The following is a 113718-nucleotide window of genomic DNA, read 5'->3' as shown; positions in this document are numbered from 1 at the left end:
ACATTGAAAGCTGAAAAATGCACCAAGATGAATCCCAAGGCTGGTAGCCTACACTTTATCAGAATTCTAAGAATTTGAAAATGGAATTTAGCCTGCAGATTTTCATGTGCTGTCTGACGTCCCCAAGCTCATCTCATTAGGAGTATAAACTAAGCCTTTACCCAGGAGATACGCTATCATTGTGCGCAGCCTTTCACATAGTTTACTGATGGAAGTCACCAGAAGTTTGGCCTCTGCAGATAACAGCCCAGTTCTGCCCAGTCTGAATTCCAGCCTCTGAGTCACCCAGTGACACCACATCCTGCCCTGCTCCCATCTCTGTCCCTTCTGTGTCTGGCAGCGCCACTCCTAGGATTCTGCGAGGTTTGAAGAAATGGGGGTGGGAGGCAAGGATCTGCCCCAAAAACTGACAGATGGGGTCAAGTGGACATCTGCTCAATCCTCCAGTGAGCCAGTCACAGGATAGATGAAGTGAAGAGCCACTGTCCCTCCCTGTAAGGGTAGCAGAGACTTAAGGAGAGCAGTATGAGGTGTGTCAACAGTGGCCTGGACTGTGAGCGCCCAGGGATAGTTATGAATGTAGCCCAGCACAGACCGTAAGCTTTGAGGCCAGGGAGATGACCTGAGTTTGATCCCTGAAACCCATGTAAAGGTGAAAGCACACACACACACACACAAACACACACACACACACACACACACACACACACACAGAGAGAGAGAGAGAGAGAGAGAGAGAGAGAGAGAGAGAGAGAGAGAGAGAGAGAGAGAGAGATGGAGGGGTGTAACAAATTCCTGTTTTAAAGAAAGATGGGGCGGCAGAGAGCTTGGCAGTCAGGAACACGTACCGCTCTTACAGAAGACCCGTCTATACCTCCCATCTCACTGTAGGAGTGCTGGATTAAATCTGCACACTCCCAAACCTGGATTATTACAGGAGTTCTGGGGATCAAACCCAGGCTTGTGCGCTCCTGCTCTTACCCACTGAGGCAGCTCCCCAGCTTTGGGAATGTTGTTTTGAGTTAAGCCTTAAAGGGTAAGAGGGTGGGCAGGAAGGGACTGAAACACTGTCAGAGGCCAGACTAAGCAGGGCCTCGTGTACAAAGATAAGATATTTAAAGTTTAGCCTCGGACCCTAGACACTTACCAGATGGCTCAGGCGATGGGTGAGGATGAATAAAAGGTTATAGGATGACGTGAAATCGATTTTGCAGGGATGTTTTATCCTCAAGGAGGTATAAGTGATAGCATGATGAGTCAGAAGGGGATCTGTATGTGCATCAGATTCTGGCCACACCAGGGCAAGTTATCATCTGGTCACAGATGCTGTTCCACACAATGGGATTGTATAAGGGTACCACTCTGTATGGGTGCCATCCATTACTAACTTTCATGCTGGTCTTATCACAAACCTCCCACATGCTGATGGCTTTTCTGGAAACACTGGGCACCCAGGTAATGACAAAAACAAATGAGCAGTAAAGAATCTGTCAAGCAGGTATCATAGCAAATTTGTCTTTCTCTGGAAGCAACTGGAATATGAATAGGTTTTCAAACAGGCATTGAACAGAGTCGTGTGAAGCCAAAACACAGACACATTCATCCCGAGTCGTTTGTCTCATAAACAAAAGAGTTATTATTTGGTGCAGAGAGGGACCGGAAGATGGGCGGTGGGTGCTTGTGAGGATGGCAGAATATGAAGCCACGAGGAACGAGCTCCGTCCTGCAACTCCTGCAGTGGTCTCAGGATGAGCACGGCCGGTGTGCTGCTCCTGGGGCTCGCACTGAGCGCTGGGGCCGCTGGGGCCAAGTTAGAAGGAAGCCATCTCTGCTTAAAAAGCCAGGTGTTCTTCAGAGATGCTTGCTATGAATTCGTGCTGCTGGGGCACACCTTCCACGGGGCCCAGGGCTGGTGTGAAGGGCACGGAGGCCATCTGGTCTTCATTCACGATGAAGACACCCAGCAGTTTCTGCAGCGACACATCACTCAGGACAGGAACTGGTGGATTGGACTCACGGGAACTTCGGCACCCAATGAGACTGTGGCTGGTAGGTGCTGTGTAGCGGTGTCTGATGGGAAGCTTGTGCCAATAACTCTTACCGCTGCTTCTCACCCAGAACCCCACAGGGCAAAGGAACACGTCTGAATTTTCATGCTCAGGAGACCTTCCTCTTTGGATGTCTGGTAGATCCTGTAAAATAATTCAGGGACAGTAACTAGCACAGAGAAGGTCTGAAAATGTGCTTGTACTCCTCTCGTTCTGGGCTCTAGGCTCTCTAGAGCACTGCAGAAGCCCTGGGGAACCTAAGGCAGATACAGATGTGTTTCTTTTTTTTTTTTTGGTTTTTCGAGACAGGGTTTCTCTGTGGCTTTGGAGCCTGTCCTGGAACTAGCTCTGTAGACCAGGCTGGTCTCGAACTCACAGAGATCTGCCTACCTCTGCCTCCCGAGTGCTGGGATTAAAGGCGTGCGCCACCATCGCCCGGCCTACAGATGTGTTTCTCTGAGGGGAAACCTTTCCTGGAAGGTTGTGAGTCTTACACTTAAACAGTTCCAGCCATCTTCTCAAGGCTCTAGAAACTTCTGTATGAACTCAACCCATGCCCAGACACATCTGCAGACACCCTGCCCAGGAGTCATCTACCCGTGAACATCACGACACACGCTGGGCTATGCATTTTGCCACACCTAGGTATCATCACCTTTTATGTTTTTTTGTGATGGGTGTCTAGTTATGTCTGAGTGTTCAAAACCTGATGAAGAGAACACACCCATTCTCTGGTGTGTGAAAGAGAGGCATTCATTGGGCACCTATGGTATACTAGGAGCCAAGTTAGGGCAAGCCCTCCAAAGAGACTGAGCACCTATGGCATACTAGGGGTTGATTTAGGGAGGCTAAGCGGGGACTCCTGCAGGCCAAGCCCTCCTGCACTTGTTCCCAATGCAGGCCCTGGTACCTGGCTGGATTCTACTAATGTGAACTACAGCAACTGGCAGGGAGTACAGGCCACACTTACCTCAGGGACCTGCGGCTACATCAGGAGTGGCCCTTCATCTCAGTGGGCTGCCTTGAAGGACTGCACCCAGGCCTTTGCCTTCATCTGCGAGTTTGGTGAGCTGGTCCTGTGGGGGCCCCTTCCTGTCTCCCTCTCCTCTCTTCCTGCCTGACTGCCTTCTTCTGCCTTTAGTCCCCGCTGCTTTAACCTTCTCTCTTTATTGACCCCCCATCTCTCTGAGTTTCTTGTGGTCTTTCGATCTCCTAACTCATCCTCTCCCTTGGGTCTCTTTTCTTTCCTCTCTCTTCACTGTCTGCCTCTCTGAGTCTCTCCTCTCCCTGTTCAGACAACTTGCTGGCTAGGCTTCGTCTGTCACCACCTCGACTGTTTGGGACTTCCTCCCTTTCCACCTCTGGGTCTCCCCCACCCCCATCTCTGCCTGTACCACTCTCTGTATCTTCTCAGGTCTCTTCTCCTCTCCAGCTGGCCCCACTACCACTGTGTCTTTGCATCTCAGCATCCCAGGCCAGCATGTGCTCCGAACTTGTCACCGTCCCTTTGTTGCAGGGGTCGGCCGCAGCCTGGCTTGTGAGGGCCACAACGCTACCATGCACTGTGGCTCGGGCGAGGTCATCCAGGTCCAGGATGCTTTCTACGGGCGCCAGACCCCCTATTTCTGCACACAGGGCGTATGGCCTCCATCAGACCTGGAGGGGGAATGTGGCTGGGTCAGCGTCAAGGATGAGGTGGCAGGTAGGATCCCAGTGCCCCATAGCTCTGCCTGAAGCAGAGAACAGTTGCTGGTCTTCTACACACGTCAAAAGGTCCTGGAAGGGTCTGATGTTCTTCAGATATGGCCTGGGCCTCCTTCACGTGGGGAAACCAGTTAGTCTCTGCCCATGGCACCAAGTTTTTGAACAGGACATTGAGGCAGGCCTACTATGGTCATCAAACCAGCTCCTGGCGCAGGAAGGCTTCTGATCCCCTACCTGTGTGGGTGCAGAGAACATCAACCTAGTTAACCCAATTTTTAAAGTTACAAAACCTTTCAACCCTACGGACAAGAGCAACGAGAGAGAACTGGATTGTGAGGCTTATGTCTGCAAACCTTGCAGCTGGGATATGGTGACAAGAGGATTGGGAATCCTTCAGCTACCTAGCAAGTTTGGGGCCAACCTGGGCTACATGAGACTCTGTCTCAAGCAAGCAAATCAGCAAAGAATAAAGACTATTGGGATAAGCTCCAAGGGAGCCACTTCCCACCTTTGTCAGATCTTAAGACCATGTAACATTGTAGCATTAGCTTAAGGTTTACTCATGAAGAATTCAGCATAGCATCGCAGGGCTCCAGCATGGCCTCCAGGGGCCAACTCCTGCTGGGTTTTTGGTGTTTACCAATCATACACCTGGTCCTCAGTCCTGCCTTCCTTCTGAGCATCCCTAAGCCTGTGTGATCTTGGTTGTGTAAACAGCACTGTCTTCTATGTCATTCCACAGCACATTTTTTAACTGTTAGCTTTTTGCAGTGTTATGCCTAGTATTGTTTTGTTTTTGAGATGTGTGGCCCTCTCAGTTCTTGTTCTAGTTTATTTAGTTTGTTTCTTATATAACGCTCCTCCTCCTGGCCCAATTCCCACCCTTGCCCCTAGTGTAAAGGTCAGTGGATGATCTTAGGTGTCGTTTCTCTGGGCTCATCTCCCTGTGTCTCTTGAGACACAGTATCTCACTGGTCTGGACTCATGGACACCACATGATACTAGCCAGTGAGTCCCAGCAACCTGCCTGTCTCTACTTCCCCAGTGGTAGGATTATAAATTTGTACCACTACACCCTGCTTTTTTAATGTGGGTTCTGGGGGTTGAACTAGGGTTCTTGTGTTGATACAGTGGGCACATCTGTGCCTGGGTCATCTCCCCAGTCCTTAGAGCAGACATTTCTGATGCCATCTCCTGCATATGTGGCAGTGTCTCCAGGGCTCCCTCGCTGAATCAGATTAAATCTCCTAAGATTCCTACTTGCTCCATCAAAGGATTCAGCTGCAGGGCTTCCTGGAGCTTCCCGAGGTTTCCTTGTGAGGTCTCCAGATCCTCCCAGGACATCGGGGAATCTGCCGAGGTGACCACTGTCCAGACACCAGGCCTTCACTCCTCGGCTAATGAGGACATAGCTGCACGTTTTCCAGCCTGGAAGCCCTGTTAGCATGTCTCCTCTGAGGCTCTGTCTCTAACCAAAGACCTGTGATGATTGTGGGGTGCAGAGTACTCTCTGGGCCTCCTCCCTCTGGGGAGATCAAGTCTCTTCTCTCTTGTAATTCCCCCTGCTCCACTCCTCTTTCTCCCAACAGGTCTTCTACCTTATTGTCCTTGCCCCACCCTCAGAGCTATACATGGTAGAAAATACTGAATCAGCTTCTAGCTCTCAATCGCCCACTTCCGAGTTCTGGCACTCCTGAGCGGTGTCCTCCAAGATGGAAGGACCTCAGTTGGACAGGTTGAAGGAGGCTTCCTCCCAACAGCACGCTGCAGCTGGGCAGGCTGCTATCCCAAAGGTTCAGCTGTAAGTTTTGAAAACATTGTCCCCACACCCCAGAGAGGTGACAGAGACCTGGACCCCACTGGGAAGCGTGAAAGAACCTGGCAGGGCCCCAATATTTGATTGCATTTGAGTGCTCAATCACTCAATCAGCCAGTGGCCAATAAACATTTATTGAGGACCCATAGTGCCATGCACTACCCTGGGCTCTGTAGAGATAGGATGGATCAAAGAGCTCAGAGTCCAGTGGGGAGACAGATAAATGCTGCCATGGAGGGGAGCGAAATGCACTGTGCATTGACTCATGTAAAACATGCCTGATAGCCACTACATGCCAGCTGTGTGTGGAAGACCCAAGAGTGCACGGAACATTTAAAATACTCCCTAGGCCTTTGGAGACTACCATCTAGGGTTACGGGTGTACACAGGAATATGTAACCAGATGGAGGGACATCACCAGCTAGGCATCCCTGGGAGTTATGCTGAGAGCTGGGGGCATGCTCAGTGCAGACTCTCTGCCTAGCATGTGAGAGACCTTAGATTTAATGATCAGAAACAGCTGCCACAGCTCCCCCCACCCCGGCAAGTCGCAATTCAAAGAAGCAATACTTATGTTTTTAGTTGGGTGCAGTGGCCTATGCCAACAGTCCCAGTAACTCAGGAAGTGGTGACGAGAGGATTGTTTGAGGTCAAAGATTAAGGTCAACCTAAACGTCAAAGTGAAACTCCACTCACCCCCTCTTCAAAAATACAAATCAGTCAGATGTGGTGGTGCACTCCGTTAACCCCAGCACTTAGAGAGTAGAGGCAGGCCGGTCTTTGAGTTCAAGGTCAGCCTGATCCTTCACAGAGAGTTCTGGCCCAGCGGCGAGGGCTACCTGGTCAGACCCTGTCTTTAAAACAGAAAAGCATAGAAAGGAAGGAAGAGAGGGAATGGAGGGGAAAGGGGCAAAGGGGAAGGAAAAGAATGAAAAAAAAGGAAAGGGAAGGGAGGAAATCAATCAATCAATCAATCAATGAACTATGTTAGGTCATTCAATAAGCAGGTTTTAATCCAGTTTTCCAAAGTCCTGGAAGTTCTGAGAAACCAGACTGCTTCTTGCATGTCCCTAATCCCCAGAACTGTGGGTGTGACGTGCTGGGGCTCAGAAAGTGACACAGGAGACACAGGGACTCAGCAGATGTGCTTAAGGTCACACACACGAGCCCCTCTATCTCTGGACGGAAACAGAAAATAGCTGGGAAGGAGAAGCCAGCCAGGTTCCAGATGTGAGCAGGGCAGCTTCAAAGCAGCTTGAAGAGGCCTCACTCAGGGATGAAAGAGACACTGCCGGCATCTGAGGACTGGATTCTGCCTCGGAAATGGTATTGGCTACAGTGTTTCCCAGATCCCCAAGAACGGCAAGCAGCCCAGCCCAGGCCAACCCACCCACCCAGATTTCTGACCTTTAGAGCCAAGAGCCAAGAGCCAAGAGCCTGTGTTGTTCTGAGCCACTGTTTGAGTAGCCGGAGATGAACATGTGTCCTCCACATGTGCTTGGACTAGGGAGTCTGGGAAATGAGATTGCTGTAATGTGTGACAGAGTCAGGTGAGGAGACGTGTGGGTGAGGACAAGGACCCATTGACTACCCAGAGGAGCTGAGAGGTGAGAGGCTACCAGGAAAAGACAGGTGCGTGCCTGGGGACATGGGAAGGGAGTGTGCAAAACTACAGGAAGAAAGAATTCGGTGGTACAAGGAAATCCAGAATGCTGGGTGTGTTTCTGGCACACAGGGAGGCAGGCGATCCAGCCAAGGAGTCCAGAATCCCACCCCCAGAAATGTATGGAGGATACTGGACTGCAGGGGGGGACCTGGAACTTGGTTGTAAAGCCACCCCAAGCTGCTGTGAGGGCTTGTGTGCTAGAAGACAAACAGGAAGGCTGCTGTCTGAGACCTTGGAGGGGCATGCAGGCAGCACAGTGGGAGGTTTGAGAACTGGAGAGATGCTAGACACAGAAGCTGGCCTGGTGGGATTGCTCACTGGTTCAGGATGCTGTGGTGTTGCTGCCTTGGACCACTCTGGGCCCCGAGGTACATAAGGAAGGGCCCCATGTGAAGAAAGAGGGCGATCAGTGTCACAGGCATGTCAACACTGAGCCCTCAGACTTGGGGATCAAATAACTGGCATTTATTCTCTAACAAGTATGTAGGACAGAAACCAAGATCAAGGTATCAGCAGGGTCCCTGAAAGCCGTGAGAGAAGCCTTCCCAGCATCCTCTAGCTGTATTCTGGTGCTCCTTGGTGTCCTTGGCTTACGGGAGCATCATTCTCTGTCTCTACAAACTGTAGAACAGAGAACCGTGGCCCCTAGGTTGTTTGGAACCCCATGATTCATATAGTGAAGACAGGAGGAATCCCCACCCAGCATGGTGTCTGGAGACTGAGGCTGGGTAATGTGTCTTGCTGGCTAAACAATCTCACACACATTTAAATATGTCACACCTTAGAGAAAATACAGGTGACATTCCGGTCCTCTTAGTTCTTAGCCCAGAGCTTGCAACGGCCATGTGGTGGCCATGTGGTAAGTAACTGAGCGGGTGAAGTAACTCACCTGTGATGCTCTGCTGAGTTTATGTCCTCTTGTCTCCTATCTCCGTGCAATCCTCTTGTCTCCCACACCGTTCCTGTCTCCGTGCACTGTGGATGCCTCCCAGGCCAGTGTCAGGGGCTGCAGGTATGCCAGGTAGCAGCAGATGGGACCTACTTTGGAGACCTGTGCCCCACCCAGGGCAGCTACTTGTGGGTGCAGTACCAGTGTCTGGAAGGTGAGTCTCCAACTGGGTGGGGCATGGGAATTTTCTTCTTATAACTGCTATATGCCAGTCGAAACTCCCTTCCCCACGTGTCAGATCTGCTGTTTGCAGACAACTTTCCCCACAACAGCTTCCCTGCAACCAGACATTCCTGCCTCCTGGCCTGCTCCTTGGGGTCATTTGCACACACACACGCACACACACAACACACACACACACACACACACACACACACTTCCTTTTAAAACCATTTCTTGAAGAATGATTTGTGTGTGTATGAATGCTTTACCTGCATGTATGTATGTGTGCCACATGCATGTAGTGCCTGCACAGAAGAGGGTAAGGATCACCTTGAATTGCAGTTACAGATGCTGCTAGCCACCATGTAGGTGCTGGGAAATGAACCCAGATCCTCTGCAAGAGCAACAAGCGCTCCTACCCACTGAGCCATCTCTCCAGCCTTAAAATTAAAATATTAAAAGTAATGAACTTACCCACATTATCATAATTTGCAAAAAAATTACAATAAAGAAGGGAAACATCCTACCCTTCTACTTGAAAGCCCTATTTCTCCTAAGGAAACACTATTAATTATTGTGAGAATGTTTTTCTCTACGTTTTAAAAATGCTTGTAGACATGACCATGAGTGATTATATATGCATTTTTAACTAAAATGTAATCATATAAGACATTACTTTACAACTTTACTTTTTTCATTTTATTTTATTTCCTGGAACTCACTCTGTAGGCCAGGCTGACCTCAAACTCAGAGATTGGCCTGCTTCTGCCTTCCCAGTGCTGGGATCAAAGGTGTGCGTGGCCACCACCGCCTGGCTTTTTTTTTTCATCTTATAATATATCCCAGACTTGTTTCTAAGTCACTTCCTTATGCTTTGAATGGCTGTGTTGGATCCCAGCATTTGCCTGTGTTGGCGTTCCCTTACGTGTGGACATGTAGCCTGCTCCCAGTTTTTCTCGGTTTCTTTTCACACTGCAAAGTCCACCCTTGTGCACACCTCTTTTAGGAAACACTTTTAATCCCAGCACTTGGAAGGCAGAGGCAGGTGGATCTCTGTAAGTTCGAGGCCAACCTGATCTACAGGATAGGACAGGCTCAACAGCTACAGCAAAACCCTGTCTTGAAAAATTAAAACAAACAAACAAAGTCAACCCCCCCCCACTTTGTTAGCTTCCTTCTGACCACGCTCACCCCCATTCTCTTCCCCTCCTTTTTCCCACCCTCTTTTGCCTCCCAAAAAATCCCCTTCCACATTCAAGCCTTTACATTTTGGGGGAAGGAGCAGCTTGGTTTTGTGACCCAATGAGTTTAACCAGGGCCTTTGGTGTGAGGAGGGCTGTGTTGCTGTCCACTGAAGCACGGGCAACTCAACAGTGGCTATACCACCTAGGCGACAGTGTCTCCCCTCCCCCAGCTGCCTTCCTCTGTCCGTGGCTCCCTAGTAAAGGGTGGGGCCCTTGAGCCTTCCCCCACCCTATGATTGGATGCTGCTCAGACCTAGTGTCGTGCGGGCCACTGCTGCCTTGCTTGACTATCTTGACGTGAACTTAAGATTATCTTCAGAGAAGAAAATAATCTTGCTGGTAGTTGGAACGCTAAGTGCATTTTAAGAGGGCTGGAAGACAGCACTAAATCACCCTCCTGAAGAGCTGCCTTAATTCACTTTCCTACACAGAAGGATGAGTACACCAGTTTCCCTTAAGGGTGAGACACTGCATTGTGCCATCCTGTGACAAATGACTCAGAAAAGCAACTTCTGTCCAGTGTGTGAGCCACAGGGACCTGCGGGGGGGTGGGGGGGGGAGATGAGTCAGAGCTGGCAGGGTTCCAGCGGCATCCAGCACAGCAGAGTTGAGGCTGGAGGGGGACAGGTACAGGAGGAGAGGGAGGCAGCCAGTAGGCAGGCTCTACCCATGGCTTTGGTTGGCTGGTCTGGGTGAAACAAGGAGGCGAGTTTCCCCCTCTCAGTGGTAGAAAAGAGAGAGCAAATGCTTTGGCATCTCCTTCTGTTTGGTGGCTTTGATAGTGGACAAAGAGTGTCTTTTGTCAGTCACAGTGTGTCACTGAAGTGTGTGGCTTAGGGCAGATGTGGAGGGTGTGGTGTTTCATCCTGTCCCTGTGAACCAGTGTGTGCTGTCCAGAACTTTCCTCTGATTCACGAAGACAGAGTCAATGCCCCGCTCCCATACACAGGGATTCCAGCTCTACACTGAGCACCCCTCACAGGCCCCACTGCACCCTGAGCTCCTCCTCATGGGCCCCACTGCACCCCAAGCACCCCCTCACAGGCCCCACTGCACCCCCTCACAGGCCCCATGGCACCCCTTAACAGGTTTCACTTCACCCCCTCATGGGCCCCACTGCACCCTGAGCACCCCCTCACGGGCCCCACTGCATCCTCAGCACCCCCTCACGGGCCCCACTGCACCCTGAGCACCCCTCCCAGCTGAGAGCAAGAGCCTGATGGCTTCCACCTCCCTCCCTAGTCTTTGCACTCACAGTGTAGTGTCCAGGCACGGGAAGGTGGCAGTGCACAGGTTAGCAGAGGGCTGTGTGGAGCCCCAGCTAATTCTGCTTCTCTCACCACACCCACCCCACCCCTCCCCAGCTTTTGAAGTTCAAGTCTTGTAAAGTTGAATATGAAGGCTGCCTTAACCAAATGGATTTTCTTGCAGGAGCGTTTGCTTTAGGGGCTTTAGCGATCGTAAAGTAGATCTGGATCCCGGGTGTCCTGGTTAAAAAAAATTAGGGTGCATTGTGCAGCTGCTGAAAAGGGAAGCACAGCTCTAGGACTGTCACACAGACTCATCTCTGACACATTAGCTTAAAAAGTGCCCCGTGCTGGAGAGGAAACAGCTTGTACCATCTGTGCAAATAAAGGAGCGTGTGTGTGTGCGCGTGTGTGTGCCTGAAGCTCTCTCTACAAAGCGGCCCAGGTGGTGGCAATGGCTGTCACTAGGCAGCAAAACACAGGTCTTGAGGGCTGTGTGTGCTTCCAAGGACTGTCACCCTGTAGGTGAAGTGCTTGATTCTTATGTGAGAGGCCCCGCGTTTGATCCCCAACGCCACAGATATAAACCAAGGCATAGTGGTGCATGCTTGTAACCTCAGCATCCAGGAGGATCCAAAGTTCAAGGGCATCCACAATTATGTTTGAGGGCTCGAATATATAGACCCTGTCTCAAAAATAAAATTTAAAAAAAATTAAATGTAAAAAGCCCAAGAGATGCAAACTGTAGAGGCTCTTGCAGCCTGATGACCTGAGATTGATCCCTGAAGGCCACATGGTAAAGAGAGAGAACTGATTCTTGCAAGCTATACATACATGAACATGCATGTTTGTGTATGGGCACATGCACACACGCATATGCACACATACACACACTAAACAAACATATAAATCTTTCAAAAGTAAAAGTAATCAGAAGGCAGAGGCAAGTGTATCTCTGTGAGTTTGAGGCCAGCCTGGTCTACATAGTGAGTTCCAGATCAGCATCAGCCAGCATTATGTGAAGAGACCCTATCTCTAAATTACATTAAATTAAATTAAAGGCCTTATATAAAAATAAAGGCCACATGGGTAGAGGAAGTGAGTCTTGAGCAGAAACCCACGTCTGTGAGTCACAGATTCACAAAGCATTTTGCTTGGGTCTGCAGGCCTGCGGCTGGTGGCGCCCAGTGAGAGCTTCGTCCTCGACAATGTCACCATCTCCCTATTGTGGCTCCTTTCTCCCTACACTGGAAACCTGTCCTGTGTACTCAGCATGGGAGATGGCCACACGTTTGACCCCTACTACCCTCCCAGGTAAGAGTGACCTCTAATCCTTAGTGAAGGTTGTATTGATCAGCTTTGGCTGCATGACCAGCCGCCTCCAAACCTAGTGACTGAATCCATTCCTTTCACTTCTCCTGGTTCTGGGATGGGGGGAGCAGACTGCCCGGCTGGGCTGACCCTGCAGGTGGTCACTCACCAAGAAAGGCCTCACTCTCTCACCTGTCCCAGGGTCAACTGGATGTCAGCCGAGGGCCTGTGCTGTTCATCATCACAAGGCTGGCCTGGGCTTGATCCCAGTGCTTCGGGGGCTTTCCAGAATTGAGAATTGAGTGTTGTGAGTGATGTCGAGCTTTTTTTCTGTCAGAGCAGAGTGACAGATAGCTCAGCAGTAGGATGCTGCCGGGCATAGTGTGTTCAGGCTCCATCACCACGTTGGGAGCCGTCTCCACCTGCCTCTGACCACCTGAGCTTTGTCACAGCATCCTGGTTTGCATCTAGTTCAGCCACCGTCACCCCCCACCTCCACCCCTAGTCTGTATCCCTTGGGCTATGTTGTTTCTCTCCAAGCCTGAGTTGCTTTGTCCATGAACACAAGCCAATAGGGCTGGTGATAGCTCAGGGGTAAAGAACCTGAGTTTGGTTCTCCAGAACCCATGTAAAAAAACAAAAGACAAAAACCCAGCCAGTGGTCTACCCTGTCATTCCAGGGTCATGGAAGCAGATACAGGAAGATCAGACTACCCTACTTGATGAGTTCTGGGTTAATGAGAGACGCCTGTCTTTAAAAAAAAAAAATAGGCGAACAAGACCTGAAAAATGACATCTGAGGCTTTCCTCTTACCTCTACATGCGCCCATATACACACCTACATGTGTGCACCCCAGGCTGTCCCTTGAACTTCTGATCCTCTTGCTCATACCAAGGGCTTGAAATTATAGGTATGAGCCACTATAAGCGTTCCCATTTATTTATTTTTCGCAATGGTGGGTCGTGAACCCAGGGTCTCACACATGCTAAGTTAGTGCTCTACCACTGAATTGAAGCCTCCTAGACGGGCTTAGCTGCCTATTCGTCTAAGAGGTAGAAACTTTAAAACTGAATCCCATTCCTACCGTGGGCTGAGGATAGAATCCTGCCTCATGGAGAGCCAGCCTAATAAACCAGAGGCTTCACCTTTGGAAGCACCCATTTGACATGCTCATTCATACGCATGGCAGGCTGTTTTCTTTCTCTGTCCTGGAAAAACTCCTCATATCTGAGACTCTATTATGGGTCTTACGGGACAATTTATATAAGGCCAACTTTGTCCAAGCCTGGAATTGGGTAACCGTGTGTCCCCTACTGGTGCAACTGGGCATTGGCTGTTTTTCTGTCCCCACTGGGAGTTGCCTCTATATCTGGGGTGTCTTGGGGTAACAATTGTGCTGAGAAGATGGTAATACACAAGGTATCAAGAGCCTTGGGGAGGAGTAGATGCACACAGAGCACTGTGAGGCATTGGGGAAAGTGATGCTGGGGTGTGCTCCAAAGCTGCAGTCTTTTGGGTTCGGGTGCAGAAGCAGAGGACCTAAAGCAATGTTCCCCAACCTCCCTAGTACTGTGACCCTTTAATACAGTTCCTCATGCTGTGCTGACCCCAACCATACAATTATTTTCATTGCTATTTCACAACTGTAATTTTGTTGCTGTTGCAAACTATAGTGTAAGTATCTGTGTTTTCCAATGGTCTTAGGAGACCCCCATGACAGGTTTGTTTGACCCCAAAGGGGTCTCGATCCACAGTGTGAGAAACTCTGCTCTAGGTGAAAGGGACTGGGCTGGGCCTGAGGGAGCAGATCATACCCTGCAAAGCGCTCGTTCTCCCTGCTGCTCAGGGGTATGAGGGAAGATGAGACATCCTGGAAAGCCCCCACAGTGTGCTGGTCAGGAACAGCTGGTAAAACTTTCCCATCCAGGAGACTGTTCCTAGGAGGTGGTGGGTAAAAAGGACTTTTAGGGACCGGAGAGACAGCAAAGGCAGTAAAGATCTTGCAATGCAAGCATGAAGACCTGAGTTTGATCCCTAGCACCCACAAAAAATGCCAGGCATGATGCATGCTCTTGAAATCCCAGGATCGGGAGGCCGAGACAAGAGGATCCCTGAAGCTCACTGGACTCATGAAGAACACCACCCAAGGTTGACCTCTGACCTCCACACACTTGCACACATGACACACAGGTGCACACACATGCAAATAAACAATAAAATAAGTAATGGTTTTCAAAGGACTGGCAGCTGACATTTTCCAAGTCTTACCAATGCTGTTTCTATTTCTGAGGTGTTGCTGAGGTGTCACGGTGTGACCACAGAGCAGGGTGCGGTATGTGACATCTTTTTCTTTCAACTGAGACTGGCCTCAAAATCACTGTGTGTCAGAGGATGGTCTTGAACTTCTAACCTTCTGCCTCCCCATGCTGGGTGCTGGACCACAAGTGTGCATCATCACACCCTGCTGATAATGGAGTGCTGGAGATCAAACCCAGAGCTTCACACACGCTAGACGAGCCCTCTCCCCACCTAGCGACGCTCCCGGCTCCCCCAACTTGTCTTTGCAAAGCATGGGAGTTGTGAATGCATGCGTGACTGCTGAAGCTTGTGCTCTCCTTGCCCCTCACAGTGTGGTCAGTCATGTGACTCACCAGTTCACTGCCCCTGGGGAGGTCACTGTGTTCGCTGAGTGTACAACCAGTGACTGGCACGTGACCGCTCAGAAACAAGTAGTGTTGCGAGACAGGATGGAGATACCTCATGTCACCGGGTGCACCGGCCTCTCCGGATCTGGAGCCAGCCTTCTCTGTCAGGCCGTCTTCGGGGACCCTCTGTGGATTCAGGTGGATCTGGATGCAGGTGAGTCTGCAGGATGGAAAAAGTTGAGGCAAATGGGAGGATCAGTCTCCTCTGAATCTGTCTAGCAAACTTGAGGCTTCAGGGCCTTAGCTACCATCTGTTCATTTATTTAATACCCATGGTGTCTTCATTGCTCTAAGTGATTGACTTATAATGTCCCATGCTATTGACCAATAATAGACTCGTGTTAATTTGCCCTAAGTCAGAAGTTAATGAACCATTGAGAACCCCCACCTTCTCAAGGCTCTTTCTGCATGCCCACAATCCCATCTGAGAAACAGGACCTCCGTACCACTTCCCACTGGGGGAGTTTCAATAGGAAGAGATGAGACTGGGAGAGCTGCCAGCTGGGCCCAAGCCCATCTTAGACAATCAATGGCAGCAATGAGTGTGTCACCATCCTGTGGTCGTGAGCCTGGCAATAGTCAGCTGTACACATTGATAGAAGCCGGTCGACAGCTCTGGCTAGGGTCTGCTCAGATGGGACACAGTGTCTTCTAATTACTCCAGAGGCCGTTTTAATTGGTTACAACATCTACTTCGGTCAGCCGAGGTTTCCACCTTGATTGGTCACAGCATCCATTCTAATTAATACAGAAATCCCTCTCGTTTGCCACAGTTTCCACTGTTTCTCAGCACACCCGTCCTAGCTGGCTGGTGCTTGGAGGGTTTCCATTGCTATTTTAAGTAGCCAGCTCTTCTGTCTTATTCACAACAGCATTTCCCCACAAGCACAGTACAGTTAGAGATCTGAACTCAGCCCTGTTGACATAAATTACGCAACAATGATCTAGGATGATGGTGATGATGATGAGGGAAATGTTGAGGGTGGTGATGATGATGGTGGTGATGATGATGGTGATGGTGATGATGATGGTGGTGATGATGAAGATGGTGGTGGTGATGATGATGGTGGTGGTGATGATGAAGATGATGGTGGTGATGATGATGATGGTGGTGATGATGATGATGGTGGTGATGATGAAGATGGTGATAGTGATGATGATGGTGGTGATGATGAAGATGGTGGTGGTGATGAAGATGGTGATAGTGATGATGATGGTGGTGATGATGAAGATAGTGGTGGTGATGATGAGGATGGTGATAGTGATGATGATGGTGGTGGTGATGATGATGGTGGTGATGATGAAGATAGTGGTGCTGATGATGAAGATGGTGATAGTGATGATGATAGTAGTGATGATAATGATGGTGATGATATGGTGATGGTGATGGTGGTGATGGTGATGATGATGGTGGTGATGATGAAGATGGTGGTGGTGATGAAGATGGTGGTGGTGATGAAGATGGTGGTGATGATGATGAAGATGGTGATAGTGATGATGATGGTGATGATGATGGTGATGGTGATGATGATGGTGGTGATGATGAAGATGGTGGTGGTGATGAAGATGGTGATAGTGATGATGATGAAGATGGTGGTGATGATGATGAAGATGGTGGTGGTGATGATGAAGATGGTTATAGTGATGATGATAGTGGTGATGATAATGATGGTGATGATATGGTGATGGTGATGATGGTAGTAAGGGTGATGATGATAATGGTGATGACCATCAAATGAGGAAGGATCTGACTCGGTATGACCTCCTTCACTTGGACAGAGACGTAATGGGACTATGACGAGCTCTGACACAGCACTCACGAGATCATTTCTGCCCTTGTGTGCCTATTGCCTTATGAAGGCTGGTATGTGCATCTGGGGTAAATTAAAATAGTCTTTCATTGATTTATTTAGTCATCCTACAAATATAATTGTGTCAGCTCTTTGCCCGGTGTGGGGGAAGCAGGAATACAAATGAAAAGGAGCCTGCTCCTACAGGGCTTTATAGTATCACCACCATCACCAAATGATCATCACCACCACTCTCATCACCACGGCTTTAGTTAGGGTTTCTATAGCATTTAGTTGGGGACTGACTTACAGTTTTAGAGGTTCAGTCCATTGTCATCATGGCAGGGAGCACGACAGCATGCAGGCAGACACAGTACTGGAGTAGTAGCTGAGAGTCCTACATCTTGCAGGCAACAGAAAACTGACTGAGACACTGGGCATTATCCTGAACATAGGAAACCCCAAAGCCCACTCATGTATGGATGTGCTTCCTCCAACAAGGCCATACTCACTCCAGCAAAGTCACACTTCCTAATAGTGCCACTTCCTATGAACTTATGGGGGCCAATTACATTCAAACCACCACAACCACTGTCACCAAATGATCACCACCACCATTACCACCACCAATACCTCCTCTTCCTTCTCCTCCTCCTCTTCCTTCCCCACTATTTTTCATCCTCATCCAAATAAGGAAGGCGTTTGGCTTGACTTCTGCTGAAAAGGATACCATGTGTTTGCATGTATCATTGCATTTTCAGCCAACTGCAGCGTTTGGCCTCTAACTAGGACAGTCACCTGCAGACTGCCTGGGAGGACCCACTTGGTGGAGAACAGGTTGAGATGCATAGTGACCGGTCCCAGGAGGTCATCGGTAGATGTTGAAGGAAACGCGTCCACCTGCTTTGGCTGACAATGAGACTTGAGGTTCATTCTCATGAACAAAATCCCCATGTCTGCCCAGAGATATTTCTTTGTCAGCTTCCCACCCCAAGAGTGTCCCTATCATCTAACTTCTATGTTCAAGGGTATAAATAAATAAATAATAATGGATCTGGGGCTGCCGCTCAGTTGGTAGAGTACTTGCCATCCAAGAAATCCTGGGTTTGATGCCCAGCGCCATATAAACTGGGCATGGTGGTGCTTGCCCGTGATCCTAACATTTGAGAGGTTCAGACAGGAAAGTTAATAGTTCAAGGCCAGCCTCTGCTACATGGTGAGGTCAAGGCCAGCCTGGACTAAATTAGAGCCTGTCTCAAAATCAAACAAACAAACAAAGTTAAAATGAGCAGAGCTGGGTGATGGTGGTGCACACCTTGAATCCCGGCATTTGGGAGGCTGAGGTAGGTGGAACTCTGAGTTCCAGGCCAGACTGGTCTACAGAGGGAGTTCTAGGACAGCCAGGCCTAGTCAGAGAAAGCATGTCTTGAAAAAAACAAAAAGAAAACAAAACAAACAAACAAAAATAGGTAAGACCCAAAAAGTAAAAAAATAAAAATTAAAAAAATTAAAAATCACTTATTAAGTCAGTATTGAGAAATAATTACAGTCAGCATTTAGGGAGTGTGGTCCATCCTTAGATATTTCTTTGAACTCATATCTTTATGTCTGCCTCAGAATCTGACATCAGAGATCAGTCTGAACTCTCTTAGAATGCTAGCTGCATAGCTGGTAATAGGCTTCCTGAATTTCCCTTACCCCGCCTAGGAGCCGGGGTGCCTTACGCTGTGCTTTCGGGTAATATAACTCTGGCTGAGTTCACCACCCAGAAGGGCTTGAGACTTTACAATCTGACTCTGGACAGAGACAGCCAGGAGCTGCTGGGCCCTGGGAGGCACCATCTGAACATCCAAGCCGTGACCAACAGCACCGCCTCCGCCCCTTCTGGAAGCATCACTGTTCACTTGGTGGAGCTCCTGTCGGGGCTGCAGGCCTCCTGGGCTTCCGACCACGTGGAGCTTGGGTGCGACCTGCTGGTCAATGTCTCAGTGGCTCGTGGTACCCTGGAGGAGGTGACCATTGAGGTGGCAGGACTCAACGCAAAGTTCTCGCAGAACGAAGAGAGTGGTGGGCAGTCATCCGGGACCTATCACGTGGCGATTTCTGTTGAAGGTACTGGGGTTGGTAGCTCCCCCTTCCAGGCCCCCTTTTATATACATATATATTTCTGATTTGGTTCCATCAATTTTTCAGTCCTGGGTACAATGACGGCTTACCTGAGACCCTCCTCAGTCAGGGAATACATACTTACCTGGTGACCCTACCTGAGACCCTCCTCAGTCAGGGAATACATACTTACCTGGTGACCCTACCTGAGACCCTCCTCAGTCAGGGAATACATACTGTCTGCCACCCTTAGAGTTCCTAGCTGCCTGCAGGGCTCTCAGCCTGGACACTTCTCATAGTTTTTTTTAATTCATAGAGAATTTCATATATGGATATAATATATTTTTATCATACTTGCCCATCATTTCCCTTTTAGTCCCCGCCCAGTGCCAGTCCTTGTCACAGGGTGAATTCTCTACCTATGTGTATATTAAGTGTCATGCTCCTTCACCTGTGTGTCCCCAGAGCCTTGCTCCAGGCCTGTTGTATTGTAGGATTCTTCAGTTCGTAAGAGGCCATGAGATTCCAAGGTTGCCCTTGGTCAACCATACAGGAACACCGAGAGAGAGCTGTCTCCCTTGTGTCACAGAATTGTGACAACGTCAGTGACTTTGTATTGCAGGCACCTTTCTGGTCACCGTGCGTGTGCGGAACGCTGTCTCAGACTTGAGCACGGACATGGGGAACGTCACGGTCACAGGCAAGGCGTTTGTACTCTCAGGGGTCCAGGGCCCTGAACCTGCCAGAGCCAGACAGGGCTCTGGATGCAGGGTCCATTCCACAGTCTCAGAACCCTCTGGTTGCTCTGGAGACACAGTCACAGAAAGTACCAGAAAAGCTCTGTGCTGAATGGGACTCTCCTTAGACAGCACGGTGCGGTGCTCAGACGTAACATTCACATGATCTCAGGCATTCTAACAGAGGGACATCCGAACATGAGGTCTTGTCACCTCTCCTGTGATGGCCTGAGGGCGTGCCTCAGCGATAGAGTTCTTGCTTAGCACACAGAAGCCCTGAATGCCGCCCCCAGTGCTGCAAAGCAATAACAAAAACATATAAGAAGAGGGCTGTAAAGGGGGCTCAGTGGGCAAGCTGGATGTGCAGGTGTGAGCACCTAAGGTCAGAACCCCAGCACTCAGGCCAAAGTCGGGTGAGGCAGCTGCAAACCTGCCACCACCCACTGACAGCCTTGTCACCTGTGGGTCTATCACCTGCATGGTTCCTATAACCATTTACAAAGACATCTTAGGGCACATTCAGCATGCTCTTCCTTTGTTTTTCAGAGTTTGTTTTGTTTTGTTCTGTTTTTGAGAGGAATCTTTCTGTGTTGTCTAGACTTGACCCCTCCTCGACCCCAAGCTGGGACCTTATATGCCACAACCCTTGCATGACTCTGACTTGATAGCTTCTAACAATATTTTCTACTAAAGCTTAATGCTTGTTCTCATTATGTTCACAGCTCCTTCCAGTCTCCAAGAACCACCTGGAATGAATGCTGAAGCAAAGAATGTGAGTATCTTTAAAACATTTAAGTTCACAAGAAAAGACATCCAAGCACTTTGCTTTAAGTTTGGGGTTTGGAAAGTTTCTCTCCTACCTGGTCCCACAACTATTCAGTTCCAAAGAAATACACAGAGGCTTATAATAATTATAAACTGTATGGCCAATTAGCTCAAGCTTATTATTAACTAGCTCTTACATCTTAAATTGGCCTATAATTCTTGTCTATGTTTAACCACATGGCTTGGTACCTTTACTCAGTAAGGCATCCTAGTCTTGGTTCCTCTGTGTCTGGCTAGTTACTACGTCTCTGCCTTTCCTCTTCCTAGAATTCTAGTCTGTCTGCCCTGCCTTTACTTCCTGCGTGGCTATTGGCCAACCAGCATTTTTTATTAAACCAATATGAGTGACAAATCTTTACAATGTACCAAGGCATTAACCCACAGTAAGGATACTAACAGGACCCCCAGGAGTTTCCAAGCTGTCCTGCAGTTGGAAAGAGGCCTAGAAACAGGTTCTCTAACTACAACAGGGTGAGGCTGTTAAAAATAAGACATTGGGTCATGTAGGTAGACCTTAGGAAAAAAGTAGCACATTTCTGAAAAACAAAAAACAAAACAAAACAAAAAAAGAGGTAAAATTGGAAATCATGGGGGAAATTAGAAAGTATTTCTAACTAAAATCCTAATGGCAATACAGTTGATCCACATTTGTGGCTGCAGCCGAGGTGGCATTCAGAGGGAAATTCTTAGCCGTTAGCACTTATTTTGGGAAACAGGCTTGCGTTCTTTCATGCTTATGCCAGAGTCTTCAGTTTCTTCCCCTTGTCACTGTTTGTGCACGTATTAACTGAGTAAGAAAGACCTACCGTGCAGCTGCAGTGTTCACAAATTGACCTTGGGGCTAAGGGCGTGATGTGGGAAAGGCAGGTGCTCTCTGCCTTCAGGAAGCTCAGAGGCGGACACAGGAGAAGAAGGAAGGGGCCGAGAATTTGTAAGTGGCTACCCAGAGCCCATCAGGTGTGCTGATGGCGATGGCCAGAGTGTGGTCTCCCGGATGTGCCCGGAGGTGACTTGAGGACTGAGAAAATGGATCAGTGGATAAAGCTCTTGCTACAAGGTGTAAGCGGAACATCCACTTACAAGACGGAAAGTATGGGATAAATCCGGACTAGCTGAACATAGAGGACAATGAGGAATACTGAGAACTCAAGAACAATCGCAGTGGGTTTTTGATCCTACTGCACGTACTGGCTTTGGGGGAGCCTAGGCAGTTTGGATGCTCACCTTAGGAGACCTGGATAGAGGTGGGCGGTCCTTGGGCTTCCCACAGGTCAGGGAACCCTTATTGCTCTTAGAGCAGATGAGGGAGGGTGACGTGATCGGGGGAGGGGGAGGGAAATGGGAGGCGGTTGCGGGGAGGAGGCAGAAATCCTTAATAAATAAATAAATTAAAAAAAAAAAACAAGACGGAAAGTGGAGGCCTGGGAACTCGCGGGAGCTTGACAAAGGCCAGTTAGACAGGCCTATGCAGTGGAGATGAAGAGCCTGGCTCTCAAACAAAGTGAAAGGTCAGGACTGACCCCTGAGGTGTCCTCTGACCTCCACACACTCATGGCGTGCACAGCCCATCAGAGGGTGCGTTCCTTGTGTTATTCCCGATCAAGGTGTAAACAAGAGGACCCATAGCTGAGTTGTTTAACAGAGCCCAGCAGCAACTACTCCCAGAGTTCACTGCGGGCCCATTGATTCCTCTCCCGGAACTGATACAGTCTCTGCTGTTGCCTAGCCAGAACCCTCTCCTCTTCCTTTGGATGCTTCTGGGAGACCATCCCGAAGGAAGCTTCTCTGGCTCTATACAGGGAAGATGTGGCAACCCTGGTAGTCAGATGCTAACAAGTCCTCAGAGGGACAGAGATTAAGACCATGGCTGAAGGACACAGGCTTGTGATTCCTCTGAGACTTGGCTGGCCCTGAGGCCTGTATTCTTTGCAGTTTCTCCTTTCTTTGTGTGTGCATGGATGTGAGCATGCAGTGACCAGAGGCCACCAGGCATTGTTCCTTGGGAGCCGTCCCCTTTGGGCTTGATTTGGTTTTTGAGGCAGGGTCTCTTGTTATCCTGGAGCTCATCACGTGGTCTAGTCTGGCTTGCCAGTTAGCCTGAGACTCATCTGTCTCATTTCCCCAAGGCTGGCACTACGAGCACCTGCCACTGCCCTCAGTGGGCTTGGGGGTTGAATTCAGGTCATCACCCTCACAGAGACCTTACAAACTGAGTCACCTCTTCCAAATCTCTCAAAGAATTCCTAACCGATGCCTCCATCTTCCAGTCTCCCACTTCCTCTAACTGAATCCCCTCTAACCAAGCATAGGCTGCGCTCTGAGTTTTAAGTGTCCTTTCATGTCCCTGTCTTTCCTGTCCACCTTAAGGGCAACAGTTGAGTCTCTGTTACTGCATCTCCGGTCATTAGCACAGGACCTGGCTCAGAATGACCTCTGTCCAAGCCTACACTGGAAACAAAGCTAGGTACCCAGGGAATCTTAGGAAGACACTCCAGGCCTCCTGAGGGAAACCCCAGGACAGAAGGCCATCCAGAACTTTCTCTGCTCTGAGCCTCACCCTGTGGCCTCTGTCAACACACACTGCTTGGGGTTGGAGGGTATGTTGGCGGCAGCATTCTACAGTGAAACTGAACTAGAGAGTGTTGTCTCACCGGTGGTTACTTGCTCTCCAGGGAGACAAAGGGGACATGAAGGTGTTCACTGAGCCTGAACTGTTCGTGGATCACTTCACAGAAGCCACACTGAGCTGGCCAGATGATGACCCAGATTTGGGCTTCCGCTGGTCCTGTGGTAGGTGGTGTACACTCTCCAGCCAGCCCCCCCCCATCCCCCATCACTGATGTGTGAGCATCGTCAGACTTGCTGATGCTCATCTTCATCTGTCAATCATGTCTTCATCTGACACGACCCATGCCCGACACTGTCAACCTGTGTGTGCCAGAGTGTGAGCCACAGAAATGGGTGGGGAGGAGTAACAGCAAGCCAAGGAGGGGTGGTGGCCCCGAAAACAGGTGACAGGGCCATGAGGAGATTTAAAAACAGTAACACAATATAAAAGCCAGACTTCTTTGTTAATTGACAGCATGCGCTGGCAAATCCTGATAAATCCCGTGACGAGAAAGTCCTGTTCTAAGAGAGTCATTCTCTCCTAACACACAACACCATAAACACACACACACAAACATTCTACACACAGTCTTTATCTTCCGTGGCTACTTTTATAACTTAGATTTCTAAAAATGGAGTAACTGAGGCTTATGAGACGGCTCAGCAGGTTAAAGTGCTTGCTGCCGAGCCTGACGACCCGAGTTCAGTCCCTGGCACCCACACCGTGGAAGGGAAAAACGGGCTCCTTCAAGTGGTCCCTGTCCTCCACATGCATCCATGACGTGTATGCTCACGAACATGTGTGGGCATGTACGCAAACACACACAAACGTGCGCATGTATGTATACACGCATGTATGCATGCACGCACATGCACACGCCCCCAAAACCAAAATAAAATGGGATAACTGGCAGTTGGGCATGGTGACTCAGCCCTGCAACCCTAGCACTCAGGAGTCAGAGGCAGGAAGATCATCTGGTTGAGGCTAGATCAGGCTGTGCAGCCAGACTGGGTCTCAACAAAACCGAACCACCACCCCCAAAGCCTAACTAAAGCACAAAGCCCATGGTGTGTAAGGCTCAGGGGTGCTGTGCCCAAGTGTCTGCTGTCTCTCTCAGGACATTGCTGGGCTCAGTGGAATGACTGTGTGGAGAGGCAACTGCTGCACACAGACCAAAGGCGGCTGGTGCTCCCCACCTCCTGTCTGCCACCCCTCAACTCTGCTGTCACCCTGCACTTGGCTATCCTAAGGGGCCGGGAACTGGAGAGAGAGACAGAACAGTGCCTCTATGTGTTTTCTCCTCTGGACCTCCGGCCTCAAATCAGGTGAGGCATGTGGCCGTGCCCTGACTCTCTTCACCTGCCCGCAGACCAAGGCGCTGTCCTGGTTAGGTTAGGACGTTGGCGGCTCTTACTTCATCTTTCATGTCCCAGGCTCTCCACAGACTCGAGAACTGGACCAAGACTAAGCAAATGGTCATGAATGGAGCTTTCTTTCTTTATTCTCTGTCCCTTCCAGCTGTGAGAAGAACTGCCAGCCAGTGAAAGCCGACCAAAACATTCTGCTCACGGTCACTGTGGGCCATGAAAGCCCAGCGGTCACGTTCAGCTGGTACTTAGATGACACCTCATCAGAGACGGTGAGCTGTCACCACCACTCAGTAAAACTGAGTCCTCCGAGAGGATCAGACTCACGTTGCATGCCAGGTCCTGAGCCAGGGTGCGCCAACCCCACTTGGAGCCAGCGCAGGGAGGTCAGGAAGATTACGGGACATGCTTCTGAGGGGTCTGAGGGAATTCTGACAGGTGAACGGATACAAAGGAGCCAAGTCTGTGGGGAGGCAGACTCTGTTGCCCTCAGCCAAAGCCACCTGCAGGAGTCTGATGGCCTACAGCTGATGAACAGGAAAACCTAGCAACCTGGCACCCATGCCCCAAAGACCTGCAGCACACCTCACATGGCGGAGGTCCCTCAGGGCCATCCTGGGAAGGATGCTTCTTAAAACTGCTTGCTCTCACTCTTTTCTCTGCCCGTTTACTTGTCGATTCCCTGGGGAGTTCACCCTCCATATGTGACCTGCTTTCACATCCCTCCTCAGGCTCCTCCCTCCACTAGTGACCTATACACAGTCCTCCTCATGCTCCTTTTCTGGGAATCTGACCTCAGACAAGAGACAAAGCTGGAGACTGACTATGTACTGACCCCCAGAGTAGCAGCAGAGCCTGCCATTCATTCCTCAGAGAGAAGTCTGTCAGGCCTGGAGATGGAAGCCATGGGACTAAGGATGTCCGGGTTCCTACCCCACAGACTCTAAGGCCCTCAGTGCTGTTCTCTTGCAGGCTGAGCCCCTCCCTGATGCCTGCAGACTCAGAGGATTTTGGCCGCGCTCGCTGACCCTCCTTCACGGCAACTCCTCCACGCTGCTACTGAACAGCAGCCTCCTGCAGACCTGGGGACCTGTTGTTCGGATCCGGGTCACAGGTGAGAAGCAGCCACCCTACCTCCTGTCGCAGAAAGAAGACGGACTTGAAAAGGCTAAAATAAGGAGCATCAGGCTAGCAGGGACGAGGGTGTGGGCTTTCTACTTAGGAGACTTCTGGCAAAGGATTTGACTTCTGATTACCTCAGTTTCCTCACATGTAAAGCTGGGGTGATAGAAATACCTGCCCTGGGGTTGTTAGCACACAAGATGGCTGACAGAATACCAGTGAGGCAAGCTGGCCAGCCTATGTCAACCTGTGTTTCCTACCAGAAGAAGCCAAAGTTACACATTGACAATGAGCCCAGTGTTCCAATAGAGAGTCACAGAACAAAGATGGCTACACTTTTTCTTTTTTAAATTCTTTAATGGCTATGCTTCTAAGAACATGTCTTTTCCCTCAGTTTCCTGCTAGGACTGCAGGCAAGTACCGCCTGTGCTGCCTGTGGATTCTGTGTTTTCTAACGCTATGCTTCTAAGAACATGTCTTTTCCCTCAGTTTCCTGCTAGGACTGCAGGCAAGTACCGCCTGTGCTGCCTGTGGATTCTGTGTTTTCTAACGCTATGCTTCTAAGAACATGTCTTTTCCCTCAGTTTCCTGCTAGGACTGCAGGCAAGTACCGCCTGTGCTGCCTGTGGATTCTGTGTTTTCTAACGCTATGCTTCTAAGAACATGTCTTTTCCCTCAGTTTCCTGCTAGGACTGCAGGCAAGTACCGCCTGTGCTGCCTGCGGATTCTGTGTTTTCTAACCCAGCCCACAGAGCACCCACAGCCAGACAAACAGAGGCACTGGTTCAGTGGACGCTCCTGCTCCACCTCCGGCCATCTCAACGGAGTTAGGCCAGGGCGTTAGTGGTAACCAATTAAGATTCTCCTTTGCAGCTGCTGGTGATGGTGGCGCATGCCTTTAATCCCAGCACTCGGGAGGCAGAGGCAGGTTGATCTTTGTGAGTTAGAGGCCAGCCTGGTCTACAAGAGTTAGTTCCAGGACAGGCTCCAAAGTTACAGAGAAACCCTGTCTCCAAAAACAAAACAAAACAAGATTCCCCTTTCCTCGGCTCTAGTGGCCTTGTGTTCTTTTTGAACCAAGTAAAATGGCACATTGCTGCAGAACAGATGGGGGCTCACAGCTGAGGGTGTCGGAATGGAAAGAGATGGCTTCTGGGTAAGCTGCTCATGAAGTCACTATGAGGAAGTCATTATTGGTTCCACCTTACAGATGACAGAGGTCAAGTCCAAGGCCACTTGGACAGTAAATAGCAGAACCAGAATTCGAGCTCCATATCTGCCTGAGTCTCTCTCTCTCTCTCTCTCTCTCTCTCTCTCTCTCTCTCTCTCTCTCTCTCTCTGTCCATTTTCTTAAAGTGAGCCTCATGGACCTGCATTGGGGACAATTGTTAGGTAGGAGTATTGGGGGGCTTACCCCAGAATCTCCAGAGAGATCAGAGGGTTCAGGGCTGCAGAGGTCCAACAATCTTTGCTTAACAAGCTCCCCAGGTCATCCTGAAGAGGGGCTAAGTTTCTGGACATACAGTCCCCTAAGCATATGAATCTTCCCTTCCCAGCACTGACCAGCCATACCTATGGGGAGGATTCCTACGTGATTAGCATGCTACCTGTACCGGAGGTGCCTGCCTGTGCCATCGTCCCGGAGGAGGGTACTGTCCTGACGAGCTTTGCTGTCTTCTGCACTGCCGCCACAGCCCCAGGCCCCCTGGAGTACTGCTTCTGTCTGCAGTCAGGTACCAGCTAGAGATGCTGCTCTCCCTCAGCCCTCAGGATCATCTTCTCCGAGAGCAGGGATTATCCCTGTCTGGGGGCTGTAATAGAATCTATTGTAGAATGGAGGGAGACTGGCAGGATGAGGGACTCTGAAGCCTTGGTCATCCCCAAAGCCCTGGCCCAGTCATCACACCAGAAGGACAGCATCCAACAAGCCCAGAGGACACACTGACTTTGTCCCAGTATAAGGTATAAAAGAGGGTTAGATGAATGAAGAGACCCAACAGGTATGTATGGACACACCCGGTCATAGTCTTACATACACACACACACACACACACACACGAGAGAGAGCAAATGAGTGAGCAAGAGAGGGAGGCACCGCAGAAGGGGGCACTGCATCCCTTTAAAAGTCAGGAGCTAGAGCGAGCTGGAAAGAGAGAAAAAGATCTGGTTCTTAGAACCTTCAACACTTTGTAAGTGGTAGGAGAGAATGACGGTGTCCCAGGACAAGCAACTCTCAAAGAACTTTTTTTACATAGATTCTCAGAGGGTGACCATCAAAGACCCTACCTACACTGCATGACACCCCACACAGTCAGCCATGTCAGTCTTGACAACCACACCCAGACAAGCAATGAACATGAAGAGAAGGGTGGCTCGGGGCAGCTCCCTCCATTTACTGTTCCGTTTTGGTGGCTGCTGGTTCTCCCTGTGGCCCTGGGCATCTGGGGATCATCACAGGAGTTCTGTGTGGGCCTTCGTCCAAGAGAAACTTTCTTCCAAACTGAGGCATCAGGAGTGGTGCTGGCACACTCCACAGTATCGTGCCCCAGACACCATATGACATAAACAGTGTACCTTAACTAGGGAGAGGTGGGTGGAAGCCCTTCTAGGGAGCATCGTCTTCATTGGATGCCCATCAAAGAATGCGCAAACACTGGGCTGTTAAGAAGGTAATGGCTGGGTCTGAGCGTGGAAAGAAAAAGGAAACCCAAGCGAGGCAAGTAGTCCCCTTTGTACCCAAACGGAGAGGCCAGAAATCCCCCTTTGTCTCATCCCCCATCTCATACAGGAGAGCAAGATGGCTAGGAAATGTGATTGGACGGCGCTGTTTAATTGCAAGTCAATAGCTTCACGATTGTCTGCACACGGCATGCACAATGACTGGAGACTTCCGTGATGTGCGGGTCTCCTTTAAGAAACAAAAGATAGTCATTCATTCACTTACTTTTACAGCATACGAACGCCAAATGCCACACTGTGTTCTGGGTGCTAGGCTTGTAGCATTGGACACAACAGAGGAAATCCTTAACTTCATGATCGTTAACATCTAGTGGTAGAGACAGCAGGCAAGCCACGCCATGTACCAAGGGGCGTGGTTTGAGGCATAGCAACTGGGAAGCTCTCTGTAGGTGCAGTGGGGCAGTTCAGCGGCAGAGTGATTGGTCTGGAGGGCTTACACGCGGGAAGCACCAGAATCCACCCCCACACTATAAAACCAAACCCTGAACCAACACTGACACCATGGGAGGTGACTCCCGTCTACAATCCCACCCAGCACTTCAGAGGCTGGTGCAGAGGGATTGCCGTGAGTTCAAGACCAGCCTGGGCTCCCTGGTGAGTTCCAGGCCAGCCTGGACTGCAGAGTGAGACAATGTCTCAGAAAAGCAAGGAACAACAAACCCCTCAAATAATAATAATAATAAACAAACAAGCAAGGGGCTGGCTCGACTGCTCATTGGGTACAGGTGCTTGCTGCTCTGGACTGGGACTTGAGTTTAATCCTCACACTCACATAAAGGTGGTAAGAGAGGACCAATGCCATGAAGTTATTCTCTGCCCCCCACATGTGTGCTGTGGCATGTGGGTATAAACACACACGCACATCTCTCTCACATCACGCACATACACGCATATCACACATATCACATACACATGTATGAAGATTAAAGCAAACAAAACACACGCACCTAACTCACGTGGCTGACTCCGAAGGCTGTGGAGTTTTAGGGGCTGAATTTCTCTTCTCCCTGCTGCTCTTCCTTTCTCTCCCCCTACTCCCTACCTTCTTTTTGTTCGTGTTGTAATATGGTTTTACCGCATTGTAATAACAAAAACACCAAAACCAAAACAAACCCGCCTGGGACTGGAGAGTTGGCTCAGTTGTTAAGAGAACTCATTGCTCTTCCAGAAGACCCGGGTTCTATTCCCAGCACCTACATGGTGGCTCACGACCATCTATAGCTCCAATTCGAAAGGATTCATCACCCCCTGCTGGCCCCTTTAGGGATCGGGCATGTGTGTAGTACACAGATATACACGTGCACAGAAAAACTATACACATAAAATAAAAACACATTTTGGGCTGGAGAGATGACTCAGGGGTTAAGAAAACTGGCCGCTCTTCCAGAGGCCCTGAGTTCAATTCCCAGAAACCACGTGGTGGCTCACAACCATCTATAGTGGGAGTCAATGCCTGCCTCTGGTGAACATGTAGACAGAACACTCATTTAAATAAATAAATCTTTAAAAAATAATCTTTAAAAATGGTTTAACTTAACCACCACAAAAAAACAAAAACCTACTTGTAAACAGGGAGAAGGTCCTTCAATTTTTCATACACTTTAGGGAAATGATTCTACAGGTACAGAAACCTGTGGATTTCTAGAATGGCTGCCACGCCACCAATAACTAAGATTTCTCTGGCCCTGTGAGCAGGAGCAGGCTCTGCCCTCCTAATTGCTTCGCTTCCACCCTGCCAGGTTCCTGCCTCCACTGTGGCCCTGAACCAGCACTCCCTGCTGTGTTCCTACCACTTGGGAAAGAAAAGGATGGCTTTGTCCTGACGGTGGTCATCTCTGTCACCAATCAGGCAGGGGACAGACAGCAGACCCAAGTGGCAGCTAAGGTGGGTGGTAGCGATGCCCGGTGTTTCCTTCCTGGGAAATGCCTCCACCCAGCTGAACCTCAGGAACTAGGAGGCATGTGGAGGCGGCCGAGGGCACGGGTGATGAATCGCCTATACACTCATTCCTTCCGCAAATATTTACAGAGTACCCATCCGCTGTGCGCCAAGTCCTGAGGATACAGCCGCAGACACATGCCTTTGTATATCTTATGACTTAGTTAGCCAGAGTATGGGAAAGTCCTGGGAGCAGGGGCGAGTTGAAGCAGAAGGGCGGAGATCGGAGGACTGAACTCTGTCTGGGCTGAGTCTGGAGAGGTCTTAAGAGAAGTTCATGGCTGGGAGGCAGGTGGGGGATGTGTAGGATGAAGAGGGCAGCTGGAGGTGGAGTGTGGGTTTGCCCCAAAGATGTGGTGTGCAAACGGGTCGGGTCGAGGTGCCCTCCAGTCTCAGGAAGTGCCCGAGAGCCTTTTACCAGGCTTCCTCTGCTCCCAGACCCAGGACTTTAGGATCCAGTTTCTTGAACAGGGACCATTCAGTCTGTTTCTGGTTTCCTTGTCAGGTGGGCCATGGGAACACAGGTAGTGACTATGTGACATTCCAGGCTACTGTGGCGGAGAGAATCTCCTCAGCTCTGCAAGATGAGCATGGTGGTGACCAGTTTCTACACTTTGTCAAGGCTGTGTCTTCTGAACTTAACCAGGAGGACCAGAGCCCAGGCTCTGGGCAGCTTAGAACAGATACCAAAATGAAGGTGCGTGAAACGGGTCCTTTAAAATCTACACGTGACTTCTTGGGGTGGGGATGGGGCTCATGAATCAGAGAAACCTTGAGTGTCTCCCAGTGGTCACTGTCACTTCCTGCTTTAATTCTTCCAACGAGTGGCATAAAGTGAAGAAAGTATCTTCTTTATTGGTAACCCACTTTCTCTGCCCAACACTGTGGAGTCACAGCCTTCTGGAAGCTGAAGGGGATTTGAGAGCCTCACTCCAGCTCCCTCATACTAAAGATGACTGGAGGAGGAAAGTGAAGGCTGAGAACTTTCTGGAAGCTGTAGGGGAGAACCTGCTTCTTAGTGTTTCCAGCTTCTAGAGGTCATCGCCAGTCCTAGGCTCCTAACCTAACCCCCTTTTCCATGTGTGTGTGCGTGTGTACGTGTGTGTGTGTGTACGTGTGTGTGTGTGTGTGTGTGTGTGTGTGTGTGTGTGTGTTTACACAGGCTCTAGGCAATGGAGCTTAGTCTTCATTCTTTTATTTTGTTTGTTTTTGAGACAGGGTTTCTCTGTAGCTTTGGAACTTGTCCTGGAACTCACTCCGTAGACCAGGCTGACCTCAAACTCACAAAGATCCGCCTGCCTCTGCCTCCAGAGTGCTCCTCCAGAGTGCTCGGATTAAAGGCGTGCGCCACCACCACCCAGCTAGGTCTACATTCTTGCATACTAAATATGTAAGTTGTCAAGCCTACCAACATCCCCTTACTACCTTTTTGAAACCCTCCCCTCTCCACGCATCCTCTCTCCACCCATGCACACATCACCGATCTCCTTCCTCAGTGTTCCCACCTCTGTCTTATGGAGACCCTTGCGATTATACCACTCCCACCTGTAGCTGCCAAAGGATCTCCCCATGTGAAGGTGCTGGGCTGAACCATATCTTCAGAATGATTTTGTCAAAGCACCTTTTCTTTTTTTTTTTCCTGCGAGGCAATATGGTCACAGGTTTCAAAGATCTGGGTGTGGGTATCTTTTGGCCATTATCCTGTCTGTTCTACCTCCAAGTCTACAGAGCCCAGATGAGCCTAGTCATTCCTGGGACCCCAAATTCTCCTGCAAGGCCTTCTCGGAGCCTTTGAAATTATCTTTCCCTTCCTGCCATTTCTCCCTCTGTGCTAAGGTCAGAGAGCTTGTGCTGAGATCGCTGTCCGTGCTCAGCACTGACCCGGAGAACATGCAGAGGGTGCAGGGTTTGGCTGAGGCGCTGAGAGAGGTGACCCGCCATAGCGAGGAGCTCACCTCGGTGGCTCAGGTGAGAATTTCCAGTGGCCAGGCTAGGCCAAGGCACACGTTCCTTCATGCTCTGGGCCCCTCCAGTACACTCCGTGCTCTTTGAATGGCCAGTCCCAGGCAGGGGCTCACACTCTTTTTCCTTCTTTGGGTGAGGCCAGCGGGAGGCCAGTCAGGTCCTGCAGCACGCAGCTGAAGCTCTGTTGACAGCCAGTACCAAGGTTCATCCTGAGGATCAGAGACGCCAAGAAGCCATCAGGGCCATGTTTCAAGCGGTGGGGACCGTACTGGAAGCTTCCCTCAGCCAGGGATCTGAAGAGCCTGTGGAGGTCAATAGCAGCCAGGTAGGTGCCCTGGACCAGAGGCAGCCCTCACCCACACTGCGTGCCTAGCTTGTGCTTGGGTTGCGAGTGGATCTTTCCCGACAGTCCACAGATGCTGGGCGGGTGCGTAAGGTTACAGTGCTTCTTGGGAGCTGGGAGGAAGGTTCTGGAAAGCAGAGTGTGGGGCAAGTATACAGAACAGGGCTGCTGCACTCAGCGAACCCCGCCTGTCACTTGGGAGCCAAGTCATCCAAGCTCCCTAAGCTTCTTCCCTCGTCTGTAGCTGGAACCACTCTCTGTCTCGCCCCCATCCGCTGTCCATTGCGCGGCTTATCTGAACCATTTTTGCAAGTTTGGGCAGTGTTCTGGCTCTTGCATCCAAGCAGACAGAATGTCTTTGGGAGTCAGCCTCCTAGGGCAAGAAAGGAGGGATAGGTGTGGCTTCCATAGTCACTGGTGGGCCTTGGGAGTACTGGCTCTCAGGACTGCATCACGGCGGAGCCACAAAGCCTAATTTGATAACAGCTGCTCCACAGCCCTTCATCCCATGGGCCACCTTCTCTATTCCTAAAGAACCGAAGGACAGCCACGTACAAAGACGCAAGGTCATCCTCTCCCATGTGGCCACGTGTTTAGATACTAAACACACTCCCGTGCTCATCCTTACACACTCATACGTACACACCCTTCACAATTACATATGCACAGCCACACTCGCAATGGCCACACACTCGTGCACATACCTGGAAGCCCCCGAAACACACATACTTCGTCCCATCAAGCACATACATACAGGCATGGATGTACATTCTCATATGGCAATGCAGTGGCACATAGACTCTCATGGGCAGTGTCAACCAGACAGTAACTTGTCCATGCACACTCATCCATACTTATACACACGCCCTCAGATCAACTCCCAAATTCAGTCATATACACTCTTGTTTTCACACATTAGTGCTCACACCGACTTGCATGTACACACTCAAACACATACATACATACATACATGCAGTCACATCTCAAATACAGTCATGGATACCATGGATACACACAAACACAAATACACAGGCAGGCAGACAGACTCACACACACACACACACTATTAGGTCCTTTGCTAGGTCCTTGCCCTAGCTTTGTTTGTCATCACGAGAATGTGTCTAAAAATGTTTAAACATTTGTTTATTTGAGGGGCACACATGCCCCAGCATGCATGTGGAAGTCAGGGGACAACCAATGAGAACAGATTCTCTCCGTCCACCACGTGGGGTCCTAGGATGGAACTCAGGCAGTCAGGTTTAGTTTGCGAGAACCTTACCCATTGAACCAACTAACTGGTACCGAATGTGTCTTCTCTGGGGGTTTGGATGGGGCAGGGAGCTGAGCTTGCCTGTGGCTCTTACCTCTCCTGGAGCAATATGTGGGCCATGTGTACACACCTGCAGGACAGGGCCACACAGCACAGTGGATCTTCATATGGACCCTGGAGCCAAATTTCCCGAGAGCCTTCTTCCACCTCACCAATATTTGACTTCCCACATCACCTCTTCTCCGTGTTCTCTTCTCTGCCCTTCTGCCCAGGGGATGGGAAGCACCTGCCTCACGGGGCTGCTGTGAGGGCGGAGGAGCCCCTGGGAGTCAGACAAATGCTTTGGACTTCTTTTGGATGCCTGCTTTGTCCATGACCTGCAGGGCCTTTTTGGTCTACTATTTCCCTGTCTTCTCCCAGCCCCTGCTAAGAGTCCCACAGTAACCCGGCGACAGCAGTCAAAGGGGCCTGTGGTGACGTCCACAGCAATATTCTGCTTCCTTTCCAGGCTCACATCGTGGCCCAGCTACTTCAGGTTGTAGACCATTTGCAGACTGCCCTCCTGCTGGGGACATTGCCAGGGGGCCCTCCAGCCATCCTAGAAACCCCCTACATCTCTGTGTACACAGACAGGTACTGAGCTGCCCTGTGCATGCCCAAGAAAGTTGATGCCCTAGCCCTCATACTGAACTACACGAGGCAGGACCCAGAGGCGAGTCTTAGGGCTGGAGAAGTACTGGGACCAGGCTTGGTGTGTGGGTGTCATGGAGTCTTTCCACCATGGAGATGTTTGTTTGGGACAGAATGGGAACTGTGGAGAGCTAAGCCCAGTGTTGAGAAAGTCCCGGGAGAACTGTGCAGGTAAGGGGGGCGTGGGGCGAATGAGTGGGACCACACACATCATTCTCACTGTATCCCAGCAATTATTACTTGCTTATATATTCTTAGGAAAGGAAAGGGCCTTATGTGTCCCCTGGGCCTCACAAGCCTTGTGACCTTTTTTGTCCTTCCACAGCGGAATGCTAATGGGTCCAGTCTTGGAGCCGTTAACTGATCACAGCTACTCTGACACAAGATAATGAAGATCATGTGCAACCCAGAGGAAACAGACACGCACACACATACACGGACACACGCGCGTGCGTGCGCGCACACACACATACACGCACACATACACACACACAGGAGGGGGGCTCCCTTGCTACGCTCCAGTCCCCAGCTCCTCAGACCAGGGTTGCTCTCTTGGGTCCCAGTGACAGATTACATTAGCAGTATCAAGCTCTGAAAACAGGTCCCGGGTCTTATCAAAGGGGGGGTCACAGTCAATGGTCAGAAAAGATGGGGCCGGGAGCTCATAGCTTCAAAGGTCAAGGTAGGCAGTGGGGACAAACTTGGAGAAATGATTAACCAGCCATCTCGAGTACTGATGCTATTCTAGGGATGCAGTTCTAAGCAATTCTGCTTGTGCATGGACCTCCAGTCCACATGGGGGTACCAGCAGCGTTTGATGAGGCTTCTGTTTGAAACACAGCCATCTCCTACAGTAAAGTGGAGCTCCACCTCCTCCTCCCACTGCACAATGTGGTTCTTCCTCCAACACCAACTTTCTTTTCTCCCGATTCTTACCCTGTGGTCAGAATACAGCCACGGAGTTGGCAAGGCTCTTCAGTGCACACTACCACCGTTGACTCTGTGACCTTCACCCTGCCGGCCGCTACCTCCCTCTGCCCCATGGACGACAGCCAGGAGCCTGTGGACATAAGGGTAACCCAGCAATGCCTCCTCCGAGACAACCTTCACAGTGTGTAAAATGCCGGTCCTTCTACTTGCTCACTGATGATGCTAGCAGCCCCTTCTATTAGAGAGGAGGTTCAGTATCTCGTCTAAGCCATAGCCAGGAGCACAAGTGAACTCAGACGCCATAGCTCTGGACACCCAAATCCATTTATTCCAGTGGGTTGCATGGCTTCATGAGTTGTTGTGGAGCGGGCTTTCCAGCCTCCCATCTGTAACTCAGACAAAGACCAGGGGTCCCTTTCATCCCAGATTAAGGCACATTTGATCCCCCTGAATGCTAGTGAAAATAGACCAACATCTCTCTCTTAGATACTTCTTGCCACCCCTGGTAGTCATGGGGCTATTTTTAGGATGCCTGTGAACATGAGTTTCTAATCTGTAGCTGCTCAGTCCTTTAAATAAAATGGTGTGGTAGTTATACAAAACTATGCACAGCTTCACATGTACATATATACACATGCATATACATAACATATGCAATATAATTATACACACACCACATATAGAGGGGGAGGGGGGAAGGAAGGGAGGAAAGGAGAGACTCCCTATATAGTCTTGACTGACCTGAAATTTGCTTTGTAGACCAAGCTGGCCTTGAACTCACAGAGATCTGCCTACTTCTGCCTCCAGAGTGCTGGTATTAAAAACACTGCTACCGTGCTCTACCTAGACCTCTGTATATACATTGAATAAAGTCAAGGTTGCTTGTAACAGTTGAAACAATGTAAACGCTATGCAAACAGCTAATGAAAACGTGCTACTTTGGAGAATGGCAAGAAAAATAAGTAGCCACACAGATGCAATTTTTTCAAATATTTTCAGTCCACATTTAGCTGAATCCACAGACATAAAACTAAAGAAATGAAGATCTGACTATATTGACTTTGGGGGAAGAAAGACTTACTGATTCCCAGGGCCAGCCCTCTGAGACCACATCTCTGAAAAGCACAGGCAGGCTTCTGTATCCACCCCCTAGAGCAAGGGCTACTCACCCACTCCCAGGATCTCACTGTTGACACAGGGGCCTGGTCCTCTCCCACCCCTCTTCAGTGCTCTTGCTCTTGGCTTTCAGATGATGAGTTTCTCACGGAACCCTTTCCCTTCCCGAAGCCGATTTGATATCAGCGGAACTGTTGGCGGACTCCGTCTGACCAGCTCCAGTGGCCACTCCATTTCAGTGAAGAACACGACACAGAGTATCGAGGTAGGCTCTGGGGTGTTACCCGAAGTCGGGTGGCACTTGGCCTCCTCTTCAGCTTGGTTTGGGACCAAAGGGACCAGCTAGAGAAATCACCCAAAGTACCCCTTACCCAACTAAACATAGCACTCTACTTAAGACCATGCCTTTGTGGCCATTCACACATCTTCGGTGTATGACAGCTTTTCCTGGGAATTTAAATCTGTTAGGTGGAATTCTAGTCATTGCACAAATAAAATGTTCATTTTAAAGGCACACAGTGCTGTTGCGGGAGCTCTCCCACACCACAATGCCGCCTTCAAAATGCTGTTAGGTTTTCTTTCAAGTTAAGCAAGAATGCCAACATCCCAGGCTGCAATGGACACTTAGATTCCTTGAAGAGTTTATGGACATTCCTAGTTATCCACCGTTTTCTCTCAATGACTGATCAAAAGTCATGCAGGGAAGCTCCATCCTCATTTGTGGCTGCGGCGAATGTGCTATCAGGCAGATAAGATGCAGTTAAGGACCTGGAGATGGGCATTTGAGTCTGGATTGCTCAGGGGCCCAGTGGAGCCACAAGGGGCCTCGGAAGAGGGAAGCAGCAGGGGGCAGTGACTGCTGTTGATGACACAGAGAGAGGTTGGGGTGATGATGGGAGGAACAGACCGGAAACCTAGGGCCGCAGGGGAGAGCGGGAAGACCACCCCACCCCCATCGAACCTGCTGCAGAGATCTTCCTGTCTACATCAGCCCTTATGACAGACACCACAGGGCTTTAGATGCTCATTGCTTGCCCTGCTCCTCTGTCTGGCTGTAATTCTTTGTTTCTGAAAACAGATCCTGTTGCCGCGGATTTCAGAACACAGCGAGCCGACGATGCTGAGCCTGGCCACCCCAGAAACTCTGTGGGTGAATATGACCGCCAGGGAGGCAGCTCTGGGGATCCAGCTGCACTGGGGACCCGACGTCCCACTCACACTCAGTCTGGGCTATGGCTACCACCCCAATGAGACCAGCTACGATGCCCAAACACACCTGCCTCCTGTTGCTGCCACAGGTAGTCAGCTTCCTTGGTTGTTTCTTGAGGGGCTTCCCGGGTGGGGCCAGTTTCAAACTAAGGTGTCATAGAAAAAAAATCAAAGAGCAAGGCCAGGGAGATGGCTCAGTCATTAAAAAATATAAGGATCAGAGTTCAATCCTGAGAAACCACATTAAAAAGCTTGATGTGGTAATCTATGCCTGTGATCCTAGTCCTGGGAGGGGGAGGATCAGAGACCGAAGGGCCCCTGGGATTCACTGACTGCCAGCCTCACTGAATCTGAATCTCAAGTGTGGAGAGATGGCTCAGCAGTGAAGAGCGCACATTGTGCTTGCGCAGGTCCTCATTCTGCATGCTGAGTGGCTCACAATCCCCCTGTAATTCCAGCTCCAGGAAGATCCATGCCTCTGGCCTCTGTGGGCATCCACACTCAAATACACACACTCCGTACCCCAATGCACATAATTGAAAATAATAAAAATAAATCTTTTTAAAAAAATAAAATTGTTTAGAAGCTTTGAGGAAGACTTACAGTGTCAGCCCCTGGTCTCACATATGCACACATGTCTACACACACACACACACACACACACACACACAATTATTTAATTAAAAGGAAAGAACAAATTGCCTGCCTTCTTCAGCAGCTTTCATGGGCTGATGTTATGGGTGTTATTTACCCCCTTTAGGTAAACATCTAGTACATGACACAGAGAGGCAGGTGAGCCCACAAAGAACTTTCTGGAGCCAGCTGTAGAAATCTCCACATTCCAGATATGAGCAGAGAGGGTCAAGCCAGGTGCAGAACAATCCCAACACTTGGGAAACTGAGGCAGCAGGACCAGTAGGACCAGTAGGGCCAGGCTTTGCTACATAGCAAATTTGAGGCTAGCCTGGGCTACAAAAGACCCTGCCTCAAAACTACAAAACAAATAAAAAAGAACATAGAAGTTCAATAACCAGTCTGATATCACACAGCCAATAAGAAACAGTTACGATCCTTTCATGTCCTGCCATGCCTCTGCACGCTGAGCAAGGGTACTCCTGGGATAATGGAGAGATCTTGAGGTCTAAGTCCCTGCCACGTCACCTTGGTATCCTCTCCTCTCAAGGAGACCAGAGCCTTGTTTCTTGCAGGTGAGCTACCCACATGGATCCTGGGCCCAGAGGACCTGCCCTTTGGGGAAGGTATCTACTATTTGAGAGTGGTCCCCAAGGATGAGCTGGAGTCTACCTCTGGCAGGAACCTCACAGTTGGCATTAGCACCTTCCTGTCACATTGTGTGTTCTGGGATGAAAGCCAGGAGACCTGGGACACCTCTGGGTGCCAGGTAAGGAAGACAAGTAAGCTGGGGAGACATGGTAGGGTGTGTCTACTCTTGTAGGGTCCCCATTGGAGCCTCTGGTACAATATCTCACGCTTCTCCAAGGTGATCTGCGTATGTCATTCCTGTGCTCGGAATGTCCTCCTTGCCTTCAACTAAGCCCATTGTCTTGAGGAAACTTCATGGCCCTGACTAGGTCAGATTTCCTGCTGTGAACTCCGATACACTCTCCCCATGTCACCCTGCTTGGCAGTGTGGTCCCCAACCTCTTTCCTGAGGCCATCCCAGGAGCCAGGAGTGCTGGAACAACTGATCACGGAATAAGTATAGGACTGATTCAGATGGCTGCCCCCTGTGCATGGGGCACGGCAAACCAGGGTGTCACTTCCCAGAAAATGACCTCAGCTGTATCCCGTGTTCACCTTTCCCTGCATTATCTCATCAGCATCTTAGATACCCCAAGAGAGCTGCAATGTTCCCATTTCACAGGCAATGAGACGGAGGGTCAGGAAACTTGATGGACTGCTCCCAAACCTCACACACATTATGTGGAGGGCCTGTGCCTCAGAGCACATCATCACTGGCCTACATAACTAGTTCCAGGACAGCCAAGGCTGTGCAGTGTCACCCTGTCTCAAAAATCCAAAGCAGAACACACAACGAAAAACAAAAACCAATCCCCAGCACAATGAACGGTAAATAATCTTCTCTGAAAATTAAAATAAATTTTCGTTTTCATTTGTGTGTATGTCTCATGTAGCCCAGGCTAGCCTTGAACATGTAGTAAGGGACCTTGAACTCCTGATCCTCCTATGTGCACCTTCTAATTATGGGATTACAGGTGTGTGGCACCTGTAATATCCAGTTTATGTGATGCTGATTAAACCCAGAACTTCATGCATGCTAGGCAAGCTCTCTGCCAACTGAGTCACATCCCAGTCCTAAAGACATATAATGTCAGCCAGAGGATGGCTGAATCTGTGGATACGAAAGCCTGACTGAGTGGTGTCCGCACTGAGGTGTTCATCATTTCTCTCCATTTCCAAACATGGTCTCTTTGGGGTTTACAGGTAGGCCCACGAACCACCACCTCCCAGACACACTGCCTTTGCAACCACCTCACCTTCTTTGGAAGCACATTCCTGGTGATGCCCAATGCCATTGATGTCCACCAGACTGCGGAGCTCTTTGCCACTTTCGAGGACAACCCAGTGGTGGTTAGCACAGTGGCCTGCCTCTGCATGGTCTATGTGCTGGTGGTGATCTGGGCCAGGAGAAAGGACATACAGGATCAGAGCAAGGTGAGGTGCTGGGTTCCTGGGAATGGGAGTAACCGGGACTGTAGAGGACAGAACCCAGGGGTTACTGCAGCCCTTAACCCCTGGGGTCATCTCAGGCAAGCTGGCCCCGTAGCGTAGCGCTTACAAAACATCCCTTTTCATCAAATTATCAGGAAGACTGTGCTATTGATCATCAGCTGTACTCACTAAATGCCAGAGACAACCCTATTTATGTTCACAGCAGCCCGCAGAGGAAGGTACTTCTCATTGAGATGGGGGGGTCTCAAGGCTACCCTTGTGTCCGTAATTTGTCAAAAAGACTCAGAACTCAGAAAAGCAGTTGAAGTAATACTGATGGTTTGTTATCTTGGTTTGTAGGTGTATGTATGTGTGAGCCTGTGTGTATAGATATCTATGTGAGGCACATGCATATGTATGTATGTGTAAGTCTGTGTGCAGGTGTCTATGTGATGCTCATGCGTATTGTGTGCATGTGTGAGCCTGTGTGTAGCTGTCTGTGTGATGTACATGCATATGTATGTATATGCACCTGAAGGCCAGAGATGATATCATACATTATTTATCAGAAACTGCCCTCCTTAGTTTTTGAGACAGGGTCCCTCACAGGGACCTGGGGTTCACCAAGGAGGCCAGAGTGACTGATCAGTGAGCCCTGTGGATCCCCTCTCCAGTGCAGGGATTAGACCTGTGTATCACCATGCCTGGCTTTTCATGTCAGTCAAACTCAGGTCCTCATGTTGTGTGGCATTTTATAACCTGGCCCACCTCCCCATGGCTGCTACGCCAAGAGGACTCAGTTGCAAGAAACAGGGCAGAGACCTGACTTGATCTGTTATGCTGATGTCTGCAGATGGTGCTTGATTGTCCTTGAGATGACACCTAGCAAACATTGCCAACCAGAAGCTCACTGAGCTTTGGTGTCATGGGTTTGATTGGGAGTTGGGCGCGGAGGTAGGAGTAGCCAGTCCGCTTGACCAATCCTGGTTCTGCAGTCTACAGCCTCAAATACACAGTATGTCCTGAAGTCCCACCAGAAATCACATTGTCCTCATAGACTGCGTGGCTTGGCCAGGGCTTCTGGTATCCAAAAACTGCCTTAGTGGGATACACAGGAGTCACCTCTAAGGATATGGATGATGGGCACAGACTTCATATGAGGACAACCTCCCATTTGTTTATTTGTGGGGCGTGTATGTTTACTTTTTAAACTGTGTCTCATGTAGCCCAGGCTAGCCTCAAACTTGTTATGTGTCTGAGGGTATCCTCAAACTCATGACAATCCCCTGCCTCAGCCTCCTGGGTGCTGGGATTGCAGGATAAATCTCCTCGCTCGGTCCCGGTCCTTCCTTTGGTTTGGACACCTCAAGTTCACTGAGCACACCCTGGATTTCATTCCACCCACCATCTTAAAGAGAAGGCGACCAGGGATCAAGCGGTCAGTTGGCCCGAAGCTGTTAGAGAGGAGCTAGATTTCATCCTAGACAGGGCTCGTGGCTTATACATGAACCAAACAAAAAACTATACAACAATATTATTAATTATTAATACAACAATAATTAATAAAGTCATATGGAACACGGGGCTGGCCTTCAGGATGTGCTTGTGGGCGTCTGAGGGAATGCAAGGGCACAGTGTGGCAGAGTCTGGAGCTGTCCATCTCTTGCTCTCTCCGCCCTGGCGGCACCACTAGGGATACCAATACAGAATGCAATGACACTCGGCGTTCATACTGCTGTCTTTGATTCCTCCACGAGACCAAACATTGATACTTAAATATAGGGTTGGGGCTGGTGAGACAGCTCAGTCGTTAAGAGCACACACTGCTGGGCCTGGTATAGTGGAATCAGCCTTTACTCTCAGCACTTGGAGACAGAGGCAGGAGAATCTCTGAGTTCAGGGCCAGTCTGGTCTAAACAGTAAGTTTAGGCCAGCCAGGGATACATAGGGAGACCTTGTCATAAAAAAATTAGCAGCAAAAACAAAGCCACAAAAATGGGGCTTGAATGATGGCTCAGTGGTGAAGAGCGCTTGTGGCTATCCTGGAGGGCATGAGTTCAGTTCTGAGTACCCACATGGTGATTGGCAGCCGTCTCTAACTCAAATAACTCCTGTTCCGGGAAATTCAATGACCTTGGAGGGCACCAGGCACACATGCATGCACATATAAACATGCAAACAGACAAACCACACATACGCATAAAACAACTTAAAAAAAGCACATATTGCTTTTGTAGAGGAACCAGTTCAAGATCCATCCCCCAAACCCACATCAAGCAGCTCCCAACCACTTGTAACCCCAATTCCAGAGGATCTGATGCATTATTCTGGCCTCCTTGGACACAGTGGCCATATGCACAACCCTTCCCACCACTAACATAGACTCATAATTAATTTTAAAATACAAAAGCTGGATTTAAAGACACACACACATATTATTTCAGCACTCAGGAGACTGAGGCATGTGGCTCTCTATGAATTTAAGGCCAGCCTGGTCTACATAAAGAACTCCAAGTCAGCCAAGGTTACCTAGTGAGACCCTGTATCAAGAAAAAAAATTATGTATATATAATATATATATTATATATAATCTTAAATGCCTCAGATTGGCTCCCAGTAAGCATGCTATAAAATGGAGTTAAGTCCAGGATGCGGGAGTGTTTTCTACGAGGAACCTTTAGGGTGAGCCGGAGGAGCTGGCAGGATGGTTATGCAGCAGTTAGAGCCTTGCCAGGCCTTGGAGATCTGCACTGAGCTGGGCTGGGCTGCTCACGTCTCACACACAGCTAGATACCTCACAGATGGGTCATTGCCTGTCAGCGGCCACAAGAGTGTGCCCTGGACAGAGAGGACCACATCCTCGGCAGCAGAGCCTCAACGGCCAGTGTGAGCCTTTCACGGGAAAGAGAGCTGAGCAGTGCATCCCAGAGGTCACCCCAACCCCTGGACACCCCTAGCTCCAGCCACTTGATGCTTTCGCTAAAACATCTCAACATTTCATTCCTTCTGAGTCGCCTGGGAAACAATTGTGTAAACAGTGGGCTCATCACACCGAACACTGAACATTCTCTTTAATGCCAGGCTCACTTCCAACTCAACTCCACAGGGTCGCACTTAATAATGAAAGCACTTAGTCCTACCTGGCTTTTGCTACTATTTTTCTTGAAGCCCTTCTTCTCACAAAGGACAGTTCTCACTGAGTCAGATAATAATGAATGCCAGTTTGGTTTGGCATGTTAATTGGCATCGTTGCCCAACTCATTCTTAGCTGCTGGGTGGTGGGTGAGGCCACTGAGTAGGGTCCCCCTAACACTGTCCTTCTGTCCAGGCAAAAGTCATAGTGCTGGAGGACAATGAGCCCTTTGCCCAGTATCACTACCTGGTGACAGTCTACACGGGACACCGACGAGGGGCAGCCACATCTTCGAAGGTTAGTTGGTGGGTGTGTCTTCCTGGGGCGGTGCTAGCTGTCCTGTGGAGTGTCTGGCTCCAGAGATTTGAATTACTGTGTACTCTACTTGTTTCATTTATAGATGAGAGGAGAGAATATCCTTTAGTTTTAAAAATCACATTGTGCATTATGTGTGTGTGTATGAGTGTGAGTTGCATGAGTGTGTCTGCATGCCTAGTTTTGTGCAGTGCTGGGCTCAAGCACAGAACTGCCGAATCCTGAGCAGACACTGCACTGACTGAGCTACAGCCCCAGCTTCTGGTCTCTGGGTTCTAGGTGACTCTCACGCTGTATGGCTCGGATAGAGAGAGTGAGCCCCATCACCTGTCAAACCCTGATGCTGCAGTTTTTGAGCGAGGAGGGGTGGACGTCTTCCTGCTTTCCACTCTGTTCCCCCTGGGAGAGCTGCAGAGCCTCCGGCTGTGGCATGACAACTCTGGGGACCAGCCATCATGGTGAGTTGGGAGAGGGCAAATGACCAGGCTGGGGCGAGGTACCCATTTCATGGCTCTCCATGGCAAAAGTGGGGCAAGCAGGCTCAGAGAGGCTCGTGGTCCATATAAACCAGACCAGAAGAGAGGAGTGTGCGGTCCAGTCCTCGTGTCCAGGACATCTCCTCCTCTGAGGCTGGCTTCGAAGCAGGTTGCTAGAGCACACTCTCCCGCCTGGCTTCTCTTGCTGATGGCTAGGTGTCCTGAGTAAGGGGTTCAGAGGTTTCAAATGTGTCCCTCCCCCCGCCCCTTCTCTGCAAACAAGCAACTGCCTTCAAAGCTGAGGCGGCTTTCTGCCGGCTGACCTCCCCTACAAGAGGCCAGATGTCACTCTGACACCAAGGGAAGAACATGCGTGTGCCTTTTCCAGGTACTCCTGTTCCTGGGGCTCATTTTCTGAAGGCCTTATCCCTGTGGTGTCCCAGGGAGTCCCAGCCCCATGCCAGGTCCTCAGAGCTGCATCTCCTTCCTCCAGGTATGTGAGCCGGGTGCTGGTCTATGACCCTGAAGCGGACCGCAAATGGCACTTCCTCTGCAATTCGTGGCTGTCCATCGATGTTGGCGACTGTGTTCTCGACAAGGTGTTTCCTGTGGCCACAGAGCAGGACAGGAAGCAGTTTAGGTACTTCCCTTCTGTCTTTTTTTATCGTAGGACAATAGCCTCACAGCCCAGGGTGCTAATGAAATAGATGGCGGATTGACCACTGTTGAATGTTTCTCTAGAGTAGAAATCAAAAAATTGCAAACAGCTGCCTGCCAGTACAAAAGGAACTGGCTGAAATATACTTAGCTTGTTTAAAACTTTGCTTATCGATTATAAAAGAATCATTGCTCTGGGGTGAAGATGATATATGATGAGAAAATACAGAGAAAAAATGTTGAACTACTTGTGGGCTCTAAGGAAAACATGTAACTTGGGATCTGACTGTGATTTCTTCTTATGTAAAGATTTTACTTTGTCACTTTGGAAAATATGTAACTTGTGGTTGTGAGGTAATCTTTTCTTTTCTTTTCTTTTTTTTTTTTTTTTTTGGTTTTTCGAGACAGGGTTTCTCTGCGGCTTTGGAGCCTGTCCTGGAACTAGCTCTGTAGACCAGGCTGGTCTCGAACTCACAGAGATCCACCTGCCTCTGCCTCCCGAGTGCTGGGATTAAAGGCGTGCACCACCACCGCCCGGCTGAGGTAATCTTTTCTTGTGTAGAAATCTTTGTATCAAGAAGTACAAAAGGGATAAGAAAACAATAAGAGCGGGGAGATGGAGCGATGTAGAAGGGAAAACATCAGAAAATAGAACCCCAGGGAAGAAATAAAAAGGATAAGACCAGGAAAGATATGGAAAGTGAACACCTAGGGAGGAGGAGAAGAAAAAGAAAGAAAGAAAGAAAGAAAGAAAGAAAGAAAGAAAGAAAGAAAGAAAGAAAGCAAGCATCAGGATAAAAGAACAGAGCAGAAAAAGAACAGAGTAAGAAGCAGCAGAGAGAAAACTAAAATGAAGAAACTTTGGCCCTCAGATGAAGTCCCCATGTGTGTCTGTGCATCTGTCCGTCTGTCCAGTAGTCCACCTACTCTACATCTCCTCTCCAGTTTCTCTGACCTGCTAGGGGCTGAGCCCCTCATCAGCAACAAACCATCTAATCCAGCTTTTTAAAGATGTGGTTGGTAGTTGCGTTGTCGTAAGGGGTTTTGCCCACTGAACCAACTTGCTGGCCCCAAACATGCTGAATCTCCCAGGCAAATCACAGGTTGCTCTTGGAGACCAGTCCCTCTGCCTACCTGTCTCCCTAAGTGCCCGTCTCTCTCTCTTCTGCCTGCCCACAGCCACCTGTTTTTCACAAAAACCTCCACGGGCTTCCAGGACGGACACATCTGGTACTCGGTCTTTTGTAACTCTCCTCGGAGCAGCTTCACACGCGTGCAGAGGGTGTCCTGCTGCTTCTCGCTGCTCCTCTGCACCATGCTGACCAGCATCATGTTCTGGGGTGTCCCGAAGGACCCCGCCGAGCAGAAGATGGACTTGGGTAAATCTCAGTCTTCCTTCTGATGGCTGGGGCTGGTGGGTACCAGTCTCACTGCCCCAGCAAGACCGCTGCAATCTAGAGGAGGTTTCCAGTTTTTGTTTGATCGGTTCGATATTCTGAGACAAGGTCTTACTTACACTGTGGGCCAAACTGGCCTCAGACTCACTCACTGCCATTACAGGTATGCACCACCACGCCTGCCTTGTCTTTGTGTCTTGTGTGTCTATGTGCATGCACACATGTGCACATTCAGGTGGAGCTTAGCTCTGGGGATTGTTCTTCAGGAGTTAGTCACTTGGTTTTTGCAAACAGGGGCCTTAAGCTTGCCAGTTGGGCTCCATTGGCTGGCTACAATGTCTCTGGGGTCTGGTTGCCCCACTTCTCAGCACTGGGGTTACAAGCAGGTGCTACCACACCTGACTTTTTGCAGTAGTGCTTGGAATTGTGGCTTTCTGGTCCCCAGGCTGGCATGCTAAGCACTTTACAGACTGAGCTGTCTTCTCAGCCCCTTCGATTTAGTCTTCACCGGGACCAAATCGATGTGGTTGGCCATGGTACAGCTGACCTTAGCCTCTGGCCCCTGCAAAGAGTAAGCTGAGTCACGTGGCCCAGGCTCTTGGTAAACTGCCTTGTCAGGGTGTTCTGTCTGGCTTGACTCACAACCCTGGTAAGCTAAGGGCCTCTTGGGGGCTGGGTAAGCATCCAAAGGCTTACAGGTGACCTCCTACGAGTTGTGCTTGGCAGGTCCTTCACTGTGTAGCTCCCTTCTGCTGAGAGGGGGGAGGGGACTGGACTTTGGGCCTCTTGCCTCCTTTTGGCCTCTCCCCTCCTTTTTCCCCAGGCAAAGTTGAGTTCACTTGGCAGGAGGTGATGATTGGGCTGGAGAGCTCCATCCTTGTGTTTCCCATCAACCTCCTGATCGTCCAGATCTTTCGGAACACCCAACCTCGGCTCCCACTGGAAAAGGATGAGAAGCGGGAGCAGGGACCCTCCAACCTGACTCCTTCACCGCAGCCCACGGAGGAGGGACTTCTGACACCTGAAACAGTGACCAAGGCACGTCCTCAGCCTCAGTTTGTCTATGAACTGGCAGTAGAGGGGTGCAGGCTGGTGCATGGGCCCTGGCAACCTGGATTGCCTGACAGTCTCAGAGGCCGGGATCCACCAGCTGAGAGCGTGCAGACTCTCATGCATATCCCGTACGTCATATGTGTAGCGCACAACGCCTGTCTGCGCTCTATGCGCTACCATACAGTTTGCGAGCTTCGGGCAAGGTGCTGGAGATTGAAACACACAAAGACACTCAGAGAGACAGAGGCACAGCCCTTTAGTCACTGGCAAGAAGCCCCCTAGTCAATAGCACCATGGAGGTTTATATACCCAACACGGTCAGGTGGGCCAACAGGTGAAAACCTCATCCCCTGATCCTCAAGGCCAAGGCAACACGCGCTCGTGAAGCAGAGCTGGTAAACAACTTTGACACAGCTTTCAGTAACTCAGATCAGAAGGCCAAGTACACATCACAGCAGGGAAGAGAAGCTGGAGGCCAGGACTCCAAATGGTCTCAACACATATGTGTTCATGCAATGCACACTTGTTGAGCATCTGTTATGTGGAAACTCTGTTGTTTCCTGGGGGAGACATCGGCGATATCCCCCCTCCTCCTGGGCTCCAGTGACAAAGTGTGAGGCCAGCAAAATTCCCCTGGGGAAGCCAGTAAGTTCATTAGGCTTCTTACAGTGTGATCGGTGGTGAGGGGTGACAGACAGGGACATGGGTGGCCTTAAAGCAGCCGCTTCGGAAGGGCAGCACACAGCAGTTAACAATGGCTTCTTCATGGCTGCGTAGATGGAGCCCCCTCCCCTCCTACCTTGCCAATCTCTTCTAGCCCCTCCCCCCAGGACCATATGCAGTTATGCCAGAACTGCATGAGGTTGGCTGGGAATGGAGAGCCCCGTGTCCCTCCTCGCCCCTCCTTCAACCAGGAAAGGTAAATGGTCACCAGGCCCGCTGCTATGCTCTTTTGTGAGCAGGACCAGAAGAACTGAAGATGGCAGTGTAGTTCTGAGGATAGCGCTGTATTGCAGAACACCCCCACACCCCAAGGCTAGAAGTTCATAAAAGAGACACATTAGCCGGGCAGTGGTGGTGCACACTTTTGATTCAAGCACATGAGAGGCAGAGGAGATAAGTGTATCTCAGTGAGTTTGAGGCCAGCCTGGTCTATGTAGTGAGTTCCAGGACAGCTAGGGCTGTTACACAGAGAAACCCTGTCTTGAAAAACAAAAAACAAACAAACACACACACACACACACACACACTTCCCCTACACTTGTGTACTTGATGATCTTTTATAGACTATCTGCTGTGTGCAGTCATTTGAGTAATACAGCCTGGAATGGGTCCATTCAAGCCCTAGAGGAGAAATTTTCATGGTTGCTGATCCTTCCTCAGAGCTATAGCTCAAACATGGGTCACGCAGTTCAGTGCACATGCCCTAGGCTCCTATGCCCCAAACCCTGGTCTGCAGCTCATGGTCCCTCGCCTCACTGGCCTTTCTTGCAGGGTGTGCAGACTCTCCTCCGCTCACTGTTTAAAGCTCTGGAGGTGCTGCCCCCGGCCTCAGGCTGGGACTCTAAGAACCTGATGGATATTAACTACCTCCTGGCCTTAATGGAAGACCTTGTCTGTTCAGAGAGCACAACAGGACAGGGGTTCTGGGAGGAAACGCTAGAGAGGGAGGACCCTCGCACCTCCACCCATGGGCCTGTCCATCTGAAAGGTAAGTCCTTCCCAGGAAGCAGTCCTCTGGAACCAGGTGGTCTGGGCGGGAAATCAGGACCTGGCCTCCATCTCCCAAATACTGGGCAGCACGTACCAGCGCACCCAGCTTCACGCTCCTTCAGAAAATTATTTCATTTCTTATCATACATGTAAGGTCATGTTTTGATATCAGAGGACAATTTGTGTGATTGGTTTCTCTCTACGATGTGGGACACAGGGAGCAAACTCAGGTCGTCAAGCGCAGCAGCAAGCATCTGTGTCCCCTGAGCCACCTCCCTGACCCTTGTTTGGTTTCTCATTGTAAATATGTCTCTTCTGTGATTTAAAACAAACAACAAAAAGAGATCAATATTTTCTTTTAGGCTGGTGTGGCGTGAAATCCCAGAATTTGGCTCTCAGGGGTGGAGACAGGAGGATCAGAAAGGAGGTCAAGGTCTTTCTTGGCAACACCAACAGCTAGCTTGAGGCCAGCCTACGATCCATGAAGCACCTCTCAAAGGCAAAATAACAGCAATAAAAATCAGTTTTAGAGGAGCTGGACATGGAGGCAGGGCTTGATGGGAGAGCATGCTTGATCCCTGGGCTCTGTCCCCAGCACTGAGAGAAATAGTTGAGAATCCAAAATTTCGACAAACCAACTTTAGAAAAACAGTAACGCAGCCTGTGGGTAAAGACGCTTGCCCCCACTCCTGACGACCTAAGGTCAGTCTCACCGACACAGTGAAGGAGAGAATCAGCTCCCACAAGCTTTCCTCTGGTTTCCACATCTACCTGTGGATGCACGAGCACACACACCAGGTAGATAGAGAGCGTCGTAGTTAGGGTTTCTATTGCTGTGATGAAACACCATGACCAAAAAGCAAGCTGGGGAGGAAAGGATTCATTTGGCTTACAACTCAGAATTGCTATCTACAGAGTGAGTTCCAGGACAGCCAGGATTGTTACACAGAGAAACCCTGTCTTGAGAAATCAAAACTAAATCAATAAATAAATGAATGAATAAGTAATTTTCTAAGACATGAGAACAGAAAACTTTGGCGCTGGGCAAAACTGGACTTAAATTCAAGTCTAAACACATAGAAGGAAAAGACTCCAGATGGGGAGTAAGGTGGCTCAGCGGGTAAAGAGACTTGCTACCAGACCCGACAGCCCAAGTTCAATCCCCAGGACCCACAAGGTGGAGGAGTGTCTCATTAGCTAGGATCTCTATGCTGTGAAGAGACACTGTGACCACTGCAACTCTTATAAGGAAAACTTTCAATTGAGGGGGCTCCCTTCCAGTTCCAGAAGTTTAGTCCATCATGGCGGGGGATGGGACCCCCAACAAGACCGCACTCACTCCAACAAAGCCACACCTCCTAACAGTGCCACTCCCTGTGAGATTATGGAGGCCAATTACATTCAAACTACCACAAGGGGAGAACCCACTCCTGAAAGTTGTCCAGAGCGAGACAGAGACAGAGAGAGGAGAGAAGAGGGAGATAATAGATAAATAAATGTAATAGTCACTTATAGTCATTGCTGAAGCAGGGCACATGGGAAAGTGTGCTGTTCTCTTTGTAAGTAAGGACTCCTTCAAACTATCCCTCATAAAAAGCTAAAATGCCCTAGCTGGCTGTTTGAGCCCAGCCTCTATGTCTCCATTATCCTATACTTGGCTTGCGACAGGTGAGCTCAAAACTGCCTTTATTGTTTTTATTGTAGCTGGCCCATGGTCACTCAACACTCTCTGGTCACTTTCCCCTTTGTCTCCCAGAGAACACATGGCACCCCAAGCCCAAGCTGGCCGTGAGTGGGCTTTGGAGGGACGGCATCTACAGACGGTGTCTCTACCTTCAACTGGAGCATGTGGAGAGGGAGCTGCGGCTGGTGGGGCCCCAAGGCTTCCTGCATCAACAGAGTCATGCCCAGGCCCTCAAGCAGCTGCATGCCCTGAAGGGCCACCTCTGGGGACAGCCTGGCACCCCAGTGATAGCATGTACCAGGTAATCTACTTCCCCGGGTGCCAAACAGACATCCGCCCTCTCCTGTCTGGGGCTACGGGCTGGGACACCTTGTCCAGCCTTGGGAAGATGTCCACCCAGGCCAGGCAGGCAGAAGGGATGGACCCAGGACTCCCTAGAGTGCTCTCAAAGCCAGCAGGGGTTCAGGGGTCTATGTGCTGAGAGATCCTCAGTCTTTGCACAGAACTTGGCAGTTCATGACCATATTCGTGTCAGGTTGATATAAAACTAGCCAGTGGGTTTTTTGTTTTGTTGTTGTTTGTTTTGCTTGCACTTAGTGTCTGTGACCCCAGTTTAAGTGCTTGCAGAGGGGAGAAGAGGGCATTGGGTGCTATATATTGTTGTTATATAGTGTAGTTATATTGGATGTTATAGAGCCATCATTTAGGGATATAGAACACAAGTCCTCTGGAAGAACAGCCAGTGTTCTTAACCACTGAGCCATCTCTCTCTAGCTCCCAAATTCCTGTTTTCTTGTTGTTCCTGTTGTTTTGAGACAGGGTCTCTCTCTCTCTCTCTCTCTCACTCACTCTCTTTCTGGCCCTGGGTGTTCTAGAATTCACTATGAAGACCAGGCTGGCCTCAAACTTACAGAGCTACTCCACCTGCCTCTGCCTCCGGAGTACTGAGTCTCCCATGCCTGGCTCTGCGTTCCTTTTTAATTCTTTTCTATATTCTTTCAGGTTTATTTATTTTAGTTATATATTTGTTTGTGTTTTTAGGAGGACCCAGAGGCTAGAGGAGAGTGCTGGACCCTGTAGAGCTGGAGTTACAGGTGTTTGTGAGGCACCCGGTGTAGGGGCTGAGATCTGAAAAGTCCAGTCTGCTGCTGGAGAAGTGCTTTAACCACTGAGCCACCCCTCCAGCCCGATCCTGGGCAGTTTAGTGTGTGTGTGTGTGTGCGCGCGCGCGTGTGTGCACATGTGTGCGTTGTGTGTATGTGTGTGTGTGTTTGGGATATAGCTCAGCAGTAATAAACTCACCTAGGACACTGGATGCCCGAGGGCTCTCTTTCCATAGCTCACACAGCACATAGTTTTTGGTGGTCATCAACAAAAATCGTGAGGTAGAACAGTAGTATGATAATTTGGTTGGAAAATACCCTTCTTGAGATGCATTCTGAGGTAATCTGTGGTGGTTTTGGATTATGTTTGGGATGTATTTTTAATATCCTCCCCCTCCAAAGGGAAAAAGGAGGGTATGGAACAGATGGGATATACCAGACAAGATAGAGGCAGTTTTTGAAACCAACTGATGAGTGCCTGGGGGTTGCTGGCTCGTTGACTTTAGTATGATGAAACTTTTTTCATAACAAAAGATTTTCCAGTGATGTAGAACCAGCCTTCTAGGCTTGCTGTAAGGGACTGCCCCCTAGCCAGCACTGGACAAATGACAGCCTAGGGAACAGCTCTTTCAGGAACTGACCCCAGACAGCACTGGACAAATGAAAGCCTAGGGAACAGCTCTTTCAGGACCTGACCCCAGACAACTCTTTCAGGCAGGTACAAAGTACAGAGGAAAAGCAGCCGGTCAGAAGTTAAGCAGCTTGCCCAAGGTCATGTGGAAAACGAGGACAGAATGGGATTTGAATGTGGGTCTTTGGGTACCACCCCGACTGTGTCTGTCTGTCCTCCTTTGCAGCGCTCCTCGAGTCAGGAAGTCCCCTCGCGGTCTGCCCTGGTGGTGTGTCCTAGTGGGCTGGCTCCTGGTGGCAGCCACCAGTGGGGTGGCGGCCTTCTTCACTATGCTGTACGGACTGCACTATGGAAGGGCCAGCTCCCTCCGGTGGCTCATCTCCACGGCTGTGTCCTTTGTGGAGAGTGTGTTCATCACCCAGCCCCTGAAGGTCAGAACACCCCCCTTCAAAGTGGCGGCCATGTCCTTTCTACCTCTATCCTCTTGGGATGGGTTCCTTCTCAAGCATAGCTATTATTTCTTTTATTTAACAAACACATGAGATGCAGGGATAGTGGTGATAGTCGAATAGCCCAAAGAACTTGTCCCTTAGTTGTACTGAGGAGCTAAGTACTTCCTAATCACCATCACCCCGAGGACTGTAGGAAAATCCATGGGTGAGAAATCATAAAGCTGGGGTGTAGCTCAGAAGTAGAGAGCTTGCCAAGCATGCGCACAGGTCCTGGGGTCCCCCTCCCCCCCCCCCCGCCGTACTTCCACCAAAAAGATCACAAGCGTCTGTAGCCCATATGTGTGTCTACATCTCAATCCTCAGAATCTTCAGATTCCGAGAGAGGACAGCAGCATAAAGGACTGCTCCCTTCAGAAACTTGCTCCTATTCCTGAGATACAAAGTTACGTGGGAGCGTATTCGACTTGGATACTAAAGCCTGACCTGGAACTAGTGGGGAGCAGGGACAGATCTGCCTCTGGAAAGAGTCCAGCGGTTGGCAGTCATCAGGGAACCAGGGGACTGTAAGAGGAAAGTGACCATTAAGGGACTCTGTAATGTTTGGCTACTTGGTTTTGAGACAGGGTCTTCCCATGTAGCCCTGGCTCGCCTTCCATTCGGTATGTAGTCTAGACTCACTTTGACTTGATGGCAATCCTCCTGCCTCAGCTATTCAAGGGCTGAAACTACAGATATGCACTGCTATCATAATCATCTCCTGGAATCTTTACTGGAACCAAATCCCACCTCTCTCTCATTCTACCCTGAATTATATGTGTGAATTTATTTTGCATAGCCCAAGGTGGTCACAAACTGTTTAACTGAGGTTGGCCTCGAACTTCTGATTTCCCTTCCTCCACCTCCCTGATGCTGGGATTCCAAGTGTGTGCCCTCCTGCTCTGTTGATGTCGGATGCCAGAGGTCATATCAGGGCTCTGTGTGTGCTAGGCAAGCCCTCTGCCAACTGAGCTATACCCCAGTCCTGAATGGTTTTTCAGATAAGGCTCAAAGGCTTCTATGACAATTCCACCAGCCAAGGCTAGAAGACTACGCAGAACAGGGTGTGTCCTGGGCATTCCTATCCAAACCACAGGATCTCTTTTGCTGGGGCATAGCAGACACAGAAGCTGCAGGCTGTCTCAGCTGACGCAGGGATACAGGGATGGGATGAGGTGGAGGCAGTGATTCTTCAGAGTTAGACACAAGAGATGCTCTGGGTAACAGGGTGACAAGTGGGAAGTTCCGGTAAGTATAGAGATGGGCTAGCCTTACCCATGGGTAGGAGCCCTCCCTCCTCATAATAACCTCCCTCTGTGGGAATGACTGGTTCCCACCTGACTGCATATCATCACACAGTCCCTATCTCTCAAGCCTTGGCAACTCCCTGCAGGCTTGGACTCACACGGGGTAATTTCCAGGTCCTGGGTTTTGCTGCTTTCTTTGCGCTGGTCTTGAAGAGAGAGGATGATGAAGAGATTTTGCCCTCATTGCCAGAACATCTATCTGGCCCAGGTAATAGGTCCCTGGTGTGTGGAGACAGGGGCCTGACCACCCACCCACTGGTCCGGCAAGGCTGAGTAAGCCTGCAGAAAATGTCTATGGGATGTCCTGGGACTTGGGAACTCCCCAGAACTTATCCCCCTACCAGCATCCATGCAGGATTTATCAGTCATCCCAAACTAGCCAGGCAAGAGACTCCCTTCCCAGTCCCCTGAGCAATCTTATTCCTTCCCTTCCATCCTTTCTTTCTGAGAACTTAGCATAACCCTTTGGCCAGGGGTGTGCCCCTGGGGATCGGGCAGGCTGTATTAATCTTTTTAGAGATAGAAACTCACATAGCCTGACTGGCCTTGAACTTGATATGTTACTGAGAATGACTTTGCACCTCAGATCACCCTACCCCACTGCCACCTCCAAGCATATGCCACCAAGCTAGTTTATGTGGTGCTGGGACAGAAGCCAAGGAAAGCACACGCTAGGCAGGCTCTCTAATAAAGGAGCTACATTCTCAGCTGCAAACCAGATTTTTTTCTTTTTTCTTTTGTAGACTAGGCTGGTCTTGAACTCACAGAGAACCCCCTGCCTCTACCTACCAAGTGCTGGGATTAAAGGTGTGCACCACCACCGCCGCCGCCCGGTTTGAAACAAGATTCTTCTTTACTGAGATGTGGCTCCCTGAGGGTTTTTTTTTGTTTTGTTTTGTTTTTTTTTTTTTGTTTTTCGAGACAGGGTTTCTCTGTGGCTTTGGAGCCTGTCCTGGAACTAGCTCTTGTAGCCCAGACTGGCCTCAAACTCACAGAGATCTGCCTGCCTCTGCCTCCCGAGTGCTGGGATTAAAGGCGTATGCCTCCACCGCTTGGCTCCCTGAAATTTCAAATGAAAATAAAGCATACAATTCGCTTACAGGTAGGCTGCAGAAAGTGGCTGTCAATTAGACTTCTGGGACAAAAAATCTGCAGTCTATAACCAAGAGGCCAGACTATTCCTGTTGTTTTTTTTTTTTTTTTGGTAAATAAAGATTTATGGAAATAGCTATGCTGACCCTGGTCTAAAAGACCCCTGGTTATTCCCCTCTTCCCAGGGAAGCTCTCAAAGGCCCTTGAGAAGAGCTCTTCTCAGACAGATGAGCAAACAGAACAGAATCAATAACTGACCTCAGCCTCAGGGATGATAAATCAGGAGCCAGTGTGCTCGTCAATGTGCAGAGGTTCACCCGTCCCAGGCTTGGAATCTTCCATTCTAGGAGAAACTCTGACTTTGCACTTCTTCAGAAAGCCCATTTCTCAACAAAAAAGGTCACCTCTCTCAACAAAAGAGCAAATTCTCTCTGAAGAGATACCAGCTTCCAGACCCACCAGATAGACAATCATTCATCCAGTGATTCTTCAAGGAGACTGGGCCGTGTTGCAGGCAGTGATGGCTTCAGAACATAATTAACATAAAATAACTCAGTGAGTCTAGTCAATTTAGAGGGTCGTGGAACCATCATCACTATAATTGAGATTTTAAATATTATTTCATCCCCTAGGAGGGCCCCTCTGTTCATTTTAAGTCTGTCCCCAACTCCAAGCACATCCCTGGGCAAGGTGGTACTGGCCGAATGGAATGGGTCACAACCCCTGCAGACACAGACCCCGTGGGGAGGTGACGGGGAAGCACATGAATGCATAAGCAGATGTCTAAGGAAGCCTGATGAGGCCAGGGCTGGAGAGAAGTAAGACCCTGCAGGCTTCCTTAGCTGTCCCCTGAGGGTACAGGAAGGAAAGCCTTGAGCCATAGAGGCTTGTAAAGGCCCTGAGGTGGGACAGACTGCCCGTTCTGCAGCCATCACTAATGGCGTGGCAGGAGCTCAGGGAGTTGTACTGAAGGAAATGGCTTGTGGGGAGGGTGGGAAGGGCTGGGGGGGGGAGTGGGGAGGGCATGCAGGAGGACATGAACCCAAAAGGTAGACGGGTCATAGTACACCTGTCAGAACGACAATGCCTGGTCTCGCTGTCTCTTGGGGGACTCTTCTGTGTCCTGTGTCCACAGGCCCCTATGCCTTGTTCCGAACACCACGCCGCAGCAGCAAGGATGCTTACGAGCCTCCCCGCACCACTGCCGTCCAGAAGATGAAAGCCACTCGCCTCAAGAAGCAGAAAGCATTTGCGCTCATCAGAGAAATCCTGGGTGGGCAGTTTCCCACACCTGGGTTCTCCGCACACCCTGGAGCAGATACACCGCGTGTCCTTTGATGAGCCCCTTGCTGTCCCTAGGCCTCAGTTCCTCTTCTCCCTTTTGCCTGAAATCCCTCAAGCTCTTGGGATGAAGTCTGAGCTCCCTACTGTTGGCTACCCCTTGAGTTCCCTGGCTCCCAGTGCCCTGCATTCAGTACTGGCTTCTGTGGCTCCTGGGATCCTGTGTGCCTCCACTGTGTCCTGGGCCTTTTGATCTGTCCCGTCATCTCAGCTGTTCCGGAATGTCCCCATCCTTCTTCCTACCTTTCCTTCTGGCTAATTCTCCCCCACCCCTCAAGACAGTGTTTGTCTGTGTAACAATTCTGGCTGTCTTGGAACTCACTTTGTAGACCAGGCTGGTCTCAAACTCAGAGATCTGCCTACCTCTGCCTCCCAAGTGCTGGGATTAAAGGCGAACACCACCACTGCCCAGCTGCTTCCTGCTCTTTAACTCTCAGCCCAGCAGTGTGTCTTTTTCTTTATTTTATTTTACTTTTTATTGATTTTATTGAGCTATACATTTTTCTCTGCTCCCATGGTCCCCATGCCCCCAATTTACTCAGGAGATCTTGTCTTTTTCTACTTTCCATGTAGATTAGATCCATGTATCCAGTAGTGACTTTAGAGAGAACGTCATTCCCCATTGCTCAGGTCAGGGACTTTCAAACCTTGGTGTTTGCCTGAGTGGTGTCTCCCCCCCCCCCCCCCCCCGCCCAAAGCAGATCTGTGTAAAAACCCAAACAGTCCTTTTCTATGCCTGTAACTCTCATGCCACTACAAGACGGTATGTGAGTCGGGACCTAAGCTGGAGATTTAAAGACACATAGACAGAAAGACAGAGACACGGATAGGGGTCATCTTTGATACAAAATGCCGAGAATGCCCAGTTTAGCCACGCCCAACTCTCGGAATATTTCAGCTGCCGACTAGACTCATCAGGCTCAGAGCAGCTGCAGGCAAGGTCTTGTGCTCAGAGCAGCTGTAAGCATAGGAAAAAACAAGCTGCCCACAGGGAATCCAAAGTCCAGGAGCTCCCAATAGATCTGGGTGGATATATTTTACTAGCAAGGTGATCCTGGGAAGACAGGTGGGGAGGAAAGTGCCCTGGAGAGGGAAAGAAGGCAAGAAATAGTGGTTTGGTTCTGCAAGAAACCTAGGGGAGAATGGGACCCACACACACACACACAATTATCCTATGCATTCTCATCATTGGTTTTCATCCAGGCCCACCATGGGACTGTGCCTGCATGGGTGGTGGTGCCTCAGGGTGCAGACCCCAGGCCCATGCCTGTTGGTTCTGCTTCAGTAGGAACAGTCTCCACCCGGGTTGAGTTGTCGTCTGTGACTTTCTGACCCAAATCTTTACACAAAAGGGCCCTTCCAGCCTTCCAACGCTTCCCACCTGTCTCCAGTAAGCAGGCAAATGCCATGAGCACAGAGACCCTATCTGTCGGCGCCAACACTGTATTGTCAGCAATGCAACAGGACAGGGGAGTATGATAGAACAGGACACTCAACAACACCCTCCGGTGCACCCATACATATGTGCAAACATGGTACTCACACGGAGAAAATGAAAAAGAAGCTTAGCAGTTCAGGGGTTTAGCCCAGGGGGCAAGTACTCGCCTAGCAAGCACAGGCTTTGCAGACAATCCCAGGCCTGAGAGCGGACCCAGCAATTTGCTGCTCAAGCCTGACTATCCACGTTCACTCCCTAAAATCCAAGGAGGAAGGAGGGAATGAACTCCCTCACGCTATTCTCTGACCTACACTCAGGCTGCGGCACATGCCTGGCCACACTCACCCACACACAAGAATAATAAACTGAAGTCTTTTTTTTTTCAAATTGTAATTTTTATTTATTTATTTTTTGAGACAGGATTTCTCTGTATTTTTTTAAGATTTATTTATTTATTATGTATATAACATTCTGCCTCCACACGCCAGAAGAGAGCACCAGATCTCATTATAGATGGTTGTGAGCCAACATGTGGTTGCTGGGAATTGAACTCAGGACCTCTGGAAGAACAGCCCGTGCTTTTAACCACTGAGCCATCTCTTTTTTTTTTTTTTTTTTTTGGTTTTCCGAGACAGGGTTTCTCTGTAGCTTTGGTGTCTGTCCCGGAACTAGCTCTTGTAGACCAGGCTGGCCTCGAACTCCCAGAGATCCACCTGCCTCTGCCTCCCGAGTGCTGGGATTAAAGGCGTATGCCACCACCGCCCAGCTTAAACTGAAGTCTTTTAAAAAAGAAAGTCAAGTGGGGTGGCTCAAACCTATAATCGCAACACTGGGGAGGATCAGGAATTCCTATCCAGTCTCATCTATGTAGCAAGTTCAGAGCCAGCCTGGGCACTGCAAAGAAATATGGAGCATGACTCCCTGGCTGGGTCTTGATCAAATGCTTTATAAACATTAGCTGATCCTCCCACTACACTCCCAGGCCTTAAAAGCATTATCTGAACGATGAAGAGTCATCCACAGAGAGGTTGAACCGTTCATGAAGGACATGTGGAGAGGAAGTGGCTGGACCTACCTCCTAGTCTGTGTGCCTCCCTCCTCTCTGATGTCCCTGTTACCAGAGTGGCAGTGGCTGGGCTGCAAGGCCTCCTCTATACTGAACCATGTATGTTCCTTTTCCTCCTTCAACTTGGTGGGGGTCAAGGACCTGCCTGACCGAGCTGTTGTGTGTCCTTTCCAGGTTACCTGGGCTTCTTGTGGATGCTGCTGCTCGTGGCCTATGGGCAGAGGGACCCCAGTGCTTACCACTTCAACAGCCACCTGGAGCACACCTTCACCCAAGGCTTCTCAGCCGTGCTGAGCTTCCGAGAGTTCTTCGAATGGGCCAACACCACACTTGTGAAGAACCTCTACAGTCATCACCCAGGTAGCCCCTGTGTCACCAGACAGTGTGTCAGGCCCCCTTGGGCATGGCAGTGGGTGGGAATAGCTGTAAGTCACCGAGAGTGCGAAAACACAACAGCCACAGGGCCGTAAGCTTTGACAAGCTATCAGAAAGAAGGAGGTCGGTGTGAACTGCCAATCATCTGGCTTGAGAGGTAGGAAGCCTAAACTGCCCAGGCAAATACAGTGTACAGGCAGGAGAAAGGACGCGAAGCTACCCAAGTCAGCACACCGTGGCATGGCGAAGTCCATGCCATGGTAAAACTTGGAGGGTGACTGCTATGGGGGTATCTGGTTGAAGGACTGACGTGAAGCTGTATGGAAGAAAGAGACAGGGAGCCGAGGTTATGACGAAGATCACATTGATCCTCGTGGAGAGGAGGCGCCATGAAGGAGTCGACACAAGGAAGCGTCACTCTGGAAAGATGTGGAAGCTGGAGAATCCAGAGCAGTGCCCCTGAAGAGTCTTCTCAGAAGTCTGCAGGGCAATCCCCAGAACATAGGACGTATGGGACTTTTATAAGCTTTAAGGGGATGGGACGTTTTGTGTAGCGTGATTTCGTTCAGAATAGCATGGCGGACAAAGAACATGGAGGAGCCAAGTACAGTTAGGACCATAAGCCACGGCACAGAACAACTCAATTCTGTACCAGAGAGAGTTGCATGGAGGTGGGGCCTAATCCCTTCAGGCTCTAGAGTAACCAGGGTCTTAAAGGGGCAGGCCCATGTGCTAAGAGAAAGCAGCCTGTGGTTGGGCATGAGCGACTTCTGTCTATGTCTCTAATGGATCCACCTGTGATTGCATTCGCATCTGGGTGGGGGAGCATGGGACGCGTTAGGAAGCTTTCCGATACCACACTTGACCTCCCGGTTTTCATCTCTAGGCTTTGTCACCGATGGGAACTCCAAGTTGGTTGGCAGTGCCTGCATTCGCCAAGTGAGGGTCCGGGCAGGCTCTTGCCCTGTTGCCCAGCAGCTACAGGCTTCTTTTGATGGATGCCATGCCCCATACTCCCTGGATGTTGAAGACCTGGCAGACTATGGAGAAGGCTGGAATGCCTCTGCCCGTAATAACAGCAATGACTTCCCTCAGGTGTGGCAATACCAGAGCCAGAGCCAACACCAGGGTTATCCCATGTGGGGCAAACTTACTGTGTATGGGGGAGGAGGCTATGTGGTCTCCTTGGGAACTGATCGCCAAAATGCCTCAAGGTGAGATGGACTTGATTCTTTTCTAACTCAGTGAAGCTGTTCGCTAGAGGGCACAGTAGGATGGAGGAGGCAGAGCTCATTCATGCCAGTTGTGGGAGGGGACAGGCAAATAAGGGGGCTGGAGAGATGGCTCAGAGGTTAAGAGCATTGCCTGCTCTTCCAAAGGTCCTGAGTTCAATTCCCAGCAACCACATGGTGGCTCACAACCATTTGTAATGGGGTCTGGTGCCCTCTTATGGCCTGCAGGCATACACACAGACAGACTATTGTATACATAATAAATAAATAAAAATTAAAAAAAGAAAGAATCATTCAGTTAGTATTTTCAGGCCCCTAGAAGCTGTGCATCCCCCAGGTCTGAAAGGTAAGGCCATCTGCAGCTGTTATTACTTGAGCATACATGCACATGCACAGAAAATCTCATCTTTATCTGGAGGCATGGATGCTTGCCACCATCGTGAATGAGGAGACCAAGGCCTGAAGAAGTTATCTTGCCCAAGAGGCAGTCGGGATTTGGACACAATCCCTTCTGCCATCCCAGGACACATTGCTCTTTTGATTACACCAGACTGAGTTCTCTGGGACCTGGTCCCATGTAAGGTGCCATCCCAGAGGAACCCCACAGCTGCAGCTGCTACCTGAACCCTAGTGTTTCATGAGGTTCCTCTAATACAATGGCTCTTTGTCTTAAGAAATCATTACAGGGGATGGAGAGATGGCTCAGAGGTTAAGAGCACTGACTGTTCTTCCACAGGTCCTGAGTTCAATTCCCAGTAAACACACGATGGCTCACAACCATCTGTACTGAGATCTGGTGCCCTCTTATGGCCTGTAGGCATACATGCAGGCAGGAGAGGCTCCAAAGCCACAGAGAAACCCTGTCTCGAAAAACCAAAAAAAAGAAAATGTATATATAATAAACAAATAAAGTCTTAAAAAAAGAAAAGAAAAGAAATCATTCCACCCCCCTGGAAGGGGCCTGTCCAAGCACTCACTCCTGAGCTTTTCTGATGCAAATGACCCAGAGTCTGGCGGTTTGTATTCACAATATGCTACAATGTTGACTGGGGACCCCCTTTGACAAACTCTGTTCTAGTGATCAGGAGACCATAAACCAAAAGCACCATGTGGCTAGCAAGTGGTGACTGTCCCTAGGAGCTGGGGGAGGGGGGGCGGCCCTGGAGGCAGAGCAGAGCAGAAGATTTAGACAGTAAGCCCCAGCCTCGTGCAGGGGTTCCCGGGCAGGGAGCCTCCCGAGAAAGAAGACAACCCAGGCATTCTTCTTCCACAGGATTCTCCAGTATCTCTTTGACAACAGCTGGCTGGACACGCTGACCAGAGCCGTGTTTGTGGAGTTCACCGTCTACAACGCCAACGTCAACCTGTTCTGCATCGTCACGCTCACCCTGGAGAATAGTGCCCTGGGTGAGCCATCTCTCCTGGACATCCTCAACCCGGCTTGTGTCCTGCTGCCTCGGGGACTGGGGTCCAGGGAAGTTGGGGTGGGGGTCTGGGGTCACCCTGCAATGAGTTATGAATCGGTGCTACCATAGCCTACTTTCCGTCTTTCCCCTGGGCTGGTCTCTTTTATCATCTTAAGGGACTTTAGTCGGAGTGTGAGACAGTTTGTCCATCTCTTCATCCCACAGTGGGGAGCGCATTGAGCATTCGCCAGCCAACTACACTCATACAGCTGAGACCAGAGATTCACACATAATATTCACTCATAATATTCATCACCTCTGTGATGGGATTCATACTTTCCGTTCATGCTTTCTCCCCATCTGCCACCTTTTAAAATGTCAGTTACAAGCTACCAGGACCAAGATCAACCTAAAGCCTTCTCAACTAACACTCAATTTGCCTAGAATTCAACTTCCTCTCTGTTACACGCTCAACATTTAAAAATTTTCCACTGCTATTTTATTTGTTTGCTTGTTTTGAGACAGAGTCTCGCATAGCCCAGGCGGGCTCTCAGCTGATCCTACCGTCTCTGCTTCCTGATTACTGAGACTATAGTAGTGAGCACACTCGGCCTAAAATTTAAAAACATATTATTATTGTATTCTTTTAGAGTTTCATACATGAATGCAGTATGATGCACACAGTGTGTATTTTTATGAACTCCACACCCATTAAAAATTTATATATATACATATATATATATATACACACATATACATATAGGATCTTGCTACAAGGCCCCCTGTTGGCCTGGAACTTAATTTTCAGCCTTTCAATCAGCCTGAGGGCTAGCTTTATGTTCATGGGCAGTAATAAATAGCTTTACTTGTAATAAATAGTAATAAATAGCTTTATCTCATAAGCCATAGGCAGGTAAAGGCCTACAACCCCAGTACTCTGGAGTCAGAGACAGAGAATCAGAATCTCAAGGTCATCCTTGCTGACATAGCAAGCTCAAGACAGCCTGGTTTAAATTAGTCTGTCTTAAAAAGCAAAAAAAACAACAACAACAATTTTTTCACTCAAATCATTTAAATGGACAATAATAAAAACAAAACTAAAAAGAAGGTAAGGAAAAGACGGTAGGGTATATTGGGACCCACCTTAATCCCAGCACTAGTCCAAGGCCAGCCTGGTCTCTACAGGGAGTTCCAGGTCAGCCAGGGCTATAGAGAGATCATATCTTGAAAAAAGAAAGATTTCTAAGTGATTGATAACTCATAGGAAAGTTGTCTTGCTTGGCACACTGACCGTTTGATGATCTTCGGGGAAGCTCTGTGGGGAACGTGGCATCAATGAGCAATGCGGAGGCTGGTAGAAGATTCTGGGTGGATGGACTCTGTGGAAGTGCTGTGCACATACAGCCACCCCAGAGATGGACCTTCTGGAGCAGCTCCTTCTGTCCCTTCCAGATTGTCCACTGTCATTGGCATCCTGTCCACATCCACTTTGTCCCTTGTATCTCCTTGTTCTAAGGACACGAGTTTTCTCCTTGCCAGCCCGGAGAGCGCTTGAGCTATGTGATGTGAGTCAGAAGCTGGAGCTCTGACAGGCAGGTGAGCAGAGGCACTGTTCTCCCCAGGTACCTTCTTCTCACACGTGGCCCTGCAGAGCCTGCGTCTGTACCCCTTCACGGATGGCTGGCACCCCTTCGTGGTGGCGGCTGAGCTCATTTACTTCATCTTCCTCCTCTACTACATGGTGGTGCAGGTAAGGGGGGAGGGCTCAGTGGGTAGAGACGGACGGGTGGACGGACGGATTGGACCGTTTAGCCTTCCTACCTCCTAAAGTGGGACCTGAGGCAGGAGGAAAAGGGTTTGTTTGTTTGTTTGTTTGTTTTTGTCCCGGGCTTCTTGACTGGCAGATTTGTGTTGGTTCTGAGAGCCAATCCAGTCTATTGCAGGAAGGACCAGGTCTGGTATTGTCAGTTCCTACTGCTGTATCAGTGTTGGTCCTTCATGGGTAGGTGATCTGCACTGGTCTTAAGCTTTCTGATTTGAAACCTTCCAAAAGACTTAGGTTAAGGGATATGTCTTAGTTATGGCTTCTCTTGTTGTGAAGAGACACCATGACCATAGTATCTCTTACAAAGGAAAACATTTAGTTAGGGCTAGCTTAGTTTCAGAGGTTTAGTCCATTATCATCAAGGTAGGACACAGCAGCGTGCAGGTAGACGTGGTGCTGGAGAGGTAGCTGAGAGTTAATACATCTTGACCTGCAGGCAACAGGAGGTGGTCTGAGACACTGGGCATGCCTTGATCATGTAAGAGACTTCAAAGCCCACCCCACAGTGAGACACTTCCTCCAACAAGGCTATACTGAGTCCAAGAAAGCCACACCTCCTAATAGTGCCACTCCATATGAGCTTATGGGGACCGATTACATTCAAACTACCACAGATGTTTTGAGTTTTCTTACCAAGAGAAAGGTCCCCTTGGCTCCAGCAATCAGACAAGACACAAAAGCCCAGAGACCTTATCTACCAAGGTCAACTGGATTCAAGGTCGCCTGACTGCTAGACAAGTGTTTGATCAGTGAGCTACACTCTCAGCCCCCAAATCTAAACTTTGAACCCAGAGTCTGTTGCCTGACCTTCGCTCTAACTTCCCATGAGGCAACGTGAACCTCTTCCAGCAGGATATGGCACATACCTGTAATCCAGAATTTGGGAAGCAGAGGCATAAAGGTTGTCAGAACAGGGCACCCAGGGCTACAGAGCTAATTCAGTGAGTGACTGGGCAACTTAGCAAGACCCTGTCTTAAGAAAAAAGTAAAACATGGCTGTTGTGGATTATTACATTAACTATGTACAGATGTGTTATATTTGTTTATGTTGCGGAATATTACTTTAACTATGTAAAGGTGTGTTGCTTTTGTTTATGCTGCACTTGTTAGCTTGATTGTTTTTTTCTTGAAACAGGGTTTCTCTGTCTGTCCTAGCTCTTGTACACCAGGCCTCGAACTCACAGAGATCCGCCTCTCTCTGCCTCCCAAGTGCTTAAAGGATTAAAGGCCTGCGCCACCACTGTCCGGCTGCACTTGTTTAACTATGTAAAGATGTGTTGCTGTTTCACCTTGCCTGCCTAAGGCACCTGACTGGTCTAATAAAAAGCTGAACGGCCAATAGCTAGGCAGAGGAGGGATAGGCAGGGCTGGCGGGGAGAGAATAAATAGAGAAGGGAGAAGCGAATGAGGGAGAAAAAGAGGGAGACTCCTGGGCTAGTCGGCCAGGCAGCTGCCAGACAGACAGTCACGGAATAGGACATACAGAATGAAGGAAAGGTAAAAAGCCCCAAGGCAAATATAGATGAAGAGAAACAGGTTAAGTTATAAGAGCTAGTGGGGCAACCATAAGTTAAAGCTGAGCATTCATAACTAATATTAAGTCTCTGTGTCATGATTTGGTGGCCCAAAAGAAAGCCTGCTATAGATGGCTCAGTGTCAGACTGCTTGCCTAGAATTCTTCAGGCCCCTGCCTCAATCACCAGTAACACACATACACACATGCACATGCACATTCTTAGCTATTGTATTGACGGCCACAAGTCTGGTAACTGAGTTAGTGGTAGGATCTCCAGGTACTCTATGTATGTGGGGCCAGATTAAATGTCCTGCCAGAGGTCCTTGGCATGGAGGGGTAGACACTGCCATAGCCTTAGGCAGAATCTCTGGACCCCTTTTCCAGGGCAAGCTCATGAGGAAGCAGAAGTGGGGTTACTTTTGCAGCAAGTGGAATCTTCTCGAACTGGCCATCATCCTAGCCAGCTGGAGCGCCTTGGTGGTGTTTGTGAAGAGGGCTATCCTGGCAGATCGTGACCTCCAGCGCTACCGGAAGCACAAGGGCGAGTATGTAGCCATTTCTCCGCTTCTCTTGGTCCTCCCCTCCCTTTCCTTCCTATAGCTCCTTCAGAGGAAGGGTTTGGAAACCCTGCTGGCCCTGAGTGATGGATGGCAGTCCTCGCAGATATGATTGCAGCTGCTCTGAGATTCACTCTTGGGGCCTGGAACTTATGAAATCCGAAAGGATTCTTTCATTTCTTATTTTTAAATAAGCATGCACTAGTTACTAGAGTTATAAATTTGTTATAAATACAAGATAATGGGTTTCATTGTGGCAGTTTCATACATGCATCTAATATACTTTGATCATAGTCTCTCTCTCTCTCTCTCTCTCACACATACACACACACACACACACACACACACTCACACACACACCCTCTCTTGCTATTCCACTTCCAGGTAGAGAGGACTCTTTAATACAAAACATATTAACCAGGCTGGAAGATGATCCAGCGGTTAAGAACATCCGCTGCTCAGGCCAATGGCCGTGAACTTCTGGTCCTCCTGTTTCCATCCCCCTAGCGCTGGGATTACAGACGTGTGCCACCATGCCCTGCTCCCAGTAAAGTCTGATTACAGTATGGGTGGGCACACCCCTTTGCTCACATACCGCCTGTGACTGCTTCTCGGCTACAATGGCGATTCTGAGTCACTGAGAGGGAAACCAGCTGTAGCCCAGAGTGTGGACTCTCTGACCTTCCCAGAAAGAGCCAGCCGCCTGGAGAACAAAGGCTGGGTTCTCAGAGGAACAATGCAAAGCTTGTAGCAGGTCACCTATGAGCTCATGCGCCACTTTGTTTCAACACACACCTTCCTTGCACAGTTCGCCTCAGACTTCATTCTTGACAGTCATTCAGTGTATTACTTCCTTGGGTCTGGAACCAACTTTAGACAGATCTCTTCTTACAGTGGACGTCAGAAAAACATTTTTTTTTTAAAGTAATCTTCCAGTTTTTCCAGACCTAAGTAGAGTCTGAATTCATGTTCTAAAGGCTTTTTAATTTGTGTCTGTATGAGTGCCTGCCATATGTGTTCAAGTGTTTGCAGAAGCCAGAAGAGGACATTAGATCCCCCAGAGCAAGAATTACAGGGGGTTATGGGCTGAACAGTGTAGTTGACACCTCTCTAGTCCTTGGATTTTGTTTGTATGTTTGTTTGTTTGTTTTTCGAGGCAGGGTTTCTCTGTGTTCTTCTGACTGTCTAGGAACTCACTCTGTTGACCAGGCTGGCCTTGAACTCACAGAGATCCACCTGCCTCTGCCTACCCGAATGCTGGGATTAAAGGCGTGTGCCACCACCACCAGGGAGTTTGTTTTTCTAGACAGGGTTTCTCTGTGTAACAGCCTTCACTTTGTAGGCTGGGCTGACCTCTGGTGGTATTAAAGGCATTTGCCACCACACCCAGTTCGCTCTTGGTTTTTTGTTTGTTTGTTTGTTGTTGTTGTTGTTTTATTTTTTTGTGGTGTGGTGTTGAGAGTCAAACTCTTAAACCAGGACTTCCCTCATTCTAGGTACTTGCTCTACTACTGAGCTGTGAGCCCAGCAGACCTAAGTGCAGTTAAGCTTCAGTCTGAAGGTTAATTTGAAACCCTTAGTTGAATTTGATAATTTTATTAATCCATTAACCAAAGGTTTTTAAGCTACTGTTTTTCAAAGCTAGAGCTTAAACCCAGGACTTCACAAATGCTAGGCAAGCAGTTTACCAGTGAACACTCCCCAACCAGTCTTAGTTTTACTTAAAAAGAATTGAGTCAGGGTCCCACAGAGTCACCCAGGCTGACTTTGAATTTACCCTGCAGCCTATGCAGGTCTTGAACTTCCAACCTTCCTGCTTGGCTCCTCGAACAGCTGGGATTACAGGTCTATGTTGCCAGATTATTTTGACCAAAGTCATGTGTTTCTTTTAATCTTTTCCAGAAACCTATACAAATTTTTAAATAGGTAAGCTTTTTTTCTACAAGAACCTAATTTATTCTCCCTCCCTCCTACCCTCCGTCCTCTTTCTCTCTCACTTTTCCTTTTGCTCAGAATCAAACCCAAGGTCTTGCTGCATGCTAAGTACATACTTTACTACTGAGATAACCCCCTAGCCCAAGTCCTGAGTTTTAATAAAATGCTTTTATTTATTTTTAAAATATTTTTATTTGGATGGATATTTTGCCTAAATGTCTGCGTACCACATGCATGCCTGACAGTGTCCAAGGAGGCCCGAAGACAGTGTTGGATTCCCTGGAACATGAGTTATATTGTTGTGAGCCACCATGTAGGTGCTGGGAATGAACCTGGGTCCCATGGAAGAGTAGCCAGTGCTCTTAACCTCAGAGTTATCTCTCCAACCCATTAATAAAACACCTTTTATGACCAAGTGATTTGCTTCATGGTCTCTGCAACCAAGTGGTCCTCAGTCCTTGCTCCCAGTAGGATTCTGGAAAGAAAAAAGGAAGGAAGGAAGGAAGGAAGGAAGGAAGGAAGGAAGGAGGGAGGGAGGGAGGGAGGGAGGGAAGGAAGGAAGGAAGGAAGGAAGGAAGGAAGGAAGGAAGGAAGGAAGGAAGGAAGCACTATGGTCCAGGCTGCCTCCCAGACTTGCTCATGATGTCCAGAGATGGCACTCCAGCACCAGGGTCTTATCATCCCTCTGGCTTATTCCAGCATGTAGCCAAAATCAAGAGGCATGCTGGAATAAGAGCTAATTGCCTTCTCAGACAAGGGCCTAGGAATTGTTATTGTTTCCACATATTGAGCAATTCAATGACATGAAAGGGGATTTGGTAATTTATTTTGCTAATTATAGTTATTTATTTATTTCATGTATGGGAAGAATGTGCATGTGGACATCAAAGGACAGCTTGAGAGAGCCAGCTTTCTCCTTCCATCTTGGAGGTCTCCAAGATCAAACTCAGGTCATTAGCCTTGCCAGTGAGGGCCTTCACCCACTAAACCATCTGCTAGGTCAGGAAGGAGCAGTAGAAAAAAATCCTCAAAGGAGACTGGAGAGATGGCTCAGAGGTTAAGAGCACGGGCTGATCTTTCAGAGGTCCTGAGTTCAATTCCCCAGGAACCACATGGTGGTTAGATCCATATTTGATCCACAGTGGGATCTGATGCCCTCTTCTGGCATAAAGTTGTACATGCAGATAGAGCACTCATACATAAAATAAATAAATCTTTAAAATAACACTATAAACTGTGGCTAGTTGTGGTGCTTATGTAAGCAACCCTAATTAAACCCATTGGCTCACCAAAACAAAAACCAGAAGGACATTAAAGGAGGACTGCCTAGGAAGAGGAGGGGGTCACGAGGAGTGGGGATGAGGGGACAAGAGAGGTTAATAGGGGTAAATCAAAACACACTGTGTAAAACAAATCATATACATGTATGGAACTATCTTGGTGAAACCCATTATTGTAGAATTAGCGTAAACTGATAGAAAAAGCTATACATCAGAGCTGACTTGGGCACAGTGATACATGCCAGGAATCCCAACACCTGTGAGGCTGAGGCAGGAGGTTAAACAGCTTAAGATCATCCTCAGTCACATAGTGAGTCTGAGGCCACCTGGGCAACGTGAGAACCTGCTTCAGTGCAATCAAATGCCACACTAGTCTTTAGACTGGATTGGAATACATTGGCACAAAAGGAGAAGGAAGGACTTTGAAGTCAGACACACCTGGGTTCCAGCTCATTCCTCCCCTCACAAGTTGTGTCACTATGTACACCACCAGCTGAGTGATCCTGTGCCAGCTCTCGGTCCTTATCTGTGCACCGGCGATAGCAAGACCTGCTCCGTCTTGAAGTTCGGTGACACAAAGCAAATCAGATTCTCACTTAGCACAACAAATACACGACAGCTCTATGCGTCTTTCAATATGCAGGCAGCTGGAAATGTACACTCAAATAAGTATGTAGGAGGGAGTGGCATTCAGTGACCCCAGAGCAGGGAGGTCAAGACTCACAAAATACTCTCGCTCCATCCTCCCAACCCCCGCTCCAATATATTCCTCTTTGCCATCCTTTATAGTTCTGTAGCCATTAATCAAAACTACTGGTTAAAGGCCCCCAGAACAAGTCACTGAATCTTCAAGATCACTCTATCATCCTCATCGCCATCATCAGCATTGTTATTGTCCTCCTCCTCCTCATCAGTATTGTAATCATCATTATCACCATCATCAGCATCGTTATCATCATCATCAGTATCGTTATCATCATTATCATCATCATCACCATTGTTATCGTCATCATCATCACCCTCATCATCATCATCATCACTGTCACTCTCTCATCCCTCTCAACATCATGATATGATCACATCATTACCAACAGCATCGCCTTCATCCTCATCATCACTGTTGTCACCGTTACTACATCTCTAATCACTCCATCATCACCAATGTCATCATCACTATCAACACCACAATCATTCCTTAATTTTAATTGATTTATTAGCTTATTTTGATTTTTTGTTTTGTTTGATTGTTCTTTTTTTTTTTTTGAGGCCGGATCTCTGTACATAGCCCTGAATATACTGGAACTCACTATGTAGACCAGGTTGGGTTTGAACTCACAGAGATCTGCCTGCCTCTGCCTCCTGAGTGCTGCCACCATATTATATTTATGAGTATTGGTGGGTAGGGGAGAGAGAGAGAGAGAGAGAGAGAGAGAGAGAGAGAGAGAGAGGAGGAAGGGAAGGGAAGGGAAGGGAAGGGAAGGGAAGGGAAGGGAAGGGAAGGGAAGGGAAGGGAAGAGAAGAGAAGAGAAGAGAAGAGAAGAGAAGAGAAGAGAAGAGAAGAGAAGAGAAGAGAAGAGAAGAGAAGAGAAGAGAACAGGAGAGGAGAGAGCAGGCACAAACATGCTACGGCATGTGTGGAGACCACAGGATAACTTTCAGGAGTTGGTTCTCTCCTTCTACCTTTACCACATTTACATGGGTTCTGGGAATCAACTCAGGTGGCCAGGCTTGCATGGAAATGACGTTTACCCACCGAGCCATCGTATTGGTATGACTACTACTACCATTCTTATCACCATCATCACCACCACCAACCAAAGCCTCGCCGTTACCACCACAACGATCATCACCTGACTGGGAGGAATCGGAACTACGTTGTCACCCAGATCCACTTCAGGACACATTGACTCTGACATCACAGTAAACATAACCCTGCACCTGGATGCACTCCAGCCACGCTAGTGTCTGAGGTCAGGCCTTCCCGTTTTGTTCCCACAGGGGCATCAGTTTCAGTGAGACAGCGGCAACGGATGCTGCTCTTGGTTACACCATTGCCTTCCTTGTCCTGCTGTCTACAGTGAAGCTTTGGCACCTGCTCCGGTTGAATCCCAAAATGAACGTGATCACATCAGCGCTGCGCCGTGCCTGGAGTGACATTTCAAGCTTTATGGCCATCATCCTCATCATGCTCCTGGCTTATTCCATTGCAGTGAGTGTCTCTTTTGGGAAAACCTCAGGCAGTTCTTGATGGGGGTAAAGCCTACTTGGTACTGTGAAGAGGACAGTAGGGGTTAGGGGGAGACTGGGAATCCAAAGGAAATGACAGAGCTCGTAAATCCAGGATCTTTTAACTGGGACCTTATGAAACTTCCACCTCCAAAACAAAGACAGGACCTCAGTAGAACAGGAGTGAGGGTCCATGAGATCCGACCAGAAGGACACACGACTTCTCACTATGGGCTGCTTTCCGTGGCTAGTCTGGCTCAGACTGCCAGTTTGGATACTCCAGATGCTTAGAAGCCCCGTGGACACTTCTCTGCCACCCTCTCCTTGACCTAGGGCAGAGGCGGAGTGGTAAGGGTGCAATCCTAAATACTTGGACTCAGTAGTGCCTACATTGGTTCACACAGCCGCTTAACACTACATGTTGACAGCTATACCCGTTTGTCACTAGGAAAAAAAAGCCAACAACCACAACCAACACTGAGCCTTCAACTCTTTCTTATTACCAAGTAATGAGAGAGAGAGACTTGTGACCTCTTCCTGCTCTCTGCGCAAGCACACACTCCAACCCTGAGGCACAATGGACCCATTTTCCAGCATAGTCCCGGGTACCCATTTGTCTTGGATCTTTAGCTCTAGCTTGGTCATCTTTCTCCCCAGCTTTGTCTGGTCTCACGCCTCCCTCCCTCACGGATCACATGCACCACCAGCCCAAGCATCCTTGTCGGAACGAAGCGATTCTAACCCCTCACTCCCACTGTACGTCCCAGTCACTGCCTCAGACAGCAAGAACTAGGGCAGGGGCTTTGCACTCTCTTTCTCTGTTCACGAAGACTCTTTCCACGACAGTCAAACTTAATATTTGGTTGGAAACTCCGTTCCTACAAAACCCTCTTGGACGCCGCAGAAACAATGATCAGCCTTCAGCTGGGAATCTTCAACTACGAAGAGGTAATGGGAGTGGGGGTGGGCGTGGCCACTGCGATCTGGGCGAAATCGTCTGAAAAGCACTCTCTGCCCACCTTCCCCTCCACCGCCTTGAATGCAGTGCGGAGTCTGGCAAGCACAGGGCTTCTCTAGACCAATCCAAATGTTTCCCCACTCTCGGGCAGCCTACTCTGGGGCGGGGGGGCGGTCTTGCGTACCGAAGAACACCAGACCCTCAGGAGGACCCTGATGGGCTGCAGAAATTCCTAACCCTAGATAGAAATGGTGCCTATTTTTAGAGAAAGTAGTGATGGGCAGCCCACACCCTTTCTGGGCCAGCTCTGGAGAGCTCAGTCCACACTCCCAGCACTGGGCAGAGGGCATCTCCCTGATTCTGTTCAGCCCAGAGGACCTGATTTGCTGCTGAGGGTTTCTCAAGGGGATGGTGGCTACAAGAAATGAAATGATTGGGGGCTGGAGAGATGGCTCAGCGGTTAAGAGCATTGCCTGCTCTTCCAAAGGTCCTGAGTTCAATTCCCGGCAACCACATGGTGGCTCACAACCATCTGTAATGAGTTCTGGTGCCCTCTTCTGGCCTGCAGACATACACACAGACAGAATATTGTATCCATAATGAATAAGTAAATAAAAAAAAAGAAAGAAATGGAATGATTGACCGGCTTTCTTCCTGTCAGGTCCTGGACTACAGCCCGGTTCTTGGTTCCTTCCTCATTGGGTCCTGCATAGTTTTTATGACATTTGTGGCACTGAATCTGTTCATCTCTGTCATCCTGGTGGCCTTCAGTGAGGAGCAAAAATATGACCAGGTAAACACATGCTTTTGACTTATTTGTCATATAATTGGGATCATGTATGTATGTGCTTTTGCATCTGGTATGTATGTGTGCCTGTGTGTTTGTATGTGCACCACCTGCTTGTAGTTCCCGTAAAGGCCAGAACTGGAATTCCCTTGAATTGGAGTTACAGATGGTTCTGAGCTGCCATGTGTAGGTGCTAGCAATGGAACCTGGGTCTTCAACAAGAAGAGCAAGCACTTCTAACTGCTAAGTCACCTCTCCAGTCCGGAGACAATGGTTTTTTCGAGACTAAATATTTTTTTTGCAACTAAATATTGCGCATGTTTTCATTGTCCAAGAACCTTTTTGGAGGGGGTGACAGCTGTTATGGACTGAATTTTTGTCCCCTAAAAAACAGGTCAAAGTGCTAACTAAGCCCTACAACTTCCATATATGAGCATACTGGAGAGTAGAGTCATTGTTGGTGTAACTGGTTAAGTGGTGTGACTCTGGCTCCCTAATCCAACAGGACTGCTTCATTGATATACATATAATTTTGCTGATTGTTTGTTTTAGACAAGATCTCACGGATCTCAGTCTGGCTTCCTGCCTCTGCCTCCCAAGTGCTGTGGCTTCCTCCCAAACTACAGAGAAACCCTGTCTCAAAAAACATGTCTATGCTCCACCATGCCTGTATGGCTCTGTCTACAACCTTTCAATATGGGCTGCCATTCTTAAGTCCTCCAATTTGTTTTTGCTTTGCTTGATTTGTTCCTGAACGAGACGGGAGCTTGATAGTCAGCTCAGGCTCGGTTTTGTCTTTGCCACCAAGGGCTGGGATTACAGGTGTGTGCCACCATGCCCTCTTCTTTAGTTTAAGGCTCTGTCTGTCTGTCTGTCTATATTCCTACCTATTGTTTATGGTTAAGTATGGGAAATGTATAGTGAGAAATGCCTATTCAGCTTCTCATCCCCCAGAAAGCTGAATCCCTCTCATGCTGGGCTAGATGGAGAGGTAAGAAGAGGAAGCAGATGTGGCAACTGTAACAAGGGAAAAGCGCCATTGCAGGGCTGAGTGACGTGGGTGACAGTCATCTCTGAATGGTGTCCGGAAGGGACTGGTGCTTAAATTCAGGTGCAATAACCAGACAGGGCTTTCTCTGTCCCGTTTGGGCTGAGAAGTCCTGCCAGGAAAACCCAGACATGCTCAATCCAGAGGGAGAGGGCCTACTGGGGACTACATGAAGAAGCCCCGCAGGCCCCGATGGAGGTAGAGCCCCAATGGAGGTAGAGAAGTAAGTCATCCTAACCCGAGAACAACTTAGTAACTTAAGGCTTGGAACAAACAGGCTGTTTCATATGGGTTTTTTTTGGTGCTGGTGATAAAACCCAGAGCCTTGAGCTTACTTAGCCCGGTGCTTTACCACCAAGCCATAGCCTCAACCCTGGGACCAAACAGGACAGTAACATCTTGGGGTGGTTCCAGATACATCCCTTGGTCCTCTCTTCTTGCAGCTGTCGGAGGAAGGAGAGATTGCAGACTTGCTCCTGATGAAAATCCTCAGCTTCATGGGCATCAGGTGTAAAAGGGAAGAGCGCCAGAGCAGCAACGAGCAGCCGGAGGCGTCCTCCCAGGCTCTGTCCCCTCAACCAGCACAAACTTTGCCCCGGATTTAGACTGTTCCTCCACACGTGGCAGAGGCCAGAGCTTCCAGCCTGCACTTGCCAGTGACTTTGGAGTCTCATGGGAGGACTGGCCTTGCTTCCATAGAGGAGCTCTGGAACCCAGCTAGTAAAATACACATACATACATACGTATAAAATACACAACACATACATATATATATAATCATACCACTGTGTGAGAGCCTGTTTGTTCAAGTACATTTCTTCCCAGAAATAAAATACACATATGTGAAAAAGAACATTCTCTACATAACAATTAATCCACCAGTTTGGTTATTGGCAGTTGCCTTGAATGATTCTCATATTTTTTCCAAATGCTGTTAGCTTTCTGGGACCAAGAGCGATAAATTGAGTGGCTTAAAAAACAGGAAGAGTGCCGGGCGGTGGTGGCGCACGCCTTTAATCCCAGCACTTGGGAGGCAGAGGCAGGCGGATCTCTGTGAGTTGGAGACCAGCCTGGTCTACAAGAGCTAGTACCAGGACAGGCTCCAAAACCACAGAGAAACCCTGTCTCGAAAAACAAACAAACAAACAAACAAAAAACAGGAAGAGTGAGGGGTGATGGTGGCACACGCCTTTAATCCCAGCACTCGGAAGACAGGAGCAGCAGATCTCTGTGAGTTTGAGGCCAGCCTGGTCTACAGAGTGAGTTCCAGGTCTACGAGCATACCATCCTGAACATGCCCTATCTTGTCAGAGTGAGTTCCAGGACAACCAGGACTGTTATATAGAGAAACCTTGTCTCAGAAAACCAAAAACAAAAACAAACAGGAAGAACATTATTGCTCTCTAGGGTTTATTTTTGTTTTGTTTTTCTTGAGACAGGGTTTCTCTGTGTAGCCCTGGCTGTCCTGGAACTCTCTTTGTACTTTAGGCTGACCTTGAACTCGGGGATCAGCCTGCCTCTGCCTCCAGCCTCCTGTGCAAGGTGTGTACCACCACCCTCTATGGGTCTTGATTGGATTTGTTTTCATTGTTAAACAATTAAAAGGCAGGAAGAAAAATCTGTGCAGGTAGCATCTGAGAAATCTTGAACACAGTAAACAGAGTAGACAGAAATCAGCAGTTGGAATTATTTTGTTCTGTTTTGTTTTATTATTGGGGAGCAGAGAACTCAGGCAAGTAGCTCTAACAGACCCTCTGTAAAGCACCTGGGCAGCCTAGAACTGCAGTCTTTTCTTGAGGGCTGTTTGTTGCTTTGTTTTTGTCTCAAAAGAGTCTTCACACTTGGGTTGGTCATTTGGGGAGGGGTACAGGGTAGGGGAAAAGTACAGGGTAGGGGAGGGGTACAGGATAGGGTAGAGTAGGGGTGGGGCATGCTAGCAGAAAAGAAAGCCCACAAGGCCTTTGTTTTAAGTTAGGAGGCTTTTGTCTCAGGTCAGGAGGGTGAAGAAAAAGCTGGCCATCATGGAAGCTAACCACCTTTGTTACCTAGTCATGGCTGGCCTCCATGTCTGCCGGTAGGGGGTTTGTCTAACTCCTACCTTCCTCCCCACCCCACCAGGAGCCCGCACTGAGCATCTATCTAGTCTATCTTCTAAGTACGCCTTGACCCTCCCTTTCCTGAATCCACTGTAGAGACCCTGTAGGTTCCCTGCCCCAAACTCATCCCGTGCTCCCCTCTTTGTTAAGGGAAAACTGACCCTTTCCCTCCCCCTTCTCTTGTAGGACTTCTGTAAATCCTCTTTCGTCTTGCTAATGACAACCCATTTCCCTTGAGAGTGAAGACTTTTAGAGAAACTAAGTTGTGGCCAATAAGGAATGGAGGTCTCTGACTTTATAATCATCCCTGAGGATGAACAACTTCTACTTTCTAGCTGGATATTAACAATCTTCTTATGGGGTTGAGAAATCAGTCAGTGGTTAGGAGTGCTTGCTGCTCTCACAGAGAACCCAGGTTCATTTCCAGCGCCCACACTAGGCCTCTATGGAACAATGGGCTAAGAACTTCTGTCTCCACCTCCAGGAATAGTACCTCAAAAATAGTACAAGGCCTGCATAAATCTCATTATTCTCGAGTGCTGGGATTAAAGGTGTGCGCCACCAGGCAGGCGGATGTCTGCAAGTTCGAGTTCAGCCTGGACTATGTTATGCTCAGATCCGCGAAGTCACCCAAAAACCAAAAAGGAGACCGAGAGTCCTGTATGTAAAAGCAAAGAGCCTTTATTTTACGCATATTTGCAAACTCAGTCTTTCCTCATGTCCAACGTACTGGAATAATGGGAGAGCCCCGAGCTCAGTTAGAGTTTCTCAGTTAGAGTTGGGTTTTTATAGTAGTAAAGGTGGGGGTGAGGGGTTTCTGAGGCTCAGGACCCCTGATTGGCTGCCTTTTGTCTATGGGTGTCCTAGTGAGAGCACTGGCAGGTGATCCTATCTACAAAGGTTGGAATGTTAGGCATTTTCTTTGGATGGTCGGTTCTTGGGTGGTGCTTGGATAACCTCAGTTTGTGGTTCTTCCTGCAACCTGGTATTGCTTCAGGGTAAACTACTGAAACTCAGGCCTCTACTAAACTTACCGATGGCTGAGTCCTACTCTGGCAGGGGATAATGGTTGGAAGCAAAGAACTTCCTTTGGGTGGTAGTTTCTATTTAGCTTATCATCGCTGGCTCCTACAGTCTACACGAGCTAGTTCCTGGACAGGCTCTAAAACTATAGAGAAACCCTGTCTTGGAAAACCAAAAAGAAAGAAAAGGAAAAAAAAGTGCATATTCACTCTTTCCCTTGGTTTTAAGAGTCTCTGACCCTCTTGGCATCTGCAAAGTAATAAAGGCTTCCTGGGTTGTTTCCAGCATTTAAAAACCCGCATACGATGCCTGCCGGTGATGGCGCACGGCTTTAATCCCAGCACTCAGAAGGCAGAGGCAGCCTGGATCTCTGTGAGTTCGAGGTCAGCCTGGTCTACAGCGCGAATTCCGGGACAGGCTTCAAAGCTCCAGAGAAACCCTGTCTCCAAAACCAAAAACAAACAAATAAAAAACCCGCAATATGATCTTCGTCATACGCCTAGCACTGGTCTTCAGATGAAATGAATCCCCTTGGGAATGACCTTGTGTAGACAGGCGTGACTGTGTGCTTTAAAGTGCTTGGCTTTCTCTGAACCTTTTGGCTTAATGGCATGATTCTGCGTTAGCCCAGTAAAGCCATTCTTGCTGGAGTCTTTTCTGGCCACTGAGGTGATGCAGTTTAGGGGAATGCACAGATCGCCGACCTAGCGCTTCCATTTGCAAGATCCCATTCTTGGAGCGAGGCTCCGCCCTTCGGCGAGGCCCAGCCTCCTCCCCGCCCAGCCGTTCCGGGCCCCTCACACAGCCCCATCCGGGCCTCTGCTCCTCTACGGGCACACACCCCTCGGGCGCGACGTCCTATCCGAAGTGGGACCTTCGAGCTGTCCAATCAGAGCGCGTCTTTCCCGAGTCCCGCCCTGCTCTCGGTGCTCGGCTTACTCCGGCCCACCCGGTGACCGCCCGCCCTGTGGCGGAGGCGCAGTGCGGTTACCCTAGGAACCCCCGATCATGTCGCTGCGAGTGGCTAGGAGCGCGCGGGCCGTGGCCTGCAGCCTGCGCAGCGCCCTGGCCTCCTGCCCGCCGCGGCCCTGGGTGCCGAGCGCCGCCGCCGTCCGCGCGCTGCGCACTGGATCCGCTGTGCAGTCGGGTAAGTGAGGGGCACGTGGTCACTGCTCCTGCCCGCGGCCGAGTGGCCAGGAGACGTCAGGCGACCCCAAAGCCAAGCCTCCCGGCTCGAGCGGACTACAGCTCTGTCCGCTCTTCTTCTCGCTCTTGGAATCCTGGTTCTGCGGCCCTTCTCCCTCCTAAAGTAGGCGCGAGAGGACTCGAGCAAACTTTGTACCCGCGGTTAAAAGGTGGCGCTGGGAGGCGAGGCCCGCTGGACCTGCAGGTAAGCCACACTGGTGCAGGAGTGGCTTAAATCTGGGTTCGCCGAGACCCCAAATGTGGAGTGCTTAGCTAAGTGAACCACAACGGGGAACTGCGAAGTGAAGCTAAGGAAAAACACCTACTAAAATATTTAGCACTGAGTGCACGCATAGATAAATGAAAGAAAAGTCAAAAAGTGCAGAAATGCATTTTACCACCCCCTGCAAAGCCAAGCATGGCGTTGAAGATTCAGCCTTGAACTATAGAAAGACAAGCGTTCTAGACTTCAGAGAAGTTCTGCAGACGCCTGTAATTGAGTCATTGATGTGTACTGGGACTGAAAAGAGGCTCATTTGACGGGCTGGAAATAACTGGGAGACCTGCCCATTAGACGCGTTCGCACAGTTAGCTGGGAAACAGTTTTTTTAATTCCTGTGCAAATAGCGGAGACCCTAACTGTCCTTTGTACCTATTCAGGCAGCACAAATCTGAACGGCTGCTCTCAGCGAGTCCCCTGGGTCAGAAATCTGGGCGAACTCAGAATGTTGATCACGTTATTCCTCAGTGTCGAGTGCAAAGTTTGCTCCTTTCTTGCTAAAATTTCTCTCCTGTTTGGGACACATCAGTGTGTTGCTGGCTGGAGTACAGGGGTAGCGCACTGGGCAAATGAGACCTCCATTTCAAGCCAGGCCTGGTGAGTGGCTCCCACCTGTAACAATGTCCTGAGGTAGAGGGAGGATCACTGTGAGTCCCAGGCCAGCTTGAGCGACACGAGGAGTTCCAGGTATTTAGTTAAAAATTGCCCAAAATATCAATTCCCATGGTCTGCTTAACTACTTGGGTTTTTATTTTTACCCCCTTTTAGCTGGCAGAATTGTGTACACTTATTTTTGCTGCTCTTGGGAAAGCACACAGACATTACTCAGTTCTGGTCCTTCCTCTTCCAGCTGTGTGGTCTTGGGCACAAGGCCCAGCGTTAGAACAGTGGAGGCAATAACAACCTCAGAGTTACCTGGAGGAAGAAGTGAATGAAGGCCACTTGACACGCATAAACACCAAGCGATGTTATTAAATATTAGTGTGTATCACGTGACTAATATGGACACATAACAAACTGTGAGCCGTATTAGATAAAATAGGTTGTGTATTTGAGAACTGAAAGGAGGGGAATGAAGGGCTGGCTTCAGTTACAGCTGTTTTTCTGAGGCCTTAAACCACGGTGGGTTTGTTTTTGCTCCCTGAGGCCTGATCTCACTTAGCAGAGGATGACCTTGAACTTCAGATTCTCCTGACCTTGGTGGCAAGCACTGTAACACCCAGTTACACAGCGCCAGGGACCTAACCTAGCGGTACCTCATTAATATAGGCAATAGTAAAATAGGCAAGCACCCGGCCAGCTAAGCCACATCCCCGGGCCTCAAACCCTGTTTCTCAAGATTTAGGAAGAAAGTAATCATTTACCTAATCTGCTTTTTTTTGACCCTTGGGTCAAGGGTTATTGGAGAATTGGAATCATCCTGTGGTTAGCCTAAGCAGCATGCCTGGTCGAAAAGGATGGGGTGGACTTTGAGCTCAAGTGGGCCTAGTTGTGCTGAGCTCAGAATGCTGCGGGCACCACCTACAGCTGCAAAGTTGAGGCCAGAGTAGCGACGCTCAGTGTTAGCAGGTGACACATGTGTGTGTAACTGTCGATCCTTGTAGTCAGACACTGTTGGTTTTGAGCCTCTCGTGATTGGTAATGTAATCAGCGAGCTGTAGACTATAGAGAGTGAAAGCTGAGCCACACATCATCTCTGACCAAATTCCCTTTCCTTCGCTTCTTAGGAGTGTTGGGAATTGAAGCCAAGGCTTGGACAAGCACTCTTCCACTGAGCTACAGGCCCCAGTTTTCTTCTTTAAACAACAATAATCATTTCTCTGGGACAGGCTTAAATAATTGAAGAATTTTAAGAACTTGGCCAAGTTACAATTGTTTCAGAAAGTCTGTTTCAGTCTTTGCAACTTTACAACTAAGGTGCAGTACCTTAGCCGACTCTTAAGAATCACATTGCCTTTTTTAGGTTAAATCTTGGTTTTTATATCTTTTTTTGTTTTTGGTTTGGTTTGGTTTTTGTTTTTTTGAGACAGGGTTTCTCTGAGCCTTGGAGACCAGGCTGGCCTCAAACTCACAGAGATTCCCCTGCCTCTGTCTCCCATGTGCTAGGATTAATGGCATGTGCCGCCACTGTCCGGCTGGTTTTTATATCTTAAAGGACTTATGTTATAGGTGTTTTACCTGCATGTACGCCTGTGCACCACCTGCATGCCTGGTGCCCGTGGAGGTCAGAAGAGAGCCATCAGATTTACTGAAACTAGTTAAATTACAGGCAGTTTTGAGCCACCACGTGAAAGCTGGAAACTGAACCCAGGTTCTCTGCAAAAACAACACATACAGGGCTGGAGAGATGGCCCAGCTGTTAAGAGCACTGGCTGCTCTTCCAGAGGACCTGGGTTCAATTCCCAGTACCCACATGGTAGCTTACAACTGTCTGTAGATCCAGTTCAAGGGATTCTGACATCCTAGACATACATGCAGGAAAACATCACATAAAATTAAATGAATTATTTTTTTAAAAAAGAAATACATGCTCTTAACTGCAGAGCCATTTCTTTAGCCTCAAATCTTTTTTTTTTTTTTTGAGACAGGGTCTTGTGTTGCCCAAGCTCTCTTAAACTCTCCGACTCAACAGATCTCCTGCCTTGGCATTCCCAGTGTTACAGTTACAAGTGTTTTACAGTTCTATGTGCCCTGTGTAAATCAATCCCCCTCCCCCATTGGTGGAATGAACCAGAGCCCTACCTGGTAGACAAGTGGTCTACTGAGCTACATTCTCAGTCCTTCAAAGATTGTTTCCTATTTTTTTTTTTATATCATCTTAATGTTATTTTATTATTTACTTTTCTATGTCTGGGTATTTTGCCTGCATTTATATCTGTGCACGACGTGCATGCAGTGCCTGTAGAGGCCACAAGAGGGAGTCAGATCCCCTGGGACTGGAGTTAAAGATGGTTATCCACCCTGTGGATGCTGGGAATTGAACCAGGTTCCTTGGGAAGTGTAGCCAGCACTCTTAAGTGCTGGGTTACAGGTGCATGCCACTGTGTCCAGCTAAACTTTGTAGATGGCCCTTGAATTTGTAATCTTTCTCCCTCAGCCCAGGTATTTCAGGTGAGTCAGCTGTATTCATCCCGGCATGCACAACTTTATGCTGTCTCCCCAGACCCCAAGCCTGTATCCAGAAGAATAGAGTTCTTTCTTCAAGACAGACCTATAGTCATAGAATGAACTCAGGAAGTACGCTCTGAAATCTTTTGAGTGATTTAGGCTGATGTTGAAACAGATAAGGCTGGGGATGTACAAGGTGTTCCATTTAAGATGTGCTCTCGGGGCTGGAGAGATGGTTCTGTGGTTAAGTGCACTAGCTGCTGTTCTAAGGTCCTGGGTTTGGGTCCCAGCACCACCATCTTTAACTCCAGTTTGGGGGGATCTGACATCCTCTTCTGGCCTCCGTGGACTCTGCACACATGTAGTGCACATGCATACATAAAAGCCAGTTTTTACGGGCTGGAGAGATGGCTCAGAGGTTAAGAGCGCTGACTGTTCTTCCAAAAGACCTGAGTTCAATTCCCAGTACCCCCATGGTGGTTCACAACCATCTATGAGATCTAGTGCCCTCTTCTGGCTTGCAGGCATACATGCAGCAAAACACTGTTTCCATAATAAATCTTTTTTAAAAAAGCCAGTTTTTACAACATTCATCTCAGTGCATCTGCGGCTACACAAAAATATGTTTCGAGAACGCCCTGTCTTGGCCCGTTGCTGTTCTTTACTGGGCATTAGACCACTGCAGAGTGATGTCAGAAAGTCGGTCCCTGTCCTGGGAGAGCCTTGCCTTGCGGCGGGAGTGGGTTTGAAGAAGCGATGCCGCTGCTTTTCTGAAATGCTGGTCTTCTGTTTTAGTGCGTAAATTCACAGAGAAACACGAATGGATAACCACAGAGAATGGTATTGGAACAGTGGGAATCAGCAATTTTGCACAGGTATTGGATTGTCTTGAAGTGTTCCTAACAGTCTGCTCTCAAGTCGTTTGGATTGTTTCTGCCTTACGAAATGGTACAGTGCTCTGGGGCTCTGCTAGAGACCCTTCAGGGGAAGTCAGGAGTAAAGTAGGTGTTAAAAGAGACCTGTTACCTCATCCTCAGGCCAAGGCAGGAGATTGTGAGTTTGAGACCAGCCTGGGCTAAGCAACAGTACTTGGTCAACACTTATAAGTAGGGAACATTATTTAAGAAATATTTCTTGTCTAACAGTTAAGAAGAGCAAGTTCAAGGGCTGGGGTGGGGAGTGCCCTTGTAGATAGGTGAGAACCCATATGACCAAAGACGGGGAACCCAGATAAACAGTGAGGACACAAAGAGAGTCCTTTTATTCAGCTGGCCTTTGCTACTAATAATCCTATGTCACTATCCTCATACTGAGATACTTTTCAAAGGAAAAGAAGCCAAGCAGTAGCATGGCCAGGGGTTTCAACCAGATGCACGTGTGCAGTGAGGTAGGCCATAACTGTTGGGAAGACCTCCGGGTTTCTGATACCTTCACTGGCGTCCCTGTGCATCTAAGGAGGGGGCCTATTACAGGTTGTTCATCTACGAGGGGAATCACCTATACGACAGCAACTGACAAAATGAGTATGATCCAGCCCATCCGGGTGGTGTGAGGAAAGTTGGGTCAGTCACCTGATGCAGATTGACAGGTTGATGACAGATTGGCAGGTCATGAGGACCACTGTTTTCACGCAGGGCCATTGGGTCACAGCCGAAAACTGCAGAGGTGGAAAGCACAAGGCGCTCAGAACTGGGAGTCTTGTTTGGAGCATGCGCTTTGTGCCTGGGGTTACTCCAGCCTAGAGGGCTTGTTGCTTGTAGTGCAGCTCCAGAGGTAAATTATTCTCAGGGCTGCTGAGGTGACTCAGCAAGTAAAGGCGCTTGCCACCAAGCCTGCCCGAGTTTGGTCCTGGGGACACACATGGTAGGGAAAGAGCCGACTCCTATTTATGCACTTCTGTGGGTTGAACCCTGGGTCACACGTGCTAGGTAGGTTCCCTGCTACTGAGCTACATCTCTGGCCTTTTCTTCCTTTGCAGTTTGAGATAGGTTCTGGCTAAGGCGTCTTAGCTGGCCTTGAGCCAATTCTAGAGCCAAGGTGGATCTTGAACTTGGGTTCTTCGTTCCTTAGACTCTGACAGGTGTTCTGACTCTCATCTGATTTTAGTCTTTTTGTGCAATGGAGTCTCATTATGTAAGTGAGGCTGGCTTTGAACTTACAGCCCTCCTACACTTGTCCCCCAGGGGCTGGATTTTAGGTATATGCCACCACGCCTGTCCATTTGACATGTAATAAAGAAATTACACCATTTCACAGTGTAATAAAGAAAAGCAAAGCATGTAGCCCTTCATGTGTGAAATATGTAGACAGAAATATAGGCACTTGGGTGTTTCTCTTTCCTGTTCTCTGGTGGGGTCAACTTCTTAGACACTTTTATGTTGCTTTTGTATTTTAGGAAGCTTTGGGAGATGTTGTTTACTGTAGTCTGCCTGAAGTTGGGACAAAATTGAAAAAACAAGGTGAGTATACTTTTCATTTCAGAATGTGACAAACCACACTGGCCTCAAACTCACAGAGATCTACCTGCCTGCCTCCTAAGCCACCATACCCAGCTCGGGCTTTTTTTTTTTTTTTTAAATAGGCAGGGTTTCACCATAATTCAGGCTGGCCTCAAACTCCCTGCGTGGTTAGATTATATGCATGTGCCACCATAGCTGGCTATGTTTAGGCCATTAAGTTTGCTTTGGAGACTTTATTTTCTTCTTTCGTGTGTTTTATTCATGTTTCACAGCATAATTTGCTTAAAGATGTATTTTGTTTGTTTATTTGAGATAAGGTCTTACTTGGAATTCACTGTGTAGATCAGGGGGCCTCAGGCTTGCTTTGAACCTCTGGTCAGGTGCCGATTACAGGTGTTGCCACTACACCTGACTCAGCCAATCTTTAGTCTTTATAGGTTTTCTTTTTCTTGCCTTATTGCACTGGCTGGTACAAATGTTATAATAGAAGAGGTGAGAATGGGTGTCACTGTCTTGTCCCTCATCTTAGGGGAAGCAGTTGCTGTTTCATCAGTAGATGTGATGCTGGCTGGGGGACAGAGTTCATGGGTGCTTACTATCAGCTGAGGTTCCTCTCTATTTGCAAAGTTTGATTGTTACTGAGTGTTTAATTTTGTCAAACTGATGTTCATTTATTGAAGTATTGTTTTATTTTGTTAGTACAAGACTCAGAAATTACATTTAGTGTCTGTGTGGTGTGTTCAAATGTACATGCCATGACATGTATGTGGAAGTGGGAGTTGGTTTTCTGCTTCTATTACATGGAACTTGAGGATCAAACTCAGGTTATCAGGTTGGCACCAAGCACCTCTACCCACTTGTCTTGCCAATGTCCTATTTTTGTTTGTTTGTCAGTGTTTATTTTAGTCTTTATGAGGGTAAAACAGTCCTGTGTAACCGTCTACCCCAGAGCTTCCATTTAAGCAGTAAGGTCCATGTTACTGCTGCCACAGGAGCCCTTGAACTTCATCCCAAAACACAGATTTATTCTTTATGTCTAGCTAGCCTTATTTCACTAGAATAAATTTCACCAAGCCATGATGAGAGATGGCTTAAAGGTTAAGAGAACTGACTGCTCTTCCGGAGGTCCTGAGTTTAATTCCCAGCAACCACATGGTGGCTCACAACCATCCGTAATGAGATATGGTGTCCTCGTCTGACCTGTAGGCATACATGAAGGCGGAACACTATACATAATAAATAAATAAAAATCTTAGAAAAGAAAAGAAACCTGGGTGTAGTAGCATATGACTTTAATCCCAGTACTTGTGGATCAGATGTGAGCTCTCAGTTACTGGTCCAGCACCATGCCAGCCTGCCTGCCACCACCCTCCCTGCCATGATTATAATGGACTAACCTTCTGCAAGCAAGCCCCCAGTTAAATGCTTCCTTTTGTAAGTTGCCTTGGCCATGGTGTCTCGCAGGAAGAAAATAGTAACTAAGACACTTGGCTTCCATTTGACAAGGTAATCTTTAAAACACAGTCTCCCTGGGGGTGGTCTATAGTTACAATCTGGGCACAGTTCTTTCAGCACTACCAAGTCCCTTGGGATGTCCTATGTACACAAGGTTTAAGGATCCTTCAGAGACCAGGCTAGGTGACACCATATCTGGCTGGTAAATTGAAAGAATTATGTTTACCGAACGTCAGCACACTGGTGTTCAGACACACTTTTGTCTGCTACTCACTGTGTGCAGAATGTGTCTGTTCGCTTTGCTGCGGCCATTTATGCCTTTCTCATACAAACCCAAGAGAACCTATGGTTTAAATAAAGAAATTCAGAACTGGATGGTGGTGCATGCCTTTCATCTGAGCACTCAGTGGGCAGAGGCAGACAGATTTGTGAGTTCTAGGACTGCCTGGTATACATAGAGAAACCTTGTTTCGAAAAACCAAAAGGAAAGAAATTCAGAATTTTTTTTTGTCATGGCTGTATGGGAGGTGTCTTTAAATTGTTTTATAACATTATTTATTTGGGGGGATGTCAGGGATTCTCTTCTTGTACCTTGGTACTGAGTATCGAACTCAGGTCTTCAGGCTTAGCAGCAAGCACTTTGACCCACTAAGCCATCTCAAGGGAACTCTTTTTAAAAGAGTTTTTTGGTTTGATAGGTTTATATTTTCGAGGCGGGATCTTCTGTAGCTCAGGCTAGCCTCTAGCGTCCTGTGTAGCTAAGGGTGATCTTGAACTCCTGATTCTCCTGCCTCTGTCCCCAGTACTGTGACTGCAAGCATCACCACCACACCCTGTGTTAACTGTTTTCCTTTCTCTGCTTCCCCTTAGATGAGTTCGGTGCTTTGGAGAGTGTGAAGGCCGCCAGTGAACTCTACTCCCCTCTCTCGGGAGAGGTGACCCAAGTCAACGAGGCTCTTGCAGAAAATCCGGGGCTCGTCAACAAATCCTGTTATGAAGATGGTACGTTGTTGCTTAGAGTTTCTGCCCTATGGTAACCCGGTGAAAGATGCCAGCTGCAGTTTTCTCCGCAGATAAACGGGGACCCCACAGTGTAACTGGAGGGTCCTGCAGCCAAAAGTGGCAACATTAGGATTTGGTCATGGTTCTCTCTGACCTGCTGCCTTGCCCCTCATACTTGAGGGTGGGGATTGGGTGGTTTGAAACAGGGTCTCTCTGTGTAGCCCTTGCTGGTGTCAAGGTCACAGAGATTCTCCTACTTCTACCTCCCAAGTGCTAGGATTAGAGATGTGTGCCACCATGCCTGGCTCTAGGTCTTTCTACAGCCCAATAGTTACAGTGTTTGGTATGCCTTTTTTAAAAATATAGATTTGTATATGTGTATGTGCAGGTGCTCATAATTGCTGAGCCATCATCTCCCCAGCCCCGAGGTTTTATTTTAAAGTATTTTAATTAAAGTGTGTGTGTGTGTGTATGCATGTATGTATCCTGTGTAGGGGTATTTACATTTGAGTGCAGGTGCCCTGAGGCCAGAGAAGGGCATTGACTCCCTGAGCTAGAGTTCTACATGGTTGTGAACCACCTGATGTGGGTCCTTTGCTACAGTAGTATGCTCTCTTAAAAACTGAGCCATCTCATCCCAGCCCACTAATTCCTTAGGGCTAAAATTTATTGAACAAACAATGGATATATATTAGAGTAACAGCATCAATTAAATGAGGGCACTGTTTATTTTGAGGGACTTGCAAATTTACGCTTTGAAGGAGTTTAACTTTCGAAAAAGGCAATTTGAAACGAGGTTCTGTTTTGGTTACAGGTTGGCTGATCAAGATGGCACTGAGTGACCCTTCAGAGCTGGATGATCTAATGAGTGAAGAAGCCTATGAAAAGTATGTGAAATCCATTGAGGAGTGAACACGGCACCCCACTCCCAACAGAACTGTGGGGTAACCTGCTCCAGGATGCTTGTCTTAAATTAGTGGAGGATAGTAGATTTGAAGTAACTTTTAGCAATACTGATGGAAGGAAACTATTCTCTACAGTGCTACTTAAAAAACCCAACTTCCTGATGGGTGCAGATAAACACATATGTTTATGTGTTTAAATGTACATATGTTTAATAATCCCCATGCTAGGTATTTAAACGAGGGGTTAAGCACTGGTGTTTAGAATTCTTGATCATCTATGGTAAAAAAAAATGGTTATGAAGCTGGGTTTGGTGATGAACCTATCCTTTAATCCCGGCACTCAGCAGGCAGATCTCTTGTTAGTTCAAGGTCAGCCTGGTCTACTAACAAGTTCTAGGCCAGCCAGAGTTACTTGGTGAGATCCTACTCAGTGATTATGAGAATTCCGTAATTCACAATAACAGTGTTATAAATCTCTCATAATATTGTAACTTGCCCACATCCACCACTGGATTTTGGCTAAAAGACTTCATGTGTCTTCTCATTGGCAATGCCTGGGAGCACAGGAAAGTATCGTACAGTGTCAGGTGCAGGACAGCACTGTCGTAATTTTACCACATGCTGCGTTGGCTGCCATGTTTTCCTCTATGAAGTACTGGCTTTGCAAAGCAGTGAAAAACAAATAAAACAGTCATCCTCTTTGTTCGTCTTGGTTTTTATTTGGATATTAATGTTTCATTTAGTGACTGCTAGTTTTAGAAGGGCTAATTTTAATTCATAGGAAGTTATTTTGTGTGTGTAGTGTCTTATAGTCAATAGCTGTACCCTGCCTAGTCATGGGAAATTATTTAAAAAAAATTAAGCCAGGTATGCTGATATTTTGTTTGTGCTCTAACAAGTAAAGTTTGTCTGGAGATCAGAGTGCACAGTTAGCCACTAGTTAACTTAACCATGGAGACCACACACCTTTATTCCCAGCACTTGGGTCTCACACCTTTAATCCCAGCACTATGGCGGTGGGGACAGGAGTGATGTGGCTGGGTAGAGGGAAGAATATAATGCGGGAGGAGACAGAAGCTCACAGCCCTTTTTGGTCTGTGAATTTTGTAGAAGTAAGAACTAGTGGCTGGTTGCTCTGCTTCTCTGATCTTTCAGCTTTCACATGCTAATATCTGACTCTGGGTTTTTTATTATTAAGACCAATTAGAATTCACACTACAGCCAGGGCCTGGATAGAGAGTTCACCGGTTAAGAGTAGTTGCTGTTCTTGGAGAGGATCTGGGTTCAGGTCCCAGCACCCACATGGTAACTCACAACTGTCCCTAACTCCAGTTCCAGGGGATCTGATGGCCTTCTGAGCAGGCACACATAAGGTGCGCATACATACATCCCGGCAGAGAGCACACATATCTAAAATGAAAAAGAAACGTACACCTTAACCATGAAAGGCATGAGGAGTGAATGGAGAGCTGTGCTGGCCACAATCTCTTAGCATTGGCAATCTGCTGTGATTGGAAAGAACTCGCTCATGCTTACCTGCCAGGGCAGACTGACCAGGAAGGGCGGGTTTTCCCAGGTCGAGGTTCACCCATTGTCCTAGTGTGCACTAACCCTTGTTTTCCCCAAGAGCAAATTAATTTATTTGCAGTAACAGGAGATGGCATTCACTCCCCTGTGATAATTAAAAAAGAATGACGTTGCCATCTTCATTTCTCATCACGCTAGCTCAGAGGAGGGAAGATGGTGACAGATTGTCAGCATTGTACATACTGTGACCAAATTTAAGTCATACCCAGGTTTACATCCAATAGGGATAAGCAGACACTGGAACTTTCTGATACGGCCTTAATAACTGTCCTTTACAGCCAAGTGTACTTACTGCCAAATGGTATTTCCAGCCGGCTAATACGGCATATTCTCTAACGTAGTCAATTATGAAAACACTCACTGGGGGTGGCTATATGCACACAAATGTGTGTAGCTAAACTTGGGGGCTCAAGCCTATAATCCCAGCATTTGGGAGGTGGAGGCAAGAGGATCAGGAGTTTAAGGTCATCTTTTGGCTACAGATCCCATGGTCAGCCTGGGCCCAGACAAGCTCACAAAGACATACACAAACTTCACCACCACCCAACAAACAAAGGAGAAGTAGGTAGGCTGTTCCTTCGTGTTCCTCAGACTCCAGCAGAGGGACAGACTTAGACACACCTGGTGGCGAGCGAGTGGCAAAGGAGAAGTTTCCTCAGGAGAGCAGAGCACTCGGGAGACGCTGATGATGATAAACAACTGTCACCAAGGTTATCTTGGCATCCTCGCCAAAAAACACGGAGGTGTCATGGCTGACTGTTGTGTACTTGACAGTCAGGCTAATTAACCTTACTGCTTGGGAACTAGGTGGTAATTATGTTGAGTGTTTGTTGATCTTTCTAACCAACTATCTATTACTATACCCCAATTCACAGAGAAGAAAGCTGATGTGGATAAGGCATTGAACACAGACTGGTCACGGGCAGGATTCCCACCTTTCCTGGCCTTTCCTCACCTTTCATTTGTCCCTTAGCAAATGTAGCTGTTCTAATCTGAACACACAAAGTTTTAAAAGCTTTGAAATCTTATGGTTGAAAAGACTTTAAGTGGAAAATTCTTACTTGACCTCATGTGATGTGCAAGTCAGAATTCATGTGTAGTAAAATGGAGTTTAAAATCAGGCTGGGGGGGGGGGCTGGAGAGATGGCTCAGAGGTTAAGAGCACTGATTGCTCTTCCAGAGGTCCTGAGTTCAATTCCCAGCAACCACATGGTGGCTCACAACCATCTTTAATGAGATCTGGTGCCCTCCTCTGGCATGCGGGCATACATGGAGGCAGAATGTTATATACATAATAAAGAAATAAATCTTTTTAAAAAAAAGGTTTATAAAAAAAAATCAGGCTGGGGGACGGCTCGGTGGAGAGAGCTCTGGCTGTGAAAGGAGGAGGACCTGGGTTCAGATTCTGGGACCCACCTGAAATGCCGAATGTGGCTGTAGGGAGACAGGAGGGGCTCTAGGTTCTGAGAAACCCTATCTCAGTGAAATAGGGCAAAAGACACCTCTATCTTCCAGGCACATGCATAGCGCTCTCTCTCTCTCCTCTCTCTCTCTCTCTCTCTCTCTCTCTCTCTCTCTCTCTCTCTCTCTCTCACACACACACACACACACGCAAACACAGAGTGAGCAGAACATATGCTAACTATCTGGAATATACACTCAATTCTGTTACCATTTCGGTGATACAAAGAATACTGCCTTTTCTTTTCCGTTTTCCTTTTGGCTCATGCACAGCAAACAAGCACTCTAACCATGAAGCCGTATCCCCAGCCCTCTTAAACATAGTTTGCCAGTGGAATTTTCTTTTTCTTGAATGCTTTGTCTGATACAAGATCTCATCCTATAGCCCAGGCTGGTCTTGAATTCATGGCAATGCTCTTGCCTCGTCCTCTGTAGTGCTGGGATTACAGGTGTGAGCCACCATGCTTGACTGATGTTTGGTGGTGGTTTTTGTTTTGTTCTTGTTGAGTTCTTGTTGGTTTTTTAAAATTGTTGTTGTAGTAGTTTTCTCTCTCCCTCCATCCCTCCCTTTTCTCTCTTTCTTTGGTTTGGTTTGTTGTGACAGGGTTTCTCTGTGTAGTCCTGGCTGTCAGAACTCACTCTGTAGACCAGGCTGTTCTCAAACTCAGAGATCCATCTGCCTCTGCCTCCTGAGTGCTGGGATTAAAGGTGTGAACCCACCACCTCCTGGTTTGTAGTGTATTTTTGAAACAGACTCTCATGTAGCCCAGGCTGGTATGGAGGATTTAACAAAAGACCACCTTTGTAAGTGTTACAGCTCTGACAGAGGGTATCCTGGCAGTTGGGAGCCAAGGATACAACAAATCTCACACGAGATTTATTGGGAATGAAAACCCCAGGAAGATGGCTGCTTTCCGCTGGGGAAGAAGCGGCAGAGAACTGGGCAGAACAGATTTATAGAGTTTCTTGCTGGGTGGGGGGTGGGGCCTGAGGACAGACACACACACTTTCCAGGGTGGCCTGGGATTGAAAGGATTATGTCGCTTGATCTTGGGGTAGGTTCAGCGATGGATGGGATTTTTTTTCCTGTAGGGCAAGGCCTGGCCACTCTCCCACCTTGAGGGGCTAGGAACCTTAATTATGGAAGTCTGCAGGACCTGGCCCCTTCGGTGCCTCAAGGGGTCCTGATGGAGGAAGGTCATTGGCTAATAAAGGAACTGCCTTGGCCCTTTTTTATTGGTTAGGACATAGGTAGGTGGAGTAAACAGAACAGAATGCCGGGAGGAAGAGGAAGTGAGCTCAGACCCGACAGCTCTCCTCTGGGGAGCAGACGCCTCAGGAGAGACGCGCCATGCCCCGCTCCCAGGCAGACACACGCCATGAAGCTCCGACCTAGAATCTTTCCGGTAAGACCGGTGCTCACAGATTATTAGAGATGGGTTGATTGGGATATCAGAATTAGCCAGTAAGGGCTAGAGCTAAGGGCCAAGCAGTGATTAAAAGAATACAGTGTCTGTGTTATTATTTCGGGTAAAGCTAGCTGGGCAGGCGGCTGGGGTGTTGGGGATGCAGCCCCGCCGCTCCATATTACTACAGGGTCCCAGACACCAGGATAGTCTAGGTCTCCAGGGACAGTGCTTATGTTTAATACGGAAAGCACGCCTGCCACCTTAGTTGGCTTTAGCAGCCAAAAATGTTGAGCCCCAGGTCTCCTGCTTTCCTCTCCCAAGCGCTGATCCCAGGCAAGCACCACTACACCTGGCTCGACTTCAAGCTTTTGAAGAATGCTTACTTTTTCTTCCTTTGCCTTTTTTTTATTCTTTGTCATTTTTTGAAGAATTTTTTCAAAGATTTAAAATTTCAGAAATATAATAGGGGTTTAGAAAGATGGTTCAGTTCAGTGCTTAAAAGATCTGGCTGCTCTTCCAAAACACCTGGGTTCAATTTCCAGAACCTACATGGAGTCTCGCGAACACTGGAAACTCCAGTTCCAAAAGATCCAGTTACTCTTTTGGCCTTTAAGGGCACCGGGCATAGAAGTGGTGCATGCCTTTAATCCCAGCACTCCGGAGGCAGAGGCAGGCAGATCTCTGTGAGTTCGAGGCCAGCCTGGTCTACAAAGGGAGTTCCAGGACAGGCTCCAAAGCTACAGAGAAACCCTATCTCGAAAAGCAAAAAAAAAAAAAAAAAAAAAAAAAAAAAAAAAAAAAAAAGAAGTGAAAACCCCACAAAAACGACCTTGAAGGTGGTTCTAAGGTTGACTGTACTGGGTTTTAGTGGAACCACTAGAGGGCTCTCGGCACATGCTCCAGTATAAAAGACCAGTGCTTCAGACCTTAGACAGTTCCTCAGCAGACTGCAAGTTTTGTTGTTTGTTTTCCAAATTTCTGGGCTTTTCTGTAATATTTAAAAGCGCCCACCTTTGGGTGTAAAAATTATGGTTGAGAGGCAAGGTCTGGTGGCACATGCTTGTAATTCCAGTACTCAGGGATAGAGGGAAGATATGGACTTGGAGGCCAGAATAGGCAACATAGAACGGAGACACATCTTGGTGATAGATGTGAAGCCCTGCGTTTGCTCATGAGTGTTGGGAAACAATAAAATAGCTAACTTTAAGCATGCCTTTATTACTGCCTGGCATATGCGTATCCACAAGCAAAAACATCCTCATCAATAAATCTAAGTATACATATAAACATTTTAGAGATGCGCCATCCATTACTTCTATGTTATGAAATGTATTGGGATAGCAATATGTCTGTATACATACATATGTAGATATGGAGGTATGTATATATATATGGAAATATCTTAACAAGCAGTCATTCTACAGGACTCTGCTCCAACCTCATTAAATAATGTACTGCATACATCAATCACGTCTTTACCTTTAATGCTGTAAAAAGTCGTCCTTCGTAGCTATTTTTCCAACCGCCTTTGAGTCACGGTGTTTTCCTGTCCTCCTGTAGGAATACTTTTTAAACCAGAAAGCAGAGGGGCCCTGGAACTAGACCTGAGTTGGGGGGCTAGACTTACCACTCAATGCTTCACTTCAGGCATAGGTTCCCAGCCTGGGGTTTGTCTTTTAGTGCTCAGAGGCAACAAGAGCAGCGCCGCTGACAGGTGGCCAAAAGTTCAGCGAGTGCTCGCTGCTACTGTCCCAGAAAAGTGGGCGGACCGAAAAGAACTAAACCGAAGTGGAAGGCACGTCCCTAAATCCTCTTCTGGTTGATTTCGGAGACTTTGAAGGAGAGTCGCCAGGACTGCGAGGCCACACCATGCTACACAGCACACAAATAGAAAAGTAGTCTTCTTCATGAAGTTCTGGGCATGAGTTCCACTAGCACTAGCGGAATCTCAAGAAGGTCTGCGCGAAGGGACAAGTGCCAAATCTGCAGATACTGTTTGCCTGGCCTCTGACGCGTCCCTTCTTGAAGACGACGCAACTGGGCTGCCCAACGTCGACAGTGCCAAACCCTCGAAGCACGCGGGCCGCAGTTCCCTAGCAGAGATGTCACGACGCGCAGGCGCCGCTGGCCAGGCGCCCTACACTACCCCACGGGCCGCTGGAGGCCGCGCGCGCAGCACGGAGGGACCGCTCCCTAACCCCGCCCTCAGAGAGAGTCACCTCCCTGGAGCGGCTTTGTTGAGGCTGACGTCACTTCCGCCAAGCTGTCCCTCTCTCGGCCCGCCCCCGACGCGGTCGTAACCTGGGGCAACGGCCCCGCTCTAGCCTGCCTGCTGGGGACGATCCCCTCTGGGCCTTCCTTCCCTCACTGTCCCGTTAAAGAGTCTGAGTGGAGTGGCCACATCCCCGCCCCGGGGAAGAGTTCCCAGGACACTTGGCAGGCGGGTGGCAGAACCGAGGAAGGAAGCAACCCTCCGGGAGGGTAAGTTAGACGAAGAAGAGGGACGCCGAGTCTGCATTGGGCGGGGGCCTGGAAGCCGCGCGCGCCTCGGGGGAGGAGCCGTTTGATGGGCGTGGTCATTGGGGGCGTGGTCGAGGGTTCCCTGGAGGCGCTTGGTGCAGTCCGCAGGAGCTGCCTGAAGTTAGGGCAAACCAGCCGTGTTTGGCACTGTTGGAGCCGCTGGGAGGAAGGGGAAGGGCCTGATAAGGTGAAGCTGCTCTGCGGGTGAAAGGAAGGAGTGTGATGGGGGACCACTAGTAGAAGGAAGGAACCAGATGAGACGGTCTGGGCGCCAGGATCGGGCTTGTACTTTCTGTCTGCCTTGAGCTTTGGGAGCCTTCGGGAGGCCATCCTTTCAGGACTAGGCACCTCGTGAATTCAGAAACGAAAGTCGGAAAAGGGCAAAGTGAGACCCTGACAAAACCAAAAATCGAGACCCTAAAACAAACAAACAAACAAACAAACAAACAAACAAACAAAGGCGAGAGTTGAGAGCTGTAAGTGGTTGGAATAGAAGTGGCCTGATATCTAGGGGTGGTTGTACATGCCCTACTTGAATTTGGAAGAACTCAAGGATTGCTTCATTATGGCAGCTGTCCCCCATAGGGTACATGTCACAGTTAATTAACATAGGAAGATATTTTTATTTAGTTTTGCCTATTTGAGACAGTCTTGCTGTGTAGCCCAGGCTAGCTGGAAACCTCCTGAGTTGTTGAGGCACGTCCCACCACACCTCCACTCTGTCTGAATCTTGATACCCTACCCAATACCCGATCCCCTTAAAGCCGTAGCTTTTAGTAAGATGAGGTGTAGAGCCATGAGAAGCTGTGGCGGGGTGTTTAGGAGGTTTGGGGAACCAACCTGCCTTGACATCAGTAACCCGGGCTTCTGTTTGTTGCCAGTCACCCTGCTTTCCGTGCTTGCTGATAGATGAGGGCTGTGTCAGTCAAATGTAGGGATCTCCAGCTAGTCCTAGTCTGGCTGCCCTGACAAAGGCTAACGTGCACACTGCCACTTTACTTTGGGGCAGACATAATCGATCACCCCACATTTTCTTGCAGTGGGCAGGAGTCAAACTCCTCAACACATTCGGGTAGCCTCTGCCCGTGTGGAGTTGATCATTGGGATAGGAATTAACATTATTTTTTTTAAAAGATAGGGCCTTACGTACCTCAGGCTAACTGAATTTTTTAGTTAAGAATGACCTAAACGTCTAATCCTCCTGCCCACATCTTTATCATGCCTGTTTGCTGGGGGTGGAGCCCAGTGCTTTGTGTGTGCTGTTCAAGTGCTCCTCTTACAAAACTGTATCTATGTCCTCCTTTTTTTTCCATTCTTTGATTTTTTTTATGTGTATGGTGTTTTGTTGCATGTATGTCTGAACACCGTGTTGGCGCCTTGTGCCTTCACGGGCGAGAACTGGCGTTAAAGATGGGTGTGAGCTGCCATGTGGGTGGTGGGATTCAAAGCCAGGTAGAGCACTTTTTCTGATTTTCTATGTAGCCCTGACTATCCTGGACTTCACTGCATAGACCAGGCTGGCTTCAAATTCACAGAAATTCACCTGCCTCTGCCTCCACCTCCTTTATGCTGAGATTAAAGATGTGTGCCCCTATCCCTGGCAAATTAAAGGTGTTTTAAGGCAAAAGGAGAAACTGTAGGACATCAGAGTCACATTCTGAATCATAAGCCAATCAGTTGATAGTTCGCTGTGTTTGGAGGTCTGCTGTAAGGGTGTAGCATCTCTGTGTCCTGAACACATTTGGCCCATGTATGTATATCCTCAAGGTAGAACAGAAACCCCAGCTTCCTCCATACAGTGAGGGTTTTGGCATATGACATGGGTTCTGTTATTGAATATCTTTGCATTGTGCACAACAAGAGTGAATAACAAGCAGTCTGTTACAGAGGGGTGGAAGAACATTCTTTCATGCCGTAAGAGCTGGGGGTGGCAGTGTTACCATCCAGTCCCGACTGTCTTACTTCTGAGAGTAGGATCATGTATTACGTCATACTAAGTAACGTGGCTAGGCATGGTTCCCAGCTTCACAGTTTCAAAGTCTGACTTTGGAACCCATTTCTTCTCTGGAGATTCTACAGGCAACATAGTGACTTTTAATAATTTTCATTGCTGTAGAGTTTCTCACTGGTCCCAAGGCTCACCAGTTGGATCAGCAAACCCCAGGAATCCTATCTCTACCCCACCGGTGTCAGAAATGCAAAGGCATGACATACCTAACATTTTGTCTGGTGGCTGGGGATTAAACCCAGGTCTCATACATATGAGGCAAGCATTTGTTGACTTGAGCTGTGTATCTAGCCCTGATTAGGGTTATTTACTTATTAAAACACTATAGCTGAATTTGTTTTGGGCTATCCTGGCCCTTCAGAGACACAAGCCAGAGGATCATGAATTCGAGACTAACAAGTTCCAGGACATCCTGGGCTCCATAGCAAGACTGTCTTTAAAAAAAAAATCAATCGGCGCACGCCTTTAATCCCAGCACTCGGGAGGCAGAGGCAGGCGGATCTCTGTGAGTTCGAGACCAGCCTGGTCTACAGAGCTAGTTCCAGGACAGGCTCCAAAACCACAGAGAAACCCTGTCTCGAAAAACCAAAAAAAAAAAAAAAAAAAATCAATCGAGAGGCTTTGGAGCAACAGATGGCTCAGTGGTTAAGAACACTGACTGCTCTTTCGGATGACTCAGGTTCCATTCCCAGCACCTACATGGCAGCTCACAACTGTCTGTAACTCCATTCACAGGGGATCTGACACCCTCAGACAGACAGACAGACAGACAGACAGACAGACAGACATGCAGTGTCCATGTCAGAAACCAGTGTCCATAAAATAAAAATAAATTTAAGAAACGAAACAATAAAAGCAAAACCCCAAACTGGTAAGGGTTGTGCTGTTTACATCAGATGGCCCCAGCCAGTATAAATATGCGTGCTTCTTGTTTGAGGCTGTAGATTCCAGGATTAACCTCACAACTCTGAGAGGCTGTTATGCAGTCATAGGCACCTCCTAGTCTAGAAAGTGTTCTCCACCCCTGAACTACAGTCAGACTCCATGTGTGTCTTTGTGTGTTTGTGTTCGGATGTACTTGAGTGTGTACAAGAGTGCAGAGAGCCAGAGGTTCACTTGGGCGTCTTCCTCAATCTCTACCTTTTTTTAAATATCTATATAATTTGAAGACTTATTTATTTTAATTTCATGTATACTAGTGTTTTGGTTAAACTTATATGCACCATGGGCCTGCCAGGTGCTCGCGGAAGCCAGAAAATGGTGTCATGTCTGCTGGAAGTGAAGTTGCCAGGTCTTGTTGGTTCAGTGCCAGAAACCAAGCCTGGGTCCTTTGCAAGAGTATCAAATGCTCTTAATTGTTGAGCCATTTCTCTAGTCCTCACCCACCTTATTTTTATTGAGACATGTTTTCTCGTTGAACCCAGAGTTCTCAGATTTTGACTAGGCTGACTATCCAGAAAGCCCCAAGGATCCTCCTTTGTTTCAAGGAGAGGGTCCCTTGTTTGTACTGGCTGCCTGGCTAGCTTACACCCAAAATAACCGCACAGAAATTGTATCAATTAAATCACTTCTTGGCCCATTAGTTCTAGCCTCTTATTGGCTAATTCTTACATATTAGTTTAACCCATCTTCATTAATCTGTGTATTGCCACGTAGCAGTGGCTTACCAGGGATTCTAACTGGTGTCCATCTCTGGTGGAGGATCTATGGCTTCTCTCTCTCTGCTTTCTTCCTCCCAGAATTCAGTTCTGTCTTCTCCACCTACCTACGTTCTGCCCCTATCAGCTAGGCCAAGGCAGTTTCTTTATTCATTAACCAATGAAAGCAACACATGAACAGAAGACCCTCCTACACCACTCCTGACTCTGCCTTTCCAGCACTGGAATTAAAGGCATATATCACACAACTCATGACTTTTTAGGTGGGTACTGGGGATCCGAACTCTGTTCCTTAAACTTGTGTGGCAAGTGCTATCTGCCTGAGCCATCTTTTAAAGCCTAGCCTAGGTGAAATACTCAGGCTTGTTAGCCAAGGCAGTCTAGCCTGAAAATGTAAGCTCCAGGTTCAACGAGAGACTGTCTCAGGGGAGCAAGGCAGGTGAGCAGGACACCCGATGTGCACACTCCCATGCACACATTCACTGACCACCTGAGTAGACATATACACATGATATTTAATTTTGAAGCCCTGGGTTTCTGATCAGAGCACTGTGGATGTTGAGGCAGAAGGGTCAGCGATTCATGGATTTACTACATGAGCTAGTCTGTAGTACATGAAGCCGTCTATAAAAAAGTGAGTGAAGAGTTGGGTGGTGGCAGGGTGGTGGCGGCACACGCCTTTAATCCCAGCGCTCAGGAAGCAGAGGCAGGCGGATCTCTGTGAATTAGAGGCTAGCCTGGTCTACAAAGCAAGGACAGCTAGGACTGTTACACAGAGAATCCCTGGCTCGAAAACAAAAATAAAACAAAACAAAAAAATGAGTTAAAAAATGGAAAATATGGGCTAGAAAGATGGCTAAGCGGGTTAAAAGCACTCACTGGCTGTTCTTACAGAGGATCCAGGGTTTAATACCCAACACCTCCATGGTAGCCAGCAACTGCCTGTAATTCCAGCCCAGGGGATCCAGTGCTCTCCTCTGGTCTCCTAGCACACAAGGCAAGCATACATGCTGTACGCATACATGCCGGTAAAACACCCATACACATTAAAAAAATTAAAATATATCTATACAAAGTTCTGCATTTTAGAGGAAATCTGCATATAATTTGTGAGAAACCACACAGAAGCAGAAACAGGAGGTTTGCTTCAAGTTTAAGGCCAACTCTGTCCCTAAAACACATTAGAGGAGTTGGAGAGGCGGCTGTATGGTTAAGAGCACTTGTTTTTTGCAGAGAACCCAGGTTCGATTCCCAGCCCCACATGGAGGCTCAGTTGTCCAGAACTGTAGTTCCAGGGGGTCCAGTGCTCTCTTCTGACCTCCCCAGCACTAGGCACACACCAAGAATACATAAGCACATGCAGGCACAGTGCTAATATGCGGTGATATTTTGTTTGGGCTTTAACAAATAAAGCTTGCATGAAGATCATAGTTCGGAGCTAGCCACACTAGTTAGCCATAGAGGCCCAGCAGTGGTGGCACACCCCTTTAATCCCAGCACTTGGGAGACAGAGACAGACGGATCTCTGTGGGTTCAAAGCCACCCTGGCCTACGCGAGATTGAATCAGTCAGAAAGAGAAACAGAGCCAAAAGGTGGTGGCTCACACCCAATCACAGTACCAGGGAGGTGGAGACGGGAAGTGATGTGGCTGGGCAGAGAGAGCCTAGGGAATTGGCTGATCACGTGCTTCACTCTTCTTCCCACTCTGCTTTCCCTAAACAAAACAAAGCAGCAAGTGTTGGCAGAAATATGGAGAAATAAGAGTCCGCTTACCCACTGTGGGAAAGCGTCTTGGGCTCCTCAGAAGCTTGTGGACCTCAGCCAACTCTGAGGGCTCTGGGAACAGGTGAAACCTGGGAGTCTATGAGTCCCCACTATTCTTTTGATGTTAGCAATGTCATGTGTAGACCCGCATCCCTGTGAGCTGTCACAGCAACCAGAGGCAGAGCCGATGCTAGTGTCTTCCAGGTGTCTTCATTTCTTTGGTCTTTATTAAATTCAGCAGTCGTGGGTTGGCAGATGACTTAACAGGTCAGCGCACTTACCTCACAAGCCTGATGATTCTAGAGCCACTATGTGTGAAAGAAAGAAAGAAAGGAAGGAAGGAAGGAACGAAGGAAGGAAGGAAGGAAGGAAGGAAGGAAGGAAGGAAGGAAGGAAGAAAGAAAGAAAAGACAAGACAGAACCGTTATCCTCTGACTTCCATTAGAGCGCCGTGGCATGTCCTCCCAGCACCCCCTACCTCACCCACACAAAAGTTTAAAAAAAAAGAGAGAGACATTAGTTTTAATTAAAATTAGCCTTATCTTTTCTGACAGCAGTTGGAGACGGGTCATTTTGAAAGATTTATTCTCAGTCTTCTTGAATATATTAAAATATTTCACTTGAGATACCCGATTTAAAAAATCAATATTAAAACCATGTTGAATTGGACGTTGCAGGAAGAACATGTTAAAAACTATAAGCAGTCACCCCAGCAATGGATCTCTGTCAGGAAAGTGAGACTGTTGCAGAAAATGACGAACATGAGAAAATTCAAGGCGCAGAGGAAGCCATGCAGACTTTAAGTTGTCCAGATGAGAGAAACGAAAGGAATCACGTCTGCTGTCTTCTCGGTGTCAGCGACCTCACGTTGGAAGAGGATGAGCGGGTCAATGAGTTTGCCATCGGCACTGGGTGGGAAGAAGCCGTAAGTGTCTTCTTGGGTCTTTCTCACTTGGGTCTTTACTACAGGTCTTTTCCCAAAGTAGTTTATGTTACCAAAAAATGTTGGCGTGAATATAGGAGCCTTGGGTCAGAAGTGAAATAGACTTACAGCCGTGTGTACTCCTGGGCACAGATGGGACAACTAGGTCTTCTTTCAACACCTCTGTAGTCATCTGGGGCTTACTCTGTGAGTGAGGGTGCCGAAGCACCCAGTAGGTAAAATGTGGTATCACAGAGATCACTTGACCAGTAACTGGACAAAGAAGGCTGGAATATTTCCAGCCCCATGCTCAGCGCCTGAGAGACCCGTAGGCTGTATCCTCTGTGCTCTCTAGAGTCCTGGGCCTTCTCTGAGCCAGCGGTGGAAGCCGACATTTGAAACTTTAAGGCTGGTGCCTGGGTAGCACAAGTTCATAAGGAATGTGGGGCCTTGTGACTTAGTTGGCTGAGCTTAGTTGACAAGACGGCTCAGCAGGTAGAGGCAGCTGCAGTGCAAGTCTGGAGACCTGAGTTCGATCCCTGGAATCCACAGTAAGGTGGAAGGAGAGAACCAACTCCACATTGCCTTTGACCTTCATGCTCATTCACACATAGATCATACATGCCTGTGTGAACTCACACACATTCCATTCTCTCTCTGTTTCTCTCCAAATAAAAAATTGTAAATAATAAGGAAACTTGGTCAAATCCAAGATTAAATGCAGGGTTCCCAGGTTATACCACCAACAATACAGGTTGCCCCATTTGAGTTTCAGGTAAGCGATTCCTAACTACTTAGCATTATGTCCTTCACAGATACAGTCCTTTATTTTTAGATGGCAGCCGCAGCCAGGGGCTCCAGGGGTCGGGAGGCATTAGCTGTACCTTGGGCGCTCAGGAATCTTGGGTTCCCAGGACTATGTCTGTTCCTCGCCGGCCCTCCAGTCTTTCTGAGCCATCTTCCTGGCGTTTGGGAAACTGCCAAGGAATAGTTCAAGGAATCCTTGGATGGGAATGGCAGCGTGAGTCCATGGTGCTAAGCTGAATTGTGTCTGAAGGGAGCCGTAGCTAGTCCCATGGCTTTGTACAGATGCCACTGCCCAGGCTTCAGAAACAACCACTCCTGGCTAGCAGTTGAGATTAGCATCCACGGCTGTAATAGCATTGCTCGCGTGAGGCTGAAATAGTAAAGGCTGGGAGTTTTGTTTGCTTTTCAGAAGCAGAGGGCAGGAGTATTGTGAGTTTATGGCCAGCTAGTCTCCGTGGTAATATGTCTGTCTGTCTGTTTTCTGTATGTGTATTTAAGATAAATTAGTTTTAAGAAAAAAAAATGTGGCTCAAATAAGACTGCGAGAACAGGAGTGCGAGAACAGGAGTGTAGCCCCGGATGGGGGAGGCAAGGCCCTGGCACAGCTGGCGAGAGGGTAACATGCTGCTTTCTTTGCAGGTCCGAGGCTGGGGACGAACCTCACCAACTGCCTGCATCTGGTCAAAGAAGAAAGTGAAAAAGGGGAGGGTAGGAGAAGGCACTGGTGGCGGCAGCGACTGCTTATTCTGTATGAGTCTTTCCCAAGGGAGTCTGGAGGCTTGTTCCCTCTCAGAGGTTGGGAAACTGGAGGCCAGTGCTGTGGCTGAGGTGAGCCCCGAGAAGAACTGGAGCCCTGAGAAGAACTGGAGCAGCCCCTCCCAGAACCCCAGCACTGATTCCAGAGAGCCCACCAAACTCTGCTTTCCCACATACTTGCATGGAGAAAAAAAAAGCCTGCAAATCAAGGAATTTATCTGGTGCATGGAAGAGTGGGCCATTCCTGAGACCGTTAGCAGCAAGACCTGCAGAAACCCCTGCGGAAGCACTGACCGGTGCCTCTCCGCCTCCGACTCCCTCGCATCCAAGACCCTCGTGGTTCTGCCCCCACTGAAAAGCTGTCCCGCCAACAGCTTGGATGTCCTGAGTAAGAAGGACAGGAATATTTTCTGGCAGCCAGAAGAGAAGGCACAAAAGGAAGAAAAGGACGAGGGCGTGGCTTGTCCAGATAGGTTGAAAACAGTCGACGGGAAAGGAGAAAAGAGACACTTTGAGCTGGCCAGCCGCCTGAAGGTCACGGAGCAACTGCCTTTCCCGCCACCTATGGTCCGGACACACATGCTGGCGGCAGAGTCCCAGAGGTGTTGCTTGCGTTGGTCCCTCCTGCCCCGTAAGAGCTCTACGTATTCATCCAACCCCGACAACATCCGCTATCTTGCCACCTTGCAGGTTTTGCAAAAACAGGGAATGCCAAGCTACAGAAGCAGACTCAAAGGCAAGGAATCCAGACCTCCCAGGAACACTCCCAAACATATCCTCGGGGAGGCTAAGCAGGAAAGCAGGTCCCGGGCGCTAGCAAGTAAAATATTCCCCAAACCTCTCTTGCCATCCCTCACAGTGAGCAGGGTTGTCATCCCCGTCTCCACGCACAGAGTCCTCTGATTGGTCACAATATAATTTCCTGGGAATGAGTACTGCCTGCAGCTCATTTGTCTCCCCCTTTCCCCTCTCCCACCCTCCGCTTTTCCTGTCCATCCTTCAGTCTTCTTCTCCCCTTCTCTATCCTCTCTACTCTTCACCCCCCCCTTTTTTTAAATAACAGAACCAGGGGAAATTGAGCAGATTTGAATGAGTTTGAATTCAGCTTCAAAAACACCATACTGGGCTAGGTGTGGTGACATACACCTATAATCCTAGCATCTGGGAGATGAGGCAGGAGGATGGCAGAGTCCAAGGCCATCCTGGCCTATACAAGACACTTTTTTTATTTTTAACCAATCAAAAACAAAAGAACCCACAGTTTTCATGGTACCACCTTCTGCTGCTAAGCCATTTACAAAACTCAGTTAGGCCAGCCTGTGTTGGCCTTCTCCTTGCTCAGTGACTCCCCTGGTGGGAGGCCGAGTGTGGAAGGCACCTTGTGTTGCCCCCACTCTCATAGCCCGGAAGCTACCTGATGTGGCTTCTGCCTCCAGCAGAGCCTTCCTTGAGTTTAGAGAAGTAAGTGCTGGCTTGTCCTGTCTTCTGAGACAGGCAGCTGCCACTGCCTTCTTTCTTTCAACAAAGATGTAAAACACTTGACAGAATGGAAAATCCAAACTATATCCAAGTGGATATGTATCCCAGTATCCAAGGTGCCGGATCTTCACATTATGTTCAGGAATATAGTCCAGTGCCTCAGCTGCCTAGGTCACACCCGCACACTGCAGCTGCAAGCTAATCTCTGCCTGAGACAGATGAATCAAATCCAGCCTGGGTGGGGAGCAGGTTAGGAATAATGGATTGTGACCTGGCCTGACCTCCCTTCTCCCATCTTAACTTGCCCCTCTGTTTGGGAACTCTCAGCCTTTAGACAGTTAGGGAATGAGGCTGTTACTTTTTCCCTTCCGACTTCCTGCTATCCTCATCTTAATTTCACCCTTGCATAGCTCCCTAAATTGTATATTATACGTAAATGAAGCATATTTTAATGGCAAGTGGTACTTCTATGTGGACAGATGCTCTGACCATTTTGTGATATCAGTAATCATTAAACTGCTTTGTAATCACACTGTGAGTTGCTTAGAGTAGGCTGTACTTGAACTCTTAGAATTTCCCATGTCCTCAATGACGGCAGAATATGACTACAGACATCTGCTTTACAGAACTGGTTTCTTACATCCTGTCTGTCAGTCTAGGTTTTATTTTGTTTTCATAGTTTGTGGTATTTTGGTTTCATCTAACTCACACTGGCCTTGAGGTAGTTTTGAACCAATACCCCTGCCTTGGCCTCCCAAGAGCTTAGGTTATAGCATGTGCCACAATGCCTAGCCTTTTTGAAAAACAAAAACCAAAACTCTAGCCAGAAATGGTAGTATAAAGCCTGCAATCCCAACCCCCAGAAAGGCCAAACAGAGCCAAACGAACTGAGAGGGAAAGGAAAGGCCACAGCATAGGGTCGGAAAGATGATCGCCCTAGCTGGTGGATACTTGGCAGTCTAGAAGGAATGCTTAGAAATTCTTCCCACCCACCCCTACCCCTTCTCCAAATCAAGAAGCCACCTCATCTGTCCCAAAGAGAAATTGGGTGTCTCAGTGTCTGGACATTGTGGCATAGGACCCAGGCCCTGGATCTACCCACCTGAACCAGGAGTATCCACCCCCTTTCTGACGTGGGATTCCCCCTCTGTATGCTGTGAATACCATTGGTTAATAAAGGATCTGCTTTGGGCCTGTTGCAGTGCAGAGTAGAGCAAGGAGAGAATTCCAAGCAGAGAGAGGAGAAGAGAGTAGGCGGAGTCAGGGAGATGCTGGAGGAGACAGATGTTGGAAACTTGCCGGTAGGCCATGACCTTGTGATGATGCACAGATTAATAGAAATGGGTTAATTTAAGATGTAAGAGCTAGGGGCCAGAGAGATGGCTCAGTGGTTAAGAGCATTGCCTGCTCTTCCAAAGGTCCTGAGTTCAATTCCTGGCCACCAGATGGTGGCCCACAACCATCTGTAATGAGGTCTGGTGCCCTCTTCTGGCCTGCAGACATACACACAGACAGAATATTGTATACATAATAAATAAATAAATATTTAAAAAAAGATGTAAGAGCTAGCATAGAACTATGCACAAGCCAGTAGGCCAAGCAGTGATTTAATTAATACAGTTTCTGTGTGACTATTTCCGGTCTGGGTGGCCAGGGAAACACACGAGCAGTCTCTGCCAACACCTTGCTAAAGCAGGAGAAACAGGAATAAGTTCTAATGTAAAACAGCCTAATTAATGTTTCCCAGCATGAACTGGGAAAGCAGTGACCAGGAATGGGTGGTCAGGCCTTCCCTGCTTAGTCTGGGGTCCTTTCTTTGGAGTTTTAGAGCAGTTTGAAAAGACTAGTCTCTGTCACAATATAAAAATGTTTTAGGGCCGGGGGCTGGAGAGATGGCTCAGTGGTTAAGAGCATTACCTGTTCTTCCAAAGGTCCTGAGTTCAATTCCCAGCAACCACATGGTGGCTCACAACCATCTGTAAAGAGGTCTGGTGCCCTCTTCTGGCCTGTAGACTTGCACACAGACAGAATATTGTCTACATAATAAATAAATAAATAAATATTTAAAAAAAATGTTTTAGGGCCGGGCGGCAGTGGTGCATGCTTTTAATCCCAGCACTCAGAAGGTAGAGGCAGGCAGATCTCTGTGAGTTCGAGGCCAGTCTGGTCTACAGAGCAAGTTCCAGGACAGGCTCCAAAGCTACAGAGAAACCTTGATGGAGGAAGGTCATTGGCTAATAAAGGAACTGCCTTGGCCCATTTTATTGGTTAGGACATAGGTAGGTGGAGTAAACAGAACAGAATGCCGGGAGGAAGAGGAAGTGAGGTCAGACTCGACAGCTCTCCTCTCGGGAGCAGACACCTCAGAGAGAGACGCCATGCCCCGCTCTCAGGCAGACACACGCGATGAAGCTCCGACCTAGAATCTTCCCTGTAAGACCGGTGCTCACAGATTATTAGAGATGGGTTGATCGGTATATCAGAATTAGCCAGTAAGGGCCAGAGCTAAAGGGCCAAGCAGTGATTAAATGAATACAGTGTCTGTGTAATTATTTCGGGGCATAAGCTAGCCGAGCAGGCGGCTGGGGTGTTGGGGACGCAGCCCCGCCGCTCATATTACTACAAAAATATTTCCCCTTTTTCAGTTTAAACAAAAAAAAAGAGAAAGGCTTTAACTTTAACATAGCAAAATTACATATAACGAAACAGTTATCAAGTAAAAGTTACAATAATCTTTATCACAACTAAGGAAAACTATAACTATAACTAACTATTCTTAACTCCACCAAAGACTCCAGAAAGATACAATACTACCTAAGCAAACAAGAAAAAAGCAACTTTTTTTTTTTTTTTGTTTTTCGAGACAGGGTTTCTCTGTGGTTTTGGAGCCTGTCCTGGAACTAGCTCTTGTAGACCAGGCTGGTCTCGAACTCACAGAGATCCGCCTGTCTCTGCCTCCCAAGTGCTGGGATTAAAGGCGTGCACTACCACGGCCTGGCAGGCCTCAAACTCACAAAGATCTGCCTGCCTCTGCTTCCCAAGTGCTGGGATTAAAGGCGTGCGCTACCACTGCCTGGCCGGCCTCAAACTCATAGAGATCCGCCTGCCCTTGTCTCCCAAGTGCTGGTATCAAAAGTGTGTGCCACCACTGCCCGGCCAAGTCACTTTGTATCAGACCAAATCTGCCACTGTGGCAGCTTTTGTTGCAAAACCGCAGGTACTTGAGCTTCTGCTAATTCAGGCAGTGGGGTTCCGCTGCAAAACTTAGCCAAGGCAGGCAGAATGGGCCTGTGTGGCCGAGTATGTCTCGGACTCAGCACTGGGGCTGGAGTCAGGAACTGACAAACAGCACCTGGGAGGGTGCTGTGTTAGCTAGCGGGCTACCCGCTTGAGTCGGGGGCAAAATAGCCCCACGTTGGGGGCCAAAATGTAGCGGCGTAAACGAATGCAGACAGTTTGTAAAAATATATATAGTTTTAATGTAGAAATAGACTTACAGAACCACCATTCCTGCGGAGACCAGGAAAGTAGAAGAGAGAGCTCGGAGCATGCTTGCCAAATTTATAGGCAGACATTAGCCCGAGGCGAACATGCCCCCTAAGGGGCGGGACTTATCCCTACAAAACCTTGTCTTGAAAAACCAAAAAAAAAAAAGTTTTAAATTTTGTAAGATTTATTTTATGTATATGAATGTTTTTCCTACATACTATGTGTGTGCCTGGTGTCCATACAAGTCAGAAAAAGGTGTCAGATTCCCTGGAACCTGAGTGACAGATACTTGTGAGCCATTGTGTGAGTGCTGGAAATCAAACCTGGGTTCTCTGTAAGAGCCGCCAATGCTCTTTGCTACTAGGCCATTTCTCCAGCTCACACAGTATCGATTTTTAAGTTAGCAGACAAAGTAATGGGTTTCATTACGACATTCATGCATGGGGTAAATATTTTTTGTTTTGTTTATGTTTTTGTTTTTCGAGACAGGGTTTCTCTGTGTAGCTCTCGCTGTCTTTGAGCTCACTCTGTAGACCAGGCTGCCCTCGAACTCATGGAGATCCTCCTGCCTCTGCCTCTCTGAGTGCTGGGATTAAAGGTGTCACCACCACTGCCCGGTGGGGTAATTTTTGAAAGAAAGTCTTTGGGAGCCGGTGAGCGAGCTCTGCAGGGAAAGGCTCTTGTCAGCAAGCGTGATGACCCGAGTTCAAGCCCCTAACCCCACATGAATGATAGACAAGTGCATACACAATAATTAAATGTTTTTGTAAAATAGATAAGAGTTTTGTTCAGATGAGACTTAAGTGCCGAGGGACAGATTAGAATATGTGATACATGAAATATCACTGTAAAATCCATTACTGGGCCTTTGAGGTGGCTCAGTAAGTAAGGAGCATGTCCAAACCTGATGATCTGGATTCCATGGTAGGAGAGAATAGACTCCTGAACGTTGTCCTCTGGCCTCAACATGTGGGCCAGAGCTCCCCACAATCACTTTGTATGCAATGTTAACTTTTTTTAAGTGACTAGGGAGATGCCTCAGTGGGTGGAAGAGTTTGCTGTGCATGCGTGAGGCTCCTAGTTCAAATCTCCAGCACCCACACTGAAGTCAGACTCTGTGTAGCTATGATGCCAGTGCCCTCACAAGGATAAGGAAGCAGAGCCAGGAAAATCCCTGGAAGCTGTGGTCCAGCCAGATTGTCGTACACTGGAAAAGCAACGCAGACCCCGTCTCACAGTAGAAGGTGAGGAGCAACACCCAAGGGGTCCCCTGACCTTCACCCATGTGGACCCACATTCATACATACACAAAAACATCTGAACACTCTACAAACCTTGGTGGAAACACAGGACAGTGCTCTTCCGCTGAGCTACACCCCCAGCCCCTTAAAATAACTTAGAATCAGGAGGAGGGCCAATCTGAATAAAGGGTCCACATTTCCTAAGGTTTGTGGGGGACACAGGAAATGTAGTCATTGTTAGCATGTGAAAGGCCCTGACTTTAACCCAAGAGCCCCACTGCAGTCCCATGAAAGTTGCAGTAGCCTGCACAGGTTTTTTATATTTGTGTGTGCACATGTGTGTATGCATGTGCCTGTGCCTTGACTTGTATTTAGAGGTCAGAGGACTGCTTAATGGAGTCAGTTCTCTCTCCACCTAGTGGGTCCTGGGAACTGAACTCAAGCCATCAGGTTTGGTAGCAAGCTTCTTTCCCCACTGAACCATCTTGCCAGCCCCTCCTCCCTTGTTACTTTGAAGTGAGATCTCAAAGTGTAATCCAGGCTGGCCTTGGTGCGCCGCTCTTGTGTTTCTTTTGACCAGATAATCTATAACAAAATACCCAGAAGATGCCTCTATGGACACACGAAGTTTTTGCGTTAGGCACTTTCCTGCCCAAGTGGTCGTTCAAGTGCCTGATATAGTCTCCTACAATCACTTAAAAAAAATTATCTTTATACAATATATTTTGATCATTTTCCCTTCCTATTTCATTAGCATACTTCATATATGGAATTGCAGGTGGCTGCCTATTGTGTCTAGAAGACACTGTTTCTTAGGAGTCACCTATTACCTCCTGTAGTGGCATTTAACAATGTAATGCAAAATTCTAGTCCTTGAAAATTATTATCAACTGTTTAGGATAATAAACATTAGTTAGTAGTTAATCACCTAGTATAATCGAACTTGTTAGTCACATTAGGTGTGTTTTCAAGGTCAAAGATATAATTTAGATACACTTCAGAGATCTACAGAATACAGCATTTAAGATGTTTTAATAACCTAGGTTCTTCTTTTTTATGACAATGATTCATGTCTGCTCCTGGCAGCACCAATCTGCTTCAGAGAAGATAATGGGCACTGAAGAAACTCCACTTGGAATTTACTTTCTTTGTGGCAACAGTAAGCCACTGGGCAAGAAAATGCTCCTGCCTCAACTGCTGACAGTATGCTGTCCTAATTAGACAATCAGGACACACAATATCCTGCTTCACAGAAAAGTCTGACAAATATGCTAAGCCTGTAGGCCGAAGATGGGTGCCCCAACATTGCAGAGGAACTTGAGGTGACCATCCAGGCAGCCAGCTGCTTCAGCCGTTACAATTTTTGGAAGTTACTTGCTCGCACTTCCTGCTCACTCAGTTAATATTATTTCCTTCTTGGGTCTCTGAGGGAGTTGAAGATTAGATAGCTATATAACTATAGTTATAGTTTACCAGACACAGAAAGCAAGTTATGATAGAAAGTAAATTAGGTATAAAACTTTGGACTCACCAAGATAGGATATGAAATATTTTCTCTGAATTTGTCAAATTGTTGATATATTTGTTACCTGTATATATTGTATACAGGTATTGTACTTATTGTGTTTTCTTATATTAGTTATAGCCTTCTTTTTTATTTTAGACAAAAAGGGGAAATGTAGTGGCATTTCAATTGTATTTTAACAAAGAGTGCCCAAAGATCTGAGAGTAAAAGAGTCCCACTGGTCAGCCTTACAGACCAGGCTATGGTAACACACACCTTTAGTCCCAGTAGCCACACTAGTTACCATAGAAACCAGGTGGTGCACATCTTTAAACCCAGCTCTATCATATGCTCAACACGTGACACATGGGTTTTCCCCTCGATGTTAGTGGCTGGGAATCCAATGGGAAAGTGCATCCTGTTCACTTTTTGCTTTTCCCTCTACTTAACACGGGACTGGTAGATGACTGGAGCTAATCTCAAAAACAACCTGGGATAAGGTCTAGGGTGACGTCATCCACAGAGAGACAAGCTAAACTGGTCTAGAGAGAGGACACTGTTAAAGTGGCTGAGAACCCAAGACTAGTGAGGTCATGGGCCTAGGGAAAAATATACCCTGCTATTCTGCTGAAGGGACATAGCAGTCAAATGACGCCTAGGAGCACTGCCACCCCTGTAGACGAGGGCCTTGCCTCCTCAGCCATCACCAGAGAAGATTCTTCCTGCAGGAGATGGGACACTGGGTGTCTACAAAAACACAAAAACACACCGTGCTATAAAAAGGTGCAAAAAGGGAAAATAGAGGGATTGGAAACAGTGTAACTTACTAGCAGTACCAACTCTCAAATATAGTGGGACAAAAATAATTTCTGCGAACTGAAATAAAACAGTATAAACAATTCCTAAGGCAGTTTGCCAAGACTGGCACGAGTTCTCTAACATGCTGAACAGAAATTTCAATGTTAGAGAAAAGTTACTGAGAATTAAATTTTATTTTCTTTATTTGTTTGTGTTTTGACTGCATGTATGGATGTGTTACCACATGCATGGAGGTCAGAAGAGGTCACCAGAGCCCCCTGGAGTTGGACTCATAGATGGTTGTGAGCTGCCTTATAGGTGCTGAAACTGAACCCAAGTCTTCTGCAAGTGCTCTAAAACACCGGGCCATGTCTCCAGCCCCACCGAGGAGAATCTGAATGGCTACATACCTGTCCGTGGCAGCTCAATCCGGATGCGTTGACTTCTGCCAGGTTTTCCTTGAAGCATGGGCTCTACATTTTCTGGAGTTGCTCAGCATGGGAAAGAAGAGCGAGCAATCGGTTTTAAGTTTGGTTCCAATCAGCATATGTGAGATGCAGCCACACCTCCACATGACACCCGGGGCGTGGGAAAGCAGCAGACCACCAGATAGCAGAGTAGGGGCAAATAGGGGCTGCAGCAAGAAGGTGCCAGGCTTAGAACAAGGTTTCATTTGCACATGCTAGGCTTAAAAGCCCACTACTCTAGACCCAACAGGTCTTTGTCCGTGTCGAGTGAAGGACTTTGAGGGAGACAAGTCACCAGTTTTTCCACTTCACTTTTGTTTTACTCTATGAACTACGACTATTGTTTTATCAAAATTGTTTTTTGTTGTTGCCACTGTCTTTTGGTAGCCTCTGTCCTGTAACATTAACTTGCTTCAAAGAATGGAAGCTTAATAGAGGTCTGTTAGAGTCGCTGTGCTTCTCACAGGCTAACCTGTGAGATCTGTAGGTTTTGAGCCAGTTTACAACTGATTTTATTTTGTTACTTAGTAAGAGAATATAAAATGTATTTTTTCCCCTAAGTCTTTTGAAAGAACAAGGAGCCTGGCTGATGTGGTTCAAGCAGTGTCCTCTGTTCATTCATCCAGTTTGGGCCTGGCTCCTTCCGGAAACTCCCTTTTCAGTGTAGTCCGCGGTATTAGCTGCTTGAGAACCAAGCGCCTGAGTGCCCTCTCCACCTGTTTTCCTGACGTGTGAGCTAAGGCACCTGTGTGTTGTGTCTACTGATAAATACAGCCCAGCAACAGAAAGGACCCTTGAGCACCAGACAACTGAGTCACTCTCTGGTCCTAAGAACATTGTGCTGGGCGGCATCTGGCTGACGAACCTAGATGAAAATCCATGTCCTTTAACAACGGGAGTCACATCTGGTATTGAGTACGCAGGGGTCTGTGTTGTCCTCTCCCGGTGTCAAATCAATGACACTCGAACACCCTTCAGATGACAACACAGAGCCACTGTGAGACAAGAGGAGAACCAACTTCGTAGCACTTGGCCCCAAAGCTACATATCCCTTCCTCCCCATCTCTTTAAAGGTCTTAAGCAAGCAAGCCTGAGAGGCACTGGTATAACTAGATGAGACCTCAGGAGGCTGAAGCAGGATTACCTAAATATCTGACCAGCTTAGGATATATTGTACCAGGCCAGGGCTACATGGCAAAACCCCGGCTCAAAATACAAGAGCTAAACAAAAGCACCTGGTAAGTATTTGGAGAACTTAGCAGGTTTATTTCCACATGTCTGTGTGGTCTGCATGCATGTTCACATGTGCGGACCCATGTGTATGTGGGTAAACATGTTCAGGTGGAGGCCGATACAGAGAGTCTCCCTGATTTCTCTCCACCTTATTTATGGAGGCAGGACCTCTCAGTTGAGCTCCAAGCTTGCTGATAAGGCTGGTCTAGTTAGCCAGCTTGCTCTGGGCAGTCCCTCTTTACCTTTCTGGAATTACATACTTGTGGGCTGGTTTATCTACTCTGTCCACTTTAGTCGTTATGTATAATGTATGTGTGTGTGTGTATATTCATAAAAAACTAAGTGAAAATGTAACCCCATCAGTTTCAAGAGGGATTTCGCAGTTAGACCAGTACTGGTCATTTTCTCCAAATGAAAACCGTAACTTTGAACTTGACTCAGCATCTTTCAAATGAGTTACAAGAACTCGAACTTTCCCTTTATTGAAAGGGAGTCGAAACATCGGTTTGTTTTTCCTGTAAATTAGTGACAGAGCAAAGAGCTATTGACTGCTGCCTCTCATTTTATTCTTAAGCTGTTCAGGAACAAAAGGAAGCTCGAGTCCCTGCTGAGTGTATGGACTGAACTACTAACAATAATGTTTTCCTAAAAAAATTCCCAAGCTATATCATATCCAAATGCAAACTAGTGCTGAGTATCTTTTAATACACACACACACACACACACACACATATATACATACATATATTTTAAGACAGG

The 113718-nt window shown here is 48.3% G+C and overlaps 4 protein-coding genes across 4 annotated transcripts; all 4 read left to right on the top strand.

Annotated features, from left to right (window-relative positions):
- The first annotated feature begins 1680 nt into the window (after window positions 1–1680).
- Window positions 1681–57135, top strand: LOC142852983 (polycystin-1-like protein 2). Its single transcript, XM_075977957.1, has 34 exons — window positions 1681–2049; window positions 2949–3113; window positions 3565–3750; window positions 8227–8337; window positions 12003–12150; window positions 14778–15007; window positions 18351–18755; window positions 19372–19449; window positions 20209–20258; window positions 22984–23101; window positions 24037–24244; window positions 24438–24558; window positions 25259–25400; window positions 26965–27141; window positions 29887–30032; window positions 30592–30783; window positions 31923–32054; window positions 32194–32376; window positions 34173–34297; window positions 35302–35428; window positions 36534–36665; window positions 37479–37698; window positions 38818–39011; window positions 40076–40306; window positions 43632–43733; window positions 44031–44209; window positions 44721–44867; window positions 46064–46263; window positions 47105–47319; window positions 48829–49045; window positions 50804–51032; window positions 52692–52896; window positions 54375–54468; window positions 56488–57135. Exons 1-34 carry the CDS (start codon window positions 1749–1751, stop codon window positions 56688–56690), a joined length of 5913 nt encoding a protein of 1970 aa, XP_075834072.1. The 5' UTR covers window positions 1681–1748; the 3' UTR covers window positions 56691–57135.
- A 305-nt stretch (window positions 57136–57440) lies between these two features.
- LOC142853112 (polycystin-1-like protein 2) lies at window positions 57441–75015 on the top strand. The gene is made up of 10 exons (XM_075978020.1): window positions 57441–57456; window positions 59372–59557; window positions 60459–60786; window positions 62078–62211; window positions 63833–63960; window positions 65936–66096; window positions 71322–71532; window positions 72396–72497; window positions 73169–73300; window positions 74786–75015. The coding sequence occupies exons 1-10, from the start codon at window positions 57441–57443 to the stop codon at window positions 74945–74947; spliced, it is 1560 nt and encodes a 519-aa protein (XP_075834135.1). The 3' UTR covers window positions 74948–75015.
- A 3358-nt stretch (window positions 75016–78373) lies between these two features.
- Gcsh (glycine cleavage system protein H) lies at window positions 78374–88556 on the top strand. Its single transcript, XM_075977417.1, has 5 exons — window positions 78374–78608; window positions 82830–82909; window positions 84430–84493; window positions 86819–86950; window positions 87765–88556. The coding sequence occupies exons 1-5, from the start codon at window positions 78470–78472 to the stop codon at window positions 87860–87862; spliced, it is 513 nt and encodes a 170-aa protein (XP_075833532.1). The 5' UTR covers window positions 78374–78469; the 3' UTR covers window positions 87863–88556.
- Window positions 88557–94577: 6021 nt separating this feature from the next.
- On the top strand, window positions 94578–105418 carry C6H16orf46 (chromosome 6 C16orf46 homolog). Its single transcript, XM_075977414.1, has 3 exons — window positions 94578–94793; window positions 100941–101188; window positions 102632–105418. The coding sequence occupies exons 2-3, from the start codon at window positions 100979–100981 to the stop codon at window positions 103649–103651; spliced, it is 1230 nt and encodes a 409-aa protein (XP_075833529.1). The 5' UTR covers window positions 94578–94793; window positions 100941–100978; the 3' UTR covers window positions 103652–105418.
- The last annotated feature ends 8300 nt before the right edge of the window (window positions 105419–113718 follow it).

This window comes from Microtus pennsylvanicus, chromosome 6 (genome assembly GCF_037038515.1).
Source record: "Microtus pennsylvanicus isolate mMicPen1 chromosome 6, mMicPen1.hap1, whole genome shotgun sequence".
Lineage (NCBI taxonomy): Eukaryota > Metazoa > Chordata > Mammalia > Rodentia > Cricetidae > Microtus > Microtus pennsylvanicus.
The sequence above is the reverse complement of the archived record's forward strand: the minus strand, read 5'-3'. Positions and strand labels throughout refer to the sequence as shown.

Bases quoted from the DNA above. Each gene is read 5' to 3' on its own strand.
- LOC142852983 (XM_075977957.1), top strand. From the start codon at position 1,749: ATGAGCACGGCCGGTGTGCTGCTCCTGGGGCTCGCACTGAGCGCTGGG. The intron at 20,259-22,983 runs GTGAGTATCTTT...CTTGCTCTCCAG, and splicing joins TGAATGCTGAAGCAAAGAAT to GGAGACAAAGGGGACATGAA. The intron at 23,102-24,036 runs GTAGGTGGTGTA...TGTCTCTCTCAG, and splicing joins GGGCTTCCGCTGGTCCTGTG to GACATTGCTGGGCTCAGTGG.
- Gcsh (XM_075977417.1), top strand. From the start codon at position 78,470: ATGTCGCTGCGAGTGGCTAGGAGCGCGCGGGCCGTGGCCTGCAGCCTG. The intron at 82,910-84,429 runs GTATTGGATTGT...TTTGTATTTTAG, and splicing joins GAATCAGCAATTTTGCACAG to GAAGCTTTGGGAGATGTTGT. The intron at 86,951-87,764 runs GTACGTTGTTGC...TTTTGGTTACAG, and splicing joins CAAATCCTGTTATGAAGATG to GTTGGCTGATCAAGATGGCA.
- LOC142853112 (XM_075978020.1), top strand. The intron at 60,787-62,077 runs GTGAGATGGACT...CTTCTTCCACAG, and splicing joins GATCGCCAAAATGCCTCAAG to GATTCTCCAGTATCTCTTTG. The intron at 63,961-65,935 runs GTAAGGGGGGAG...CCCCTTTTCCAG, and splicing joins TCTACTACATGGTGGTGCAG to GGCAAGCTCATGAGGAAGCA.
- C6H16orf46 (XM_075977414.1), top strand. From the start codon at position 100,979: ATGGATCTCTGTCAGGAAAGTGAGACTGTTGCAGAAAATGACGAACAT. The intron at 101,189-102,631 runs GTAAGTGTCTTC...CTTTCTTTGCAG, and splicing joins GCACTGGGTGGGAAGAAGCC to GTCCGAGGCTGGGGACGAAC.